Here is a 144,179-nt window from a genome sequence, read left to right as displayed (position 1 = left end):
AATCATCAATTAAATTGAGATATGATAGGACCATGGCGTTTGCACATTTTAGGTCTTGCTCTTCTATTATTCCCCCTGTGATTTTTTTTTTAACTTACTCTATTTCACAGGTGTGTGTGTGTGTGTGTGTGTGTGTGTTGGGGGAAGATATTTGGAAATTTCCACTTGGACTTCCCAGTAAAATAACTCTTATTCTGAAATCTAATGAACCATTAACAATGGCCAAGTATCTTCTTTCTAATTATATAACGTGGGACCAAGAAAACAATCACTTTGTGGGTCAGTGATCCCAGTGAACAAACTACTATGAACTGGACCTGTGCTAGAATCCCATTAATTATCTGGCCTCCACATGCCTTCAGTTTAATATAGTTTAATGATGATGCTCTGTGTCTCTAGTTATCACTATAAACTCAGACCTGACATTTAACACTCCTCAAAACATTTATGTATTTCACTGTCCCCAGAATTTTGTTATTCAGGTAAGTGACTATCATTCCTGTTGAGGGGTGACTTGTCATCTGTTACAGGGGCCCTCCTTCTTCAGTTGATAAGTTTAGGGTCAGAAACTGATTTGGTACAGAAAGTGGATGTGAATTTGTAACTGTTTACTAAGTTGACTGTCTTCAGTCTCCTGACCATCCATCCTAGATATATATTAACTTTATAGCTTGAGCAAAGCCCTTGGCTGTTCATCCCCCACTGGCTTCAGGCATGTTGTAGGTACATTGTAAATTTGCACTATCATGGACGTCTGCAGTGAATCATGTCCTCGAGTAATCCCCTCCCCTTGAGTGCAGGCAGAACATGTGACTTGCTTCGGATCAAGAGAATATGGCAAAGATAATGGATGTTACTTCTCTCCTTTGGCTTTACTTCATGGAAAAAGTAGTGAGATTTTACTCCTATGATTATGTTATTTAATATGATTCTGTCTTAGGAGACTGAAAAAAGAGACTCTTCTGCTGGTCCTGGACAAGTAAGCTGCTGTGAGCTGAACTGCACATGGAGAGGGCCACATAACAGAGAGCCAGTAGTGTCCTCTCAAGAGCTGAAAACCTCAGTCCTGCAGTCACAAGGAATTTGGAGCAAATAAAAAGCATAAAATGACACTAGTTCATGTTCAGACATAGTAAGAAGTAAGGACTGTATAGATGTGGCTGTAAAGGTGGATAGATAAAGAATAGATAATTTACTGAATTATAAGGGAAAGCATAAGTTATTCTTATGTGGGCCATAAATCCCTTCTCAGTAAACATTGTTGAAGTATGCTTAGGCCTCAAATCCATCTGTAATAAGTTTTGGTGAATTACATAAGATAGAGGCTATAGTTATTTTTTTCATAGATGGATTTCTGATTTATAGGTCTGAATTTAAATTTCTGACTAGGGGTGCCTGGGTGGCTCAATGGGTTAAAGCCTCTGGGTCATGATCCCAGGGTCCTGGGATCGAACCCTGCATTGGGCTCTCTGTTCAGCAGGGAGCCTGCTTCCCCCTTTCTCTCTGCCTGCCTCACTGTCTATATCTGTCTGTGAAATAAATAAATAAAATCTTAAAGAAAAATGAAATAAAATTCTGACAATACCAAGTTTTGCCAAGAATGTGGGGCAACTGGAACTCTAAGATACTACTGATGGGGGCAAAGATTAATACAATCACCTTGGAAAAAAGTATTTACTGAAGTTGAACATAGTCATACTTATGACCCACAAGTTCACTGATAGGTATATATCTTACAGAAATGTATACATAGCTGCACCAAGGTACATGGACATGAATGTTTATAGTAGTAGTATTCTTAATTGCAAAAAAAGGAATGCTTGTAACTTATAATGAACAAATGAATTATATATTTCTTTTTTTTAATATTTTATTTATTTTGAGAGAGAGTGAGAACAAGTACAGGAAGGGGCAGAGAGGGAGAAGCAGACTCGCTGCTGGGCTGGGAACCTGATGTGGGGCTTAATCCCAGGATCCTGAGATCATGACCTGAGCCGAAGGCAGACGTCCAACCAATTGAGCCACCCCGATGCCCATGAATTGCATATTTCTAAAATAGATGATCATAGAGCAATAAAAAAGAACAAACTACTGCTTCACCAACAATATAGATAAAACTCATAGATATAAGGATGAGTCAAAGAAACCAGACCAAGAGCATATTGCTATAGAATTCTGTTTGTAGAAAGCTAAAAATCAAACTAATCTATGACAGAATAGAATAGTGACTGTCTTTAGGAGAACTAATGGCCAAAAGGGGATGAGGAAGTTTTCAGAGACACTGGGAATTTTATAACTTGATCTAGTTGATTAAGTGAAAATATTCACTTTGCTTAAAAGCTTTACTGAGCTGTATATATGTACATTCAATAAACTTTACAATATGTTATACTTCAATGGAAAAAAATCTTACTCCTCCCATAAACAAATAGTAGTTTGGAGAAGAAGAAATTAAAATGTCCTTTGCAGGTTGGAAAAAAAGCGTTCAATTTTACTATTAAAAACAGATGCAAAATAAAGCCATATGCTGTGGTATTATTTCCTACCTATCAGGTAGGCAAAAATGCAAAAATTTAATATACTCTATTGATTAAGCTGTGGAAAACAGGCTCTCTCACATGTTGCCAGGGACAATGCTGAATGATACAACCTCTATGAAGGACAACTTGGTGATATCTAGAAACATTACATAGGCATTTACCCTTTGACTCAGCAGTCCTACTTCTAGGAACCTATTTCAAATACACAATAACAAAATATGAAATTACTTCTTAGGCTGAATAGTCTTTGTTTTCCCCTCCAGATTTATTCTCCATCCTTCTCACCCTATTCTGTGCCTGGTAAGACCAAACCTTGTGAACTATGTCAGTGGTCAGCAAACATTGTTTGCAAAGGGGCAGATAGTATATATGTTAGGCTTTTGGGCTATGTAGCTTCTGTTGAAACTACTAAACTCTTCTGTTATTGCATAAAAGCGTCTCCCAATATATGTAAATGAATGAACAAGTTTGCAATAAATCTTTATTTACAGAAACAGGCCATGAGCTGGATTTGGCCTGTAGGCTACAGTTTGTTGAGCCCTGGCTGAGCTACATTAACTAGACTTTTCTGGCTTCAAGTTAGACTTGGCACATAGGAGGTATCAGCAAGAGACTGGAAGGCAGGAGAAAAGTAACCTCAGGGTCTTAATTCCCACATCCAATCCTGCTAGACCTACCTTCCTTTATGTAAGACCCAGTTTCTATCCGACAGCCCTCTCCTATAGCTCTGGCTACCATCTCAGTCAACTATAGTACTCATCATAGTCAGCCTGAGCTGCTATAACACAATACCACAGGCTGAGTGGCTTAAACAACAGACATTTATTTCTCGTCATTTCAGAGGCTTGGAAGTCCAAGCCACCTCAAGATCTGGCCATTCCCATTGCATTTCGGTTTCCCAATTCGGTGGCTGCAACTCCTATCTTCAAGTCTGGCCCACAGAGAAGAGTGAAGAGCTCTTCAAGGATGTCAGGGCTTGTCTCACAAATTTATTTCTCACAGTAGTAGTGAAAGGTATGTCCTCTGGCCCCTTGCAGGAGGGGTGTAGTAGGTCCTAAATCACAAATCCACTGTAACATTCTTATCTCCTTAAGCCTTCAAATTCTCTCTAGTTAAATCAAAGCAGATTCAGCTTTTCTAATTCACTCATTATGGGGCATCTTGTGGTCCACATTTCAATCAACTAACCAAACAAATTCCCAGAAAGACACATATTAGCAGAACTGACCCAAGAAGAAATAGTTTGAATAACATGTTGGTAAAAAAAAAATTTGAATTCATAATTAAAATCTTTTCCAGTGAAAACTTCAGGCCATGATTGCTTCACTAGTGAATTCATTGTAACATTTAAGAGAGAAATAACACTAATCTCACTTTTTTCTTTCAGGAAGTAAAGGAGGTAGGAACACTTCTAGTTCTACATGATTGGACATATATGTATCCATATAAGACTCATTATATATAGCCGGTATTATACTGAAACCAAAATAATAGTAGTTATAATAATTACTATTTTTATGATTATAATTTATACCTCCTAATTTATTTTTAATTTTCAGTTGAAGTGGAATTAAGGAATTTTGGATATACAATCCTTAATTCAATTCATTTTTATAGGCATTGAGCATTTAATATGTACAAAACAGGACACCTAGATGGTTCTGTTGGTTAAGCACTGGAACTGGTAATTTTGTCTTAGGTCATGATCTCAAGTCAAGGGTCATGAGACTGAGCCCCATGTAGAGCTCCACACTCAGCAGGGAATCTGCCTGAGAATCTCTCCCTCTCCTTCCCCACTTGAGCACACTCACTCTCCAATGAAGAAATATTAAAAGAAAAAAAAGTACAAAGCATTATGCTAGATAGTGGAATGATTCAGCCTCTGTAAGACTCCTTTCTCTCTCTCTCTCTCTCTCTCTCTCTGCTGCGCACTTTCTCACTCACACATGCCCCTCCTGGTTTTTTGTTTTTGTTTTTTAGATTTTATTTATTTATTTGGCAGACAGAGATCACAAGTAGGCAGAGAGACAGGCAGAGAGGGAGGAAGAAGCAGGCTCCCTGCTGAGCAAAGAGCCTGATGTGGGGCTTGATCCCAGGACTCTGGGATCATGACCTGAGCCGAAGGCAGAGGCTTTAACGCACTGAGCCACCCAGGCGCCCCCCTCCCCACCCTGCTTCTTGTTTTTATTAACAAAATTCTCCATACTAGCTGTGAAAATGAAAGCACCCACTCATTTTAAAATATAGCATTATTGTCCATCTGCTTTATGGACATTATTTGATTTTGTAACTGCAAGATAAAATGGACGAGATGATAATCTGTTTGAGTTCTGAAGGAGACATTATTACAGTGGACCATACAATTTAAAAATTTAAGAACTGCATGGTTCACTTTCTCAGTATAGTTTTATGACAGGGTCTTGGTCAACATAACCAGTAACCACATTTTTAACAATCTGTCTTACTTAAGCCTAATAGCACAAGATTTAATAACCGCATCATTTTGCTTTTGGAAAAATTCCACTCCTCAAACCTAATATAAAACTAAAGAAAATAGAAAGTACTCTTCTCTTTGGTGAACATTTTTGAGAAGTAGCGGATAATCTATAAAATGAAGCCATTCGCTCAGAATTATTTACTCTACAATGGTTCCCATTATCCATGGATATACTTTCCATGGTTTCAGTTACCCGTGGTCAATTGTGGTCCAAGCTCAGATGATCTCCTTCTGACTTACTGTCAGAAGGTCTGAGTAGCCTCCACTATGTCACGATGCCTACATCACTCACCTCACTTCATCTCATCACGTAGGCATTTTTGTCATCTCACATCATCACAAGAAGGATGAGTGCAGTAGAATAAGATTTTTTTTTTAACATTTTATTTATTTATTTGAGAGAGAGAGAGAGAGGTCACAGGTAGGCAGAGAGGCAGGCAGAGAGAGAGGGGGAAACAGGCTCCCCACTGAGCAGAGAGCTGATGCAGGCCTTGATCCCAGACCCTGAGATCATGACCTGAGCTGAAGGCAGAGGCTCAACCCACTGAGCCACCCAGGCACCCTAGAATAAGATATTTTAAGAGAGAGAGAGAGACCACTTTGAGAAGTTTTTTATTATAGTATATTTTTATAATTGTTCTATTTTATTATTAGCTATTATTGTTAATCTCTTCCTGTGCCTTGTGTGTAAATTAAACTTCATCATAGGTATGTATTGAGGGAAAAAAACAGTATATTGGGGGTTCCATACTATCTGCAATTTCAGGCATCCTCTGGGGGGTCTTGGAACATTTCCCTCATGGATAAAAAGAAACTACTGTACACAAAATCTGCCTATACTCACTCAAATGCTTCCATGCACATTTCTTAGTTACAGTTGCTACCCCTATAAATTAAAGCCATAAAAATTAATGTAGTGGCTGATAATTGGCTGAATGAATAATTATTTTAATAAATCATAACAAATGTATAAACTAGAAAAACCAATAGTAATGTGGAATTAATACAGAAATAGCACTTTTAGTAGGTAATGAAAACTTGCAAAAAATGTTTTTCTTAACTATTTAAAATTCTGTGATAATTAATAAGGTGGCCCTCGAGCAACGACTTAAAGCTGAACACATGGTGTAGGAGATGGATGGAAACTGGCATACTGTAAGTTGCTGAAGGTCATTAACAGAGAAATGGATTCCATAAGTCAGTTTTCAGGTCACAACTTTCCTTTTAACCCTCTAATTGCTCTATATTGGCCTCTCTTTTCTCTGATGACAACAAAATCTGGGAATTAAGCCCTTGTAAGGGAGAAATAGTTCATCCTATGTCTTCAGAAAAGGCAGTCAGGCATTGGAAACTTCAAAGGCAGTGTTCTGGCCTCAGGTGCCTACCATTACTCTATCCTCTTGCTCTTCCCTAGCTAAGACTCCTAGCACATCCACAGCTTCGTCTCCCAGCAGCACAAGCCTTTGGGCTCAACGACAGTCTAGGAAAGTGGTAATCTTAGTGTGTCATTAGTGCTGTTCACCAAATATTTTCTTATCCCTCCCAGGAATGTTATAGTTTTATTCTTTTTCATCCCCCTTGAAGTTATTTGTGGCTTCGAACTTGCTTTGGACAATAAAGTAGGCGTGGAAAGTAAGCTAAAGGGATGTCTATGACTCTGGTCTTTTAAAGTCAGTGTGCAATTTGTCACACTCCATTCTCTTGGAGTGGCTTCCCATGTTCGAGGTAGCGGTTTCTGTCCCAACTTGGGTCTTGCCGTCAGGACAATGGGGAACAGAGCCCAAAGTCAACTTGCCATGGACGGATCATATGAGTCAGAAATAAAATTAGTGGTTTCAAGTCATGGAGATTTTTGGAGTGTTTTGTTTGCTTGTTTGTGTTGGCTTTTTGTTGACTTCAGAATAACCTAGCCCATGCAGTTTGATATATGTATTGAACGTTCTTAGCACACTGCCCACTTACATTCTCCCGCCTACCTATCAGAATGATGTCACTGCCACTGTCCTTGAACCTATGCCTTGTATTTTAGAAGAACTTCTTTTCTTTTTCTCTATCTGCATGTACATATTCTAATTTTCTATTTCTCCAGGTCGGTGGTTTAATGGAATATCAGTTATGATTCCTTGTCTTTCTTTGATCAGATTAATATGGATCCTCTGGATTTTTTTTCTCTATTTAAAAGAATGGAGGAGCACCTGGGTGGCTCAGCGGGTTAAAGCCTCTGCCTTCAGCTCAGGTCATGATCCCAGGGTCCTGGGATCGAGCCCTGCATCGGGCTCTCTATTCTGCAGGGAACCTCCTTCCTCCCCTCTCTCTGCCTGCCTCTCTGCCTACTTGTGATCTCTGTCTGTCAAATAAATAAATAAAATCTTAAAAAAAAAAAAAAAAAGAATGGAAATGAAATTCTCAGGCTCAGCACAGTAAATGCAGCACGAAGTTTGTTCCAAACTCCATACCCTCAATGACTACTTTAAATTGGTGTTATCTAGTATATTTGGGTACCCATATCCCATCAGTATTGCCTGCTACAGCCTTGGTAGATCGGGATCTATTAAAAGTATACTTTTTGACTCATAAAGGTGATGTGAGGCTTGTCTGAGAGTTCCCAGTTGTGGCTTCACCTCAAACTGCACTGTCGGCGTTTTGTGCGCTTGAAACGAGCCTGTTGATGGGCAACAAATGCCACAGCATACCACGTTCATCTTAGATTCTTTTTTTCCTTATGACAGATGATAGTATGTTTGTGAAGGCTTCGAAATAGAAATTAAGTTATCTGTGACCTTTCCTGGATCTACTTATGGCAATTTTATCTCAACTTCCACCAGAAAGTGATAGAAAAACAGAGTTCCCAATTTCATCAAGATGCTCTAATGTGCCTTAAAGCAATAACATGTGACTTCTATTCTTGCTTTGGAAGCTTAAATGTAAATTATATATCATTATCCCAAAGATTATCTTTTGAACCTGACAGATATTACCTTTATAAAATCTTACACAGCTTACATAAGTTTTAATAAAAATAGTAAATTTTCTCGGGTAGCAGCTAATATGTAATTAGGTTAATCCATTTGAAATTGCCAGCATTTGACAGCTTTTGACCTATAAAAATGGCAATTTCATATGATTCAGCCTAATAACTTTCTATATATTATGTTATTGCATTTTCCTTTATACACATGATGAAAATGTGCAAGAAGAAATTGGCCATTTTCTCCTTCAAACTCTGCTCCTGGTTCTATAATCCTCATCTTGATGAATGCACCATTGACTATCCAGTTGTCCAAGGAAACTTGGAAGTTATAATTAAGTCTTCCATCTTCCTCTCCTTTTACATCCAAATGATAATGAACTCTATTTTTCCTTGAAACATCCTAAAATTTCCATGCAGTCTCCACCACCACCACTGCTACTGCCCTGCCTCGAGTTGTAATCTGTTATGGATGGGGCTCCCCAGGAAGCCCTCTGAGACAGACGGGATGTGCAAAAGATGGGAGTAGGGAGGGGTCTTGATACTGCAAGGGAAAAGAAGAAAGCAAGACTAAGCAGAGGGAAAAGTTGGGCTGTGATGCATCTCAGGAAAAGCTCCAGAAGACCCACAAGGAGTATAAAGCTAAGATGGCCATGTGGAGTCACATTAAATTGGGAGAAGAGCATGAGGGCTTCATACATCTGCACCACCTATTGAATGTGGCCTGGGCACCGAGTGTAGCCTTGGGAGAGGCCACTCTTCAGCTTGAGTAATTTCTAAGATGTCTGGCATCTAAGCGCTGTCTGCTGGCAACATTCCCAGATGGGAGAATACAATTTTCAGTTCTAAAGGGAGATCTGGGTATGGCCCAGCATTCACTGAAGTCCATCCTTGGCAGTGCTCTGATCCACTTCTTCATGTAAGTTCTAGAAGCATTTCTTCCAGGATTTTAGGGGGGCTATTTTCCTGAAGGAACAAAGAGGCAGGTTAGTAGCACAAAACATAACCTTCACCTCTGCAATTGGTCTCCAGGTGACAACTGACACTCCATGCTTCTCTTATCTATTATGCGCATCTTCAGCTGTACTTCTGTTAGCCTCCATGTCTTTCCTGCTGGGGTGACGCTGACCTTCCCTCTCAGAGATGTGAGACTATGGCAACCATGCTTTTCTCAGGCCCCAAGGGTGCATTCACTCTTTCAACATCAAAATGGGGGATGGGGTTAACAAGAGATGCTCAAGCAGATAACTAGGTGCCAAATCTATTCTTCCCTGTAAGGTTTGAAGAGCCCTGCTTTCTCATTTTTAGGGCCAGTTACCCCTGTCAAGAGAGTAACTCCTTTTCGCGCCTGCTTGTCTCCTTAGTACAAGGAGCATAAAATGCCTAAAGGCAACAGCTGTAGCTTCCGGCCCAATAGGACTCTTGCATATCTTCATGGTAGAGTTCTCCTTGGGAACCAGGACCTCTAAACTCATAAGCCGAGAGCTGTGGAAATAAAAGATCCTCCCCCAGCAGGTAACTGGTAGGGATAGTATGTAAGTCACTTCTGCTCCTAACTAATGGGCCCCAAATCCATGTATTTCAATTATGGGTAAATAGCACCTAAAAATAAAGGTCATCAGTTAAAACAAGATTTCTTTACCATAGTATTATTAACATTTGGGGCTAGACAATTCTTTGTTGTCAGGGCTGTCCTATGCAACATGAGATGTTTAGCAGTATCCCAGGCCTCCATTAACAAATGCTAACAGCAACCCCCTAGTTGTGACAACCAAAAGTATCTCCAGACTTTGCCAAATGTCAAGAGGGGCAATATTGCCCCCAGTTGTGAAGCACTGATTAAAGTATATACTGGAGGTATTTATTGAGGGATGATAGTCCATCACTGCAAGATATTGCCTCTGAATTAGCATTCTAGGTGTGTTGTTAGCTTTCTGGGTGGTACAGAATATTATGTACTTAGTGGGGACCATTGGTCATTACTTCCACATTTTCTTTGTTATCAAATGGGTTTTATAGTCCTACACAATGTATGTAGAGTGCCACAGGGGTGGAACAAACACTATATAAACCCTCAAAGAGTGACCCTGGCTACTTAGTAGGTGCTCATTATACATAAAAATAAATTCATTTTCAATGATTCCATTTCTGTTTTAATATCAAAAGAAAACCCAAGAAAGATAAATGTCAAGATATTAATACTGATTATCTCTGGATAGAGTGGTTATATGATTTTTACATTTGACTTAAATTGCATTTTCAAATGTATAAATAATAACCAGAAAACATTATTATGAAAATCAAGACCAATCACAGAATCAAACCACCTTCCTGTCCAGAATTATTTGAAGTAATTGAAAATATATCTTTAAAAGAGTATTTCCAGCTTATGCTGGGAAACAGGGGTACCATCTGTGGAACAGAAAGTCCCCAGTAGTGGAAAACAGATGGGACCCTACAACAGAGAATAAGATTGAAAGAAAGTCTGCACATGAGGAAGTGACTGAAAGGATAAGAGAAGTCCAGAGATGTTGCACGCTCAAAGTGAACAAATGCGAACAGCCTCCAAGGTATTGAAGTATCATCAGGATATGAATTGATTATTTAGAATAGCGGTGGAAACAGTAGATATGGCTCTCTAGGTAACACTTTGAAAACTGCTTTCTAAACCCAATGCACTGTCTGCCTAGAAGTTCTCTTGGCATGACCACTAGAAAAGGAAGGAGAAACAGAGCAGAGCATAAAAACAGCAAGTCTACAGAGAAGGCAAGAGAATCTGACTCCTCCCTTGACAGAGCTGAACCACGATTCCTATTCTCTAAAGCATTTCTAAAGAAATGCTCCTATAGGGAGCACACCGAGAGGGAGCTAGAGTTGGCCAAGGAGGCAATGCCTAGTAACAGATCTCTGGGAGGAAGGAGGACCCAAACCATCCCCCCCTACCCTGTCTGACTTCATGCACTATACCCTCTGACCATCACTAGGGGTTAGCTGCTGTAAACAGAACCTATGGTCACCAGGACAGAAGTAAGGATTTTCAAATATTAACATAACGAAAGAACAAAATCGCCAAACACACGCAGAAAACCTCTGAAACAGAGGCACCAGACTCAACAGAAAACTCACATCAAAGGAATCAGTTAATGGAAAAAAAAAAAAAAAAAAAGACTCGGTGACTATAGTGACTATATACGGAATGAGTAGAAATTGCAAAAATGAAAATTGTGAGCCCTACAATTCAGTAGATGGGCAGGCTGGGAGCAACTGACAGCTGACTTCCTGAGGAAGCCCATGAGCTAAGGAGGTTCTCTGAGAATGTAGCTCAAGAGAAGAATGAAAAGTACAACAGAAAAGTTATTGCTAGAGAATACATTCACCTGTTCCCACAACATTCCAGAAAGAGAGAGCAGAGGAAATTATAGTTAAAAGAAGGAGAAGGCAGAAGGAAGACAGAAAAGTAAGGAGGGGGAGGGAGGAAGTCCAGGAGAAGATCATTTGCCAGAACTGAATGGCTCACCACTGCCTGAGGTCTGGTATGAAAAGACCCACATATGGACACATCCTACTAATAGTTCAGAGCCCGAAGAATAAAGAGCAAATGTCTAAAGGAAATAATTCACCATAAGTAATGAAAATCAAATTAGTATTGGACTTAAGGCTCCATGTTTTTCTATCCCCGCTGGGGGACCAGCGCACACTGTGCTCCTGAGGGGCCAATCCTATAAGATTGAAAAAATAGATGGCACTTGTAGGAGTAGAGGTCTGGCCAGACTTGTCACTGCTAATGGTAAAGCTAGAAAATGGTGGGATAGCCATTTCCAGGTCCTGAGAGAAAAGTAGCTCAATTCAAAAATTCTAAATTCAGTCAATTTAGTGTGAGAGCAAAATACAGATTTTTTTTTCCAAACATACAAGAGGCTTTCAATGGCTATGATCTATAACTCCTCTTTGGAAGAATTTCTAGAGATAAACTCTAGTAAGAGAAAAAATCCTATTAACAGAAGTAAGCAAAGGCAACTGATTTGTTGATGTACATATTTAACTAACATATTTACATATTTAACATAAAACATATTTAACATAACATAAACATAAAACATATTTAACTAAAGCTATTCTGACCAGAGGAAATGTTGAGAAAGGACCACAGTAGGGTAACTGTAGCGTATAACTGCAAGCAAACTATTGTCTTGTTCAAGGGCAGTGCTGTCGAGTTAGGAAATGCACTTATCTCAGGTGCCTGGGTGACTCCCTTAGTTACATGTCCACGTCAGGGTCATGGGATCGAGCCTCACTTTGGGCTCCCTGCTCAGCGGGAAGCCTGCTTCTCCCTCTGCCCCTCTACCCCACTCATGCACCTGCACTCCCTCTCAAATAAATCTTAAGAAAGGAAGGAAAGAGAAAGAAAGAGAGGGAGAGAGAAAGAAAGAAAGAAATGCATCCGGCTTCAAGTAATAAGAGAAATCCAACTCACAGAAAGATCTATTTTTCTTGTAACAATTCTAGAGAAAAGAAGCTACTAGCTACAGGTCCAGAAGTTTGATGATATGTCAGGAGAGTTGCCTCTGTAATTCTCTCAGCTTTTCTCTCACACTGAGCATCTCTTGGTTGTAAAAATGCCTACTGTAGCTCCTGATGGTACCGCCGCACTGATGGTAACAAGCAGGGCAAATGACAAGTTATTTCTGTCCCTCTTAAGAAAGTCAGATGATTTCTAGTTTATTTTATTGGGCAGGAATCATGTCATGTGGCCACTCCCAGCTGGAAGGGAACCTAGAAAAACAGTATATAGCTTTTACCACCACTATATAGAAGAAGGCAAGGAAGCAGTGGTTTGGGAATAACAATGGATCATCTAACCAGCGTGTGTCTACTACTGTTTACAGGACTTTTTTCTCCCTTGGTGCCTGTGGTTCTTGGTTACACTGCTTTGAAGCATGAAGAGGCAGACCAGACAGTTGGGCAGCAAAGCAAGTGATACCAAGCGAGAGCAGAGTGATTGCACAAAGCTCCCAAGGAGGGAGGGGCCCCGAGAGGGTTGCCATGGAAGTTTCTAAGTCTAGCCGATTTTACCGGCTTGTTGGTGGGTGGTTTTAATCTGGTTAACCCTCCCTGAACCTGTCATCCAATCAGGTTTTTGTCACATGGGAAAGGATGGAGGGCTCCTGGGTGCTGTAACATTGGGCTGGGGCTTGTTCCTGCCTGCCTCCCGGCTGTCCTTCATCACTCTGGGGGCTAAAGATGCTGATTCACTATCGATGTTGTAGTGAAGGGGGTCCAGATATGCCACCGCAAAATAAGCAGTCTTAGCACAGGGATTATTTTGAACTGTAGGCAATTAAGTATCAATATAGGAAGAGTTTTCTGCCGTCTCCTTGTCTGCCTGTAAGCAGGCCAAAAGTTCCCCCGACCTTGACCTGGACCAGGAGAGGAGAGAGACACTCATCACCAGAGATGGAGAGGGCCAGCCCTGAGAGGGGTCTGCCCAAATAAAGCTTCTGAAAATAGCCCTTATCTTCACACTAGCTCCCCCCCCCCCCCCGTATGTCCTGCTCACTTCCCCACAAATTATCATCCTGGAAGTCCAGATCCTCCTCTACACCCAGCATGAGGCTCGAATTTACAACCTGGAGATTAGAACTGCACTCATCTTCTGCCGGCTGAGCCAGCCGCGTGTCCTTTTTGTTTATTGTTTCCAAACCTTCCTTCTTTCATTAAGGAGAGAATATAAGCTTCCAAGTCTAACTACTACTTTGAGTTTCACTTCTTTTCTGTGAATGCCTGATGAGGAACAGAAGGCAAGCTGAGGGCAAAGCAGAGGATGATACCCCACCCAACCCCATAGTATATAATCAGCTGCCCTCCACAACCCTGGAGGCAACAGCTCTTTCTGCCCACAGGTCTTGTCCTTGTGCTTTAATAAACCATCATTTTGCACCAAAGATGTCTCAAGGATTCCTTCTTTGTCGTGGGCTCTGACTCCACCCCCACTGAACCTCACCTTTATTCCAAAACCACATCCCACCCACATATGTAAAGATATTAATAAATTTATTTTTCTCCTATTAACCTTTGGTCCATAAAATTCACAGGCCCCCAGTACTGAATCTAAGTGTATAGAGGAAAACTTTGTCCTTTCTGACAATAGAAGTGTATAAGTTCAAACACATGTTTATAAATCAGGGTAACTATAAATGTAAATATCTGGGGAAAAAAATCTTATCAGCAAGATGCCAAATATCTACCTTTTTTTTTTTTTAAGATTTTATTCATTTATTTGACAGACAGAGATCACAAGTAGGGAGGTAGGCAGAGAGAGAGGGGGAAGCAGGCTCTCTGCCGAGGAGAGAGCCCAATGCGGGGCTCGATCCCAGGACCTCGAGACCATGACTCGAGCTGAAGGCAGAGGCTTTAACCCACTGAGCCACCCAGGCACCCCAAATACCTACCTTCTAACACCCAAAAAGGGGACTACTTCTTTTGTCCCACCATTTGAAGCTGAGTATGAGACTCCAAAGGTACAAGAATGAGATGGTCCCTGTATTTATTTCCTCAGTGTAAGTAGACTAAGTTATCTATAGGATTTTTTTTTTTCCTAAATGTCATGTACAGAGTTGAATTGTTCCGAATTTTGAGAACCAGGAGAACAAAGAAGAAAAACGAGGAGAAATTAGAAATACCGTAGACTTTTAAGAACTTTCACCATCTATCCTAGAAGTGTTTTTCTGGTTCTCTAAATAAGTGAAGTCCAATAACAGGGGAGTGTGTCAATGTTGAAATATTTTATTTATTTATTTTAGGGAGAGATGGGGAGAGTGTGTGAGCAGGGGGAGGGACAAAATGAGAAGAAGAGAGAATCTCAGGCGGACTCCAGGCTGAGTCCGGAGCCTGATGCAGGGCTTGATCTCAGGACTCTGAAACTATGACCTGAGATAATCAAGAGCCAGATGCTTAACTGCCTGAACCACCTACGTGCCCCCACCATGTATGTGTGTTTGTAGTTTATAAATATAATACATGAACTATTAAACTGGCATTATATAAGGACACTAACGTCAAGTGGCAGTTTATTACTAATCAAGCTTAATTTCTTTTTTATTTTTAAGATGTAAATGAAATATCCATAGATATGTGTGTATATATATATATATTTATATGCATACATACATATATATCTATATGGTAATTTTTTATTCACCTTATTCTAAAGACCAGTGTTTGTTTGTTTGTTTGTTTTTGTTTTTGACCAATTCTCTTGACACCAGATTTGGAAACAACTTTAAATTCCACTTGGAGGGACGCCTGGGTGGCTCAGTTGGTTAAGCAGCTGCCTTCGGCTCAGGTCATGATCCCAGCGTCCTGGGATCGAGTCCCACATCGGGCTCCTTGCTCCGCAGGGAGCCTGCTTCTCCCTCTGACTCTGCCTGCTATTCTGTCTGCCTGTGCTCGCTCTCGCTCGCTCTCTCTCTGACAAATAAATAAATAAAATCTTAAAAAAAAATAAATAAATAAATAAAATAAAAAAATAAATTCCACTTGGAAAAGCAGACCTGCCTGATAGAAAAGCCCAGGTAGAGCACAGATTGTCCAGTCTGTTCCATGGCGGTGTTCTGATTCAGCGATATGAGGCATTAAGATGGGAAGGCTCCCTGAAAATAAAAGATTGTTTGGGGATTTCTTCGTACTGTGATTGTTCACCCTCCTGATTGTGAGTGGAATTCAAACCACTTTCAGCCAGCAGAGGAGTTGCTGAATCACCTTGAATGCCACCTTGCAAATCCGCAGCAACAAACCGGGGGGCCAAAAGGTTGAAAACGCTGACGAAATTCCTAATGATAAAAATTTTAAGTTGAATTTAAGAATCTTTAATCATAATGAATTTTAGGTGAAAGAAATTACTTGCTGTTCCTGTGACTTGTAATAATCGTCAGGCAAAAATTATTTCTTTAAAGACTCTCTGCTGAGCAGGGAGCCCAAAGCGGAGCTCCATCCCAGGACCCTGAGATCACTTTGAGAGCAGAAGGCAGACACTTAACTGGCCCCACTTAGGTGCCCCTCAGGCAAAAATTATTAAGTTCTATTTACCATGCTAATATTTTTCATGAAACGGCTCCCTCTTTTTTTTATGCATGAGATAAAGGCCCTTTTAATTTTGCTTATGTGGTATTATCGTTTTGAGTTTACCATTTCTGTAGCATGAAACAAACATAACCTTTACTTGAAGCATATTTAAATGATGTCAAATCTAATAAAATTAATGGCCCAATTCTTTGCAATTGTTCCAATATATTTTCTTTCTGAAACCAAAATTATGAGTAAAAATACCATTTCTTTTTAAATGATTTCACATAATAAAAATATGAAGTCTAGATTAAATTGATCTTTTTACTACTGTTCATTCTGCTATATTCCCTTTGTGAAATTGATGTTTCATGTTCAATTGCTTAATTTCAACTGAAATTGGAAGACCAAAGCATCTTAGGCTATATAATAATAAAATTACCTTACCGGGTACAGTTTCATATTTTTCAAAGCACTTTCCTATTATTGAATTTTGTCTCACAACAAATCTAGTTACTATTATTTCCTTTTTGATATATAAGGAAAATGGAGCACCAAAAGGTTAAGTGACTTGTTTTTAGTTACCTCATTTAATTAGTGATAAAGCAAAACCTGGCACTGAAGTGTTTTTGTGTCTCTCATAGAGTTCTTTGCTTTTCTATTTCATGAGTCCTGATATTTTCAAGGAACTGAGCTAGGAGCATTCCCCCTCCAGCTGAACACTAAGTTCTTCAGTGCAGAGTTCAGGGAGAGATTATCAGTTCTTGGAACAGCCTTCCAAATTCCACATGAGAATGTAGAAACTAGAATGAGATGGGTGATCTGGTCTTTAGGGCGAATGATGAAGTTTCACGTTTATACCTGTTTCACTGGGAATCCAATAAATGTAGCATCTGGTGAATGATCAAGCTTGAGTCCAAGAAACAACCTCATGAAGTAGCAGCCTAGAAACTGATAGTTAACCCCGTGCCCATGGATGCTTTTAGAAAGTGGGGGTGTACCTCAAAGAAGATCAGAGTTCTAAGGCAGAGAATAACAGGTTATAAATCAGAGCATTTTCTGCCGCTCGGCAGCAGAAGTAGAGTCCTATCCAGTGAAAGCTACATATTAGTAGAAAATAAAAGCATTTTTTAAAAGATCAAAAAATTTTGAATTTTTAAGTAATCTCCACACCCAACATGGGGCTCAAACTTACAACGCCCAGATCAAGAGTCACACATTCCACCAACTGAGCCAGCCAGACACCCCTAGAAAACACAAACATTTTTTTAAAGACACCTAGTGCTAAGGACCGAAAAGGAAGATTCTGGGTTGAAAATATAAATTCTAAGACCTGGTGTTCAGAATTATTCAAGGTTTCAGGCCCTCAAATGTCTCCTGTGACCTAAAACAGGTACCTGGGAATATGGATATCTGGAAAGACAGGGATTTCTCAGGGATAGCATATCTGTTCTGACCATCCAGGTACAGGGGAGACAAGGTCTTAGCCTGGGTTCCAAAATGGGAGAGACTGTGCCAGGATGGATTCCAACCCGCGGATGCTCCCTCAGTACGGAGTTACGGGAGCAATTTACAGTAAGATTTTTCTGAAGAAGCTCGGGGAGCTAAGAGATAAAAGCAAGATGGGTCAGAAATTTGCCAAAATTTTACAACTGGTAAAGATGATTTTGAATGAGGAAGGACGGGAGAGATTTGGGTGCTTTCAGGTTACAAGTAAACAAAAAAGGGAGTTTGCATAGGGAAGTTCCCCTTCAAACTTGGGCAACTACTGTTGGGATGTTTCAGCCCCCAGCTCCTGGACAGTTCCCCAAGAGAGGAAAGCCCAGTGCCCCCCAAGAAGGATGCAGAGAAAAAGCCTCAGGCCCTGGTTAGACTCCACCCACTAAGGCCCAGGTGGTAGATAGGCTGCCTATTCTGGAACAGGACCAAAACCATGGAGGGCCGGACTTTGTAGAGAGAAATAATCAGCTTTTTTCTTTTTTCTATTGTGGGCTGGAAAGTTATCTCAAAATAGAGTATATCAATGAGGCAAAATCTACTCTGGTCTCCCAGAAACTGAGACCAAGAGCTAAGGCAGGAAGCTACTCTAGTGGGTTTTTTCCTTTTCTTTTCTTATTTTTCTTTATTTATTTTTTAATTTTTTTTTTTTTTTCAGTGTAAGAGTATTCATTGTTTATGCATCACACCCAGTGCTCCATGCAATATGTGCCCTCCGTAATACCCACTACTGGCTCCCCCAACCTCCTACCCCCCCACCCCTTCAAAAACCTCAGACTGTTTTTCAGAGTCCATAGTCTCTCATGGTTCATCTCCCCTTCCAATTTACCCCAACTCCCTTCTCCTCTCCATCTCCCCATGTCCTCCATGTTATTTGTTATGCTCCACAAATAAGTGAAACCATAGGATAATTGACTCTCTCTGCTTGACTGATTTCACTCAGCATAATCTCTTCCAGTCCCGTCCATGTTGATACAAAAGTTGGGTATTCATCCTTTCTGATGGAGGCTTAATACTCCATAGTGTATATGGACCACATCATCCTTATCCATTCTTCCGTTGAAGGGCATCTTGGTTCCTTCCACAGTTTGGCGACCGTGGCCATTGCTGCTATGAACACTGGGGTACGGATGTCCCTTCTTTTCACTACATCTGTATCTTTGGGGTAAATACCCAGTAGTGCAATTGCAGGGTCATAGGGAAGCTCTATTTTTAATTTCTTGAGGAATCTCCACACTGTTCTCCAAAGTGGCTGCACCAACTTGTATTCCTTTTGTCCACATCCTCTCCAACACATGCTGTTTACTGTCTTGCTAATTTTGTACTCTGGTTTTTAGGTATTCGTGGAGATTTCCAGCTGGTCAGGCTAACCTTCCCAGTCCTCTTTCCCCCCAACTGGAGGCAGGGAGCCTCAGGGAGGGGCTGATAGAAGCCCAGGCTAGTGCTCCTGGACAATAGTGTGGGGGTGAGGGCCACACGCACAGAGTCAGGTGTCTAGGCTTTGAGGTGGTTGAGAATCAAGCTTGGACTTTACACCTGCTCTTCCAGGCACCTCTGTGTCCCTGGGCTCCTATAATTACCCACTTCTGTAAGAAGGACAGACTCTCCGGACTGCAGGTGGGCTCAGGTGGGGAAGATGCCCCCGGGGAAGAGGTGAAAACAGCGTTTTCATCAGTACCCACACCCTCACCCATCCTAGCAGGAGTGGCTGAGCCCTGAGGCTTGAGAAGCGCCTATAAATCTTGTGTTTTTCTTCCATTCATTCAACCTAAAGGGACAGAGTTTATATAAATGTCAGGATAGAAATATTTTTGTAGGGGAATATATAGTACCTGGGGAAAAAAATGCTCCTTTCTTTGCAGCTTGCAGGAGAATGCCTTTGTAGGAAAAAACAGATTTGTTAAAGGAATGCCAGGAGCGGGGTCCTAAAAGGCTTCCTGTTTGTCTCCCAAGATTCATGAATCGGGTTGTGATTTACATGATGTGAAGGGAGGGGAAGGGCAGGCCTAGGTGCTGGGAGAGGCTTGTTTCCAGAAAGAAGACAACACAGTTAGTGGCCCAACCTAACAGATTTGGGAGAAATATTACCAAATCCTTGACTAAGTAACATTCAAAGTAAAATGCTTCCACCTCTGCTGTGAAATTACTTGCAAACCTAACATTTCTTGCTAATGCCTTCACAGGGCTTTGGTTTTTGTTTTTTTGTGGGAGAAGTTCAGAGGGACAAGTTGTCTGCCAGGCACTCATAGTTACCCCCAGGAAAAATGAAATGCTTCAGGAATACAGCTGTCAATCCCTGTCTTGAAATGCGTTATACAATACCCTGTAGTTTAAAAAATGTTCTCATAAAATCATTATTTTCTGTAAATAGGGCAGTATCATACTTTCCATTTTGCAGATGAGGAGCTGGGGTTCAGAGATAGTAACTCGGCCAAGTGAAAAGTAACTGGAGCTTTGATTCTTTTTTTCTTATTGATGGCATCTGCTGAGTTTTTTTTTTTTTTTTAACAACTTTATTTTTTTAGAGTTGTTACAGGTTCCTAGCAAACTTGAATGGAAGGTACAAAGACTTCCCATATACCCCTTGTCCCCACATACCCCTTGTCTCCCATCATCAACAGCTCTTACCAGACTGGTGTATTTGTCACAAGGCAGCCTGGGGGCAGGGCTACCAGAGCACTTGGCTTGGGGGGAGGTGGGGAGTGGGGAGTGGGGGGCAAACAGACCAGGTTCCACCACTCACTGCTGACAAAATCCAAAAGCAGAGAATCAGGTGGTGGTGAAACAAGAAAGGAATGTATTTCAATGAATGCCAACACCAGGAAGACAGCAGATGTCTCAAAAAGTCTCCGAAATGCCAAAAGTACGTTATGCAATGTGAGGCAAAGGTGGGTGAGTAAAAACAGGTAGGCAGTGAAGTTTAAATGATCATCCTCAGGGTGCCTGGGTGGCTCAGTGGGTTAAAGCCTCTGTCTTCAGCTCAGGTCATGATCCCAGGGTTCTGGGATCAAGCCCCAAGTTGGGCTCTCTGCTCAGCAGGGAGCCTGCTTCCTCCTCTCCCTCTGCCTGTCTCTCTGCCTACTTGTGATCTCTGTCAAATAAATAAATAAAATCTTAAAAAAAAAAAAAAAAAGGTCATCCTCTTGGAGTCAATCTCCGGTGGGTGGGGTCTTGCTGGTTCAGAGCATTCCTTATTGCTGGAGGGGGTTGTTTCAGTTCCCATCTAGGGATGATTTGCCCTCCCATCTCCCCTACCCCCTGCTCCAGGGTCTTTTACCTGAGTTTGGAGATAAGCTGGAAAGAAGAATTTAATCAGTTAGGAAGAGTCTATTAGAGTGAGGTCAAAATGGAGGTAGTTGAAGTCCTCTTTCAATAATCAGTGCACCTACATTGATGATCATGATCACCCAAAACCCATAGCTCACATTAGGATTCACTCTTGGTGTTGCACATTCTATAAGTTTGGACAAATGTATAATGACACGTATCATAATAACATACAGAGTATTTTCACTACCCTACAGATCCTCTGTGCCCTCCTACTTATATCCACTCACTCCATACCCAGCAACCACGGATCTTTTTTGATCGTCTCCGTAGTTCTGTCTTTTCCAGAACATCCTATAATTAGAATCAAGGAGTATGTAGCCTTTTCAGATTGGCTCCTTTGATGCAGTAGTACGTGTTTAAGATTCCTCCATGTCTTTTCATGGCTTTGGACTTTGATTCTTGTGGATTAATTTTTGGTTATAAGGAGTCAAAAGCTACTCATACTTGTTAAGCAAAAGGGGTCAGCAGTGTGCTGGGAAATATTAACAGTTCGGTCTCTAAGAGAGAAAAAAAGACCAGGATTTATTTCCACCTTATAAATATTTGTCACCTGTGACTGATTTCAAACGACCAGTGGTGATGTCACTGAGTGCAGAGTTGGGAAAAGGTGCACCCAGTCAGCAAGAGAGGGAAGCATTGGCTCTCACATCCCACTGGGTCTTTTATAATAAGGACATAATAGGCAGGTCTTAGGGACATTCAAGGACGAGTAACAAATTATAGCTAGAACTTCTTTTAAGGCATTTGATGAGGACTCTTGTACCCTTTTTTTGCTTTGTTTTGGACAGATTCACTGATCTTAATCATGCTTCTGGCAAGTTTATCTTGCTAAAGTATGACTTTCAGTGTCCAAAACAAAAAAGAGAAGTCATATGCAGAGTCATTCGCTATGGTTATCTTTCTCTTTATAGAGACTGAGTAGGGGCAAGTTGCTGCTGTTTTCGGAGTACTGAGGCAGAAAATATCCATGTTCTCCTGTGTAACCCAATGGTATGCCACGAAGGACAGCCACCTAGGAAAATACAGGTTAGAATCAGGCAGCAAGAAGAACTAAATTTCACAGCAGACTATTTCTCTTTTCTAACTTCCACAACTTTTATCACAGCCATGTTGACAATTTTCTACTAAGAGCCTTTTGCAATCTCCTAAGCCATGATGGTTAGAAAAGCCAAGTGTAAGTTTCTGAAACTACTCCTGCATTCAACTGACAGAGTCAGGGGCCTTGGGAAGGAGCCCCTGTGCACCTGGGGCACTGCCTGTTGGTTCTCAACACTTTTCTTGCAGCATGGAGTACAGACCAGGGAGCAAACTAGACTGAGACTTGTTCAAACTAGGCAGAGACCATGATGGTGCCCAAGTTTAACCTTTCCCTACCTTTTCCTCATGATAATGTTTAAAAGATCACACCCAGGGATGGAGGCTTAATATGCAAATGAAACACAGGCTATCAGATAAAAATGTTCCTCAGCTACACTTCCATGCCCAGTTATCTGTGCTCCCCCCACCCCCAACCAGGGGATCCAGTACTCCTTTCCCACCTTGGGTCCTTTAAAACTTATCCTGGCTGTTTTTCTGAGAACTAGTTTGTCATCTTTGTCTTTTTTTTTTTTTTTATATTATTTATTTATTTGACAGACAGAGATCACAAGTAGGCAGAGAGGCAGGTGGAGAGAGAGGGGGGAAAGCAGGTTCCCAGATGAGCAGAGAGCCCGACACGGGGCTCGATCCCAGGACCCTGGGATCATGACCTGAGCCAAAGGCTGAGGCTTTAACCCACTGAGCCACCCAGGCGCCCCAATTTGTCACCTTTGTCTTGACTGTGTCTCCCTTCAGATGCAGGTGTTGCCCAAGTGAAGCCTTGCCTACACCTTTAAATTTGGGGTCCATCCTTGTTTCAACCATTGCTGGGCCCAAGGACCTGAGTCCAGGAACAAACCCCAGAGAGCAAATTGAAAGCGGTCTGTACCTCAGATGGAATGGCAGAAATCCGTGCCATCCTCAGGGTCTTAAAAGAGGGGCCCCATTACATTCTCATTTAAGTTACTGGTATGGCCCTTACAAAAATCAGGTTGATCCCAGCAAATGATAGTGGACCGCCATAAAACAGACAAGGGTGGCAGCTTTATTCACAGCCTCTGTGTTGTAGGTGGTGTCATCGCTACGAGAACAAATCAACACGGCTCTTGTTGACCTGGAAAGTGATTTTTAAAAATCATTATCTAAAAAGAGGACCAAATCCACTTTGCATTCACCTGGATGCAGAGCAGTACACGTTCCGAGTCTTGCCCTAGGTCTTCATTAATCTTCCTGCTGTCTGTTGCAATAGATTTTAAAGGGACACTCCACGGAACATCATGCTGGTCCACTGGCGAATGACATCATATTAATCAAACTAGTGAGCATGAAGTGGCAAATGCTCTGGATACTCCGGTAAGTCACCTGTGAATTGGAAATTGGATCAACCTTAGAAAAATTCATGGTACATCCGTGATATTTTTATGGTCCAATGTTTTGAGGAATGCCAGGACATTCCTTCAATGGTAAAGGACAAGAAGGCATTATTCTATAACAAAGGAAAAGGCACAACACTTAGCCTTCTTTGGATTTTAGAGATATCCAGCAGTTGGGTTAACTAACTCAGATTCCTTGCTCCTTGGTGGCAAAATTCACTTCTCACCCAGCCTCTCGGAGGATCCCAAGCAGGATGGAGCCTCAGTTGTCCACAAGAGGAACTCTTCCTTTTTTTGTTTTGTTTTTTTTTGGCTTTTTATCCTTCTCTCTGCACAATGCTTCCTAGCGTCACCTCCTAAATAGTTATACCCAATAAGATCTGCTATTGAAGGGACCTAAACCAAGACAAGGGTAGAAATGAGGAATGTAGTTACAAAGTGATTGTAAACACAGAGTTGTAAGGATGGCTCAATCAGAGGGATAGCAATGCAAGTAATTGGATATGATCAGGAGGAGATGAATTCTGGATGTATTTCGAAGTTTGATATGTGAAGCTGGATATATGCTATAAGGTAAAAAAGGAGCCCAGAGTGTTTCCAGAGATTTTTCCTGGATTAACTAGAATGATTGAGTTTCTTTCAAGTGAGACAGAAAAGACTTCAGGAGGAGAAGATTTTCTAGGGAAGATATAGAACTCAATTTTGGTCAGCTTAACATTGAGATACCTAGTAAATATTCAAGAGACAGATTTCAAATAGGCAGTTGGATACACGAGTCTAGAATTCATGGGGAAGGCCCACAGAAGAAATGATGAAAATCACTAGTATAAGGCTGTTATTTCAAGCAGTGAAATCACCAAAAGAGAGAAGGAGTAGAGGAACAAGGCATAAGCACCAGATCCCCCAGTGCTATAGAGAAAGGAGAAAGAGTAGGCAAAGGAGAATGGAAAGAAACTCTCAGTGGCATAGAAAGAAAACTCAGGAAATGAGATGTCCAGGAGGCCAATGAGACCAAAGAAAATTTTTTTAATTGGTATATTAAGGAGAAGGGAATGACCAGCTATATTAAATGCTGCTGCTAAGTCAGATCAAATAAGGACTATTTATGAGTGTGTTTAGCAGTGGGAAGATCAGTTCGAGCCTGACGACAAAGTTTGATGCCTAAAACCCTTCATGAAGTAAATGAGTTTCAGTAGCTGTCTGAGTATTCCTGAGGCTGAATACAATTAAGGCTTCGTCAAGAAAATGGGGTGCATATGTATGAAAAGAAGGAAGGACTTTTTTTTTTTAAGATGAATTTTGGCCCTGGGTGGCTCAGTTAGTTAAGCGTCTGCGTTCTACTGGGGTCATGATCCCAGGGTCCTGGGATCAATTCCAGAGTCAGGCTTCTTACTCAGTGGGGAGGGAGCCTGCTTCTCTACCTGCCACTCCCTTTGATTGTGCTCTCCCTTTCTCTCTACCAAATAAATAAGTAAAATCTTTAAAATAAAATAAAGTGAATTTTTGGCTACTTTGCAATTTTGCCTAGGGTCAGCCATGTCACTGACAATAAAACACTGGGAATAATACGAAAAGAAAATGAACAAAATCTTCTGGGTGCCCTGAGGGGTAGGAGTGGGGAAAATACAATAACACTAGAATCTCCCAGCAGTCAAGCTAGGTTAATTTACTGAATGCTTTTGTGATAGATTTTGCTGTAAAATAAATTGTATAGTAGATTCTACTGAACAGTAGCTACAATTTCCAATTGCATAGTGTTTTCAGCTTATTATAATCAATGGGAGGTCCCTAGATACCCTGGAAATGATGGCTTGATTCAGGATAGTACAGCCCCCTGATAATAATGCTGGAAGTCACCGGACAGTAAGCCTCAATTGTTCAATGAGAATCCAGGAGGGATAATGCTAAAAGGCTTACGCACATAAAGCAACCGACTCCTAGGAAGTAGGAGGCAACCTAAGAACCTAAGTCTATGTAATCATTTCATCCACTCTCTACATGACAAAAAGTTGTTCTGTGTCTAGTTGTACTCTGGTACAAATGATGGATTTTTCTTTCTCTTGTGATATTTGGTCCAGGAATTACCTCTAGCTTACTTTCACAGTGGGCAATGTCCTCTCTCCTGATGGAAGATGCTGCCTACTGCTGTTTGCATTTCTTCATCCACTCTGCTTCTCTTGGCAGTAGATGCACTTGAGATAAAAAGAGTCTCTACCTATAGGGTTGTGGAGGGTCATGTGATTTCATCTAGCATACTGAAATCAGGTAGAACAGTACTTGAGAAAGACCTTGGGCTCTAAGTGTTAGAGCTACCTCTTCTATTTACCTTTATAGAACAAAGCTTCCATCTCTGCATTGCCTACCATTATGTGGATTTCTGGGACATGTGATCGTGATCAGTTATAAAATACAGACCTTATCAAATCACTGTGAGAATGATAACTTCTAATTCTAAAATGAATGAATGTGCAGGAAAGGATGATCCTGAAACTTTCAGAAACCCTACAAATTGTGAAGACAAAGATGAGTATGAGCCACTCTTGTTCCAAAGGCCTGAATCAGACCTTGAAATCTCAAGATCTCTGAGCCAAAGAGAAGCAACTGACATACGCTAAATGAGTATTTACAGTAATTGCATGCTTCTAAGAAAAGTAAGATTATGCATATCCTTCTGCCAACCACACCATTCAGATTCAGCGGGTTGTCTTTGGTTCACATGGGTCACGGCTTATTGTCCACAGCTGAGTTTTCTTTGCAAAGAGGCTTTATTGGTGACATGAGCACTGAGATCCTTGCAGAGGCTGAGAGCTTTGGTGATTCTTCTATGAGCTCCTAGTACTGCCCCAGGTTGCAGTGAGGAGGTGGAATGCAGGTCTTCTACTTCCAGAACCCCAGACCACCAACCCTTCTAATATCATTTATTAGTTTTTATCACTTCCGGTTCCTGATTGCACAGTCTCAGAGTCCATCCTCTTTTTGGACTCTTTTACAAAACAAAAAGTTCTTAACTCTGTAAGACAAGCCCCAGGTCCCCATTCAACCAAAAACCCAACTGTGACTGAGAAAGGTTAGGGAAGGAAGAAAAAATAGTCCTTGCGCTTCTGGTCCATTTACAGCTATACAAACAAAGCTCAATGTTTTATCTCAATGAATTATTCCAGCACGTCATAAAACGGGCCATAGCATCTCTTGTCTCTGGCCTTCACACATGCTGTTCTCTCTTCCTAGAATATGCGTGTTTTCCTTTCCTCCATACCAGTCTCACTCCTACTCACTTTTTGCATCTTAGTTAAAACAACACTTAGCAAATTTAAACTATGCCTTGATAATTTTTAGAAGTCAACAATTGAGGGACACCTGGGTGGCTCAGTCATTAAGCATCTGCCTTCGGCTTTGGTCAGGTCATGGTCCCAGGGTTCTGGGATCCAGCCCTGCGTCCAGGCTCCCTGTTCGGCAGAGAGCCTACTTCTCCTTCTGCCTTTGCCTGCTGCTCTGACTACTTGTGCTCTCTATCTCTCTGTCAAGTAAATATATAAAATCTTTAACAAAAACAAAAACAAAAACAAAAAGCCAACAATTGAAAATTTCAAGAGCATAAATCTACTTTCATACATGATGCTCACTAACATAGCTTCAGTGGAGGACAGGGTGGCCTCTGATGACCTGTGAATAAGGACAGGTTTCTCTTCAAGGCCTCCATCTTCCTTCCAGCAACCTCATTCACTGAAGGACAACCACCTGGTGAAGGAGCGTTCCTTCATCGCTTCCTAAGGATCTGGAAATCACTCCTCACATCTAAGTGGATATGTAAGTTGATGTGTTAAATCTCCCAGGGCATTTGCAGATTAAACCTAGGTACTCTTGTGCCATGAGAGGCTTTGTTCCCAAGGCAAGTGATGTTGAGCAGCAGAGAAGATTTTCCTTATTTTAGTACAGAATGGGTGACTTTGGGCCTGCCCTAAATTCTATCAGTAAAGTAATACTAAATGTATTTCAGTTTTCCCTAGGGTTATTATGAACACCAAATGAGATAACGTATTTCAAAATATCCATAAACTATAACATATTATACAAATGTTAATGCTATTATTAATAAGTTTTATGAATTAAGTATTCATTGGCATTCAAGGCAAATCTGGAGATTCCTTATTCCTAAGCCCCAGATCTCTCAAAACTGCTAAATTCTGTTCTGCATTCAGTAGAGCTTTGAGTTCCAGGTAGAATTAGGGACAGGTTCTGAATATTTTCATAAAGCAAGGAAGTGTTTTTCTTAAGAATAAAACACTGCATGTGTTTCATAATAATCTTTAAAAAAATATTTTTTGATTTTCTCTTTTGCCTCATTGGGAACCTTTTGAGCCTTTTTTACTTTTGTCCCAGAAGCACATTTTATTTTCCCTTGTGACTTGAAATATTTCTTTTCTTGCCTGACCCAAGAGCTGAACTTTGATATTTATTAAAATAACTCATTTCTTCCTTCAGTAAAAATTGATTAGATCCTCCCTTACCTCCTAATTAATTTTTAAAAATTCATTTACTATGTCTTATAAGTGAATTATACAGGTTCATAGAGGTTTATCTTTTATTTTTATTTATTTATTTATAAAGATTTATTTATTTGAGAGAGAATAAGCACACATATGGGGAGGGGCAGAGGGAGAGGAAGAAAAGAGAATCCCAAACAGACTCGGGCTAAGCACAGAGCCAGAGGCAGGGCTGTATCCCATGTCCTGAGATCATGACCTGAGCTGCAATTAAGAGCCAGATGCCTAACCTCCAAACTGTCTGAGATATCCAGGTGCCCCGAGGCTGATCCTTTAAAAAACTAATTTTTCTGTCAAACCAAATGTGTACGGTTGGAATATTAGCATATACTCCATGTTTATTGCATATAACTGAGGCACTGTATTTTTCCTCTTATCCAATATTATGAATTTACATGATTAAAAATGATTTTTATCTACTCATATCGAAATTTATTTTTAAAGATTGGTCTTTGTTTAAAGTGGTCTTTGTGAGTCTGCTTTTCTCTGGAGCTAGAAAATTGGTTTCTGAAAGCAGGCAGTGAATTATGCTTGTTTGATAAAAGAAACAGAAGAATCTGTTTATTTTCTGTTAAATGATATATACTAGATAAGAGTTTGGTTGTTCATGTGCTTAGGTCAGAGGCAAGGCCCTCTCAACCAAAATCAAATGAGCCACTGAGCTTTGCTCACACCAGAGCACCCAAGCGCAATAACCAAGCAAACAAATAAATCCATCCATCCATCCTCAAACTACCTACATCATGGGACAACTTATGTAGTATATTGTCCTGAGTATTAGAAACCTGCATCACAGTGTTCTGCATGAGCACTTAGATTTTGAGAGTGTTGGCCATTTTCCCCTCTATTTTCATTCATTCATTCATTCATTCACTCATTCACCCAACAAATATTTTTGGCTGTATGTGTCAGGTACCCATTTAGGTGAACAAGGGCCTGATGCAGGCATTCAGATGAATAAGAGAGACAGGATCCCCTGCTTTCGTGGAGATTATGATCATGTGGGTAGAAGCAGGTAATAAACAAGTAAATAAAATGAGATAATGAAGTAGGTTAGTGAGTGAGACTGGTTGGCATTGGAAGGGAGGGCAACTCATTTAGATTGGCTGGCCAGGAAGCCCTTTCTGAGGACATGAACTTTGTTTGAAGCTCTGAAGATTAAGAGGTCAACAATTATACAAAGAACTCGGGGGAGAATGTTCTTGGTCCAGGGAACAGAAATGCAAAGTCCCTAAAGAAGAAACAGATTTGGCCTTCTCAATATACCTACAAGAAGCTAGTGTGGCTGCGGTTCATTGAGCAGAGGACAGAAATGTAGGACATGAACTTAGAAGTACAGGGTGTCTGGGTGGCTCAGTGGGTTAAGCCTCTGCCTTCGGCTCAGATCATGATCGTAGGGTCCTGGGGTGGAGCTCCTGCTCAGCAGGGAGACTGCCTCGTCCTCTCTCTCTGCCTGCCTCTCTGCCTACTTGTGATCTCTGTAAAATAAACATTTAAAAAAAATAAAAAATAAATGGGTTACATCATGAATCTCATGGCCCTTGAAGTAAGTGGGTTGAGTTTTATTCCAAGTGGAAGAAAGAGCCATAGGGGAATTTTAAGCCATGGAGTGACAGGGTCTATTTTACATTTAAAGCACTGCCCTGGCTGCTGTGTATCAACCAAATTACAAAATTGCAAGAGTATGGGGTGTCTGGGTGGCTCAGTTGCTAAGCGTCTGTCTGCCTTTGGCTCAGGTCATGATCCCAGAGTCCTGGGACTGAGCCGCGCAACAGGCTCCCTTCTCTGCAGGAAGCTTCCCCTGCTTGTGTTTCCTCTCTCACTAGCTCTCTTTCTGCCAAATAAATAAATAAAGTATTTTTTTTAATTTAAAAATAAAATAATAAAATTGCAAGAATAGAAGTGAAAAAACTAATAGTGAGATTATTGCACTGATCTAAATGGGAGATGATGAGGACCAGGGTAAGGGCAGAGAAGACTGAGATAAATTAATGAATTTGTGGTATATTTGAAGATGTACACTAGTGGTACAGTTAGCAGAGTGTTGATTAGATTAGGTATAGAGGAGGGGATGAGGGAAAGAAAGAAATCAAGAATCAAGGATATCTTGTTTCTTGATTTCTCTCTTTCTTGAATCTTGATTCTCTTCAAAATTTTAAATGATGCAGTGTGTTGATGGCAGTGCCATTTACTGATATTGGAAAGCTAAGGGAGGGATATATTTTGTTGCACAATCAAGAGTTCTATGAAGAAAAAAGAAAGTTCTATGAAGAACTATGAAGAAGATAGGAGAAAGTAACATACTAGAATAATGTATTTACCAGGTTACGTCAATCAGTGTTACTAAACTGCAATTCAGGAGGAAAGAAAAATGTCCTTGTAGAGTTATCTTTTTTGTTCATGGAAGAAAACTAAAAAATAGACACAGTTTAATGTGCTGTAACTTGGGGAGGGCAGTGATTGATTGTGTTGAGGTGCACAACACATGGATTTATAGCACTTTTTACAGAACATTACAAAATATTGATATATTTAATTTCATTGTATAAGTCAGAAAATACTGGCAGACATATATGCATTTATAAATAAATATTATAAATATATATGTAAATACTATAAATATATATAAATATATTTACCTATATATTTCTGTATCTATATATTATCTATATCTATATATTTATCTACATAATATATGTGTATTTTTTAAAATATGTATAATATATTTATTATATATAGAGAGAACTTAAAAGTACTTAGTATACTATACTCTTACCACAGTATGATAATATACTATGTTATACTAATGTACTATTATATGCTCAAGAAATATGTACTGAATGAATGAATGCAAATGTAACAATATACAAGAATTGTAAGTACATGTCCTTGCAAAAAAAGCCACTAACTAAGCATCATAAGCTATTTATAGATGTGTTTGTTGACACTAGCTTATTAGATAAATGGTGGCAACAGGCAAAGTGAACACATAAAGGGAGTGTTCCAACAGGCATATAGTTTGAGAACCCCTGCCATAGTAGACTCCATTTTGAATTGTAGCCCAAACTAGACCCAGTTATCCACTTCTGCATACATTATTTAATTTGGGACTCTCAAACACTTCTACAATAGCTGGGCAGCAGAAAAGGGTCTAGAACTATGATTAGTGGTGGCCAGAGGATAAAATTGAGAATATTTGCTTGGTTCGCAAGGGCAGTCCTTTATTAGCCTGATACTATTATTCAGGAATGAGAGTATCATCTTGCCAGATTTATCAGTTTTTCAACACTTCTAAATGTTGACAGTTCCATTTTTTTAGAAAATGCTGTGGGAGCCAAGAGAAACATATCAATAGGACAAACTTGCCTCTTGGGATCTTAATTTTGACCTTGGACTTAATCTTTGTGGGCTTCAGATAATTGTGTGTCAATGACATGAAACTTAATATAATTTTCTCACTGGTTCTTAACATTTTTAGTCACAAACTCCTTTAAGAATCTGATGAAATGGGACACCTGGGTGGTTCAGTCAGTTAAGCCTCTGCCTTCTGCTCAGGTCATGATCCCAGGGTCCTGGGATGGAGCCCTGCATCAGACTTCCTGCTTAGCAGGGACCCTGCTTCTCCCTCTCCCTCTGCCCCCTGGATCGTGCTCTGTCTCTCACTTTCTATCTCAAATAAATAAATAAAATCTTAAAAAAAATTTTTTAATTAAAAAAAAAGAATTTATGAAGTTATGGATACTTCCCTCAGAAAAATATCTATGTGAATGATATATTGCAGAAAATGTCAGTATGTTTGTGAACTCCCTGAAAGTTGTTCATAAACTATTAAGGATTCCATAGATGCAGTTTAAGAATCCCTGGCTTAACATTCAGTTCAATCCCTATCAAAATACCATCAACATTTTTCATAGAGCTGGAACAAACAATCCTAAAATTTGTATGGAACCAGAAAAGATCCCAAATAACCAAAGGAATGTTGAAAAAGAAAACCAAAGCTGGTGGCATCACAATTCCAGACTTTAAGTTGTATTACAAAGCTGTAATCATCAAGACAGTATGGGACTGACCCAAAAACAGACACTTAGATCAATGGAACAGAATAGAGAACCCAGAAATAGACCTACAGTTCTATGGTCAATTAATCTTTGACAAAGCAGGAGAGAATATCCAGTGGATATCCAGTGTTCACAAATGGTGCTGGGAAAATAGGACTGCCACATACAGAAGGATGAAACTGGAACACTTTCTTATAACATACACAAAAATAAAGTCAAAATGGAGAAAGACCTCAATGTGAGACAGAAATCCATCAAAGTCCTAGAGGAGAATATAGGCAGCAACCTCTTCAACCTCAGCCATAGCAACTTCTTGCTAGACACATCTCCAAAGGCAGCAAAACAAAGGCAAAAATGAACTATTGGGACTTCATCAAGATTAAAAGCTTTTGCACAACAAAGGAAACAGTCAACAAAACTAAGAGGCAACCTATGGAATGGGAGAAGATATTTTCAAATGACATATCAGATAAAGGGCTAGTATCCAAAATCTATAAAGAATTTATCAAACTCAGGGGCGCCTGGGTGGCTCAGTGGGTTAAGACTCTGGTCCTGGTCTCGAGGGTTAAGACTCTGGTCTTGGGATGGAGCCCCGTGTCGGGCTCTCTGCTCACTGGGGAGCCTGCTTCCCCCTCTCTCTCTGCCTGCCTCTCTGCCTACTTGTGATCTTTTGTCTGTCAAATAAATAAAATAAAATAAAAACTTATCAAACTCAGCACCCAAAATACAAAAAAAAAAAAAAAAAAAAAAGTCAAGAAATGGGCAGAAGACATGAATAGACATTTCTCCAAAGAAAACATCCAAATGGCCAACAGACACATGAAAAAGCGTTCAACATTAGTCGGCATCAGGGAAATGCAAATCAAAACCTCAATGGGGGGTACCTGGGTGGCTCAGTGGGTTAAAGCCTCTGCCTTCAGCTCAGGTCATGATCTCAGGGTCCTGGGATTGAGCCCCGCATCAGGCTCTCTGCTCAGCGGGGAGCCTGCTTCCTCCTCTCTCTCTGCCTGTCTCTCTGCCTACTTGTGATCTCTGCCTGTCAAATAAATAAATCAAATCTTTAAAAGAAACAAAACTAAAAAACCTCAATGAGATGCCACCTCACACCAGTCAGAATGGCTGAAATTAACAAATCAGGAAGCGATAGATCTTAGCAAGGATGTGGAGAAAGGGGAACTCTTACGTTCATGGGAATGCAAACTTGTGCAGCCTCTCTGGAAAACAGTATAGAGGTTCCTCAAAAGTTAAAAATAGAACTACCTACAATTCAGCAATTACACTAATAGCTATATCTCCAAAGGATACAAACATAGTGATTCAAAGGGGCACGTGTACCCCAATGTTTATAATAGCAATGTCCACAATAGCTAAACTATGGAAAGAGCCCAAATGCCCATTGGCAGATGAATTGATAAAGAAGATGTGGGATCTATATACAATGGGATATTACTCAGCCATCAGAAAGAACAAAATCTTGTCATTTGTAATGATGTGGGTGGAACTAGAGGGTACTATGCTAAGCAAAATAAGTCAGTCAGAGAAAGACAAAAACCATATGATTTCACTCATATGTGGAATTTAAGAAACAAACAAGATGAACATAAGGGGGAGGGAAGGAAAAATAAAATAAGATGAAAACAGAGAGGGAGACAAATCATGAGAGGCTCATAACTATGGGAAACAAACTGAGGTTGCTGGAGGGGAGGTCAGTGGGGGGATGGGGTAATTGGGTGTTGGGTATTACAGAGGACACTTGAAGCAATGAGCACTGGGTTGTATGCAACTGACGAGTCATTAAATTTTGCCTCTGAAACTAATAATGAAACTAGTAATGCAGTAAATGTTAATTAAATTGAATTTAAATAAAAAATTAAAATAAAAGAAACCTGGCTTAAACAAATGCAAACATTAAAATGTTATAATGGCATCTCTTCTTCAACTGTCAGCTCAGACCCAGATTTAACTGTAAAATTTTATTATGTTTACTTTTCAGTTTGACTTTTCTCATTGGTCTTGACCTTCTAAAATTTCTTCTATTTCCTTTTCTCCTCTCAATTTCCCCTCATTGGTTATTCTTCTCCCTTTGCTCATGATTGTGCTCATGCTACCATGGTTGCGCAGAGATCTCTACTGTTGCCCTACCCAAATCTGTGGTCCACCGTCAGGCTCTGTCTTGAATCTACCTTGGACCAACTCCTTTAGATATGCCTGCAGATATCTTTCAAAATCACTTACTGACTTTGCATCTCATTTTGACACTTAATCACACTCTTGCTTTTTAATGTTATTAAATATTTCACATGACTATGCCATAAGGCTGCATAAAGTCTGATGTTTTGTGCCTCTTTTATACACCACACAGCACTGTACAGAGTAGTGAACATAGATAAAACCTTAGTAGACACAGATTAAGTTCAATTGTACTGCTCATGATTTCAAAGCTCCCTACTTTTCCATTCCTTTTTTTTTTTTTTAAACAGGGCAAATTGCTTAAAGCACATGTCATTTTTAAAATAAGCTTTCACCTGGTGATGCAATGAAATCTAGATCCATAAGGGAACATGAGGATTTGGGCAGATGAAGGATATTCCTGTCTGGAAGCTATAAAAACTCATGTGGTAATTGATTTGACTGGATTCTAAGGCTGATTAAGTGGTCATAGATCTTTAGGACATAGAAGAAGATTAACCAGAGAATACATTCTCTTCTATAGAGTAATAAGCTGTGAGTTTATGGTTTTCGATAATTTCTCAATCCATTTTACATTTTTATTAAATCTGTGTTATATAGCCTGTTATTCATTGCAAAACATAGCCTTTAAATAAATGCTAAGATGGCTTCTAAAGGTTAATGTTGCCAGTGTCAGATTTTTCTAGGTGATAGTTTAAATGGCTTGACATTTGCTGAGTAGCCCCTGAGAAAGTGCTCCTCCTAAAGAACATAGCATGTGTAGAAACTAGCCTCATTGAACAAACATTAATTGGGTGTCCCCTATATACTAGGTATGCGGGTATGAGGGAAAGGAGTACCTGCCTTTGAGACAGTAGGGATGTAGTGATAAAAAACAGCTGTCCCTGCCTTCTCCCCACTGCTGAATGGGGAAACAGCACAGCAAGGATAGGTACCCTGAAAGTATGAAGGAATAGCATCATGCATGCTAGCAGACCCCGGGGACCCAGTAAGCCTTCCTGGAGGAAATGACAAAGCAGTTTTTAGATATATTGAAGGGGTTTACCTTTGGAACCTCAATCATCATCCATTTCTTATCTGTTGTTTCTTACTTACTGAATTTGTATTGCATAAACTGTCATCTAAGAATTGATACTGTCTTTTTTAAAAAGATTTATTTATTTATTTAGAGAGAAAGAGAGCATGAGTAGGGAGAGGGGCAGAGAGAGAGGGAGGGAGAGAAAATCTCAAGCAGACTCTATACTGAGCATGGAGCCCAGTCTGGGGCTTGATCCCACCACCCCAAGATCATGACTTAAACCAAAATCAAGAGTTGGTCGCCCAACCGACTGAGCCACCCAGGTGCCTCAAGGATTTATATCAGCTTAACTGAAACTTTGTGTATTCAAACTACAAGAGTTCCTTTTTTGTTGTTGTTTAATATTTATTTATTTATTTTAGAGAGAAAGAGGGAGAGAGAATGTGTGAGTCAGGGAACAAAAAGAGGGAAAGGGAGAGAGATCTCCAGCAAACTCTGCACTGAGTGGGGAGCCCAACTTGGGACTCTATCTCACAAACTGCTGGAGTGAGCTGAAACCAGTGGTTCATTGCTTAGCTGACTGAACCTTCCAAGTGCCTCCAAACTTCAAGAGTTTTAACCAGAGTGGGAACCAGTTATTTTGAAAACTATGCTTCACTCACCCAGCTGGTGAATTTGTTGTAAAGACGGCATTTGTCCAATTACATCCCAGAGCAGAGGTATCTGGGAATACCTTTAACAATAAGGTGTGGCTAAGTAGGGGCATTATGAGATTTCTTAGTCTTCAAGAGATATATATCCTGTTACTGGAAGTTTATTGGGAAAGTACTGTTAAATTAACTAAACAGGGAGGCATTAGACTGAAGTGACTCTAATGCCAGGATTGCCTATGCAAGCAAACCAAAATCTAAGCCTATAAATGAGTCAAGTTTACGAAATCAAAACACTAAGGACAACCAGTCATAAGCAGGCAACTAGGCTTTGAGTTTTAACCAATCAAATAGTTGCTTTTCTTTGGTTTCACACATTCTTTATGTAAGTCTTTCTCCTGGTTCCTGGAGGTGGAGGGCTCCTATCCACTTCTGGTTTGGCACTGCCTGATTGGAAGGAATCACTTTTTGCTCAAATAAATTCTAGAAATTTTTAATATGCCTCAGTTTATCTTTTAAAGGTGTGGTGGAATAGAAAGCCATTGCCTACTAAGCCTCACAATGATTTTGAATAATGTTTCCCAATCTACTAGCTTTTTAAAATAGTAGCTTAAAAAATGTTTCAGTCTCGGAAGTTGACTTAAACACAAAGATAAGGCTAAGCCTACCCTCCTCAGGTTAATAGCTCCTATAAACTTAAATAAATATATACATAGAAAATAAACAAACTTTCAAATTAAGCATACATCGTAAAAACTAACAATTTAAAACATTAATATAATTTGTGCTACTACTTTGGTAAAACTAAAGAAGAAAAAGATTTCAAAGGTATCAGGTCAGATTTTATATTTTCATATACATTTCTTGACCTCAACAATACTAGTACATAGTGTGCCAATTCACATTAATATTAATAATTTCAAGAATTTATCTGTTAGGTGAAGATAATTACATGTCATACTTAATCAAAATTTGGCCAGAAACAATGCTTGTCAATTCATTGACTGTTATATGAAATAGATACATAAATCTAGTTATTGATGAAGAGAAAAAAATCTTTAATGTGTATCTCCTCTTCTATATGTTATATTCAGAAATAGAAAATCACATACACCCCAATATTAGTTTCCTACTGCCCAATTTATCACACACTTGGTGGCATAAAACAACATATACTTACTCTCTTACGGTTAGTTCTGAGTCGCGTCCAAAATCAGCTTTATTGGACTGAAACAAAGGCTTTGGCAAGGCCACACTCCCCCAGGAGGCTCTAAGAAGAATCTATTTCCTTGCCTTTTCTGGTTTCTAGAGATGCATTCCTTGGCTCATGGTCCCTTCCTCTTCAGGATTCAGCAATGTTCATCTTCAAGGTCAGGAGTGTTACATTTTAAAAAAAATAAAACATTTAGGATTTTTAAAATTTTTTTAAAATTACATTTTTTAAAATGTAACATTTAAACATGTCCAGTGTGGAGCCCAACATGGAGCTTGAACTCACAACCCTGAGATGAAGACCTGAGTTGAGGTCAAGAATCAGATGTTCAACCAACTAAGCCACCCGGGCACCCCAGCAAGCAATGTTATATTTTCAAATCTATCTTTGCATCATCATCATATACCACCTTCTCTTCTGTCTGTCTCATGATTACATTGTGATTACATTTAGGTAACCCAGATAATCTCCCAATCTTAAAGTCCTTAACTTAATGACATCTATAAAGTCTCATTTGCTATGTAGAACAACCTTCACAGGTTCTGGGGATGAGGATCTGTTTCTGGGGGCCAGTGTAGCCCATCACAATCTCCTTATGACCCAAGTATGGTGGTACTGACTGCTGTGCAAAAGCTTTTCTTGACTTCAATATGTTACCACTCAGTGTTCCCAACACTGTTCTCAAGTTACGTTACTGAGAAAATGGCATTTACTTTAATTGGCCTTTACTCAGGACACGAAATATGAATGCAGTATAGACACATGCATGAAATTGCATGATGGCATTCAGCTCTTAGGTGCCATTTCATTGTCCCATGCATGTATCAGTTTATTGTCTCAGACTATCAGATTTGTTGGCACACAGTATCTCTCTGGTCTGCTTGTCCCATCATCATGGTGATTTAGCTCCTTCCAGCCTGAGTTTTGACTTCCCTCACAGAAAGGATCTGATTGGTCAACCCTGAAGCATTCTTAGAGGTCATCTCCTTTGGACAGAGCTTTCACGGCACTCCCCCCAGCCCTTGTTATGGGATAAGCATTAGCAGGTCCTGTGATGCATTGGGCACTTCCTACAAGAAGTCTTCTAAAGAAGAGCATCTTGGCATGGTAGGCAGTTTCTCAAATGTGGGTGGTCTAGTTGCAAGTTGAGCTGCATAATTTCTTTAGTAAAAGGAGAACAGAGTCCATGCTTCTATGAACTACAGAATAATGACAATCGCTAAATAGCTATATTTGGGGAGATAGGGCACATTCAAGGGAGACTATTCAAATTCATTAAGTCTTTTTCACTATCAGTTATGGCTGTGGACAAAACTAAAAGAGTTACTAAACGTTTAGGGTAAAGAGGAAGGTGGGTTGAATTTGAGGAAATTGCCCATGAGTTCTTATATCTTTATTGATTTCTTGTATGACCAAAGGCTCTTCTCTTTGGAACAAAGGAACAGAAAAACACTTTGGGGGGTAAAAGTAAATGCAGAAGCAAGTCAAAGTGAGAGAATCACATATGCAAGACCAAGCAGCAATTTGTCTAGCTTTAAGTAGACAAATTAAGCTGGAACAAAGCAGATGAGGGAATTCAATGGAAAGTTAAATTCATGTGTATTGTAACTTCTAGTGAGCAGGAGCCCAGTCTAAAACTCTGGCATCCAGGCTCACAATTCAGGGTTTTTCTACCATATTTTGATTTCTGTCGTATTGTCATGAGTCTGAAAGCTTCAGAGAAGTAAAATGACAGATAATGTTTGCAGTTTTCATAGAGATTGTTTGGAGGAAAGATACAACAACTACCATGATCCAATCTTTTCATAATCTTTTTTTTCCTCCATGTACCTCTAGAGAAGTATATAATTTTTAAAATCTTCTTGGGAAATTTCAAATCATTTGGTAATTTTTACATACTACTGAGTTTCTAGAACTTGCTAAATTTTGGTTTACATGAATTAAAATTACTATGTAATTGGATTTATTGAAAAACTTATTTAAAACAAGACTAACAATAGTTGAGAATTCTCTTAAGACAACATTATTGTTTATATTATTTCCCTGACCTATCCTTACACAGTCATACTTCTTTGTTACTCATTAATTAGAAAGTGAGAGGAGTAGTATGTGTGAGACAGAGTTTGTTGTCCCTGCTGTAGACCAAGATCTAAAACAGTCCTATGGCGGTCACTTCTCATGATTGCTGGGGAATGTTTGTGGCCAACAATAAAGAAAAAGTGAAGTCAAAACGTTTATCTTCAGAAGTGGCCCTTACTTCAAAGCAATGAGAAGGATTAAAAAGGATGTTTCAGGAAGGGCACAATATGGAGGAAATTACTAGACTAGAAAAGCATTAAATATAGTATAACTTTTCATGTACCAGTTGCCTCTTGGCCAACATTGACTTAGCTTCTAATGCAACCAAATGGAAAGCGATTTGGGCAATGAAGATCGTTATTCCACAAGTAAATCTTTTTTTGCAAAGCCAAACAAATGAATTTTTACAATGAATTATAATGGTTTTATCCTTATATCAGTAGTAAAAATAGAATATGGAAATTTAAAAATATAAATGGGACTTTGCCAAATTATCCATCCTAATTGAATAGACTTAAGTTTGATTTATATGCTTTATCATCTTAACTCATTGTGTAAACCTGATTTGAAAATTCAAATTAATCTGAAGAAACTTTCATTTCAAAATGAATCAATACATCCCTTTAATAGAAAATTTCAAGAAATAAGAATTGGTAGAGATAGCTTCATTTCCTAGCAACAAGTCTCATATTGATGTTATATTTTTCCAATGGTGCATATGCATTGTATCATAAGATTATAATTACATTTCAAATTGTCATACGTATAGTTATTTTTTCCTACATATTCAAACAACTTAACAAAATTAAAGTCAAACCCAACAAACTGTCTAATAATTTTTTACCAACTTAAAGTGCCATAGAGAAAGCAATTAAAATAGAGAAGCTTTTCTTTGTTAACAGCTCACCAGTCAAATGGGTAAGCAATTCTTTTTTCAGCTTTTTTTTTTTTTAAAGATATATGGTTTTTTTTAAGGTAATCGCTACACCCAACATGGGACTTGAACTCATGCTCCCGAGATCAAGAGTTTCATGCTCTACCAACTGAGTCAGGCAGGCACCCTGATTTTTTTTTTTAAGTTAAATATTAAGATGAACAACTGACTTGTTAAAGACTAGTCATATATTCCCAAAATATATTGTCATGGCTTAAGAATAGCATGATATAATTTCTGAAGTTGAAATAAAATCATGTTTCTCAATGGGTATGTTTCCTTTATGTAAAAATTTACTCATTTATGGATGTTTGGAAAGACAGTCCATTCTTGATTATTCAGAAATCAGAGCAGTCTTTCTTCTGAGTTTTCATAATCAAATTTCTGGATTTACATCAGATCTTATAGGAAAGCAAAATACAAAATACAAAATTCTTACAAATATGTAATACAAAACTACCATTTATAAAATTTATAAAATTTAGTCCCCTCTCAAAGAATACAGAATTCTCTATGCATAATGTTAGCCTTTAATACTCCCCATGGCTTCAAGCATCAGTATCTGGACAGTCGGATGTAAAATATAATGTAAGGCAAAGTGAAAATGCAAAACTTCCACAAGATGCAAACTTTCATAAAATCACTGAGAGTGCTGCTAGGTTGCCAGGCAAATGCATATGTTAATACTCAACCACTGGATCCAGAAGGCAAAAGCAGCAGGAGTGATGAGAGAGTAGGAGCTTCAAAAGAGAATTCTTTCAACACTAAAGGGTTAAGGGAGACCTGTGGGGAAAGGTGAATTGAATTGAAGACATCAGATCTTATTATCAAAAACATTTGTTTGCAACGTTATGCCTCAAAGCAATGAAATTTTGGCTCATTCTCTGTTCATTCCAAAAATCAATATACAATGACAAGTTGTAAACTAAATGTTGTTAAATATGATTATTTTCACAATTTCTTTTTCATTTTCCAAGCTAAAGGTCCATCCAGTCTCTTTCACTTCCTCTTTTTCCTTCCCTTCCTCCTCTTTTTTCCTTTCTTGTCCTTCAGTATTTATGAAGACATTTTGGCCCCAGGGTTAGGATCTACCTTCAGTTGATTTCTTCTCCTACCAAAGTGTCAGATCATGAGAACCTTTAGGGCAGAAACAGAGAAAGGAATGAGCTGGGCCATTTCAAATCTCAATAACCTGAAAAAGAGAGGAATAGGGGTAATGGTACCTGCTCTGAAATGCCATCATCTTTTGGGGGCAGATGTTCTAGATCTGTGAACTTCCCAGTTCTCAGGCATTAACCTTTCAGAGCTGGAGGGGAGTCTTTTCTTTTCTTTTCTTTTCAATTTATTATTATTTTTTAAAGATTTTTTTTATTTATTTGACAGAGAGAGATCCCAGGTAGGTAGAGAGGCAGGCAGAGAGAGAGAGAGAGAGAGGGACGCAGGCTCCCCGCTGAGCAGAGAGCCCGATGCGGGACTCGATCCCAGGACCCTGAGATCATGACCTGAGCCAAAGGCAGCGGCTTAACCCACTGAGCCACCCAGGCGCCCCGAGGGGAGTCTTTTCAAAAGCAGAATGTAATCAGTTATACTTCGGAGTCTCATGTCCTCCTTATTCACTTAGATTCCCAAACTTTTGTTCAAAATGAGGTTTTTCAAGCCTAAATTATATTCCCTTTATGAGTTATTATTATTTTTTTCTTTTAATCCTCTTGCTTGTCCTGCCTCCTACGTGTAGGCCTACCTTAAGGTGTTTGCCCCTCCTTTCCTCTATGCTTTCCCTTGAATGTCTTGGAAATTAGGAGGCTGTGTTTTTAAATGGTTTCATTGCTCACCTGGTAAACAGGTATGTTTTAGGGATTTTCCAAATAGATTTCTGACCATAAATAAATAAATAAATAAATAAATAAATAAATGTATTTTTTTTCCTGCATGAAAGCTAGGCTTTAACAAATGAAACAGGTACAGCCTCCCAGGGCGCCTTCCGTCTTACTGTTCTGCCATATGTGGAAACAAATATCTCACATTCTTCCCTTTCAGTTGGGATTTGAAACTGAATCTCTTCCTAGTTAATATATTCTTTTTGTTAATTGCAAGTATCGGAGAATACCATTGCCAGAATAAAATTTCAGTTTCTTTCATGCATCAGTAATTGAAAAAGGAAATATTACTGGACTGCCTTGCTCATTATGATTCAGCAGAGAACATCCATATCCGTGAGGAGTAAGAAATATGGGTACCTACCCTCCCGGTGCATTCTACTGAACCATAGGTAATTAATACTGGTCACCCCTAGTTCTAGTATGGAGGTATAATAGAAATATTAGGCGTACCTTATAGGTTGAATTCTAACCTTAAGAGGTTATCAATACTTGCAAATTATATTCTTCAGATACCATACAATTGGTCTGCAGAGATTATTTAATGAAAATCTCTTTAGCGATAAGCTGCAATATAAAATGTGAAATGATTCTTTACAAGAACATGCTTTATACAGGATTTTATTATATATTTCACTTAAAATATAGACATTAGGTAAAATGTAGTTCATCAATGGTGATTATAAACTTTATAAATCATTTAATGATATTCTTCATTTCATTTACACAGAGAATGAGTAATGTATTGTAGCAAGGAGCTGTTATTCCCTCTAAAGTCATGTTGTAAAGCAATACAAAAAGGTTTATTATTTTAAAAACAAATTCACAATTTTTTTTTTTTAAAGATTTTATTTACTTATTTGTCAGAGAGAGAGCAAGCCAGAGAGCAAGCACAGGCAGACAGAGTGGCAGGCAGAGTCAGAGGAAGAAGCAGGTTCCCTGCGGAGCAAGGAGCCCGATATGGGACTCGATCCCAGGACACTGGGATCATGACCTGAGCCGAAGGCAGCTGCTTAACCAACTGAGCCACCCCGGCGTCCCACAAATTCACAATTTTGATGTTGCTTTTCCTGTACTTTTATTTCAGGAAGTTAAAATACTGATTTTCACAAGCATGAACGTTTTTAACTTTCACTACATTAAAACAACAACAACATACCAAACCCTGCAAAATAACGAGTGCTATATTTTGGTGCAAAATTTCTTCCCGGCATTTTGATAAATAAGCCATTGGTACATCATAGTCCACAAAGATGGAGATGCTGTGTTAAGTTACGTGAAAATAGAGAGGCTTCAGTAATATCTACTTGGAATATGGTTGTATTTCTCTTCCAAAAAACCTTGGTGCCATTTTTCACCTCAAGTTTTTCCTTTAAAAGCACATTGTTTGGAATTCATATTCCTCCCTTAGCAAGGTTAGGTTCTTTGTTGCCTTGACAGGATACAGAGGTCTTGATTCATGTTTGCATAGAACTAAACTATCACAGTATATCATACCCCTACTGAAACTATTTTGCTGGTTTCTGTCACATTACAAATTGATTTTAAAATACATTTGCCTTATAAAGGCATAGACTGCTTTGCCTGTGTTTAAACACTGCATAAACCAAATTTAGTGATCTGTTTATTCTTCATGCTTGCATGGACCAAGTTGTTTGCACTTCGCAATGTCCAACTGTCGGCGATAATTTACTGCAGAAAAAAACCCTTTCCCCTATTTCTAGAATCTGTAACTCTTACCTTATGAATTTAGGAATGAGCCAGTTTAATGTTATAACTTACTACAATAATATATTTGTATGTATGTGCTCTTATATTCATATACATTTGCTCTTAGTTGTAATGTATAGAGGTTTGTTCTGTGCTTACTTGGTTGTAAATTTAAGGACAGCACAACAGAGAAATGCACACACATGCTGATTTATTGACAAAGACTGCAAACATATTTCAGTTTATGGAAGGGAAGATGATGTATTTTTCTATTTTATTGTCTTATGAGGTCTATACTGAGGTCTATACAAAGGATACTTTGTTTTCAAAAGTTAATGGCGACTTTATTTAGAAAACTAATGGATCAAATACTGTTTAAAATCGGTACTGCCACAGCTTCAGATCGGGTATGCTTATCAACAAATAACACTTGAAATATAAGAAACACTCATTTCAGGTAATACTTAATGATTTTTGAATGATTATAAAACACTTTGCGAAGCTGAGCTTGTCAAGATTGCTTGATCTGTGAACATGTGAGTGTTGTAATTTTACTTAAAGAGATAGAAAATTTAAATGAGAAGAAGAGGGGATATAGGGCTATCTTTGTGTTTGATTTGATGTTAAATTTATTCTCTGAGTGAATGGAATAGTTAATTCAGTATTTTAAAAATTATCCTTAGTTTTTTTTTTTTTTTTTTTACTGTGTTATACTGATATTGTATAATAAACAATACCCTGTCATCTGAGAATATCTCTATTCAAAGCTTCAAAGAAAGGTGTCTTTTTTTTTTTTTTTTTGGTCTGTGATTCAGATTCAGATTCAGAATAAGTTAGATTTTTGTGATTCTCACCCAATGTTTCAACCATTTATTCTGGCACCCTATAATTCAAGAAAGGAAATTTAACTCCTACTTGGAAATGAAACATAGAAGAAAATTTCAAAGCAAGCTGCATTGTCTGTCGATTATAATGGGAATTGGCCAAAACCTTGACGGGTTTCTTTTTTTTTTAAAGAAGGTATTTTCCTCTACAGAGGCAATTGTGCACTGACAATTGAAGTTAATGGTTTTGTTTTAATTTTAACAAATGTGGGGTTGGCTAAGTACCTCTTAATTTGAGTTTGGACATAGAGAAGTATAATAATAAGCTCTCACAGGGATGGTTTACAAACTGCTTTAACATAAGCTATTCTCATTTGATTCTCACAGCGACACAAAGAGAAGGCAATTATTATTTTCCCAATTTTGGAGTTGATAAAAGGGAAGCACAGATTGTAAACTCTATGAGGACAAGGATAGTTGGTCTCATTCACCTGTTTTCCCAGCACCTAAAGTACGGACTGGCCTATGATAAACTCTCAAGGACCACTTGGCACATGAGATTTTGAGTGGAAAGATGTATTAAATGGCTTCACTAAGGTTAAAAAAAAAAAAAAATTAGTACATGGGAGACCAGGGCAGGAACATGTATCTTGTATCTCCAAAAACACTGTGCTGTTTTTTTTTTTTGTCTTTTGTTTGGCTATTCATTAGCAATTATCCCATCCCTTCTGTTTTCTCCTTCCTGCTCCCCATCTCCCAAATAGATGCTTGTGAATTCTTTCAAAAATCTGTATACATTAAAAATATATTTCTTCTCAGGGCACCTGGGTGGCTTAGTCAAGTTAAGCATATGACTCGATTCCAGCTCAGGTCATGAATTCTTTCTTTCTTTCTTTCTTTCTTCCTTTTTTTTTTTTTTAATATTTTTATTTATTAATTTGACAGAGAGAGACATAGTGAGAGAGGGAACACAGGTAGGGGGAGCTGCAGAGGGAGAGGGAGAAGGAGAAGAGGCTTCCTGCTGAGCGGGGAGCCCGATGCCGGGCTGGATCCTAGAACACTGGGATCATGACCTGAGCTGAAGGCAGAGGCTTAACGACTGAGCCACCCAGGAGCCCCTCAGGTCACGATCTTGGGGTCATGGATGGAGCACTGCATTGGGCTCTGTGCTCAGTGGGGAGTCTGCTTGAGATTTTCTCCCTCTGCCCCTCCCTAGCGCACACACATTCTCTCTCTAAAATAATAAATAAATCTTAAAAAAAATATAGATAGATAGATATATACACATATACATATTTCTTCCTTTAGTTTTAAATACTCTTAGCCAATAAAAATGGCTGGAAAACAAAGGGCATTTTTTTCTTTTTCTGTTCTTTCTCAGTTTTGATAATTACTGCTATCACAGCATCCACATTCACCGAAAGCAATAAGCCTGAAAGATGTGAAAATCTTTGACATCAAGTCACTGAGTGTGAAAATAGAACTCTATTGAGAAGATAATGTGACCAGAAAAGATTTCTGGTAATATATTTTCCCCACAAAAACTATCATTTCTTACTCTGGAAGGAAAAGCCTACAATTCTTGGGCTGTTTGGACAATTTTGAGAGTGAGACAATAGAAATGTGAAACACCTTCTAGCCCCACAGCCTTTGCCCATCCTGCTCTGGAGCAAAATATTTCCCCTTGTTGGGGGAAGGGGGGCAGGCAGTATCTTATATGTAAAAAAAAACCCTAAAAAACAAAAAACAAACAAACAAACAAACAAAAAAACAGGAGCCTTTCTTACCTAGCCCTACTGAAGTAAAACAAAAGACAAGATTTCAAACCAGACTCTCACAATTCAGAGCTCTTAACATCTTTGTTAATAATTTCATATATATTTTTTGAAGATTTTATTTATTTACGACAGAGAGAGACACAGCGAGAGAAGGAACACAAGCACAGGGGAGCTGGAGAGGGGGAAGCAGGCTCCCCACTGAGCAGGAAGCCCGATATAGGGCTTGATATGGGGCTTGATCCCAGAACTCCGAGATCATGACCTGAGCTGAAGGCAGACGCTTAATGACTGAGCCACCCAGGCACCCCATACTTTCTCAGTTATTTCAAGATCTGAATTTGCTAACTGCTCCTCCCGTACACACCTTTTCTTTCTTTCTTTTTTTTTTGGCTACATAATGATGTGCTTTGGCTCTGATCTGTAAACAATAATGTGTACAGGTTCTTCACTTGCACCAAAGAGACCTATGTGTTCAGACATGAAATATCTTCACCTTTACACTCAATTACATCGGTTAGATGGCATTTTCAAGGGAGCCAGTCCCCATAAATTCATAGATTTCAGGTTTGTTTCCATAGCAATCCTATATCAAGCTAAAAGCATTCCAGAGTTAAAAACTTGTTCTTAGAAGTTTTCAGACCCCAACTCCTGGGACTTTTCTCTGGCTGTCTTTTCTAAGGTTTTATTTATTTATTTGGGAGAGGGAGGAGAGGCAGAGGGAGAGAGAGAGAAGCAGTCTCTTCAATGAGCAGGAAATTGGACAATGCTGGGCTCATCCCAGGACCCCAAGATCATGATCTGAGCCTATGGCAGACCCTTAACCAACTGAGCCCCCCAGGCGTCCCCGGCTGCCTTTTCTGTTTGTAAGTTGAGTCTCATGACAATGGTGTTTCCTCTCCCTGCCCCTTCTCCTTTTCTTCTCTCTTCCTCCTTCCCAGCCTTAAACCTAATTTCTCTCTCCTTGTCCCATGGAAAGTAGTTTAAACACTGTCCATTGCTACTTTAGCTTTTGCTACTACCCCTCTCAGCCAAGCATCTCATCAAGAACTTTCCCAAATCATTCCACAGACAAAATCTGGTTTAAAAAGGTATTTTTTACATTCTGATTTTATACACTCATAGGTTTTGTTTTTCTTCAGACAGTTCTATTATAATGTTCCAGTCACATACCAGTAGTCATGGTTGATGGATGGCGGGGGAGGGGAATCTAAGCAGCATCCCCCTCCCCACCCCCCCCTGAGTGAAGAATTCAGTCATAGACAAATTGTGAGGCACAACTGATTTAGAGATTTCTGGGAAAACAACTTATCTTAAGCACCGGGAAAGTAGAGCAAGTTTGGCCCACAAATAATGGTCCCCGCCACATCAAAGGGCCAAGCTGACTCTGACTACAGCATAAATCTTTCATTTTGTCCTCATTCATTCATTCATTCCTGTGAGTATCTACTATGGCCCTGGAGCTGTTTTGAGTGCTGGGGATAGAGCAATGAGTAGACAAAAATCCCTTGGCACATGCATTCCCTAAGGAAAGACAGATAATAAATTAGATAAATCAGTTAAATATATAATGCATTAGCTTAAGTGATACCTGCTAGAAAAACATAAAGGAGGCAGAGAAGGGTAGCAGGCATTCCTCCAGATAAGGCCATCATAGGCGTGTGATGTGAGTGTACAAACCACAACAAAACAAAAAAAAGCCAATTTCATACAATAATTCTGAGATACTGAGGGCACCATGTAACACTCAATTAGTTCAGCATAAGTACAAAAAAGTATGGGAATAGGAATTCTGTATGAGTACAACAGTGTTGACATGGAATACCTTCCAAAGGCAGCATTTTCAGGCTTGGAAGTGTTGGGGGGCCCAAAGGCATGAAGATCTTAAGACTTTAGAGCATGCCAGGCAGCGGAAATCACTGTGGGGCTCGGCCTCAGAGCCGCATCACGGGTGATGGCACTGGGTCTGTGAGTAATACGTGAATCACAGCCTGCAGACTCCCACAGGGGAGCGGGCAGGAGAGACACCAGATCTGATGTAACGGGTCGATGCACCGATCTGCTGGTGTTTGCTGGGCAGCTGGCTTTCTGAGTGTAGTTCCAACACACGTGCTGGTTGATACTCATGTGAAATTCATGAGTTAGATGGAAGTGAAACTTGTCAGTGATGTGAGTGAACTGTTTGCTGCCTATGTTTTGAGTATTGCAAGAATCCAGCTTCGTGTGCCTGTTCACAGTGCAAGAGCTGCAGACATGACATAGTCACCTGCATTATTAACACCTTCTTCATCTAGGTATAGACTGCACGACCGGCAAAACGATGTATCAGACCCTAATTTGCAGCACTGGCCAATCTCCATGGTGTAAATACTTGTAAATACTCTCACTGTGGTTGACTTCAAGCCACCAAGGGACAATGGTGTTGGCAAGAAATGGGCAAGATGATACCACCCTATATACTGGAGTATTTCCATCAGAGAGACAAAAAAAAAAAAAAAATAGTGTAAATCCCATTAAGAGGATAGATGATAAGAAAGGTAGTAAAATATTCAGGAAGTATATGAGTTTTTAATATTTACTACATTTGCTTTAAGAAATAATATATTTGATTCTAAGTTGACACAATATGGTTTTTAACAGTGGTTACGTTTAACAAACAGCTAGTAAATTTTCTGCAAATTTAATACCGGCTCTTGTGAGCCCGTACAAGTCAGCTATCAACACACTGCTGGTAGGTGCCAAAACTACATAAATATGGGTTATTATCAGCAATGTGACTAAATTTTATTCTCGGACTCAAATTGCCCCAAAAAGGCAAGTTTAAAAACAAATGTTTTAGTTTTTTAATTTTACTGTTTGCTTTTTTACTGGGGCTTTTCTTTGAATAGCTAAGTAGCAGATTTCCAAATCTCTTAGGGTATGTAAATGAGCAGAGAATAATCTCAGCCATTAGTTGTTGATTCCTGCCAGCTTTCCTCTCAGAAAGGTGACTTTTCACTGATGACTCCCTAAATGCTAGGAGTTGTTTATTGCACTCAGCTCTGTACTGTCTATAATCACCGCTATCTAATATGTATTAGGTGGAACCAGATGGAATCGCTGCTATCCAACCATTTTTGACCTAGAAAAACAGTAATTTCATAGGTTTCAATCAAGTATCTTTGCTCTAGTCAAACTGGTCCCGATGTTCCTCTGTCATTTGTGTCTCTGTGTTCATGCAATTTTTCGCGTCCGAAATAGTCTTTCTCCTCCCCTCCTGCTACTTCAAACCTCTCATCTTCTAAGACTTAACTCCTGCTTTCGCATCTCCTACAAACCTAACCCTGATCTCTTGAATATTCATTAAGCAATTCTAAGTGTTGTCTCCCCTGACCTTTTGTGATACTTGTATGTACACCACATAATTGAACATAATTGTAGTCTGTCTTATATTATTTGTATGGTTTCTCGCATTAGTCTTGTCTGTAACTAGAAGGTCAATTCTCTGAATGGAGGAACTAGAATTTAACACCATGAAGCCCCTTTTCCTCCCCTGTCAAATGGAGAGATAATGATGTCAACACGGTGGGGTGATGTTAGGGTTGTATGATAAATCTGGGTTATATAAACTCTTCTCTGGAAGTTTAAAATGAATGTAATCTACTTTTGTTAATGTTTTGAGTAATTCAGGGAAAGGTACGATTATCACTGTGTATGTCTGGCTTAAGAATGAGAAGTATTACAGTTGTTTTTTAGGTAATGTTTTTGGTTTGACTCAATTTCCCAATCTTCCAAACTGATACCTAAAAATGGCACAGATAAATGGATAGATATATAGACAGATCAATAGAAAGAGAGCTGTTTGGGGGGGGCACAGATACATTTAAAAGTTGAAACACACTGGATTCCTGTCTAGTTGAGTATACATTAAGATACTGTGGTTCTTATTACCTAAGAATAAAACTCCTATCATTTTATTATTCTTGAACCTAGAGGTTTTTTGTGCAGTAATAAGTGCTAGCATTTTTGAAGAACTTACTATGACTTTGCTGAGTGTATTAGCTTGTATTCGGACAACAGCAACAATGTATTTTCTATTATTCCCATTTCACAGATGAAAAAATTATATAATCTATTTTTTGAGATAGTGAGAAAAATAACTAAATGAAGACATTTGCAAAGAAGTGAGGAGAGATTTAATGAAGTATCTCTCACAGAGAGTGACTTTACAATAGTAACTCAATTTTAATTCAGCTTTATAATACTCTAGAAAGCATTGCTAAAGGGGTATGAAGGATTATTACCAATAGTAGTAAAGTGAATCCCATATGAACAAGACATAATTTCCAAAACAGTGTAGATACATAGATAGATAGATAGATAGATGGAAAAAAATAAAGCTTTGTGATGACCACTGCTTTCAGGGATAATGGTATATAGTCATTCACTCATTTCTTCTTTTTTTTATTGAACACATACTCTATACAAGGCATACTTAAATATACTAGCTACCTCTTACTTGTCCGCTGAAAGAAATTTAAATTATTGTATGAATTTTGATTAGGCTGATTACAAAATTTTGAAACACAATGGCACCCAAATGAGGGCCAATGCTCATTTCCTAAGTGAACATTTTATGTGCAAACAAACAGCTGCTGGAATTCAACAGAATTTAAAACAAGCTGTTTGTAAATTTTACTGACAGCTGTTTTTGGTGATTTTTGTCAACAGAATTTTCCTGCTTTGCATCACAGAGTTTTTTTTTTTTTTTTTTATAGTGTCCCCTTAAAGAGTAACTTGCTTGCTTTAATCACGTTTACAGAGACTTATGACTTGACGCTTATTCAGTGGTACAGCTTCTCAACACAAAATGTCAGTGAGCCTGTTATAAATTGCTTCTGGCATTCCTACTCTATCTTTTATTTGGCCGGGAGTATTTCCACCTGAAAGTGATAAATTCCTGCTATAACCGCTTTATGTGCTTCAGTAATTACACTGTACAGAAAAAGGGGCTTTCTACTGAGGTGTCTCTTTAAAAATAGCAAGCAATAAAAGGCAGTGGAATGGGTTGAACTCTCAAATCTATCGAACAAAAAACAATGACCAGTGAAATATCTGTGTCAGACTGTATTTGATAAATGATCAGGCAGTACAGAAGACACCCAAACCTTTAAAACCACGGCTGTATTAATGTAACTATGTCCTTAGACTAGTTACTTTCGATCTTGTGACAGAAATCTGGTGGATGCCCTCAAGAACAGAGCTAACATGCTTTCAAACATCATCTGGAAATATCTAGATGCTTCTAGAGACTTGGGTAACTTTTCAGTAAACGCCAAGGTCTACGTGACTTTGAGATTGTATCCTTATGTGCAAGTCAGAGAGAGCAGCATGTCAAAACAGTTCAGTGGAATCCACTGCAACCAATAACTTGATCACTAGATGTAGCCCAACTGTGCCAACCAAGAAGAGCTCCGCACTGGTTTTGAGTGGTGGGTGCTGAGTAGTTTGGGCCATATCTGTTTTTGTTTGGTTCTTATAAACTGTCTCTAGTACACAGAATGAAATTATTGTTTTTCATTGCTGAGGATATTTGCTCTTAAAAAATGAACAAAATGTTGTCAAATGTTGTCACGTTAATTGAACAAAAACCATAAGGATTTTTTTTTAAAAGATTTTATTTATTTATTTGACAGATGGAGATCACAAGTAGACAGAAAAGCAGGCAGAGAGAGAGGAGGAAGCAGGTTCCCTGCTGAGCAGAGAGCCTGATGCTGGTCTCCATCCCAGGATTGTGGGATCATGACCTGAGCCGAAGGCAGAGGCTTTAACCCACTGAGCACCCAGGTGCCCCCATAAAGATTTTTTTTATTATCTAGTCCTAACATCATGCCATGGATGGTGTTAGGAAACCAGTGAATACTTCATTTGAGATGATACTAAAACAGACTATGGTTCTTGAACAAAATCCAAACTGCCTTCAGATTTATTGTGTCTTATTTGCAAAGGAATTCTTACGGCAAGTATCTCTGCCCCAGTAGTCGTGAAAGGACTGGCTCCTTCTTACTCAGAATATGTCCTCTGTCCGGAGAGAATTTTAAAGCAAGGATAACTGGCTTAGTGCAACTCAAAAATGCTAAAACTAGTCCTAAAATTGGGAAAATGTATTGGGTGTTTGTTGTAAATTAAGCCTATTGCAAATATATGTATTAAAGCACAGTGCACATCCAGCATGAAGGGATTTCCATTTGTTGTGCAGTGTTCCTGGTTTAGAACATTTTTCATGATTTGTAATTCCTTTCTCATAACAACCCTACAAGCGTGAGGTTGGTATACATGTATTCTAATTTATGTAAGATGAAACTAAGTTCCAAAATAGGTTAAAACAATGGGCCCCTGGGGACCGTCCTAGGAAATGGCAGGACTTGGTCTCTAACCCCATTCTGCTTCTCTCCAGAGCTCTGTGCATTTAATCATTATTCCACACTGGATTCCAGAAAAAACAGCACAGAGTTTATGACTTTAACTTAGGTTAAGAGCATTTTCACGTAGGAAGGCTGGTTCGGTCCAATGTAGAGAGCACAGACCACACTTCTCGATGCTCTGAGGGTGGTTTGTTCCATGCCACCAATTACCACATTCAGTGGTTCCTAATTAATTGTTCTCAATTAATAAAGCTTGAGGGGGGGGGCAGTCTAGGTTTCATAGAAGTCCTTGCAAACCAAATTTTATATGTGACAAAGAGAATGTACATAGAAGAGTCCAAGCGGTTGATTTCACTGCCTGACACCATAATTAAAAGCCAGAGAAGTATTAGTGTACATGGCTGGATTGGGGAGCTAGCTTCCCATGCCAGGGCAGGAGAGGCTTGGTGTTATGTTTGTCCCGTTTTGCTTGTTAAATATGTTTATCCAAGTGAATATGAGGAAGATTTACTACTTTGTGAAATCCTTCACAACACAACAGAAGAAAAAAAATTAGCATTTAGACTGTTTTCAACAAACTGTTATATTGAGCCTGCAGATCAGAAAAGAGACCAGACCCAGAAGCCTCGGAGGAGAGCAACACTACAGATGGTAATCAGTGCAGTGAGGAAGGGCATGGGAGAGAGAAGGAGAGCAAAACAGGCTCCAGCAAGCCAATTTATCTGCCTGAGAATGCCTGTAGGATCCCGAGTTGGACCTGTAGGACCTAGGAAGGCTGAATAATTTTGCAAGAGCCCAAAGTACTGAGGAATATTGCTGAGCCAGAAGACTGGGAGAAAACAGAGCAACGCACCTAAACTCCAATGTCCTTTGGGAGGAAGGCTGAATAATTTTGCAAGAGCCCAAAGTACTGAGGAATATTGCTGAGCCAGAAGACTGGGAGAAAACAGAGCAACGCACCTAAACTCCAATGTCCTTTGGGAGGAAGGCTGAATAATTTTGCAAGAGCCCAAAGTACTGAGGAATATTGCTGAGCCAGAAGACTGGGAGAAAACAGAGCAACGCACCTAAACTCCAATGTCCTTTGGGAGGTCCTTGCGGGCACACGGAAAAGGAATTAAGACCTATATAGTCCCTTTTAAAGTGAAGACAAGCTATTGCGAGTGCCCTAAGCTAAGGTTTTACCAAGACCCTGTAGACGGACTGGATTTTCCTAGGTGGTTTTTCTCTGGAGGCAGAATTTCAGGATTTGACGTATTCTTGCTGTACCTCATGCTGGATCGGTTGCCCATCTTTTACGCACACATATAAGTGCTCATGGGAGAAAGAACTGGCTCTTGAAATTCAGGATCTAGGGCTGAGAGTAAGGGTTGATTCAAAGACACAAATCTCATACCACCTCACACCTGTCAGAATGGCTAAAATCAAAAACACAAGAAATAACAAACGTTGGCAAGGATGTGGGAAAAAGAAAGCCTTGTGCACTTTTGGTGGGAATGCAGAGTGGTGCAGCCGATGTGGGAAACAAAGACAAAAGAAATGTAGCTTAAAATCTCCTTAGAGCTTGCAGCCCACTGAAAGATACCCGAAACCGGCAGAGTGGGACCTTCCACAAGGAATTCATGGCTGCCTTGGTGCCTTCTTGTTTAAAAGTAAACTTATCTTGGCAGCAGCTGGCCCCTGAAGGTCCTGAGAGTTTTGCTTCCAGATTCCCTGGATCTTGCCCTATCCCTAACCCCACTAATTAAAAAGTATACAATCAGGCACTCCTCACAGTCCCAGTACAGCCCTTCTGCCCACAGGTCCTGTCCCTTGAGTAGGGAAGTGGTTAAGGTCTAGGCAGGAGCCTGGCCTCGGCTCTGAAGCTATTCCTGGCAGGTGGAGATGCTGAGACTGAGCAGGAACAAGAGGTAAGGGAACAAACCAAGACAGCCCAAGAATCTCCAGGCCACAAGCTTTCCAGTCAGTTCTCAATCAAAGACTGCCACTAAAAGCCCTCAGTGGCAACCCACTCAGGACCTCTCTCACTCTAGAGAGCTTTTTCCTCTCCTTTCAGCTCTCACCTTCACTTAATAAGCTTTCACTTCACCTCACCCTTTTGTGTCTGTGAGATTCGTTCTTCGACTCTGTGAGACAAGAACCCTGTCTCATTCTTGTGCAACACAGTCACTCTGGAAAACAGTGTGAAGGCTCCTCAAAATGTTAAAAATGGAATTATCATATGATCCAGTAATTCTGCTACTGGGTATTTAACCCAAAGAACACAAAACAGTATGGAGGTTCCTCAAAAAGTTGAAAATAGGGCTACCCTATGACCCAGCAATCACACTACTGGGTATTTACTCCAAAGATACAAATGTGATCTGAAGGGGCACGTGCACCCGAATGTTTATAGCAGTGATGTCCACAATAGCCAAACTATGGAAAGAACCTAGATGTCCATCAACAGACGAATGGATAAAGAAGATGTGGTATCCACACACACACAGGAATACTATGCAGCCATCAAACCCCCCAAATCCTGCCATTTGCAATGACGTGGATGGAACTAGAGGGTGTTGTGCTAAGCGAAATAAGTCAATCAGAGAAAGACCATTATCATATGATCTTTCTGATATGAGGAATTTGAGAGGCAGGGCTGGAGGTCGTGGGGGTTAGGGAGGGAAAAATGTGCAACAAGATGGGATCAGGAGGGAGACAAACCATAAGAGATCCTTAATCTCATGAAACAAACTGAGGGTTGCTGGGGGGGGGTGGTTAGGGATAAGGTGGCTGGGTGATGGACATTGGGGAGGGTATGTGCTATGGTGAGTGCTGTGAAGTGTGAAAGCCTGATGATTCACAGACTTGTATCCTTGAGGCAAATAATACATTATGTGTTAATAAGAAAAAAAAGTACATGCACCCTTTATTTGCAATAGCCAAAATATGGAAGCAGCCCAGGGTGCCTGGGTGGCTCAGTGGGTTAAGCCTCTGCCTTCGGCTCAGGTCATGATCTCGGGGTCCTGGGATTGAGCCCCACATCGGGCTCTCTGCTCAGCAGGGACCCCGCTTCCACCTCTTTTTCTGCCTGTCTCTCTGCCTACTTGTGATCTGTCAAATAAATAAATAAATAAATGAAATTTTAAAAATGTGGAGTTTAAGAAACAAATGAACTCAGGAAAAAAAAAAAGACAAATCAAGAAACAGACTCTTACATATAAAGAATTGGTAGTTACCAAAGGGCACTTGGGTAGGGGGATGGGTGAAATAAATGAAAGAGATTAAGAGTACACGGCCTTTTTTTTTTTTTTTTTTTAAAGATTTTATTTATTCATTTGACAGAGAAAGAGAGGCAGACAGAGGAAGAGGGAGAAGCTGACTCCTTGCTGAGCAGAGAGCCAGTCATGGGGCTCAATCCCAGGACCCTGAGATCATGACCTGAGCCTCCCAGGACCCCAAGAGTACACTAATTGTGATGAGCGCTGAGTGTATAGAATTGCTGAATCACTATATCATACACCTGGTAACTAATATAACACTGTGCAAATTATACTGGAATTTAGCAAGTAAATTGTCAGCCATATGCACTGTGACAGGGCAGGGCTGGAAGGAAGGAAGTGGGAGGGAACGTTGCAGATGGGGAGTAACCTTGCTTATTCTCTTGAGGAGTTTATTACGGCCACCATCAAACAGCTGCTGGGAATTTCATGAGATTTGGGGAGAGGTACTGGGGCAAAGGCAGAGGAACGAAAAACAAACTGATGTTATCATTGCCCCTGTATCGCCATTCATTTATCAGCACCACACAAATAGGCCAGTGACAACTGTTTGGTCCTTATAGCATTTTACCCAAATGTGAAACTTGCATTTACTCTCATCAGTTACATTATGTAGTAGTTATTTTTTAAGATATTATTTATTTGCCAGAGAGAGTGTGCAGGAGAGCGAGCGAGCGAGAGCACAAGCAGGGGGAGGGTAGGTAGGAGAAGCGGGCTCCCTGGTGGGCAAGGAGCCCAATATGGGACTTGATTCCACAACCCTGGGATCCGGACCTGATCCTGATCTGAGGGCAGATGCTTAAATGACTGAGCCACCATGGCATTGTTAGGTCCGTAATCAAAGGAGCGAGACTGATACAAAGCAAAAGTGAAGCAAAGCTTTATTTCGCGCCAAGCATCAGAATCAAACCAACGGCTCGGGAACCGCCTCTTACAGAGAGGGCGACCCCTCCCTGCCTTACAGACTAACTTTTATAGAGCACAGGCGCTATGGTTGAGCCGCACACTGCTTGGTAGCTAGGGAGACAATACGCGCGCCCCACTGATTGGATGACTCCACCTGGCCTGACTCATTCCTGAATTTGGGCAGCTGTCTCCACCTGACCTGACCCGTCCTTGTATTTGGGCTCTTTGTTATCAGGGACTGGTCGACTATATTTTACTGGTTTCCCGGACTTGCTTTTAAGTAAGTTCCCCTGGGGGGTGGGGCAGGGTCAATTTAAATTTTACCGCATAAACAACAAAATCACTGTTTAACCTGATAGAGCTGCTCTGGCTAAATAGGCCCTTACAGCATCACATATTATGCCCTAATTAAAAAAGCATCTGATGGGGCGCCTGGGTTGGCTCAGTGGGTTGGGCCTCTGCCTTCGGCTCAGGTCATGATTTCAGAGTCAGAACCCATATCGGGCTCTCTGCTTATGGGGGAGCCTGGTTCCCCCTCTACTTGTGATCTGTCAAATAGATAAATAAAATCTAAAAAAAAAAAAAAAAAGCATCTGGTAAAAAAATTTAGTGTTGGGGCGCCTGGGGGGCGCAGTGGATTAGGCCGCTGCCTTCAGCTCAGGTCATGATCCCAGAGTTCTGGGATCGAGCCCCACATCAGGCTCTCTGCTCAGCGGGGAGCCTGCTTCCTCCTCTCTCTCTCTGCCTGCCTCTCTGCCTACATGTAATCTCTCTCAAATAAATAAATAAATAAAATCTTTAAAAAAAATTTAGTGTTATTCTGTGGTAAATGAAGCATTAACAGAAATGGATATATATATACACACATATATAATTATATTAATATTAGCTACTGTTGAGTAGTTATGATGTAGATGATTTTACATTTATCTCCTTCAATAATTCTCCAGATCTACAAAATATAAATATTATTCTCACCTTATAGGAAACTAATGTTCAGACAACTTAAGACTTGATTGAAATCACATAATTATATAGTAGAGGAAGTGGGATTATAAATAGGACTGTTTGGCTCCTGAAATCCCCAATTTACTCCATTACACACACCATAGCATCTCTTCAAGTTCAGCATTTCTAGAGTTTGATTTCTCTGAGGCTCTGCAAAGAGTAAGCAATGGCTTAACAGGGTTAACAATCAATTTCATGATTACCTGTGAGTTTAAGAAAAAAATTGGATTTGGGGCACCTGGGTGGCTCAGTGGTTTAAGTCTCGCCTTCGGCTCAGGTCATGATCTCAGGGTCCTGGGATCAAGCCCCACATTGGGCTCTCTGCTCAGCAGGGAACCTGCTTCCCCCTCTCTGCCTACCATATAATGTATTAAGTTTTTTCAGGGGTACAGGTCTGTGACTCATCAGTCTTACACAATCGAAATGTTTTAGATGGTTACAGTATAGCCTAAGGATTGGAGAGGACTTGGGTGGACACAGGGATATCAGCCAGAGGCTTTGAGAACCATCTAGGTGAGAATGAGACAAAGGGCCTGAGGTGAAGACAGAAATGGGTAGATTTGAGAGTAAGTGTTGGGGTGGGGGATGCAAAGATCTGGGAGTGGACTGAGTGGGGAGGGTGATGGGTTCTCTGCCTCTGTTGTCCATATAATATGATGGTCAATGAAGGATTCTTATGTGGCGGGTAGACACAGCTTTAACAAACAAAACAAAAAGCCTCGAAAAGGTGGAAGGGAGGAGAAAGTTACTTTTTTAGAAGAAGGCGGCACATTCAGTGTCATGATCAAAACTCTTCCAAGCTTTCGGCAGCCGAAACAGCACTCCTTAGAGATGACTCTTAACCAAAAATTCCTCGGTTTGTGACTTTCCATCCCTTAAGCCTTGCCAACGGTCCCTAGAGCCAAGGGTTCGGGAAAGTCAAGGGCCTACATTTTTTTCTCATTTTCACCCCTCCGGGCGGTCTGGACCCGCCCCCTTTCCCGCCAACCGCAGGCCCCACCCCTCCCGGCCCCGCGCGCTCCGGCTTTTGGCGCGTTTCCGCGGCCCCGCCCCCCCACCCCCCGGCGTCCCTCCCGCCGGGACTCGGGGACCGCTCGGGCTGGGGTCGGGTCGCAGGCCGGCGGCGTCTCGGTCGTTGCCCGAGCCTGCCGCGGCTCCAGCCCTCTGAGGTGCCCTTGCCGGGAAGGCGGGGCGATGCCGGGGAACCGGCAGCCGAGGGTCCGCTCCGGGAACGAGCCTGGTCCCGCGCCCAGTATGGAGCCGGAGGGGCGCGGGGCCTGGGCCCACAGCCGCGGCGCGCTCGACCGGCTGGAGAAGCTGCTGCGCTGCTCGCGTTGGTAAAGACGGACCCTCCGGCGGGGGGCTGCGAGGGCGGGGGGCAGGGGTCGCCCCAGTCTCGGGGGAGGGTCGGGGATCTTTTCAACCCCCGGGATCCCTCTTCCCCTTGCCGTGGGGCAGTCGGCCGGCGAGCAGAGTCCAACCTCCCCTGGGGTCTGGTTTTAGCTATCGAACCTCCCTGGTCCCCGTTCACAGCCTTCCCGCGCGGCTCTCCTGCCTTTTCCTCACCAAACCCAACTAAGGTGGTAGTTTTCGAACTTGAGCGGGCCGGAGACGCGCCGGGGGGCGTGGCTAAGGATGCCGCTCGCAGGCCCCGCCTCCGGGGTTGGAATTGGTGCGGGCGGGGCTGAGACGTCCGCGCGTCCTGCCCGGCGCGGGGTTCCGCGGGACCCGAGCAGTCGCCGCGCCTCTGCGGGGCCCTGCTGAGTGGGCGGCCGCTGTCGCTCGTCGCTGAGCTGGCCCTTTGACCGCTTCTCCGTAGCAGCTCTTTCTGGGTACCCTTGTGGGAGGTAGATTGAAGATAGCAGTGGGATGACGCCGCCCGTCCATTTCTCGTTCAGTTTCTCCTTTCCTTGGTTTAGTCAAAAGCCTGGACGGCTCGGGGTTCCAGCTCTTACAGATGCTGTTTATTATCATTTTTTGTTACTTATTTTCCTTCATGCTGTCACACCCTGGGAGTCTTCTCACTTCCAGGTTTTCATTATATCTGGAGGCAATCATTTTCATGACTGGCCCTCCATGCTTCTTGTCCTGTAGCTTTTCGTACTGCACACACCAAGGAGGTTTATAAAACGCAAAAAGGACTTGTCACCTTTTTCATTTCTTCCAGAAGCACTGATTGAGTGAGGGCACGCTGTGTGGACAGCTCAGTATTTCTGCATCAGTACCACTCAGGCAGGTTTTCTGCCTGCTTGTAGCTGTTCCTGACTGTATTTCTTTTTTGGACTTTCTTTTGATTTGTGTTTTTTTCCCTCTGATTTCCAACCAGTAGAAATTTGATATACATAAAGTACAAGTAACACCGCAGCTTTTTCTTTAAACATGAAATGGACTTAACTGGTGGCTCAGTAGGGTAAGGGTAGGACTCTTGATTTTGGCTGGCATCAGTAATCTCAGGGCCCTGAGATCTAGCCCTGGGTAGGGAGTCTGAAATTCTCTCTCCCTGTCCCCTCTGTCCCTTCCCCTGCTCGCTCTCTCTCTTTGTCTCAAATAATAAATCTTAACAACAACAACAAAAAGAAATGGACTTAACTATTACAGATCTTTTGCACTTACATTTTGTTTTATAAAACTTCAAAAAATCATCGCACCTCTTAGAAAAGTGGCACTTTTGCTAGAACACATGGAGACATTCTGAGTTGTGTATGTTTTTTCATAACACAGGTCATCCATTTGAGAATAAGAAATTTAAAACTGGCTTTGCTAGTTGCTATAATGAAGCAATTATAATCACATCTTCATAGTTTAACAAAAGTTAGACATTCACGTGCGGTTTCTGTATGGAAGACATGAGGGCGGCTGGCATCATAGTACTTCACCCAGGCTGGAGAGTCAGGCTGCCTGAGTTCAGGTTCCAGCTTTGACACAATGGCCCAGGTCAAATTCGTTGCCTGTTTCCCCATCTGAGTGATAATAGTGCTCAACTCATCCACCTGAGTCTCCCTTAATAATAAAAGATATTCGGGGCTCCTGGGTGGCTCAGTGCATTAAAGCCTCTGCCTTTGGCTCAGGTCATGATCCCAGGGTCCTGGGATCCAGCCCTGCATCGGGCTCTCTGCTCAGCGGGGAGCCTGCTTCCCCCCACCCCCTGCCTGCCTGTCTGCCTACTTGTGATCTCTGTCTGTCAAATAAATAAATAAACTCTTAAAAAAAAAAGATTATTGTGCCCCTGCAAAGTGCTCTTTTGGCCTTGGGACTTCGTTAGTGAACAAAGACAAAAACCTCAATCCTTAGGACACTAACCTTCTGTAGGAGGGAAGAAACGAAATGAAATTATACATGTGAAGGGTTGAGTATGGTGGTTGTCATGGGATAAGTGATAAATAATAGCTGTTTTATAAAAATACAAAGAGGTATAGCCTGTTTCCTGAATGGTTCGGGCAAAACAAAGTATGTGATTTATAAGAATAATCTACAGGTTGTCCTAAAATCTAATACAGCCAATTCCACTTTTTATCCCCTTCCACATATTTTTCCAGTTTCTGTCTGAAGTGAGAAGACAAGAAGAGCCAAAGGACTGAAAGTGGACATCAGACTTTTTATAGGTGCAGACTTTGAATGCAGTTCATTCTGTTGGCTGGAGAATAATAGTGAACTCCAGTGATTTTTCTTAAAAAATTAATACATGAACCACTGATGGAATCACTACACTCACCAGTTTCTTTGCATTTTTTAACCCAGGGCTCTGCAAATTTCTTCTGTAAAGAGTCTTTTTACGGTAACTGTTTTAGGCTTTGCTGGCCACAGTCTCTGTTTCTATTCATTTTGTTTTTTTACAGCCCTTAAAAATAGAGGCATGGGGGTGCCTGGGTGGCTCAGTTGGTTAAGCCATTGCCTCCGGCTCAGGTCATGATCCTGGAGTTCAAGGATCGAGTCCCACATCGGGCTCCCAGCTCTTCGGGGAGTCTGCTTCTCCCTCTGACCTTCTCCCCTCTCATGCTCTCTCTCTCTTTCTCAAATAAATAAAATCTTTAAAACAACAACAATAACAACAACAAACCAGGGGCACGTGGGTGGGGTGGCTCAGTCTGTTGAGGGGTCTGCCTTTGGCTCAGGTCATGATCCCAGCATCCTGGGATGGAGCCCTGCATAGGGCTCCCTGCTCAGCGGGGAGCCTGCTTCTTCCTCTCCCTCTGCCTCTCCCCGCTGCTCTTGATCTCTAGCACACACGTGCTCTCTCTCAAATCAAATCTTTAAACAAAAACAAACCCAAAAAGCATTCTTAGCTCAAGTCTGTACAAAGACAGTCTTCTGACTAGATTTGGTGCATAGGCTATGGTTTTCCAAACTGTTAAAATGAGTAGAATGTCTGAAGTTTAAAGATCCTTCTCAGTGTATATATTATATCATGAGACTTAATATTTATTCTACTTTTTATTAATTATTGAGACTTAATATTTAGAAATGATTTTATGTTCTTCTCCATGAGTCTTTCTGTTTTGGCACTGTTCATAGTGAATAAAGGGTAGCCAGTTTCTCCTTACGCATGGGAAAAAAACAAAAAGACCCCAAACCCATTGTTTCCACCGCTGCCTTTTCCTAGGATCCGCCTGATATCATTGCTTGAAAGGACAGTCTGCTTCTTGCTTTTGCTATCCACCATTCATAGTAGTGTCATATTATTTGAAATTGTGTGTCAGTATGCCCTTTTACAGAGTTTCAAAGTTCTACCCAGTGGGCTGGTGATTACCCCGATTACCCTCACATTCAGCTTGCAGCTGTCATCTATATTGTGTTCCCAGGTGTCACCTGTCTCGTGGAGCATATTGGATCTATTTTGCAGGAAGCATTACTTGTGAGTGAGGGTGGATTGGCTACATTACAGGGCATCCTTTCTTGACCTTTAACATAAGTGTGGCTCCAAGGTGAAGCGGATGGAATTTTTCAAGAGGCCAGATGTGACATTTGTGTTAGGTCCAAGCCTCACAACCAGATAGAAGCTATTTAAAGATTTGGAAAAATGAGACAGGAAGAACATATCATTTGAGAAGCTGACAGAAAGCATAGTTAGTAATAATGTGTTCCTAAAGGAAGTAGGAAAAAATAATAGGAGCTGTAGTGTTAAAAGCCCAAGTGTCATATGACACTGTTTTGTGAATTAAAATAATTAGGTACCTCTTGCCATTTGGGGCGGTGGCGGGGGGGTGGGGGAGCTTTGGTCTCTACTACAATGTAATTTGGAGTTCTAGCACGTTTTAAATCAACTTTTAGTAAAAAGTAAAATAGTGATCTTGTGACTTTTTTTTTTTTTGGGTAGGTGATTTTATTTTTCTAAATCTTTTGTCATTTTAAAGGCAGTCAGGATTGTTTTTGTTTATTGCATAGCTTAGTTTTTAAGAGCATTGATTTTGAACACTGGCTTCAAATAGTGGCTCAGTGATTTTGGATAAATTATTTTATCTTTGTATGCTTTTTCTCATTTGCAAAATGAATTAGTAATAGTTTCTATCTTATAAGGTTGTTATGGGAATTAAATGAGTTAATATTTATAAGATACTTAGAGCAGTGCCTATTATGTTCTAAGTGCTGTATGAATGTTTGTAAAATACAGGATAGATTTCCTGACCCCAGCGTTAAGCTTTTGCCTTCATTAGTTTTGAATGTTCGGAAGCATTTTAATAGGCCAATGATCCTTAAATGGGATGATTACTCCTTTGGCTTGCTCTGATGCTGATTCTTCATTAGGACCTCAAGCGATCACTGAGGCACTACATTAGTGATGCTGTGGCGAGACATTTTCCACCCTTAAGGAGCAAATGCTTAACTATAAAGGATAAAATGCATGCAGAGTTCGGGCAAAATTATCATGAGGGCCAAAGAGATGCAGGGAAGAGTACTTGGATGGTGCCAGTAGAGGAAAGCTGAATGCAGTCTTGGAAAGATTTTCATAGAAAAGAAAGGTGGAATGTGCTAATCACAGTATGCTAAAAGGTAATGTAGAATAAAGGAAAGGGAGTCAGGTGGGCAAAGTTAAGAAAGGGTCAGATTAGACCCTGTTTAGTGGCCTAACAACACACTATTCAGTTGATTTGCATAGTTCCTATGGAGAAGCAATTCGTGTAAATTTCCTGTAATTCCAGTGTCCTCATCTATAAAATGAGGAAGCTGGACTAAGTGCTTTTTAAGACTCCCTTCAGTTTGCAGATTCTATAATTATTAGTTTCCACTAGATGTAAATCGTCATTTAAAACTTTCTTTTGAAGTTTAACATATATCCAGAAAAGGGCAGAAATCATTGGTGTTCAGTTTGTATCATATATCCTTCCTAATTGTGGGATTTACTTACTCATGTGGTATTTTGATTCTTTGATACCTGTTGCCTTCAGTTATACTACACATTTCATAAAGACAGGTACACATTTCGTAAAGACAGGTTCACATTTCTGAACACATAGTTTCTTAGTGTTTGTTAAATTAATGAGTGTATCAAAGAATCTAGGTTAAGTTAGGATCATATTTGAGGAGCCTTTGCAGGTGGAAATACTAGAAAGACCTGGTTAATTTCACTTGCTCACCAAGAATCCTCCATAGGTTCCTGGGGTTAATTACCCAGAAAAAACAATGACTAAGGTCTTAGGGCAAAAGTAGAAGGCAAAGGTCTTTGCCCCTGGGAGTTAGGGCTAGAACAGACCCATCACAGGCCTACACATGCCTGGTATTATATAGGGCTTGGGACTGCCAAGAGAACCTTCCTATAGAGACATTGAGCACCTGTTCCTATAGTATAGGGGATCATCTTACAAGTGGAGTTATTGTTATATGGGTCTGGGACTTAGAGGAAAGATTTCAGGCTGGGCGCACACTTGACAGTCATCTGCATGTAGATGGTAATTTAAGTCCTATTTCTAGAAGTGAGCAGGGAAGCGAATATAAAGATGAACGACTGTGTCCGAGCCTTGAAACGCAACATTTGAACATTAGGTGGAAGAAGTGAAGCTTTAAAGACAGTTACTTAGGTACTGATTGCTTTGGAAGAAGGGGAAGAGAGGACAGAGTCAACCAGTACTATTTGAGTCAGATGCACAGGATATTCTCTGTGGCTTATCTGTCTCATAACAGTAGGTCCTATTATAGTTAATTGTTAGTAGAAGTCTGTTGCCCATTTGGCTTTTGCTATATTGGCTCATTGGTTTATTCAGCATTTATCAACACTAAACAATCAGACATGATTTAAAAAATTTTTTTCCCATGTGATTTAATCTGGCATACAAAATACACAGAAATAAGATGCTCTGTGTCATTATTCATATGCCTTACTTGATAACAATTTTGTTTATTCTAAAGATAGATAAAAGAAATTGTTTAATTGGCTTAGAGAGCCTTTTAACCAAATGTGTTGGTGCACACTTGGCAAAATAACTTGGCATTTTTCTAAAATGTAAGAGCACTGTGGTAGCTAGCTATTTTGCCTGTCATTAAATAGCAGTTTATCTCATAGAAGCTTAGGGAGCCATTCTGTTAAGAAATAGGTCTGCCTCAGTATTGTAATCTCAACTGAATTTACTTTGCTTTTTTTCTTTGCAAAGAAATTTTTATTTCAGTAGGATATATTTTTTTAAAAATTGTTTTTTCTTACTACTTAGTTCTTCCCTAAGTTATAATCCTCTGGCCACGCCGATCTCTCCAAATCGACTACATGTAAAGTAGCAGAAATATGACTACAGATGGGAAAAAGTAGAGTAGCTGAATTTTCAAGGTACAAAAATCCTGTTACCATGCAAATGTCTTTTCTTATTCTTTTGGATTTTTTTTCTTTCTAATATATATGTATATCAAACAAAGAATAGGGTAAGGATAAAATAGAATTGTTAATATAAATTCATTTTTGCATGTAGTTTTCCATTTGCTTCATTCACTAAGGATTTATTGAAATTCTGCTGTTCATATAGCACCATGCTAGGGAGGTAATAGTGTGGTTGGGGAGCGCAGAAAAAATAAAAGTCCAGATTTCTCGTTTGTAGGGCTACAGTCTGTTTGGAGACTAGCAGGGAAAAGTAGGGGATCAAGCAGATAAAAGAGAAAATATTTCTCTTTCAGCATTGATTTCCAGAGCTCCAACGAGATGCCATCTCTCTGGAACTTTATAGAGTATTTCATACTTTTCTGAAGTCATATACTAACTTTGCTTATAAAATCACCTTGTTCAGTTATAAGCCCCTTAATATACAGATTGTGTTGCAGGCAACATTGTGTCCTTACACATCTGGCACAAGGTACAGATTTTGCATAGGTGATGGTGTAGAAATTGAAATCCAAGAATTTCTGTGCCTAAACTTTATTTAGTGTTGTTTTTATTACATCATCCTGCATAGTATTTGGATGTGTTGGGCTTGAATAGTTTTGGGGGTAGAAGGGAGGAAGGGTATTCTAGGCTGGGAAGAGTAGTCTCAGCGATCCTGAGCTTGGTTTTGGACATTGGGTATTACTTGAGGAATGTTACAGAGAGCAGAGTTGAGAGCAGAGTTTTTGTGGAGGAGCAGTATAAGAAAAGGTTGCCTGCTTTGAAGTTACTGGGTTGTGAAGAACTTCTTAATATTAAGTTTTTAAAAATTGAAACTAATACATGCGTTAAAATATCAATGTATGTGGTGGTCATTAAATAAGTGAATGGCAGGTGAGCCCCAGTCCTTTTCTTTCTTTTTTTTTTTTTTTTAATTTAAAAAAAATATATTTTATTTATTTATTTGACAGACAGAGACACAGCAAGAGAGGGGACACAAGCAGGGGGAGTGGGAGAGGGAGAAGCAGGCTTCCTGCTGAGCAGGGAGCCTGATGTGGGGCTCGATCCCTGGAATCATGACCTGAGCCTAAGGCAGATGCCTAATGACCTGAGCCTAAGGCAGATGCCTAAGGCAGGCGCCCCCCGAATCCTTTTCTTTAAGGACCCACTATGATCAATTTTTTGTGATCTTTTAATAAGAGGTCGTCTGTATTTATATAAGCAGCATATGCCTCAGCTGGGAAGATGTCAGGTATCAGGAGGTGTATCATGACACATGTAACATTTTCTTGTTGATTAAAATTTAGATTGTTTCTGGTCTTTTGCTATAATCTGTGCTAGAGTGAATATCCTTTTCCATCAGCCTTTACATTTTAAAAATTTTTATTAAAATTATCCATGAACACAGTCAACAAAGTCAATAAAGCAAAGGCAATAAAAACATTCTTTTGCTTCATCTATACTTTAGAAATAGCTTCTTTCATCTCTTAGTTCTTCCAAGATTTACGTCTGCATTTCCAAATGACATGTTTCTATTGCTACTTCTTGAATTTTTCCATTTTAGACATTTATTTATCCACTTTCTAACTTCTTCCTCTAAAAGATGGTTTTCTTATTATCTATTAACTTTCTAGTATGGAAGATGACTCGGTTAGAATTTGTAGTACAAAATAATTTTCAGTCGTTATTTTGAAGGCCAGGCATCCCTTGTTGTTACCCTTGAGATGTATTATGCTCTTCTGAATCCTTAAAAAAATTAAAAAAATATATATACACATATATACACACATATTTATGTGTATACATTTATGACATTTTAGTTTTATTATTTCTTAATCTCTGGACTCTCTTGTTATCCTAAGTAGATAGCTTTGATGTTTTGAAGTTTCAGTTTTGTAAGCATCTGAGTATCTCTAAAGGATAAATTCCTGGCAGGGGAAAAGTTGAATTGAAAGTAGGTGCATTTAAAATTTTGATAGAAACTGTCTGGTTGTAATAGAAGTATCTTCTCAGCTAGGCAAGCTCTAGGCATTGTCAGAAAGCCTGGCTTTGACGTAGATCATTGCCACCCTCTGTATCTGTGTTTCTGAGCTGTACGTTAACGTTCTTTTGACTTGACATGGTCCCCGCCCAGGCTTGGTTATAACACCCTGTCCGTGCTCCTTCCCCTGTGCTCGCGGGCACATACTTCTCCATCACTCCTCCACTGTTGTTCTTTATCTATTAACAGCAACAAAATATATTCTCGCTCACTAATTAGAATAATCAGTACAATTGATCAGTTATTCATAGAAACTAGATTTAATTGCTAATCAAACTAGCATCTCATTGCTAGGGGAAGGAAGGGTCAGAACCATAGATAAAACGTTCAGAGTCATCTTTGAAAGGACATTTAAGTTTAGAAACAGAATCAAGGCACTGAGTGTAGAGTACTATGATAGAAAGCCAAAAGTCTGTGGACTGTGTTATGGGGAAAAGGCTACAATGGAGAGATGGGAAAGAAGCAGTTAACAAAATGCTAAAATAGGCAGAAAATGTGTTATAAGAAAATTACGACTCAACTGAAGGAAAGGTTTCAGGAAGAACGTTGAGGTCAGTTTCCTTCACAGAAGGGGGAGGGAGAATGAGGCCTGAAAGTGCTTTTGGAGAGCAGGTTCAGCATTGTCGGGAGTTAAAGCTGGGGAGGTAAGGAGACGGAGTGAACACTATGGAGCCCTCTGTTAGGACCTTCCATCTTTCGGCAAGAGCAGGGGCAGGAGGAGGTAGAGTTCGAGGCAGGAGCGAAACAAAGTGCTGTTTTTTCGGGTGGAGGAGAGAATGCCTACTTGTGCATGTTTAGGCAGCTGGAAGAAAAAAGGTGGCTATAATGAGGAGAAGAGACCACTTTAGGAGACAGAAGATAAGGGATCTAGGGAGAGATGGAGCAGCGCATTTTAAGAAGGAAGAGTGACTGCAGGAAATGTTTTCCTCTGAGCCTGAAGGGAGGGTTAGGATTATGGATGAAGAGGTAGGAATGGGTTCAGGTGGTAAAACACTCACACTGTTCGTCTCCAGTCATGTTAATGGAATTTCAGAGCATGGAGATGGTTTCAAATAGCATTTATTCATTTGTTTACTCACTGAAAATAAAATGTACTACTTTGGTAGAGAGACAAAGGTGAAGAAGCTACCAACTAAATTCATAGAGATCCAATCATCTCTCTCTCTCTCTCTTTTTTTCCTTAAGAGAGAGGAAGCAGGGAGAGGGGCAGAGGGAGAGAGTGGGGGAGAGAATCCCAAGTTGACTCTGCATTAGACCCAAGGCTGATCTCTGTCTCATGACCTTGAGATGGTGACTTGAGCTGAGATCAAGTCCAATGCTTAACTGCCTGAACCACCAAGGCACTCCTGCCTCTCTGTCTTTGTACAGTTATCTTGCCTCTCTGTCTGTTTATTATTCATAGCCTGAGATTAGGAGAGGAATGAGCAGGGCCTATCTGGCACTATAGATTGGCATCTGTGAGTGTCTAAGAGGTCAGTGGAAATATGGTGGTGGTGAAGGTGTGGCCTAGGGAATCCAAGGAGCTAGTGACCTGAATGGTGGTCTCTCGAGGTGGAGAGCGACCTGAAGGTGGAGGTTTGGTCGGAGTGATGGGATGAAGAGATACAGGGAATTATTATGATGGGGGAGGTGAAACACCACCACTTCCAAGATCGTAGAGCAGAGCTTGTAATGAAGTAGAATTCAACACACTTGATTAGGAGATAAGAGACGAGGTTTGGTAGATGAGATCATGAACAAAAATTGCAAGAGGAGCATGATCGTTGGAGCAGAGATCATCTTAATTTGCCAGAATCACAAAAGTGGCTGGCACGTCACAAGTCATATTTTTAGCGCTGTGATCTGTGTAGTGTGATAGAAAAATCAGATATTGTGAGTTTTAAAAAAGTAATGGGTTTTATAATGTCAGTGAACACCATTTTTGGTATCTTGAGGATAACATTGTAGATGTGTACTCTGCTTTTAGCATTCTTTCTGAAAGCTCAATTTCACTTTAATGTTCGGATCTATTAAAATGTGCAGCGCGATACTTTTGATCTTTGAAGAAATGTGGAAAACTGTTTTTATTGATATGTGGTAATGTGTACAGAGGTAATGGGATAATAATGGTGTAAATATCTTAAGGTCCTAAGGTTAGTGTAATAAACCAAGCACAAAAAATATACATCCTTTGAGAGCCTTATTTTTCCTGTTTGCTCTCACTGCATTATGCCCCCTGAAAATAATGACTTGATGTGTTTATTTATTTTATTTTTTTTGATGTGTTTATTAATAAGTACTGTTACTTACAGAAGCTTATCAAAGGTAACAGGTATTTTGATGGACAATAATTGTATTTCTGTCTTTCTTCCCCTAATGCCATGAATTTCATTCAGTCTGCACAATGTCAACCTGAAGATTCCTATTTGTAGTTGCTTAAAGTACGAAACAGTCAACCAACTGTAAACTGAAAGAATGTCTGTATTTTTGACAAGGCATTGATGAAATGTAAATGGCCACTTAACAATAGCTAGAAGCCAATGTATTTGTATGGGAAACCGTGAATTCTTAGGGTCAGAGTGACCAGATATCCTGATTTTCCTGGGTCAGCCCTGATTTATACCTGGGTCCCAGTGTCCTATTCACTTATCATGCCCTTTCACTTGCAGAAATGTTCTCATATGGATAATATATGGTCATTCTATTTTTAAGCCTTACTTTGAAATGTATGGTCTGTACTTTGAATCATTAAGTGAAGCTATATCTTGGTAGTTGAAAGAAGCAGCCTGTGGTTGGTTTTGCCTGTAGGAGGTATAGAGATCCTGGCACAAAGTTGCTTCTTTGATTTCCCAGTATGTACATTATAAAAAATGTTACACTCTGTACCGAGTTTGGTAGTAGCTATTTGAGTCCAGCAGATGTGTGATGATACAGTATTTAATCGGGTACCAACAGCCTTTCAAATAAATACATCCTTCTGCTTTGAGGAAGAGAAATATGCTAGTGTTAGGCCTTGAATTTATGAAATGTTGGCTGTAAAATGTTTATCTAACAATGACCTAAGTCACTGGATTTATGAAATGTTGGGTGTAAAATGTTTATCTAACAATGACCTAAGTCTTGATTGTTTTCCTTTCTTCAAACAGCACTCATATTCTGAGGGAGCCTGTGTGTTTAGGGGGGTGTGAGCACATCTTCTGTAGGTAAGTAATTTTCATTTGATACTTAGTATAACTACAGTTTTTACTAGGTCATCATCATGTAATCATATTAATAACATTGCGTTATGTGTATGTAGCTCTCGTAAACTGCAGATCTCTCACTGTACATTCGCTCATTTTGATTCTTATAACTGTCTATTTACAAATAAGAGCATCAGAACTCAAAGGGGATGGCTTGTCCAAAGTTGCCAAGCTTACTAAGTACTTGGCAAAGCTTGGGGAGGAAAACCTGTTGTGTGTTTGAAGTATGTCTCTTTTTTCCTTCCAGTTACTTTTGAGTCTAGACTTTCCAACTTATGAAAATCTAATTCTTGTAGTTACTGGGTTGGTTTTCTAGGGCTGCTGTAACAAAGTATCAAAGACTGGGTGCTTTAGAATGACAGAAGTTTATTGTCTCACAGTTTGGGAGGCTCGAAGTCTGAGAGCAAGGTGACAGGCAGGGCTGTGGGGAAGACTCTGTTCTGTGATTATCTTCTACCTCCTGGTGGAGAATCTTTGTCTTCTGTCAGTCTTTGGCATTCCTTGGCTTGTAGAGCTATCACTCTGATTTTCACCTTCATGTTGACACGGCATTCTCTCTTGTGTGCATGTTTGTCCTTGTGTCCAAACTTGCCCTTTCTGTAAGAATGCTAGTTATGTTGGATTAAGCCTCACCTTGATGATCTCATGTTAATTTGATCATCTTAGAAAGTTCCTATTTCCAAAGAAGATCACATTCTTGGGTACTGGACATTAAGACTTCAACATCTTTTTGGGGGACACAATTTAAGCCGTAACAATTACTATGAAGTTAGATCCATGTTTTAGTAGGAAAGCTCTGGTTTATAGATTAGAATACTAGATTTTCATTTCATTCTATTTCTTATTTGGAGAAATAAATTCAAGGACCAAATGTCTTAGTTTAATTGTGAGACAGGGTTAATATAGCCTCCTTTGAGTAGTTTTTTCATGATTTCAGTTACGACTGTGTAACTTTCTGGCATGAGCAACTGTGATGTGAAGTTTAAGCAAAATGAAAATAATTTACTGTGTGACTGCCGCGGGCTGGGGATGTGTGGGAAGCAATTGTGCTTGGGATCGCAATTTTCTTTCTGGAAACGTGGATCTGATATATGGGACATATCCAGCTGGAGGGTGGGATAGGTGATAGTACCTTTACCTACCTGATAACTCCATTTGGAGGGTGACAAAGGATTTCAGACTTGACATGTGCAGAGCACGTCTGTTGGACACTCACCCCTTCCACGGTGCCTGTCTCGGTGATCTTTGTGCCCATAAAGGGCACCACTGATTGCAGAGTTACTCCAGGCAAAAACCACAAGTAATACCCAATTGCTCTTTCCTTCCTTACCACCTTATTAAGTTCTGTCACTTCCATCTCAAAATGTGTCTTGAATCTTGAATTTTTCCTCACTTTTCTCCATATTTACTACTGTTAACACTTTGGTCCAAGCCACTATCCTATTATCTCTCCTCAGATTGTTGTCATAAGTTCATAACTGGTCCCCTTCCCCATTTTCTGCATTCTTATCAGTGGTCTTTTAAAAATATAAATCACATCCATATCATTACCCTCCTTAAAATCCTCCAGTGGCTTCTATTACAGTTAGAATAAAATCCACACTCTTTGCTCTAAAGTTTGGAAGAACCTGTACAGGACCCAATTCCTACCTGCCTCTCTAACTATACTTCCCGCCAGCTCACCCTGTTCCAGCCATCTTCTCTTTTTAGTTCATTAAACATACTGAGTTTACAACTTCCCCAGGACTTTTGCACTTGCTATTTCTTCCATCTAAAATGTACTGCCAAATTTTTGTGAGGCTGACTTTTCATCAGTTACATTTTAGCTCGTATGTCACCTTCTCCAAAAGGCTCCCATGAGTTCTTTTAATCATTTAATCCCCTTATTAAATGATGCCCCATTCCTGTCCTCACTTGCTAGTAAGCAGATTGATTTTGTTCTAGCTGATGGACGCACTGTATATAATATATCAGTGACAAATCTGCTGGAGCATATCAAACTCCATGAAATTGTAGGTAGTGGGTGTATGTGTGTGTGTGTTTGTTGAGTGGGAGAGAGATCTGTGCCTTTATGGGGTTCTAAAAGGGTCTGTGACTTAAAATGTTCAGTGAAAGGTTAAGATAGGCATGAGAACATCTTAAAGAGAAGGTCGTCATCTCTATATGACCTGAACACAGGAAAGAATAGATTCAGTGCAGTTTTGGTTCATTTTGATTATGAGATGCCAAGAATTAGGGAAACTGTAGTCTTTGCAGATTTGAAGCTATGTAAAACTGTTGAGCAATGCTATAAATATCATGCAATTTTAAAAGATGGTTTGATATATACCAATCTAGTTGAAGCATAGAGGTGGGGGGGGCGGGTTGAAGGGGCACTGATCTTCAGGCATTGACAATGTTGTGGTAGTTTCAAGGTACTTTTCTGCCAATCCCTGATAAAAATAGTCCATGTATTCTTTTTAAGATAGAAATTGTTTAAAACTTAAGGCAGACATAGGCAAACTTTTGGGCTTTGGATCGTTTTACACCCTTAAAAATTGAGGACCCCAAAGCAGTTTTGTTTGTATATTTGCTGTGTGAAACCGAGACATTTAAAAAAATACTATTCAGGGACGCCTGGGTGGCTCAGAGGATTAAGCCTCTGCCTTCGGCTCAGGTCATGATCTCAGGGTCTTGGGATCGAGCCCCGCATCGGGGTTCTCTGCTCAGCAGGGAGCCTGCTTCCTCCTCTCTCTCTGCCTGCCTCTCTGCCTACTTGTGATCTCTGTCTGTCAAATAAAGAAATAAAATCTTTAAAAACAAAACAAAACAAAAACTATTCAGTTAAAAGTAGCAATAATAAACTCTTTACGTAGTAACATAAGTAATACTTTTTTAAGGAAAAATAACCATAAACCAAAGAAAAACTAGTGAGAAGAGTGACACTTCTATTTATGCAAATCTCTTTATTGTTTTGCTGTATAAAAGACAGTAGATTCTCATACCTGGTTATGTAATCAGCCTGTTGTGATATATTCTTTTGATTGCAGCATGTGAGGAAAATCTTGTATTATACATGTGTGTAACTAGAAAAAGGAAGGGTGTTTAGTTTTTTCAGGTAATTGTGGATGTTCTTTGATACTACACCATTATTTGGCAAGTGCTTCTTCCTTTAGATTTGTTACTTTGTGGAATCTAAGAGGATAATGATGAGTTTTTGGTATCTATTACATTAAATTTCACTTGTTTATCCTGTGTTTTGAATGGGTCTTTTACCCAGCAGGATTTTTTCTTTTTCTTTTTTTTTTTTTTTTGAAGATTTTATTTATTTATTTGACAGAGAGAGAGAGAGAGAGAGATCACAAGTAGACAGAGAGGCAGAGAGGCAGACAGAGAGAGAGAGGAGGAAGTAGGCTCCCCCCTGAGCAGAGAGCCCGATGTGGGGCTTGATTCCAGGACCCCGGGATCATGACCCAAGCCGAAGGCAGAGGCTTAACCCACTGAGCCACCCAGGCACCCCTACCCAGCAGGATTTTCTGATGTCATGCTTTAGTCATCTGGAAAATATTGACTTACTGAGTTATACAGATCTACTAAGAAATTACATCTGTCCCCAGAATTCTAGATTTATGTTTACTAAATAATTTGAGAACAGTTAAAAGATGAATATTATAGAATGTATAAAATAGACTGATCTGGGTACCAAAGTGGTAGTACATAATAAGTGTCTTACCTAACTGAATCTCATTTTCTTCATCTGTAAATAAGGTAATGATTCTGAACGAGTGGATTGTAACTGTTAAATTGAGGAATCAGTTTCCCTTTTTATATGTGGCGTTTTAAGTTTTTAGTTTTTAAAGTTTTAACTTTTTAAAGTTTGTATGTGGGGTTTTAAGTTTTTTAAAGTTTTTTCTTTGCTTGTAACTACAAGCAAAGAAACTCTAAGAAGTTCCTTTATTTGCTACAGAAGATTGACATTTCATGATTTCAGGGTTGTAAGATTGAGCCCCCTGAGTGTGGAGTCTGCTTAAGATTCTCTTTCCCTCTCTGTCTGCCCACAGCAACCCCTTGCACACACTCTCCAAAAAAAAAAGGGAGGAAAGAAATTTGACATTTTATTCATTTATTGAGTGCAATCTCTCCTAGCTCTACTGTGGTTTACAGATTTGTTCTATAACATTTATTGATGTTACTTTGCATCAGAATTATGCCAGAATCTGGGATGCGGAGTAGAAATGCCACAAGCTCTTTCTGGAAGGAGCTGATATTAGAAGAATCCTCTGTGCCTACAAATGAGTAGGTCCTGTGGAAAGGAATGTGGTGTTTGGGGGAGATGTGGCTTTCATCACTGTTAGGTTCCCAGTCTTGCTGGAGTTCCTCTGGTGAGGCTAAGGAGTGGATTTTTAGGTTTTTTATTTCTGAATCCGGAGATAAGCTTTGGTGGGGGGATTTTGAACCCCATTCCCAATTCTTTTTTTTTTTTTTTTTTAAATAAGAGTTTATGTATATCTTCAGATATGCAAAGGATTTGAGATTTAACTACTAGGCAGAAAACCTGTGGTAATTTAATTGAGTCTACAGGCTATAAATTGTCTGAAAGAACCAGGTATCTTTTCTCAGAAACCACATTAAAGCCTTTAGACACTTGTCGGTAACAAAACAAAAAATACCTTTCCTGGTGTCTTTGCAGTATTGTTCCATGAAGCACAGTGTTAAAATTTAAGATACGAAAGGTTGAGATGCATGGCTGCTATGCATTTGGTAGTAAATGTGTTTATTTATGTCCCTTTCTGTACTCTTACCCTTTAGAAGCTATAGATTTATAGATTTATTTGCATGAAAAATTATGCAGACTAACGTCTGGCTAATTAAAGCCTCTTAATATTAATTTTCCTAAGGAAATTTAGATTTAGATTGTGTATTAGACTCTTTCAGAAACATTATTTAAAAAAAAATTATGTTTGCCCATTGCTTGTTAAAACAACTTTTGCTTCATTTACCTCTGTTCAGAGTCTGTTTATGCGTATATTTTGGAATTGAGATTCTGTTGAATGCATTGAGATATATAGATATACATGTTACATATATGTATTTTTTTTTTCTTTTAACCTTTTTTAAAGTAATTGTGTAAGTGACTGCATTGGAACCGGGTGTCCAGTGTGTTACACCCCAGCCTGGATACAAGATGTGAAGATAAATAGACAATTGGACAGCATGATCCAGCTTTGTAGTAAGCTTCGGAATTTGCTACATGACGATAAGCTTTCAGGTGAGAACCATCACTGACTCTCTTCCTTAAATAGCTGATGAATTCATATTGATCATATAAAAATGTAAACATCTATCAAGAATTCTGATGACATGTTTCAAATTTTAAGATTTACAGTTTACAGTTACTTTGAGAAGTGACAGATAACTTAGAGAGAACTTAGAGAAACTGAGGTCCGGAGAGGTTAAATGATCTTGCCTAATGTCACGTGTGTAGTTAGTACCAGGAGCAGGAGACACAGAGCCCACTTCTTCTGAGTGTTAGTCCAGACGCTTTCACCACCTGCATTGCCTGTTTTTATAGTTATACAACTGTAAGAATTACAGTTATAGTAATTTCTGGGTAACATATATGGAAAAGAAATTTGTCTTTAAATTCACTTAAATACACTTTTACATGATAGAATACAACTTTCTGTGTGCATCCCTTTTCCAGACTGAATTAATTAGATGAGCACATTTTGAAAGAGCAAAAATCTAATATTGATTTTCTTTTCTATTTAAATGGGGGTTAAAGTTTTTCACATTGTTCTTAGACTCTGTGTATTTACTATGTATCTTCCCATTGTGCTTTCTGCCGAGAACTAATTAGCTGGGGAAAGAAAGTAAAGCATTTTGAGTCTTCATAATTAGATGTTAGAATTACCCTTTTATTGACCAGAGCATGTCATTTTGCTTATGTCTATAGGATAACCTTTTCTTGACTGGCAGGATGCTGTGAATGATTGATATTGTTTATATAAAATGGCTGAATTTCTGTTTTTAAATGTTTTGATCTTAGATGTCTGACACGATGTGTTATTGTCAGCTACTAAAGGTGATGTTGATTAGACAAAATAAACAAGACAAATACTTTGAGTCTTATTGACCAGATCTGACCAGATTGACCATATTTTTAAGAAGAATTTAAATTACATAGTCTACCTATGAAAAGTTTTTTCTCATTGTATTAGACTCTGTTCTTTCAGGATAAAATGTGCTATGGTAATAAAGTTTTACTTACTTCTCAGGTGTAAGTATACACACACAGAGTTCAAAAAATACTTACCTTTTTGAAAATATAATACGTGTTATAAATCCTTTTAAGAACACAAAGAGGAATAGTTGCATTATTCATCTGTATTTTCCTTCTTACTCAGAGGTAGGGGTGGTAGTGTTTATTTTCTAATTAAAAAAGTTCAGTATATGATCTCCCCCCCCATACAAATACCATTGACTAAAGAGAGTTCCTGCATCTTTGGCATGTTGGGGGTGGAGAGGTAGGATTGAACTTTTTTCTTCTTTATTAAGATTTTTTAATTTTTAAGTCACTTGCACACCTAGGGTGGGGCTCAAACTTACAACTCCAGGATCAAGAATAAGAGTCACTTGTTCCACTAGCTGAGCTAGCCAGGTGCCCTGAAACTTTTGATTTAAGTGTACAGCATGAAGAATGTTCATATCTGTGGGAGAATGGCTTGCATCAGATTCTTAAAGACGTGTGGTGTATTAGAAATGTTGGCCATGCATTGACATTGGGGTGCTACCCTGAGAATTCTTTTGGGATGTTTTGATTTGATTTTTCTCCAGTTGCTGTGTGCTAATATATTAGCTTGCTTGGGGCTGCAGTAACAAACTGGGTGGCTTAAAAAATACAAGTTTATTGTCTCACGGTTGTGGAGTCTAGGGATTTTACACTGAGGTGTTGGTACAGTTGGTGCTTTTAAGGTCTGTGAGGGAAGGGCCTCTCTGCTTGGTTTGTCTTTGTGTCCCCGTGGTGTTCTGCTTGTATTTGTTTGTGCCAAATTTCCTCTTTTTATAAGGATATCAGTCATATTGAATTATTAAGTCCTACCCACTCTACTCATTTTTACTAATTACATCAGTAATGACTCTGTTTCCAAAAATAAGGTCATGTTGTCAGTTGCTAGGAGTAGGTCTTGGATATATGAATTTGTGAGGAATATAGTTTAAGGTGTGACAAGTAATGTGACATTTTTTTTAAGTGACATTTTTAATGCTGATCAAAAGGAGATAGGGTAACTCTTGATGGGTAGTGAATTATGGCATAATGGGGTACCGATACGGTACTTTGGAGTGCAGAGAAGAACACGCTAGGGAACTTTTCCAGAAATTTTATTGTGGTTAGTGATGTTTAAATTTTTAGTATGGTTTTCATATCTTGCGGACTCGGACTATGAAATGCATCCACATTGCATCATTACTAAAGATATTTAGGAGAATCATTGGGTTTAGAACAAGATTTTGTGTGGTGCCTGAGGCCTTGTAGAATGCTGTCTTTCTCATCTAAAAATAGTTGTGGTGGGACGCCTGAGTGGCTCAGTCAGTTAGTGGCTGCCTTCCACGCGGGTCATGACCCCATGGTCCCGGGATCCCATTCTTCCTCTGCCTCTGCCTGCCGCCTCCCTGCTTGTGCTTGCTCTCTCTGAAAAATAAATAAATAAAATCTTAAAAAAAAAAAAAAAAAACAACCCAAAATAGACGTGGAGTTTGGGTAGGGAATTCAGTGATTAATTTTTTGAAAGCCATTTTGCGTTCATTTTCTCATTATAGTGAGTAGCAACTACTTTTGTCCTTACAGACTTTAGCAGTTCTGGCTTCAACATTATTATTATTATTTTTAAGATTTTATTTATTTATTAGAGAGAGAGACAGCAAGAGAGGGTCCCCAAGCAGAGGAAGTAGGAGAGGGAGAAGCAGGCTCCCCACTGAGCAGGGAGCCCGATGTGGGACTGTATCCCAGGACCTGGGATCATGACCTGACCCCAAGGCAGACACTTAACGACTGAGCCATCCAGGGACCCCCAACATTACTTATTTTAAGATGAATTGACATTTCAGTTTGGATAACATATAATCAGAATTTTAGGAGCAGGAAGGTCATCTTGAATCCCTTTTTCTGTGGGTGAGGACATTGAGGACTTAGGTTATGCAGGGAGGTCACACTGGAAGTTTCTTGTTTATCATTTAGCTCAAAGCTTTCGTGAGGAGTCTAGGTGTTCATTATATTTGTGGAATTGGGACAGATTGGCAGTGCTAAGGCTTAATTCCTATCCCGAAGACTAAACTTAATTAAAGCAGTTTTAAAACAAACTCTTGGGGTTTGGTTTCAACCATTGGTTCTCTAATGGTGACATCCTCCTTTGTTCCTTTTACAGAAGATGAGAATTCTCATTCTAGAGAATAAGCATATTGAAATAAAAATCTCTGTCCAGATCTGCAAATTACATGGTGCAGAGCCTTGTCTGCTTACCAGTTACCTTGTTATCAGCTTTTCCTCTGAGGGCCTCAAAGCAAACCAGCCTCAAAGGGCATTTGAGTTGGAGAGTGTTGCACTGTCTTTATGGCACGTTCAGTATTTGCTGTAGTAATTCATGTTAATTTATGTAGCAAGTACTTGTAAAAAACTAAAGCGGTATAAGGTGTCCTACTAGGTGAATAGGTACAACCAGTTGGGGACAAACAATGGTTTCTCCTCTTTATAATGAGGAAATTGGAAATGGCTCTCATAAAATAAAGGTATTAAATTAAAGTCTGGCTTAAAAATAATATGATTCTGTTAAATGGGTGTTGAGGATGATGAATTAAGCGGGATGGTTGGATATCTCCTACATCTCTTTTTTGTTTAAACCCTGTAGTTCACAATTTACCTTTCAAATGAACCTTGTTCCTTGCATTTACTATAAAATATATAATTACCATAATTAAGGTGGGTAATTAGGAAGAACTTGTCAAATCATGGACATGGTATATGGTATACTGGAGATAAAGAAGCCTGGTTTATAGTAATACTTTTTAAAATCAGCTTCTAAATACTCGAACAGATTTTCCTTGGTTCAGTGTACTTTAAAGAGAGAAGATTGTCGGTCACAAATTTTTCTGACAACCATTTATGGATAATTTTACCTTATTCTTTGTAACATAATCTGTTTTCTACTAATAGAGTTAAATTTAAAAGTTTATATTTTAAATTGCATCCCATCATATTAAATCAGACCTTGCAGGTGCTGGTCAGGCTCTGTGAAGAATGTGTCGGTGGTGATGCAGTTAAAAAAAAAAGGAAAAAGCACTTTGATTATGCTTTCATTGCATCACAGTTTCCTTTTCTGTTTCCTGGTTTCCGGAGAGATGCTTGTTTTATTGGAGCGAATTACATAGTGTTTCATATATGCTATGACTTTTTTATAATAGATGAAGATGAACATTTGAATAGTACTGTTGCTGTTGTTTTTTTTTAAATGGAACTGAATACTTCTTAACTTACAAAATAATCATTCTTCAGTGAAGGCGTTAATGTTGCACAGATGGTAGCAAAGTACTTCCCTTTGATTTTTAATAAGGGACTAGTTTGTCAAAGAGATTTCTCAACTTCTGTTGTGAAACCTATAATAGAGAATAATTTGAAAGGCACACAATGTACATCATTATAATCCTTTGATGTAGATTAATGATAGCTAAATCACATTTTCTAATTGCCTCCTTCTTCTGTGGTTTATTATTAAATTTTAAGAAAAAACTTGGCTAAGCTGCTCCTTAGTAACATGTGTATCTCTGTTCCTTGATGTTTTGTAAGGTTGTCTGAGAAATATTTATATTCAGAGAATAGAATTTTTTTAAATGTCATCATTAAGAAATTTACTATGTAGAGGAGGGACCAGCATTTTTCTTCATGGAATGAATATGACAATTTATCGTGCTTTGAAGCATTCACTCATAAAAATTGTTGTTGCTGTTAGTAATATGATTTACGTTCCAGCAGGGGTGGTGGTTTTGCTTTTTACGGTCTTAACTTAGATATGCTTTGTAAAATCCAGGATTTACAATCACATTTGCTGTTGTGGTCCTTGCTTAGTTAGGACAAGAAGCATAATTTCAAAAGCAAGTCATTTCTGATATAATCTCAAATCTAGAGGAAAGGTCAACATGAAATCTTCCTGAGTGTATGCATTGTTACTAGATGATTAGTCAATTATTGTGTACATATAAATTACACGAACATATGCTCTTCTCATTCACTTCTAAGGGCCAGGTACACCCGACTATGCAATTGTTTTTTTAAATTTTAGATTTAGATTTTTTTTTAGTCAGTTGAGTGTGTTGCTGCTACTTAGCAGCCTTAATTTTCCTTTAAGAGCCTTATTCTACATTTTGTAAATTTTGTAAGTATTAAAGACCTCAGCATTTGATTTGTGTTTAATTGAAAATGTCATCATCTATCTTTAAAATAAATTTTAGAACATCAAATTTAAGTTTTTACAGACTACCAGAGGATTAACCTTTCAGTCTTTCTAATCCTGAGTCTTAAAAAAGCAATCCTGGTAACATTTCATGTTGACCTTTCTTCTAGATTCGAGATTATATATCACAAATGACTTGTTTTTTGAAATATGCGGGTCACCGCAGAGAAAAGACCTTGTTAGAAATTAGACACAAAGTCTCTGTGCGAATGGATACCTCATTCTGATTATTTTTATTTTCAAGATCCTGACCTGATAACACTTTGTGGATCAGCTGATTTTCAGCTGGGACATAAGAAGGGTGTCCCAGAGTTTGACCTTACTCAGATACACGCTCCTGCTTCCAGCTGGGTTTGTTGGCTCCCTGTCTAGCTACTTGTAATGCTTCCATCTGTCCCAGGAGGAAGAGAAGACTTCTTTGGAGTAGAATGGAGTTTGACTGAATTTCTTTGCTAGGCAGAGTAGAAGGTCTATGAAATTTCTACAGAGTTAAATATGAATTATTTGTTTTTTATAATCCACTGTTTAAAAATTTTTTCTTGCCTGTTTTAATTACTGTCTTTGCTTGGCAAATCTACTTATAAAGATTGGGGTTTTATACTCAAGAAATAATGAGGTGGAAGAGGAATAGAAGAATCAATTTTGAACTTGAGAGATTTGAGAGATTGTAGTTTACTAATCCTCTGGTGTATTAATAATTTTAAACTGATAAAATAAGTGTTTTGTGTGAATAAAAGACACAAAAGGAATGAAAAAATAATATTTCATAATGTCCTTTTCCCTTGCTGAGATTTTAAGACATGAGGATGTTGAGAAAAAATGTGTTCCCAGAAACAAATAAGAAAAATGAAACTAAAATTATGTTTTATCTCTTAAATATTAAAACTTTTCAGGAATAAGCATACTTGACAATTTTATATAACACCTTTGTAGCATCAGACACATTTATTTCCTACACAGCAGATGTTACCAGTTCTTAGGAGTAAGATGGCATTCGTTTTCTTCTTAAAGAAACTTAGTTTTAGAACTAAGTTCATTAAAACTTTGCTTTAGATTCTGTAATGGAAGTGAAGGCTTATAAAGGGTTTCTTCATCTTGAATGAAGAGTGACTTCTCAGGAGAAAAACATAATCCGATAGCTTCCTTTTTCTTTTCAGTCGGACGAATGAAACATATTCTAAGTATTCTAGTTGGTCAAAGGAGATTAAGTCTGTGTTAATTTGGAGAATGAGTTATCAGGCAGTAGGAACTTATTTGTCAGGCATTGTTACTCCTGAAAAGTGGTGGTTTTCGAGTTTCACCTGCTGTTCCTGTGCTCGCTCTTTGACTGAAAGAGCCTCTTGGTAACCCAGTTCGTGTAGGAGAGGAGCGCTGTATTGGGAGGCCGACCTCCCTCTTTCTTTTTAACTTTAATTTCTCATCTTTACGTGAGAGAATTGAATGTATGATTCTCAAGTTTTCTTCTTCTAGGCCTTAAAAATCTAACCTTTCATATAAATACTTGTGAGGGTTTAAGAACAGATATCGGATAATTTATTCATCAGTATTTTTTGAGCACTGTTGATTGTGCTCACCACTCTACGGGGCAGACCTGGGTTGGTTTTACCTGTCCGTGTGCAGTGGGAGGAGAGAATGTTTAGGGAATGCTTTTTAAAGAGAAATGAATGGGCTTAAAGGCAAAAACAAAATAAGACAACTTGAAAGGGGAATCCCTGACAGAATCAGAAAGTAGATCACCATACAGCTCACTCACCGACTGTTTCGTAAGCATTATTAATGGGCAAGATTGGTAGGTCTAAACAAATACAATCCATATAGAGATTATAATATACATAGTCTGAAGAAAAGCTCACTTTGCCTGTATGTTTCCTCTGTTTCATTCTGATGTCGTTTGTGTAGGTTTTCTACACATTTAGCCATTCTGTGACACTGACTGGGTCTCCTACAATTTCTTTCACTCAATTCTGACACTGCCTGCCTGCAGATAAATGTCAGAGCTCCAGGTTAAGAGCTCAGTCCCCGGGGCACCTGGGTGGCTCAGTGGGTTAAGCCCCTGCCTTCGGCTCAGGTCATGATCTCAGGGTCCTGGGATCGAGCCCCGCATTGGGTTCTATGTTCAGCAGGGAGCCCGCTTCCTTCTCTCTCTCTGCCTGCCTCTCTGCCTACTTGTGATCTCTATCTGTCAAATAAATAAATAAAATCTTTGAGGGGGGGGGAAGGCACAGTGAGGTTTAAAAAAAAAAAAAAAGAGCTCAGTCCCATAAGACTCCCCTCCCCACCCCCCCACCCCACTTCAGATGCTGACTCTGTATTGGAGGTTCCCATGACATCCTTGGGTTTGATTGATTTGCTAGAGTGGCTCACTCAAGAAAATGTTTTACTTATTAGATTACTGTTCATTATAAATGGAGATAACTCAGGAGCAGCCAGGTAGAAGAGATTTCATGTAGGTCAAGGAGTGTGCGAAGGGGTGTGGAGTTTATATGCCCTCTCTGGGTGTGCCACTTGCTAAGCACCTCCATGTGTTCACCAGTGTGGAAGTTCTCCAAACCCTCCTTTTGGGTTTTTCTTTTAAAGAAAGAAAAACCTTTATTACATAGGCACAATTGATTAAACCTGTGGCTCTTGGTGATTGATTGAACATGTAGCTCTTCTCCCTTCTTGGAGGTTGAGGGTGAAACTGCAAGTTGTCACCCGGATCTTGATTGGTTTCCTGGGCACCCAGCCCCCATCCTTAGAGGGACTCCAGAAGTCATCTCCTTAACGGGAGTTTAGGTGCAGTTGAAAAAACTGTGATGCATAAGAGAAGACACCCATTTCCTCTTTATTACTCTGGAACTATGCTAGGCCCTGGAAATGTGACTAAATACTTAAAACAAAAGATACCCGTATGGATTCTCTAGGAAATTACTAGGGTTTTTGAACCTCTGTACTGGGAGCCATAGATGAAGACCAAATATACTTTCTTACATTACAATATCCACATATAGGGTATACTTGGTGAAAAGTTTTAATGTTTAATTAGTAAAAATAGCTATGGCTTCAAATCCCAGCTCTTTCAGGAACCAAGTTTATAACCTTAAACATGTTTTGTTTTCTGTTTGTTTAATTTAGATAAGAAATAAAAGAGAGCATTCTTTTTTACAACCGATTAAGCTATATTAAAGTGTATATAAAATAGTGTGAAAGTCCTCCTCTACCCTTTTTCCTCAGCTGAAAAGTAGAAAATCCCTTTCTTGTACTGTTTTCATTGTTTAACTTTCTCCTTTTACTTTTATGAATTTATGAAAATATTTGGACATAAATGCAGTAGAACTTTTAGAACACAAATGGGATTGTGCTATGTAGAAAAGTGTCTTGTAGATCTTTGGGTTGTCCATTGACAAATACAGTGACCACATACGATTTTGTAGTCTAAATGCTCCATAGCTAACTGATTGCTGACTGATGAACACTGACTTTTTCCCCTAATTTATGCTGTTCAAACACTGCTGCAGTTAACATTCTTACACATTTATGTTTGCAGGTACATGTGTGGATATTTTCAATATTTGGTAAGAAAGATGACTAGAAGTGAAATTGCTTTGTGAAAGGGTATATACATTTAAAATTTGCAAATATCTTACTGTATTGCCTTGGAAATTCCTGGATTTGATTTGCTAATGTTTTATTTAGCAATTTTTCATCTTTGATCATAATTGGCAAAGGCCTCATCATGGATTCCTGCACATACAGTTGGTTGCAATATAGGAAATGAACTCTCACCTTGGGGAATTGACTTTGCACAATAAGCAGAAATAGGCCTGCTTTTTTTCCCCACTACCACATCCCTGAAAAGTGGCCTGGGTAAAGAGCAGCCAGGATCTTGTCTTCTTGCCATGCCCTGCAGTAACATACAGGTTTCTCAGGGTCCCTGGCAGCTTGTGTCCGCACATCAGTGCTTGTGTGTGCCTTCAGTGGTGTAAGCCAGAAACATGTGAATCATCTTATCATCTTTGTCACTGCCACTGTCTTATACTCCCTTCATCACCAAATTCTGTAAATTTTATCTCCTGAATACTTTTCATGAAGAGTTGGTTTTTTTTTTTCCTTCCCTTTTTACCACCTTCCCAGTCTGTTATCTTCTACTTATACTCCTACTTTGGCCTCTTACCCATTGCCTTCTTCCAATCTGTTTTCTCTCCAGTCAAGGCTGATCTTGTTAAACACAGATGTAGTCATGCCATCTAACTTACATAAAACATTTTATTGGTTTGAGAAACAGCAAGGAAATCCAGTGGCTTGAATGGAGTAGGGAGAGAACAGGAAATGGAATCAGGAAGGTAGTGGAAGATCAGGTTGTTTCTGACCTGTTAGACGGCTACTAACATTTCGGCTTTTATTCAGAGTCAAGTGGAAGTCTGGAAGGTTTTAGTGACATGATTTGACCAATTAGAAAAGGATCACTGACTGCTGTGTTAAGAATACACTTACAGGGGAGAAAGTAAGTACATAATCAGGGAGATGATTTAGGAGGTTATTATAATAATCTAGTACAAATTGATGGTGTCTTATACCATGTTAGCAGGAATGGAGGCAGTAAGTGAATTTGGATTTATTTTGTCCGATTTTGGATGTAATTTGCAGGTAGAACTATAGAACTTGCATTTTGCATATAGGTTATGAAAGAGACAGAGGTAAGTTTGATTCTAAAGTGTTTGTCCTGATTGATGATGTGTCATTTCCTGAGATGGGGACAATTGTAGGAGGAGCAGGTTTGGGAGGACGGAGATCAGGAACTCATTTTGGTCATGTTCAGTGTGAAATACTTACTAGGAGTCGACTTGCTTGTAAGAGCTGTTTAGTAGTCAGTTGAATATCAGTCTGGAGGTCATGGGAGAGGTCTGGGCTCTATGTACCCATTTGAAGTTGTTCTTGTATCTATCGATAGATAGATGTAAGGTTACCAAGGGAGTGACTGCAGGTGGAGCAGTCCCAAGCCTTCCCACTTCAGAGCTGATGGAAGGAGGAACACCAGCAGTAAAACTTGAGGCTGACTCCACAGAACGCTTTTGCTTACCTCTTGGACTCCATTTTCTCCTTCTCCATACTCCAGCCACAGTGGCTTTCTGTCCATTGAATGTGCTAAATCATTTCCAACTTAGGACCTTGGTACTTGCTCTTCCTTGTACTTGGGAACCACTTTCCTAGATCCTTATGTGGTTGTTTCCCTTTGTCATTTGTTGTGAGGTCTCATCTCGGAAGAGAGCTTTGCAGAGAGGCCTTCCTTGATGACCTTAGCTAACACAGCTAGGTGTTTGTACAAGAATACTCACCCACAAATGTGGCACCTGGTCTACTTAGAGCAGTGATTCTTTTCTTTCTTAAGCTCTACTGAATCTTTGTGTTTTAATATCTGGTTATTAATTATAACTATTGCTTGGTAAATTTTCACAGGCTGAACTTACCCAGAAAAATCAACAATATTCTGGAAGTCCCTCTTGCCCCTTTTGAGTCACTAACTCCTTTCCCCAGGGGAGTTATTGAATAATTACTAATGTTATTGGATAATCACTATTATGACTTAACATATCAGATCCATTTTAGCTGTTTTTATGTATTCTTTTGTATCTGGCTTCTTTTGCTCAAGAATATATTTGAATATGTAGTTGTAGTTCATTCATTCTCATTCTGGTTTACAAAGCTTGAGGTTATATTAGGTGGACCTAAAGAGTTGTGACCATTGTCTTTAATCCCCTAGATTGATTTTGTCTGAAGTCAGTTGAAGTTCAATCATGTGAGTCCTCCGGTTTTGTTGTTCTTCGGCATGGATTTGGCTATTCCAGGTCTTTTGCTTTCCATATTATAGCTCCTTTGCTTTCTCATGTAAGTTTTAGAATCAGCTTGTCTGTTTTTACAAAACAAAGCCTGGAATTTTCATTGGATTATATTACAGTCTGTAGATCTCTTGGTGAGAATTGACATCTTGGCAATTTTGAGTCTTCTGTTCATGAACAGTGTTTTATAATTTTCATAACTTGTACATACTTGATTAAATTTACTTTAAGTACTTTGTTTTTTTGCACTTTTATAAATACTACCAATTTAAAGAAATTTTCATTCTGCATTTGTTCATTGTTCTATAGAAATATAGTTGAAGTTGAACTTGGTATATTGACTTTGTATTCTGTGACCTTGGTAAGTTAAAGTTACTTGTTAGTTTCATTAAATTTAAAAAAAATTTCTTTGGGATATTCTATATAGTGATGCAAGTCAATTGTAAATATGTAACAGTTTTATATCTTCCTGTATAATCTCTGTGCCTTCTGTATCTTTTTAAAAATTTTTTTATTAATTTTTATATCTTTTTCTTACTTTGGTGTGCTATCTAGACCTTTCTCTATGTTGCTGAATAGAAGTGGTGAGAACACACATCTATGCCTTGTTCTTGATAGTAGGAACAAAGTGGTAATTGTGGTCCTTTGCTATTAAGGAGGATAGTAGCTCTGTGTATTTTTGTAGATGTCCTTCATCAGGTTGAAGATTTCCTTTCTATCCCTAACTTGGTGATTTTTTAAAATCATAAATGGTTATTGGATTTTGTCTCCTCCCCCATTTCTGTTGACAAAATCATATGATTTTCCTTTAGCTTAGCTATGTAGGAATTGTTGATTTTTGTAGTGAATTACTGATTATTGTAGTGTGTTCATTGTTTTTCAGAAGTCTTTTTAAAAAATTAAGCATCAACAAGTCTTAAATTTTTTTGACTACTGCTTATTAAATCCCACATTGGCCTGCTTGTCCATCCAATATATCTTTTTTCCATGGTTCTTACTACTGTCAGCATGCTGTATGTTCTACTTATTTATTTGCATATTCTGCCCATCCCCAGTGGAATTTAAGATCCATGTTTTGTTCTCTGTTGTATCACCAGTCCTTAGAATGTTGTCTGGAATTAAAGTAGGACTCTGTAAATATTTGTTCAGTAAGTGAATATCTGCTCTTGAGGAACTTACTGTCTAGGAAGGGAGAAAGAGGTACGGAAATGTGATACAACTTAGGAGAACTAAAAAAACAATTCTTTTGGAGCTCAAGATGGGGGAGATTAAGTTCACGTAACAGATTTCTTTTCCTTTTTTTCTATCAGATTTGGAAGAAGACACATCTAGGGGAAATTTATTTAATGATGCAGAAAATAAGAAGAATTCAATAAAAATGTGGTTCAGTCCTCGAAGTAAGAAGGTGCGATACGTTGTGAGTAAAGTTTCAGTGCAAACCCAGCCTCAGGTGATAAATGATGAGGGCGCTCGGCAGGCCTCCATGTACGAATTTGTTTCTGCAAGTCCCCCAACAAGTGTTTGTGAGAGGGCTAAAAAGGCTTCTACAAGATCTAGAAAAAAACAAAAAAAGAAAACTTTAGCTGAAATCAACCAAGAATGGAACTTAGAGGCAGAGAGAGAAGATGGTGAACTTGACTCCAAAGAGGAGTTGAAGGAGAAGCTGGTGTCTTTCTGCAGCCAGCCATCCGTCATCGCTAGTCCTCGGACAAATGGTGAGATAGACTTACTTGCCAGTGGCTCTGTTGCGGAATCACAGGGTTGTGGCAGCTTCACTGAAGTCTCTTTACCGTTGGCTGAGCACATAGACTCTCCAGAAGCGGAGGGCAGGAGTGAAGATGTGACTCCCGAGAAGAAGCTCTGTGAGAATCCTCGTGCGTCAGGTCCCAGTGGGCGACGTGGCCGTCGCAGCGGACCGTCCAGTCCCGTCCCTAAGCGATGCAGGAGCAGCATTCCTGGCACCAGCAGACAGCGCATAGTGCTTGCAGACAACAAACCATTGCCTGGCTGCTCCTTACCACCCTCGAGCAAACTCAAAGCTGGTGACACTCTGAGGAGGAAAAACAGTAATGCATCAGATGAGTCCACGAGCCTCTCCCCAGGTACACCACTGTCCGCACTGAACAGCCCGAGTTACAGACGGATGATGTCCAGCCCCTCAGCTGCGAAGCTGTCACCCACTAGCCTTCTGGCTGTGAAAAGAAATCATAGAGGAGAGACTCTGCTTCATATTGCTTCAATTAAGGTAGGATGCTTACCCTGAAATACAGTTTGGGGGTGAGACCAGCCATAAAGCAATTTCTGCAGGGCTTAGGGACAATAACATAAGATGACTAGGATAATTAGCCTACCACATGTGATGCTTTGAACCAGAGAAGAAAATTCGCAGGGACTGCATCCCCACCTCAGAGCAGTGGCCCCTGGGCCTGAGGAGCATGATCTTGTAGGAGAAAATGAATATTTCAGTATTTCAGCTTCTGCTTTGCCAAGGGCTTTCATTTGTCTATTCCTTAATGGTTTTGTTGAGTTTTCACCACGTTCTCCTGCTTGCTTCATGAATATAGACAATTGCAGGTTATTGCTGGCTGTACATCTTTACCTAGCCAGAGAGCTAGGGACTGTGTGGGGGGCCACAGACTTGGCGTGTGGCGTATGCTTGTAGTGGGCACTGCCCGGATTTGCAGGGTTGAAAGATGTGGTCTGTACATTTTTCCAATGACCCGGACATTTGACTCTCAGAAATGGCCCCGTGGTTGACCATGAGGGACTTTGTCTGTATCCCACAGCCAGCCGTTTCTTTTACGAGCCTGCTCATTATAGTTACCTCTCTTTATTTACTGCCTTAACACTGGTAATGTGAATTTTTGGGAACGTAGCCCATTTGTCAGGCATGAGATATACTTGCAAGGGTTCATCTTTGCAACCGACTCAAGAACTGTACATATGGGCAGCTGTTAGCACCATAGCTTCGTAGACTTTGTGATCTCATGCAAGTGTTACCAAAATAAAATATGGGAGAGCTTAGGACTGAGTTCGGATAGCTTTTATGATCTGTTAGTAAATTCACAGGAAATCTTTGGGTCTTTTGCATGGATAGAGAACTTCAGGAGATCTGGAGGCCATTGGAGATCCCCACACAGACAGCTGGTAGGCAGCATGAAACATCAGGGAAGAACGTGGAGAAGACATTGAGTCCAGGCCTTTCTATGTTTTTGTATGGAGAAAGGGAAAATCACAAAAAGGAGTTTCCCCAATGGTTAAGAGTTTTATTTTTTTAAAGAGTTTACTTATTGATTTGTGGGAGACCGAGATAGTGAGAGACAGTAGGAGCAGGGAGAAGAGGGAGAAGCAGGCTCCCCACTGAGCAGGAGCCGGATGTGGGACTCTCCATCCTAGGACCCTGGGATCATGACCTGAGCTGAAGGCAGACGCTTAATGGACTGAGCCACCCTGGCGCCCCTAGGGTTTTATTTTTATTTGTTTATTTGTCCTTGCTTTATATTCTAATAAATGGTGAAAAAGGAATATTCTATATCTGATACCAGGGAGGAGGAAAACAGCTAGTTTCTACGTACATGTCCTTTGAACAACTTGAATTTTCAGTTTGTCCCAGTTACACTTTAGTTTATTTTTTGCAAAGCATTAATTTAAAAAATCAGACTATATTTTTTGTCCTGCTTGTTTTATATTTAATATATATGCCTATAAGCTATTGTAATCTTAACTTTTTTAATGCTATAAATGCTTCATTAGACATCAGTAGCTAGAATAATAATAATTTTTTCATTTTTCTGACTAATGCATAAGAATGCAGACTGCTTTAGTTTCTACATTTTGCTTTCTGGTAATTATTTTCAGACCACCAGGCAAGCTTCTGTTTTCATTGGTAGAGAATTTTTCTTTTAACCATAATATTAATATATCTTTACTAATGAAGATCTCTAGGAGCTAGACCATGGTTTGACAGACTCTTTCTTAAAGGGGCAGAGTGAACATTTTCAGCTTCATGGGACATACGGGCTCTACAGTTATTCCTGTCTGCCCTGTCTGCCCGTAGTTCAGAAGCAGCCATAGACAATATGTATGTAAACCAATAAAATTTGACATGTAAAATCGTGTCTGGCCTATAGGCCATAGTTTTCCTACCCCAGGCCTCAGCAATGGAAAAAAGACACAGAATTTTAAGACCGGGGGAAAAAAAGATGCTATCTTGTAAATTTTCTCCGTTGAAGGATTATTTATCTAGGAAGAGTATTGCCCGTGTTAAAATTACCCATTTGATTCTCTTGAATTTTAGCAAATACTGTTATTGTCATTCGTTGGCAGATTCTGATACAGTACTTTTAAGAAAAGCTAACGGACTTCTGTTGTTTTTAAGTTACTATTTAACAAAGATGCACTCTCTTAAAAATTTGTTAATGAGTCGAATGAAAACCCCCCACCCAGGTTGATTTTTTTTTAAATATTTTATTTATTTATTTATTTGACAGACATCACAAGCAGGCAGAGAGGCAGGCAGAGAGAGAGGGGAGGAAGCCGACTTCTGCTGAGCAGAGAGCCCGATGTGGGACTGGATCCCAGGACTCTGGGATCATGACCTGAGCAGAAGGCAGAGGCTTTAACCCACTGAGCCACCCAGGTGCCCCCAGGTTGATTTTGATAGAACAAATACTTGGGAAAAATCCCAGTGGATTTATCAGGATATTTATCTTTTTATAAATAGTATTCATTTCACTTTCTGCCCTAGTTTCTCACTTGCAGGCAAGAATGAATGATCTGTGTGTCCTAGAAAACCACATACTGTGAGTCTGCTATCTCGATTCATGTTTTGTGGCCACCTACTTTAGGAAAAGATTTGAGGGGGCTCTGAAGTTCAGATAGTAAAAATGGAACCAGGAGCAGGGGAAGAGGAAAGATTTCCTGTGGCTGAATGGAATGTAGATCTGATGACCTTTCAGGCAGCGCCGCCAGATCAGGGGCAGTACCAGGTTTTTGCTGTCAGAGGTAGATTTTTGTTGTTGATGTTCTTCCCCAGAGTGTCTCGGTAGACTAGCCATTTCCATTGTTCCAGTCAGCTTCTACGAGTGCACTTGCTTGGTGTGTGTACTGAGGGTAGAGGACCCCTCCCCCCAGCAGTTATATTGGGCTAGTTGTCCAAGCTAGTTAGCTTCTCCTCTGCAGGTATAGCTTTGCAGAATCGTCTCCTATCTTGCCAACATCATTGATAAAAGTTCTTCAGTACCTTGCCACGCACTTGTCTCTTGGCATCTTTCTTGGGTATAACCTTTCCACAGCTACTACCTTAGTGGAAGTTACTTATCTTTCTTGCCCTGACCTCATGTTTCCTGTTGCTGTCATAGCAAGTCACTACACATTTAGTGACTTAAAACAAAGCAAATTAATTTTTCTTTCTTCTTGTTCTAGTTCTTTCTTCTTTCTTCTCCTTTCTTCACCCTTCTTCTTCTTCTTCCTTCTTCAACAGTTCTGTAGATTAGAAGGCCAGTATGGGTCTCACTGGACTAAAATCAGTTTGTCAACTGTGTTACATGCTAGAGGCTCTAAGAGAGAACCTGTTCTCTTGCTTATTTGGGATGTTGCACAGAACTGGATCGATCCTTGTGGTTGGAGGACTGAAATCCTGTTTCTTTCTGACTTTCTGCTGAGGGCCATTCTCCCTCTCTCACTCTCTCTCTCTTTTTAAAAAGTAATCTCTACACCCAATATGGGGCCTTGACCTCACAACCCCGAGATCCAAGAGTCTGCATGCTCCACTGACTGAGCCAACCAGGTGCCCCCATTCTCTTGTTCTTTAGTTTGTGTCCCCTCCTTCTCCTGTCTTCAAAGCTTGCAACAGCAGATGCTTCTAAACAACTCCTATAGTTAGACTGGGGTGACCCGGACAGCGCAGCAGAATCTCCCCATCGAAGCTCATTACCCTAAAATATAGTAGAAACTGTAGCACACGGCAAAGTCCCTTTTGTACAACATATTCAAGTTCTGGGGGTTGGGACACAGACAGTTCTGCGGGGGTATGGGGGGTGATTATTCTAACCATCACCACTGAAGTAGCTTCCTAATTTCTTGCCCTGCTTTCCTGTACACTTCCTGTATTCAGATCCCTATATGGAAGCCAGAATAAATTTTGACCTAAATTTTGATCCAAGTCAAAATTTGTCATTCTCTGTTCCTCTACCGTAACTTCCTGGCCCACTGAAAATCACATCCACAGTCCTTCCCGTGGCCTACACAGCCCAGCGCATTCATCCTCCTCCAGGCTTCTGCTCAAATGTCAGAGGGACTTCCTAGCTTACCTAAAGTAGCAGCCCTGCTTGTTTTATATTTCTTCCTGTTATTTCCCGACATGATTATAGATCTCTTAGTCTCCTGCCTTTCTCTTTAGAATGAGAGCAAGAATTCTGTTTGTTCACTGTTCTGTCTTCAAGATCTAGAACATTGCCTGGAACATTACAGGTGAATTTGATGAATAAGTGAGCAAATTTTCTATGTCGTCATGATCTGAACCCCATTCCATTCTCTTGTCACACTGAACTTTAGTTTTATGAATTGTTCAGGTACGTTCATTAATGCTATTAATGTTCTTTTCTCTGACTCTTAAATTCTTTCCTTTACATGCTTCCTTTTTCCTTCCTGGCTCTTTGTACACAACCTTCAAAATCCAGTTTACATCCTACCTTTTTTAATAAGTCTCAGAATTCCCAGAATTCGTTTCTTCTCTATGGTGACATTATTTTGTTTGCATTTATATTCATTTAGCTTTATGCTTATGGCATGACTCAAATAGTGTGGTTACCTAGAGCATATTCTCATTTAAAATTTAACTTCAAAATATGAGTAATAACCGCATGTTTTAAAAATAAGAATAAAAGTATTTGTAGTAGAAAACTTCACTTCTATTTTGGCCCCTAGACAACACCCTATTACTGGCAAGCTCTTTTTCCTCCTTACCTTTCTTAAACTTGTGTGTCCTTTGTGAATTTCTTTATGTAAATATAAACGAATGCTTTCATATTAGGACAGAGGTTTCTGTATATTTTCATAGTTGCATTGCTTTTTATCAATTTTTTCTGTTATTTTTAATTATTCCCTTACTGATAGATGCCCATTTGTTTCTATTCTTCTATTTTTATGAACAGTGCTGTGGTAAGCAATCTTTGTTTCATATGTGAGGGGGTGTATCTTTAGGATAAATTCCTGGAACTGGACTTCTGGGCTAATGGAAGACATCTATTACCTTATTTATCTTGATAACCTCTGTACTTGGCAACAGAAGGGTCTTAGTAAATATTCAGTCTGCCTAAATTCAGGCTACCTGAACGTAGACAGCTACTCTGTTGCCGGCAGATTCTGTTTGTATGATTACTTCTCAAATCCTTTTTCCCTTAGAATCATGGATTTACAGATGAGCCATCTAATTTTTGGACATTCAGCACTGTTTGGATGCCAACCCCACAGAGGATTATTCTTGAATTCCTTATTTATACTTTCATTGTATTACACTGTGGAATTTCAAGCAGAATATTCATTAATAGGATGTCTGGGATGTTGTGCACATTCTCATTTAACCAGAACATAAGTGGAGATCCAGTCAGTTCTCTTTATTGCCTGTGTTTCTAGGTGTATTTGAATGTAAATGTCACCTATAGTTAAAATGCTACTGAGAACATTATGTCATAAATGTGAGATTTTATGAGAAAGTGTTCCACCTAAGTAGAAACTACAATAAACACTCATTATTTATTCTTCTGATTCCATTTTTAAAAACTTAGTATTTGATATTTCTTTAGACATAGAGAAAATTTTGATTTGTTATTTTATTATGTCACCTTTCCTTAAAGATTTGTAGTTGCTGGAGTAAACATCCTCAGATTTCTAGCAGATTCTTAAAATGGTAATGATTACTCATAATTCATGCCACAGCATTGAATGTATCATGGAATTGAAAAAAGTCTTGACCTTGACATGTCACGATACACTTTTGATGCAGAAATAATGAATCATATTTTGAAGGCAACTTACAAGGCATGATACACTTAACAAAGTGGGAGATGGGGCAACTTACAAGGCATGATACACTTAACAAAGTGGGAGATGGGAATCTCCTGGGTAGAGAGAACATCCCTTGTGAGGAGTCTCCTTTAGGATTTGCCTTTGTAATTCATTGAATTTTAAGGCATTCATGCCTTAAACATGACATAAAGTCATGTTACTACATGTCCTTCATGCTACCTTCCTGAGAAAGTAGTAAAGGACTCACGCTAACTCGCAGCATATTTTCAAGATTTTAATTTCTAGAACATCTTTTAGATTCAGTATCCATTTCTCCCCCTGTTACCTACCACTTTTATAATACTGAACCTCCTTAATATCGGGAACTTAACCATCCCGGACTAGGTTGTCAGAATCATCTGTGAAACTATTTTATTCAGTAAAGTCTGAGAAGCCAGGGAAGTGTTTAATATATTTTAGAGCTTCATTCTAGATGACTAAAAACAATTTTTTAACAATATCTAGAAGTTTTAGGTAGCCGATTAGTTCATTTATGTGGAAAAGCTTAACCATTTGGGTAAGTTGTCATTATTATAATGTTGGGTACCATTTTTATCAAAATATTCTTAATTGTATTTTAGAAGAACTGGTCTTTATAATTAGGAAAATAGTGTGTGTGTGTGTGTGTGTGTGTGTGTTTGGAAAGTTAATTTATACTGCTGTAACATGTATGGATGTGTGAAGGATCTTTTTGAACAAAAGTTTAGCAATAAGAAAATTGATTGTGGTACACATCTCCCTTTATTTTCAGTCTCTTAGGTATTCCTTGAAAATACCAAACCCATTTAAAATTTCTTACAAGCATTAGGAAAAACTCCTTAGACGATTTTTTTTTGATTTTTCTTGCTGAGGTTTAAGAAAATCTCAATTATTCTTTTAAGTTGTGGGGAGTCTAAAAGTGAGTACTTATTATTCAGAAAATATTCTGTTAGCAAAGACAGTAATTTAAAGAAATCAGAGGCAGAAGTTAATTTATTTTCCAGAAACTCCATACTGGTTCAAGCTTACTCATTTGGTGTGGACTCTATCTATAATTTTCATAATTTTATTTATGTGCATGACCATAAATTTACATAAAGTAGAACAATGAAATTATGACAGACTTTTAAGTACTAGGGAGGAGAAAGCAGGGTGGGTATAAATAAGAAGCAGTTTGCATGCTGGGTATGTGTTTCAGGGAAGTCTAGGGTTGGTTTGTTAACAGAAGACACTTTGATAGTATGACAAGGTGACATAAAAGAAAAACGGCACTGTCTAGCAACCTTACAAGAGTCTTTAGATTGTCACTATTTCTGTGTGACTGTTTCCCCGTGATTCTTCATCCCATAGTTGTGTTTATATTATTTTATGGACTTCTTTAGGTTAATAGGTTTTCGTGACTACTGTGTAGAGTTAGAATGAGGAAATCTTTTAGAGAGCTTATTGTGTTTTGTGTGTGTGTGTGTGTGTGTGTGTGGCCATGGATACTTTCATCTGATGGTTGGAAATGTATGAATGTATGTGGTTCTGGCAGTTCATCTGCCTCTACATTCATGGAATTGTTTCACTTGATCTTAGCCAAAAGGCCGAGAAACGATTCATGGGATTGTTTAAAAAAATTCAAGGGGCGCCTGGGTGGCTTGTCATTAAGCGTCTGCCTTTGTCTCAGGTCATGATCCTGGGGTTCCGGGATCAAGCCCCGCATTGGGCTCTCTGCTCCGCAGGGAGCCTGGTTCTCTCTCTATCATTCCCCCTGTGTGTGTTCCCTCTCTTGCTCTCTATCAAATAAATAAAATTTTTTTAAAAATTCAAATTTGTATCTTGACAGATGTTCCTAGTTTTATTTGGAATTGACTTGAAGATAGAGTGAATGTTGCTAACTAAATGTTAACTTGTACTACAGGTATAGAATTTGTACCCCTAAGATTCTGTAGGAAAATGTTTTTTTAACTGAAGCTAGGCAATTGATTTGAAACATATATAATGTTTATTTTTTAGATCCATTAAGTGTTTAGGGTCATTTTAAAAATTTAGGAACATAAAGATGTATGTTGCCAAGTCTACTTTTTTTCAGTAGAAAACTAAGTAAGCTATCATCTTAAGATTTGCTGTGTTTGAGAGGTAGCCCAAAACAAGCAAATAAAGGTTATTATTTTTAGGAGATTTAATGATTTCTAGATAATCCAGTCAGTAGGGGAAAAACTCATTTCAGAAGAATATTGGGGCTGGGAGTGGGAGAAGAGAGATTTCCTTCTCCCTAAAACTCTTCATAAAACCAGTTGAACACAGCTTTGTCATAGGTGTAACTTTTGCCATATGTAACTTATTCAGCCTTTTTCAGAGTAAGCTGTGTCAGAAGTATTTGGAGAAAATAAGCCATGGTTTGCCTAGAAAAGTAAGAGCAAATAAAGTGAATATAAACTGAATTGATGTATTAAGGATAAATGGAGTAACTGTCAATAAGAAAACAATTTTTAACAGTTTTAGCTGAGTAACCTTCTTAGCCGTAATTTTGCTTTAAACAGTACTTGGAAATTACTTTAATGCATGCTCAAAAAGGATGTTTTTCACAAATGAAGTGATGACTTTAAATACTTCATTATCATCAGTTGATTTTTGGCTAGTGCCCTTTATTTGGTATTTTGAAATGACTTTTGATAAGGGTTGCTAATCGCAGGGATTTTGTACTTGATATTCAAGGTTGGACTGTATGACTTCATGACTTGGTACCTCAGAATAGTTCATCCATATATTACTTCTTACTTATGATTCATGAGTAGTAGGCATTAGAGAAAAGATTTAATTTTGATTCTATCTTTAAGAAGACTGAATCTTCAAACCAAACCTGAATCTCAGTATCTTCTTTTCTTTTTTGATGATTTTAATTTCTTTTTGTTTTTTCATTGTTCTACTAGGGTGACATACCTTCTGTTGAGTACCTCTTACAAAATGGAAGTGACCCAAATGTTAAAGACCATGCTGGATGGACACCATTGGTAGTTTCCTATTTGTTTTATATTCTCATTTTGCTTGTGTTTTATTGTTACTATACTTAAAGTTATGTAGTTGTCTATATATTATCTTCTGCAATATACATTCCCTTTTTAATCTGAAGAACTTATATTTTCACCAAGTAAGGGAAAGTGATGATTTTTTCATCTAACTTTTCAATTGTGACAGGTAAGAAATTGGCTACCTTTTCACTGACTACCTTTAGATTTAGGAATTGAGTCACACTATATTGCTTAATGTAGCCAACATACAGAGGTGACTGCTATAACCGACACGAGGCTCCCTTTTGCCACTTTGCATGTCATTGGAACCAGATTTCGTCGAACAAAGAGACGTCAGAGGAACAGGGTATAGGATTGTATCACAAGGCAGTGATTCTTACTGAGGATCTGTTATAGCCTCATTTATACCTACCTAATTGCAAATATAGAGGGGTAGTAGAAAATCTTGGCTTACATTAAACATTTTAAAAAATCTTTCATTATTACTAAAGATGCAATGTGAAGTATAGTCTGGAAAAGACTATGGCACAAATTCATGGAAGCAAATGCTATTTGGGCTTGTTGTGGGCAATTGGAAGACAGCTGTAGTGATATCAGTAGAGGAGGTAAAAACTTACCCCATGCCCTGGAATTTATCATAGAAATTGGGAGATTTTCATTAGGCCAGGTATCAAAAAGGCTCAAAGTTGTGTATAATAACTTCTCCCCAACTTTCTAAGCTGGGAGGGTTTAGTCTGGATCAAAGTCACTTTGTTGTTTTTGACTCCACAGGCTAACTAACCTCTTCAGAGAAAGGTCAGTGTTTTGTTTGTTAGTTTGTTTGGTTTTGGTTTTTGTTTTCTGAAGCCAGTAAGGCCAATTGTAGTGAAGTGTGATGAGTGATTTATTAGAGGACCCAATGTCTGATTTGGCTTCCTTTCTCCTAGAAATAGACCTTACAGACATTTCACGTGGTATTTCTTTTTATGAATTGAATAGATATACATAAAAAGCACAGTATGCTAGAGATTTATGGGAGGGCAGCATTGTGGCTTCGTTAACAGTTCATTAGACATGAGGAAAGATTTGCACGTGAGGCATCTTGAATATTGCGTTGTTACCTGTTACATCATTCATTCTTTTTGAGTCCTTACCTGTTATTTCTATTATTGACACCAGCCATACAGTAATCTGTAGCTTCAGCAAATAGGGAAGATCCAGGATCTTGTCCTGGATGTTCACTTTGTGGGGTGGTTCTATATATGTGTGGGTGCCCCACTTAGCATATGGCTAAGTACCTGATTTAGTGAATGCTATTTGGCCATGGAAAATTTCACTTTTTATGAATGATCTAGTTGTTAAATACTTTGAGTTTTTTGTTGTTTGTAATTTTTTACTGTCAAAGAGTTCAGGAACTAGAGTCGGTTTATACATATATAGAGTTGGTCAATTACATTTTCTTTAAAAAAAAAAAGTAGGTGACCAAAGGCTCAGATAAATAACCCCTTTTTCCATCAGTTGCATAGATCTTGATCATCATGTATCTGATCATTAAGATTATTAACAGGGCTTTACTCTGGGTCAACACTTATGGTCTGTATGAATTTTTAGGTAGGAACCAATTTACTGACTAAAGTTCACATTTACTTTTCTAAAGTGCAATTTTATTATGATACTAGACATCGTTCTTCCTCATCACCTTTCTCCCTTCTTTTCTTATTACTTAATTAGCATGAAGCCTGCAATCATGGGCACCTGAAGGTAGTGGAGTTGTTGCTCCAGCATAAGGCATTGGTGAACACCACTGGCTATCAGAATGACTCACCGCTTCATGATGCTGCCAAGAATGGACACTTGGATATAGTCAAGCTCTTACTTTCCTATGGAGCCTCTAGGAATGCTGTGTAAGTCGTTCAGCTTAAACACTGTTGTTCAGTTGACTTGTACTCCTGAGTCAAGACTGACGGAACACACCCTTGGAGACCCAGATGGGTGGCTCTCTTTCTTGCCTTTCACAATCGAGGTTAGACGTGACCATTATAGTCTCTATTTAAAATCAGCGTTCATGCCCTTTTCCTTTGGAATACTTATATTTTTGAGGAAGACTTGCTTCTTTACTTTAGAAATGATTGGCAAATTAATTTCGGAAGCTTTGATTTTTCTGCATAAATTCACTTAGTTATATTCTGTAGATTGAGTCATACTTATTAGTGAGAAAAGAATTAGAAGCACAGAAATAACTATTTTGTGTGCTTCCCAGTACTTTAGATTTGTTTTAAAAATTCTTTTTTTTAATGCTTTTTCTGCATATATAGTTAAAATATGTAAGAATTCAGATGTCGGGCAAGTGTTTTCAAGTTATTTCTTAGACTTTCCACATCAGTCAAATGAAGCTCGGGGTAAATTGTTTTGCAGTGTCAGGGCACAGAGATGCATTAGCGAATGCTGGCGACTGCATTTTAAAATTGCTGTTGTCAAGAGTGTCACAAGCAATTGCCGTATATGGATTTTATATCTTTAATCTATAACTTGGTTCATGTCTCCCTATATATTATTTTACTCTTTTCAGTTAATGAGGGAGTTGAAATGGAAATAGAAGAACTGCCTCTTCATGTCCCCGTTCCTTATATAGGTTTGGAAAGAGCACACAAAAGTCACGCGTACTTTGATTACAAAGGCAAACAAGAATTATAGAATGCAGAGCTTTTAGGTTGTAATTTTTTTATAGCATAATTGAAAAACTAATAATGCAGGAGTACCTTGATGCTGTTAGTTTCAGAAAGTGGGTCTAATATCTTTATTTTCTATCACATATGGTGAGATTGTTGGGGCATACTCAAGGGGACCATTTTTCCATATTTTTGTTTTTCTGGCTTGCATGTGTGTATGCGCACACACGTATCATCTGTCTATATATGTGTGTGTAGACACATGCACGTGGACCAATAGGTATGACCCTCCTGTGGGTATAGCCTGCCATTTGCTAAAGCAAATGGTTGTTTGGGTCAGGTGAAACTGAATAGTTTCCATCCTTGGGTTCTTAAATCAGCCATGACTACTTTAATGAATGGAGCACTGGTCAGGGCGTTAGGGAATTCAGCTTTTATTTGTGACTCCATTATTGACTTTATAGCTTCAGGCAGGTTAATTTCTGTGCCTTGGTGTCCTCACCTATAAAACATGTGTGATGCCTGCTGCCTTTCTATTTCTTCAGAGCATAGTGAGGATTAATGAGCCAAAACACAGGGCCTATCTGGTGGTTTGTACACCATGATTCTTCACTACACCGTGAAGCTTATTAATATACCAGGTGTGGGCATGAGACAGTGAGCCGAGTCTGCCTTCACAGGTGCCTCTCAGATGAATGTGTTGTTTTTAAATAGGCTTACCTAGTGAAGTGGCAGATTTAGGTATAGCTGTAGTGAAACGCCATCCAGTAAGATCTTTCTGTAGCGATGGAAATGTTCTCTCTCTGTGCCGGGCGCTCAGTAGCCACTAGCCATCTGCTGCTGGTGAAGACTTGAGCTGTGGCTGTTGCTACGGAGAAACTAAATTTGAAAATGAACTTTAATTAATGTAAATAGCCACATGGGCCAGGTGGCTACTGAATTGGATAGCTGGTTGATAAAGTGTAGGGTAGTGGGGGAAGAGGATTTATCTGGTGAGAGGTTGGGGATAACATCGGGTGGAGATTAGTGGGGCAGCTATAGTGCAAATAGAGCCGTAGAGTTCACCTGGGCTGTGAGAGTGTGTGGTAGCGGTTTCTAAATACCATTATTCCTTCATTTCCAGACTGGTGGGCATCATTCTCTGGTATTGGCTGTGTTTTTCACTGCTTTATTTCATAGTACTTGTTCAGCTGATCGGCTTTACCAGTTTCCTAACTGGTTTCCTCCTTTTTAGATTATTTTTCTTTGTTCATTCCCACACTGCAACCCAAGAACTTTTAGAAAGATGTCTGGCCAGATCACTTACTTGCTTAAAATCCTTCACTGGCACCTCTTAAAGTTTTTAAAGCAAACTTCAACACGTGGTTCCCAAGGCCCTGGGCGGTGAGGCACCACCGGCTTCTCCAGCCTCCTCTTGCTGCTCTTGCTGCCATCCCCCTGGGCCTCCAGCAGTTTTTCTTCCAGCCTTTCTAAATCATGCCTGCTCTCCTGGTCCTGCCAAGTGCCCAACATAGTCGTACCCACATTCGTTTGTAGTGGAAATGAGTTAAGTGTTTGAATGTGTGAAAAGATGGTGTATGTTTTCCTCCCTTTGGAAAAAGGGTCAGGTCTGACAGCACCAAGAATTGCCTCCTTCTGCTCCCTGATCACTGTTAAGTGCGGAGTGAAAGTCTGAAACCACGTTCCGGGAGCTTGCTCCTTTTCCGGGGTGGTAGCACTGCTTCATGGCAGATGTTAGAGTAAATGACGTGTGCTCCCTGGGCAGAGTCCTTAGTCTCTTGTCCATTGGGCAGCCGTAGTATGTTACCTGCCGTGGGCTCATGGCTTCCCATTTCTGTTGCCTTGACATTTTTAAGATCTGTTTTTCTTGCTGCCAGGGTTCTGTATATTGTCCTTTTAAGTACTGACAAGTGACAATAGATGGAATTCATTTCTTGACTTTCTCCGTTTAAGAGTAGAGCCTGGGGAGGAGGCCAGGGCACTATATGGACTTCTTACTACTTTTTTTCTTTATTTCTTCTTCTTTTTTTTGCCTAAAGCTCTTGTTCATTTTAAGCCATTAATATCTCTGACTCTAGAATCTGAGTTGGCAAGCATATTACTTTAATTTTCTCTGCTTATACTTCTATTTCTGTAAATGTCTCTTACTCTTAATGGAACTCTTCTCTCAATAACCAGGACTAGACTCCTCCTATCCCTGAAAGAAGGAGGAAGGGTTGGAACGGGAAAGTGTGAAAGCTGTTCTTCTGTCCTTCCCTCTTGATGGCTTGGTACTTTGACTAATCAAAGTTGTAGGCGGGTAGAGTTTCTGTTGCTTCTTCTGAGTTTCTAAGGGAAAATCTCCAGCTCTGTAACAGACATTTTTGTAGTCGTCTTCATTCTTTCGAGGTTGAAGGAGTTTTCTTACTTGGATGCCTTCATTTCCTGGGTCTTCAGTGCATCCTGTTAGGTGTTCTCAGACTCTCCCCACTGCTCCTTGACTTCCTCATCCCCTGCTCTTGGATCTGCTCCTTGTTTTCTAGTGACGTGAACAGACAGAGCAGTGATTACAGAGCCCTGTGACACATGCCTTCCTAGGTCAGTGCACAAGAGTCTGTGAAAATCTAGATTAGGGGCTTTACATGTGACTAGAGGCATTCGTAAAAGGCTTTCTAGAGGAAGGAGGACTTCCACTGACTTTTGAAGACGAGGAATAGGAGGGTAGGCTTTTCAGAAGGAGTTGGTGGATATTGAGGTACACGGTAGCCAAGGCCATTTGTCCATTCAGTTCTAGGATCTTTGGTTAGTGACAGTAAGACTGGTGTGAAAGGGAGGAGGATGACCCCTTGAGGCTGCAGAAGGTGGCAGAGGCAGAGAGAGCCCGTGTGCCAGAGGGTTCAGATTTTACATTGAAAAGTTCATCCTGCACAGGAGCTGGGAGCTCAGCGGGGAGGCGTGTCCACTAACCCGGGGAGGGGAGTCTGAGCTGAAGTGGTGGTGGGGACAGTGGTGGCTGAGGGAGGGAGTTTACTCTTTTTATCAGCTGCTTCCTACACGTGAAGTCTGATACACGGTGTTAAGAAATATCTTATTAGGGTTGTGATTGAAATTGAGTAAGAGTATGGATTATAGTCGATTTAATAAATTTCACTTAGTATTTATAGAGATTTTCTAGGTATTTGATTCTTTTGTTGCTCTGGTGAACTGGCTGTTCTGTTAATAAATAGAGCTTGTTATTTCTGACATACAGGAAAGCTAGCTAACACCTAATTCTAAGGGTTGGATTATCATTTATTAATTTCTTACTGCATTTGTCTGAGTTTCTAGGATACTATAAAATAATGTGATAGTTGGCATAGTTGTTCTCTTTTCATTTTTTAAGAAATACTGAATGTAGGTTTACAGTTAGCATTACAATCAATATTAAAAATAAAGATCTTCTAGTTATTTTACTATTTTTTAACAAGACTATATTTTATTGCATGAATTTTCACTTAAACTGAGATAATCTTAGACCTTTTGCTTGTTGATGTCATTAATACATTTTAAAATGTTAAACCGTGTTGTATTCCTGTGATAAGCTTGACTTAATATAGTGTGGTTATTCTTTCTTTTTTTTCTTTCTTTCTTTATTTTTAAAGATATTTAATATTTATTTGACAGAGAGGGAGAGACAGCGAGAGAGGGAGCACAAACAGGGAGGAGAGGGAGAAGCAGGCTTCCTGCCGAGCAGGGAGCCTGATGCGGGGCTCGATCCCAGGACCCTGAGTCCAGGACCTGAGCCGAAGGCAGAGTCTTCACCTACTGAGCCACCCAGGCACCCCAGTGTGCTTATTCTTTTTTTTTTTTTTTTTAATTTTTTATTTTTTATAAACATGTATTTTTATCCCCAGGGTACAGGTCTGTGAATCAGCGCTCACCAAAGCACATACCCTCCCCAATGTCCATAACCCCACCCCTCCTTCTCCCAACCCCCCTCCCCTCAGCAACCCTCAGTTTGTTCGTAAGATTAAGAGTCATTTATGGTTTGTCTCCCTCCCAATCCCATCTTGTTTCATTGATTCTTCTCCTACCCCCTTAAGCCCCCATGTTGCAATCACCACTTCCTCATATCAGGGAGATCATATGATAGTTGTCTTTCTCTGCTTGACTTGTTTCGCTAAGCATGATCTGCTCTAGTTCCATCCATGTTGTCGCAAATGGCAAGATTTCATTTCTTTTGATGGCTGCATAGTATTCCATTGTGTATATATACCACATCTTCTTGATCCATTCATCTGTTGATGGACATCTAGGTTCTTTCCATAGTTTGGCTATTGTGGACATTGCTGCTATAAACATTCGGGTGCACGTGCCCCTTTGGATCACTACGTTTGTATCTTTAGGGTAAATACCCAATAGTGCCATTGCTGGGTCATAGGGCAGTTCTATTTTCAACATTTTGAGGAACCTACATGCTGTTTTCCAGAGTGGCTGCACCAGCTTGCATTCCCACCAACAGTGTAGGAGGGTTCCCCTTTCTCCGCATCCTCACCAGCATCTGTCATTTCCTGACTTGTTGATTTTAGCCATTCTGACTGGTGTGAGGTGATAGCTCACTGAGGTTTAGATTTGTATTTCCCTGATGCCGAGTGATAGGGAGCACTTTTCATGTGTCTGTTGGCCATCTGGATGTCATCTTTGCAGAAATGTCTGTTCATGTCCTCTGCCCATTTCTTGATTGGATTATTTGTTCTTTGAGTGTTGAGTTTGCTAAGTTCTTTATAGATTTTGGACACTAGTCCTTTATCTGATATGTCGTTTGCAAATATCTTCTCCCATTCTGTCAGTTGTCTTTTGATTTTGTTAACTGTTTCCTTTGCTGTGCAAAAGCTTTTCATCTTGATAAAATCCTAATAGTTCATTTTTGCCCTTGCTTCCCTTGCCTTTTGCGTTGTTCCTAGGAAGATGTTGCTGCGGTTGAGGTCGAAGAGGTTGCTGCCTGTGTTCTCCTCAAGGATTTTTGATGGATTCCTTTCTCGCACTGAGGTCCTTCATCCATTTTGAGTCTATTTTTGTGTGTGGTATAAGGAAAGGGTCCAGTTTCATGTTTCTGCATATGGTTGTCCAATTTTCCCAACACCATTTATTGAAGAGGCTGTCTTTTTTCCACTGGACATTCTTTCCTGCTTTGTCGAAGATGAGTTGACCATAGAGTTGAAGGTCTATTTCTGGGCTCTCTATTCTGTTCCATTGATCTATGTGTCTGTTTTTGTGCCAGTACCATGCTGTCTTGATGATGACAGCTTTGTAATAGAGCTTGAAGTCCGGAATTGTGATGCCACCAACATTGGCTTTCTTTTTCAATATCCCTTTGGCTATTCGAGGTCTTTTCTGGTTCCATATAAATTTTAGAATTATTTGTTCCATTTCTTTGAAAAAGATGGATGGCACTTTGATAGGAATTGCATTAAATGTGTAGATTGCTTTAGGTAGCATAGACATTTTCACAATATTTGTTCTTCCAATCCAGGAGCATGGAACATTTTTCCATTTCTTTGTGTCTTCCTCAATTTCTTTCATGAGTACTTATAGTTTTCTACTATGAGTATAGATTTTGTGCCTCTTTGGTTAGGTTTATTCCTAGGTATCTTATGGTTTTGGGTGCAATTGTAAATGGGATTGACTCCTTAATTTCTCTTTCTTCTGTCTTACTGTTGGTATAGAGAAATGCAACTGATTTCTGTGCATTGATTTTATATCCTGACACTTTACTGAATTCCTGTATAAGTTCTAGCAGTTTTGGAGTGGAGTCTTTTGGGTTTTCCACATATAGTATCATATCATCTGCGAAGAGTGATAATTTGACTTCTTCTTTGCCAATTTGGATGCCTTTAATTTCCTTTTGTTGTCTTATTGCTGAGGCTAGGACCTCTAGTACTATGTTGAATAGCAGTGGTGATAATGGACATCTCTGCCGTGTTCCTGACCTTAGTGGAAAAGCTTTCAGTTTTTCTCCATTGAGAATGATATTTGCGGTGGGTTTTTCATAGATGGCTTTGATGATATTGAGGTATGTGCCCTCTATCCCTACACTTTGAAGAGTTTTGATCAGGAAGGGATGCTGTACTTTGTCAAATGCTTTTTCAGCATCTATTGAGAGGATCATATGGTTCTTGTTCTTTCTTTTATTGATGTATCACATTGACTGATTTGCGGATGTCGAACCAACCTTGCAGCCCTGGAATAAATCCCACTTGATCGTGGTGAATAATCCTTTTAATGTACAGTTGAATCCTATTGGCTAGTATTTTGTTGAGTATTTTCGCATCTGTGTTCATCAAGGATATTGGTCTATAGCTCTCTTTTTTGATGGGATCCTTGTCTGGTTTTGGGATCAAGGTGATGCTGGCCTCATAAAATGAGTTTGGACGTTTTCTTTCCATTTCTATTTTTTGGAACAGTTTCAGGAGAATAGGAATTAGTTCTTTAAATGTTTGGTAGAATTCCCCTGGGAAGCCATCTGGCCCTGGGCTTTTGTTTGTTTGGAGATTTTTAATGACTATTTCAATCTCCTTACTGGTTATGGGTCTGTTCAGGCTTTCTACTTCTTCCTGGTTCAGTTGTGGTAGTTTATATGTTTCTAGGAATGCATCCATTTCTTCCAGATTGTCAAATTTGTTGGCGTAGAGTTGCTCACAGTATGTTCTTATAATAGTTTGTATTTCTTTGGTGTTAGTTGTGATCTCCCCTCTTTCATTCATGATTTTATTTATTTGGGTCCTTTCTCTTTTCTTTTTGATAAGTCTGGCCAGGGGTTTATCAATTTTATTAATTCTTTCAAAGAACCAGCTCCTAGTTTCGTTGATTTGCTCTATTGTCTTTTTGGTTTCTATTTCATTGGTTTCTGCTCTGATCTTTATGATTTCTCTTCTCCTGCTAGGCTTAGGGTTTCTTTCTTGTTCTTTCTCCAGCTCCTTTAGGTGTAGGGTTAGGTTGTGTACTGGACACCTTTCTTGTTTCTTGAGGAAGGCTTGTACCGCTATATATTTTCCTCTCAGGACTGCCTTTTTTGTGTCCCACAGATTTTGAACCGTTGTATTTTCATTATCATTTGTTTCCATGATTTTTTTCAATTCTTCTTTAATTTCCCGGTTGACCCATTCATTCTTTAGAAGGATGCTGTTTAGTCTCCATGTATTTGGGTTCTTTCCAAACTTCCTCTTGTGGTTGAGTTCTAGCTTCAGAGCATTGTGGTCTGAAAATATGCAGGTAATGATCCCAATCTTTTGATACCAGTTAGTCCTGATTTAGGACCAAGGATGTGATCTACCAGTGTGCTTATTCTTTAAACAAATATTTTACATCAGTTTGCTAGAATTTTATTTAGTATTTTTGCATTTATAATTATAAGTTGAAATGATCTGTTTTTATCTTTAATAAAAGATAATCTTTTATTAAATCTTGCCTACAGATTTTGATATTAAAATTACACTTTTTTAGGGGTGCCTGGGTGGCTCAGTGGGTTAAGCCGCTGCCTTCGGCTTAGGTCATGATCTCAGGGTCCTGGGATCGAGTCCCGCATCGGGCTCTCTGCTCAGCAGGGAGCCTGCTTCCCTCTCTCTCTCTCTGCCTGCCTCTCTGTCTACTTGTGATTTCTCTCTGTCAAATAAATAAATAAAATCTTTAAAAAAAAAATTACACTTTTTAAAAAATTTAAAATAGTAGTTTTTTAAAAAAAAATTATTTTAAAAATTTTAATTCCCGTGTAGCTAACATACAGTGCTGTATTAGTATCAGGCATTCAATACAGTGATTTAGTGATTCCATGTACTACTCAGTGCTCCTCAAGGTAAGTGCATTCTTTTACTCGTCTTCCCACCTACCTCTCCTCTGGTCATCTGTTTGTTCCTTTTAGTTAAGAGATAGTTTTTTGGTTTCTCTCTTTTTTTTCTTTGTTCGTTTGCTTGTTTCTTAAATTTTACATGTGAGTGGAATCATACAGAATTTGTCTTTCTCGGGTTGGCTTATTTCACATAGCCTGATACTCTAGATCCATCCATGCCCTTTGCAGATGGCATGATCATTTTCTTTTTTTTTATGACTGAATAATATTTGTGTGTGTGTGTGTATCACATTACATCTTCTGTATTCATCTTTTGATGGTCACTTGGGCTGCTTCCAAAGTTTGGCTATTACAGGTAATGCTGCCATAAACATAAGGGTGCATGTCTCCCTTCAGATTAGTGTTTCATATTCTTTGGGTAAATAGTAGTGCAATTACAGATTGTGAGATGGTTCTATGTTTAATTTTTTGAGGAACCTCTACACTGTTTTCCACAGTGGCTGCACCAGTTTGCATTCCTACCTACAGTGCAAGAGGGTTCCTTTTTGTCCACATGCTCCTCAACACTTGTTTCCTGTGTTTTTGATTTTAGTCATTCTGACAGGTGTGAGGTGGTACCTCATTGTGGTTTCGATTTGCATTTCCTTGATGATCAGTGATGAGCATCTTTTCATACATCTCTTGGCCGTCTGTGTGTCTTCTTTGTAGAAATGTCTGTTCATGTCTTCTGCCCACTCTTAATTGGATTATTTGGGGTTTTTTGGTGTTGAGCTATCTAAGTTCTTGATATAGTTAGATAATATAACCCTTTATTGGATAGGTTATTTGCAAATTACCTTCTCCCCTTCAGTAGGTTCTCCTTTTTTGTTGGTTGTTTACTTTGCTATGTTAGAAGCTTTTTATTTTGCTGTAGTCCCTGTAGTTTATTTTTGCTTTTGTTTTCCATGTTTCAGAAGACCTACCTAGAAAGATGTTGCTATGGCCAGTGTCAGAGACATTACTGCCTGGGATCTCTTAGAGGATTTTTGTGGTTTCATGTCTCACATTTAGGTCTTTAATCCATTTTGAGCTTATTATTTTTTTTTAAAGATTTTTATTTATTTATTTGACAGAGAGAGATCACAAGTAGGCAGAGAGGCAGGCAGAGAGAGAGGGGGAAGCAGGCTCCCTGCAGAGCAGAGCCCGATGTGGGGCTCGATCCTAGGACCCTGAGACCATGACCTGAGCTGAAGGCAGAGGCTTAAACCACTGAGCCACCCAGGCACCCCATTTTGGCCTTATTTTTGTGCGTAGTATAAAGTAGTAGTTTTCCAGTGGAGTCTTTGGGGTTTTCTATATATAGTGTCATGTTATCTGCAAATGGCGAAAGTTTTACTTCTTCCTTACCAATTCGAATGCCTTTTATTTCTTTTTGTTATCTGATTGCTGTGGCTAGGACTTCTAGTACTATGTTGAATACAAATGAATTGGTGAGAGTGGGCATCCTTGACTTATTCCTGACCTTTGGGGGAAACCTCTCAGTTTCTGCCTTATTGAATATGATGTTCGCTGTGGGTTTTTCATATAAGGCCTTTATTGTTGAGGTATGCTTCCTCTAACCATAGTTTGTTGAGGGTTTTTATCATAAATGGATTTTTTTGGGGTGCAGTTGTAAATGGAATTGCTTCCTAAATTTCTCTTTCTGCTGCTTCATTATTAGTACATAGAAATGCAAAAGATTTCTGTGCATTGATTTTGTATCCTGTGACCTTAATTTATCAGTAGTTGTCCAGTTGTTGGCATATAATTTTTCATAATGTTCTCTTACAATCCTTTATTTCTTTGGTGTCATTTGTTATTTTTTGTCTTTCATTTGTGATTGTGTTTTTTTGAGCCCTATCTTCTCTTTGTTTCGTTTTTCTAATGAGTCGGGCTACCGGTTTATCACCTTTGTTTATCTTTTCAAAGAACCGTCTCCTGGTTTCATTGACCTGTTCTTTTTTTTAGTTTCTGTATAGATTATTTCTGCTCTAATCTTTATGATTTCTTTCCTTCTGCTGGTTTGAATTTTATATATTCTTTTTCTAGCTCCTTTAAGTGTAAGGTTAGGTTTTGTATCTGAGATTTTTCTTGCTTCTTGCTTCTTGCTTTCTTGCTTCTTCTTTTCTAGTCCTATATAGCTGTCAGCTTCCCTCTTAGAACTGCTTTTGCTGCATCTGAAAGGTTTTGGACCATTGTGTTTTCATTGTCATTTGTCTCCATGTACTTTTTGATTTCTTACCTGATATCTTGGTTGATTTGGTCATTATTTAGTAGCATTTGATTTAACTTCCTTGTATTTCTGCTTAATTTTTTTCACATGTTTGATTTCTAGTTTCATTTTGTTAGTCAGAAAAGATGCATGGTATGACATTGATATTTTGGAATTTGTTGAGACTTGTGACCTATGTGACCTATTCCGGGAATGTTCCTTGTACATTTGAAAGGAATGTGTATTCTGTTTTAGGATGAATGTTCTGAATATATCTGTTAAATCTATGTGGTCCAGTTTGTCATTCACGGTTTCCTTGTTAATTTTCTGTTTCAGTCATGTGTCCATTTACGTAAGTGGGTGTTAAAATCCCTAGTATTGTATCACTATATTGATTAGTTCCTTTATGTTTGTTACTGTTTTATGTATTTGGATACCTCCATGTTGGATGCATCAATATTTACAATCACTTTATCTTCTTGTTGCATTGCCCCCTTAATGATTATATGGTGTTCTTTATCTCTTGTTACAATCTTTGTTTCAAAGTCTATTTTGTCTGATACAAGTATTGCTGCCCTGGCGTTCTTTTGACATGCACTGGCATGATAAATGTTTCTGTCTCCCCTCGCTTTCAATCTGCATTTGTCTTTAGGTTTGAAAGGAGTCTCTCATAGGCAGCATATGGATGGGTCTTGTTTTTTTAAACCATTCCAGTCACCCATTCCATCTTTTGATTGGAGACTTTAGTCTTTTTGCATTCTAATTATTGATAGGTACGTATTTATTATTGCTGTTTTGTTAACCTGTCTTGTGGTTGTTTTTGTAGTTCTTCTCTGAACCTTTCTTCTCTTGCTTTCTTCTCTCATGGTTTTCTTTAGTGATACCCTTGAATTCCTTTCTTTTTATTTTGTATTTCTATTACTGATTTTTTATTTGTGGGTACCAGTAGGTTGTGTGTAATACCTTCAATATATAGTAGTCTGCATAAAGTTGATGGTCATTTCAGTTTGAATCCTTCTCCCCCCCCATTCCCATTTTAGGAATAGGATGTTATACTTTATATTACTTTATTTTCTAATTCCCTTGATTGATTTATTTTTAGTGCTTTTGTTCTTCCTACTTTTCTTACCCTTACTTGTGGTCTTGTCTTGACACTGAGAGAGTTCCCTTTAACAGTCTTATAAGGCTGGTTTAATGGTTATGAACTTGTCCTTTAGCTTTTGTTTGTCTAGGAATCTCTCCTTTTCTCTCCTTCTATTCTGAATAATAGCCTTGCTGGATGGAGTATTCTTGGCTTCAGAGTTTTTCCTTTCAGCACTTTGAATTTATCATGCCATTCTTTCTGGACTGCAAAGTTTCTGCTGAAAAATCCACTATAGCCATATGGGGTTTTCCCTTGTATGTAACTATCTTCTTTTCTCTTGCTGCTTTTCAAACTCTCTCTTTATCACTTTTTGCCATTTTATTTTATTTAAAAGATTTTATTTATTTATTTATTGAGAGAGTGCATGCTCATGCAAGCAGGGGGAGGGGCAGAGGAAGAGGGAGAGAGAGAATCTCATGCAGACCCCACGCTGAGTGCTGAACTCAACTAGGGGCTTGATCACACAGCCCTGAGATGATGACCTGAGCTGAAATCAAGAGTTGGCTGAGTAACTAATTAAACTACCCAGGTACCCGCCCCCCTTTTTTTTGCCCTTTTAATTACTAAGTGTCTTGGTGTGCAGTTTCTTGGTTTGACGTTGTTGGAGGAATATTTGTGCCCACTGGATGGATCTGGATATCTGTTTCCTTCACCACATTAAGGAAGTTTTCAGTGATTATTTCTTGAAGTAAATTTTCTGCCTCCTTTTTTTCTCTTTTTCTTCTGGTGTATCTATACAAATGTTATTACACTTGATGGACATTGCATTTCCTTAGTCTGTTTTAGTTTTGCCCAATTTTTTCCTCTCACCTGCTCAGCTAGATTACTTCCCATTACTCTGACCTCCCAGTTTCTAATTCATTCTTCTGCTTCCTCTAACTTGCTGTTTATTTCACCTAGTGTATTTTTAATTTCATTTATTATATTCTTCATCTCTGATTGGTTCTTTTTTATCTTTTAATTAAGGGTCTCACTGATGTCCTCCACTCTTTTTTCAAGTCCAGTGAGTATCTTTATGATCATTACTTTAAATTCTCTATCAGGCATACTACTTATATCAGTTTTTGTTACGTCTTTTGTGTGGTTTTGTCCCGTTTTTCATTTGGGACATATTTCTGTGTATCCTCATTTTGTCTGACTTTCTTTGTCTGTCTGTGTGTGTTAGGGAAGTCAGCTGTGTCTCCTACTCTTGAAAGTAGTGGCCTTGTGAAGAAGAGGTCATATAGTGCCCTGCACTGCAGTGTTCCCTGTTCCCCAGAACCTGGCCCTTCTGGAGTGTCTCCTGTGTATGTAGCATGAACCCTGATGTTGTTTCCTGGCTACTTTTCCCCTCAAATCTAGTCATCTGTAGTGCAGTTGTGGGCACTGTTGGGTCCCTAGTTAGGGTGAGGTACGTAGTTTTAATAGGGTGTATGGTAGTCCATGGGGGCTCTCTACCACTCCTCAGACCAAGGCCCTGCAATGAGTGCGGGTAGGGAGATGGTGTTGGCAAGGCTTGCACAGGTCTTCTGGAGGGGCTGGGATTGAGATAAGATGGGCTCCAGGGGGCGGGACTTCTTAAAACAAGTTAGTGAATGTTGGCATTGTGCTGTTTCCCCTACGTGGCTGGCAGTTCGTTTGTGCCTGGTGGCAGGGGGGAAAAATGATTCCTTTGTTCCTGGTGCAGTCTCCCTGTGAAACTCCCTCCACTCTGAAATGAGTAAATAACTCTTGGTATTCCCCAGATGGTTCCCCCCCCCCAATGGTTTTTAAATGGTGCTTCTATGCTTTATCTCCCCTGGCTGTTCATTATGTTTCTTTAAGGGTGGGAACTCTACTTCTAATGCCCTCTGTGCTCTCCCAGACCCCAGTTGGCTGATTTTTAAAATTTTAGGCTTTAACTCCCTCTTGTTATAAGATCTCACTTTCAGAATCAAATGTTATGGGGAATTGTCTTCCCTGTGTGAGCTCCCTGGTGACAGTCTTGTTTTTTCTCCCTCCGCTATGCCCATGGCTTCTTCCCTCTCAGGGGTGCGATGGTCTGATTAGCCTCCCACCCAGTCTCTGTTCTTCTTAACCCCTTTTCTGTCTTTCATTGTGGGGTTTGTTCTGCCAGTCTTTGGGTTGTTTTCTGGGTTATTTACACTAACAGGAGTGTTACTTAGTTGTATCCATGAGACAAGGTGATTGATCTTAGAATCCTTTTACTTCACCATCTTCCCAGTCTCCCACTCCACTTCCTTAAAGATAATCAAGGATGCTTTCTACCTTTTCTGGTTACTCGAACATGAATGGAGTACCTTTCAGAAATAAACTGTCCCTCCATTTGGCACACCACTGTCAGTTTTATAATTTGCATAGTATATAATATTTGGAGATTTCTCCAGTTTTGTTATTAGTAGTTATCACTCTCAAGTAGTAATATATTAATAGTAGAATACGGGTTTAAAGAGAAGATGGATTTTTTGTTATCTCATTAAATTTGTCTTTAAACAGTCCCCGTAAACTATTTTGCAGTTTTATCTAAGGCTATGATTATTTTTTACTTGAATCTTTTTTTTTTTTTTAAACATATAATGCCCCAGGGCTACAGGTCTATGAATCATCAGGCTCACACATTTCACAGCACTCACCATTAAGGCTATGATTTTTAAGAGAAGACCCATGAAGATCATCTTACTGATTCTTAACACAGGGCACACCAGTGAGACAATGTTTGAGGAAATTACTGTCTTTATTATATTTCTCATATGTATAGCAGAGTATCTCAAATCTATAAAGCTTTGGGTCTGCCTCTGTATATTTTAGTCAAATGTTGTGATAGCTCTTGAGTACTGAAGCCAAAAAAATACTGTCTTTGTTTCCATATACTTGAGGACCCTGTAAGCTAAAGGAGGCATATAAACCTATCTTGAGTCCATTGATTTTCATTGCACTACAGACACAAGGAAGTCATGGCTAATGTAGTTTCTCTTGAAAGCATGTTTGATGGAAGACGTATGTCCTTATACCAAATATAGATTATATATATATGTATATATATTATATTAAATATAGAAAAAAATATATATATATTTTAAGTAATCTCTACACCCAGTGTGAGGCTTGCAGTCAAGACCTCAAGATCGAGAGTCACATGCATTACTGACCAAGCCAGTCAGTCGTCCCAACATTTGATATTTTTTGATTGGTTTTATACATTTTATGCTACTATAAGAATTTAACTTGAATTATTTCAGTTGTGTGTAAGCAAACTTATAGAGAGGGGTAAAAAATTTTGTAACTTAGCCCTAGTAGGACGAAGAAAATCTGAGACAGAAATCCGGCCTTGGATTTATTTTTGGTTCTCTTTAGAAGGGAGCAAAGCTTGTATATGAGGACTAAGGGATTCAGATTAGAAAGCTATATATTCTGATATGTTCTGGTATTAAGCTGTCATAAAAGATAGTAAGACCATGTGACTTTAAATTTTGGAAAGAAGGCTCAAGAGCTATTTTTTTTAGTAATACTTTTATGATTATTATTATTTTAAAATATTTTATTTATTTATTTCACAGACAGAGATCACAACTAGGCAGACAAGCAGGCAGAGAGAGAGAGGAAGGGAAGCAGGCTCCCTGCCGAGCAGAGAGCCCAATGCAGGGCTTGATCCCAGGACCCTGGGATCATGACCTGAGCCGAAGGCAAAGGCTTTAACCCACCGAGCCACCCAGGCACCAGTAATACTTTTAAAATGTGAAAATAACAATCTTTTTGGAAGTTCAGGATATGGAGAGAGTCAACAACTCAGAAATGTAATTAGGCTCTAAATACCTATGGAAGGCCAGGTATAGGAAAAGAAAGAATGGAATATGATTTATTGCAAAGCTAAGCGAATCTAAAAGCATCTTACTGAATACTGGTGCAGGGAAATCTTGAAACCTACAAGTAAGGCAAGACAAGGTAACTAGGAATTAACTACATACAGTACTATCATTCATATTATCTATCATCTTCACTGTTTAATTTAAAAACACAAGGACTTTGATAAATTCACCAGTGAAGTCACCCAGTCCTGTATTTCCTCGTGGAGGAAATATGAACTATGAATTTCCTACTGCAAGATTTTGGGACCCTAAGTCTTTATGATTATAGAGGGAATACGGATATAGTAGAAGGTTATATGTATCTACTTCAGACTTGATCTTTTGTTTAGATTTAATGTTAATCTAACACCTTACTGTTTTTTACATCACTCTCCACTTAGAATACTTTCTTACGTGCTTGGGGTTTTGGCTCTGCAAACTCTGCCACTTTTAAAGATAAAATTTTGCATTTAAATGCAGTATTACTTCACTTAACTCTGATTTTACTTGGGTTTCCTTCTTATGCACTAAAATAAGAGTCCATTATGCAAGAGGGAAAATGACTTCTTTTTCAACCTCAGATAAAAAGGTTCATATCCTCTGTGCTTCATTTTTGTCTGAGAATATTTATATTGGTGACTGGTCAAAACCTCAGTGGTTGTCCCTCTTCTGCCTTCAGTTCATCCCCTGCAAACATAAAAAAAAATTCTTCATCCCATCAGAACCACTTTGAGTATATGGAGAATAGCATATGCTTTTTTTTTTAGAGATGTATAAAGCTTAGAATTTGGTACTTGTTCTGACATTAACACAGTTTTTTTGCAAGGGTGTAGAATTTGTAATTAGAAAATATTACATGGACCGTTGGACCTGTTAATTGTCCCACTGCCCTAGTTAATTTTTAAAAAAATTAATCTGCTATAACATAATTTGTTTCATAGCTTAAAAAAAAGGTGCACTTTTGAATTTCTGTGCCTTTCCTGCTTCACAGCAAGCCAAGTGACTTGAAAAATTAAAGTCTGTGTGTTTGCAATTTTATAGAATTCATGAAGGATTTCATTCATGAACTGTCTTGGTAGCTTGTCGTGAGTGATAGGTTTAGTATTAATAAAAATGCCTTTTTGCATGAATGTTTGGGACTGGATGCTCTGTATGTGTATGTGCAAATTTGAATTTGTCCATCCCCCCCCTTTTTTTTGAGTGGTAAGCCTTCTCTTGGGTCTAGCTAGGGGCAGGTTCTACCATATTCTTGAGTAAAAAGGACACTAAAGGGTTATACTGTATTCTGAACTCTTGCCTTTGGGGTTAAGCTGCAGTGTTAAACACAACAGTTCAATTCTTTAACAAGAACTTCTTCTCATTAGTCTTAGTAATCAAAAAGAACCCTAGTGAGCAAAGTTATTCTCATTATCTTCAATTAATAATCAGTCACATCGATAGTCTTCTGTGCACCTAACGACATGTGACTTTTCTTCCAAATGTTACCGTTTTGCAAAAAAGAAGGTAAAGCTAAGTATGTACATTTATTTATGTATTTATTTGCTTAAAGATATCTTTACCTGAGAGAGAGAGAGATGGAGGGGGAGCAAGCGCCAGTGCGAGGAGGGAGAGAATGTCCAGCAGTCTCCCCTCCCATGGCATCACGAGCTGAGCCTAAGCCATGAGGCAGTTGCTTAACTGACTGAGCCACCCAGGCACCCCTCATTATGTACATTTAAAACCGTTTTTTTGTTTGTTTGTTTTGTTTTTTACATGAAGTTTAAAGAAAGTGTTAGTCCATTGAAATCTATCATTATGGGGAAAAAAAGTCGTGCGACATTTTTGTGCCCATGTGATAAAGGAGAAATCGTACGCCCTGTCTCCTCTTGCTGTGGGGTTTGGAAGGTGCCACATAAGAACTTGATTCTCATTTCAGATTTCAGTGGTCCACAACAGAGCAGAAACACGACAGGATTTAATAGGCTCCATCTCCTGTGATGCAGGGCTGAGGTTTAACTGAATATCTTTCCATCTGTAGCATTTGTCTGTGCCATTCTCCAGTTCATTAACAATACAGGAGAGCTTAGGGTTTAGCGGGCTGTGTATAAGCAGGAGCGTCCAAGCGCATGTTTGAAGACCATATGAGATAGTGAGCTTTGTGTGTAAGGACTCGAAATGTAAACTAGAATCCTGCCAGCCATTTTATGAAGGAAAACTTTAGACAGTAGGAGCATCTCACTTGTTCAGACTGTTGTTTCATTGGTTACTTTTTGTTTGAAACCCACTGGCTACTAATGGTACTTTTGGGAAGTACTTTCATTAACAATGTTTTGTGCTGTCATAGTGGACTTATTCCTATCTGTGTAAAACAAGTATACTGTAGTTACTGTTGATGAACATACTTGCTTAGGCTCTGACATTTTGTTTCTTTGAAGTATGAGATTTACATTTGTATTTTTTAAAAAGTCCTTTGGTATACTGTGATTTTTTTTTGATGCCATATAATGTGATATCTTTTTTGTTGATTATTCATTTTTGTGCTTGGTGGTTTAAGACCTAGAATATTGATTAATTATCTCAGATTTCTCTTTTGATTGGCATACTCGCAGAATATATGTGTGAGGGGATTGTATATTTGGCCTCTAAGCACAGTAATTTAAGAGAATGGAATTAAGAAGGATCAAGGATAATGGATGAAATCAGCTGCATTTGGAAAAAAACTGAGATTGTCTGCTCAAATGTATGGGAATTTGGAAAGATACCAAGTCCAGCACAATAGCTTGTCACTTTGTTGTAAACCAGAAAGCGAAACATAATACAGTTCTTGGCTGGAGAAGGACCGTTGCCAGAGAAAGGTTGCAAATTCTTGAACCTAGGCCTAAAGGGAAATCTGAGAGTACTGATTTATTGATATTTGTGGGCACATCCCAAGAGGAATGAGTAAACTGATAGTTATGAGTAGCACTCACTAGAGAAACAGTTACTGTGGTTTATTGCTTCATGCACTCGCTATCTCTTCCTGCTCTGCCATCAAAACCACTTTATCCAAGGTCTGACCTTGTCTCCAAGTCAAATTGGTGCTTCTGTCCCTCATCTCTATGCCGTTCACACAGCATCAGAGTTGACACCTTCCTCCTTCCTCTTCTTTCCACTGTTCCCTTGCAGATCTTTTTCTGGACATTCAGTATAGTTTTAAAAAGTGGTATTGTGTAGAAGGACCATGTTGATCGTTTATTGTAGCATTGTACCGTGTTCATCGTCTTGTGTCATCGTCTTGTGTCCTGTTGAACACATTGCATGTTCACATGCACTTTAATAGCCTTTACTTGGATATACCATAATTTTAAAAACCATAAAAGCTCATAAAAGAAATGGTCATTTTAGGAAACTTTTTGTCATAATAAATTACATTTTGTATATTTTAAATTATTCTGAAGCCATATGAAAGGAAGTGGAAGAGTAGACAAAAGAAACTAATCATGGCCAATATTGACCATTATTGGAATACACAAGAAAGACACAGCTTTTAGTCAAGTCATTGGAACTTTGTTCTTTCTGTTTTCTTATCTATGAAATAGCAGATTTGTACTGTTTCTGAATTCTCTTCCAGTGTAATATATTCTGTGACTTGTGAATTAGTACATGCTGAGAAGTCTGTGTCCACTTGTTTCCGAAACCACCAGTTGATTCTCTTGATGGCTTGACTACTATACAATGTACATATGTATTAAAGTTAATTTTAAAAGTGCCCTGCTCTCTGCTTTATTCATTTATTTATTATGTGACATGCTTTTCTTTCTGCAGATCTGAATGTCTGTCCTGTGTATTTAACTAATTTCTGCATTTGTTTATATAGAATATAGAGCTTATAATAGCTATGGTAAATTATTTTTATTTGCATTTGAAAGCATTTTTCCCTTGGTAATTAATGATTATGAAGCTATATTATAAATGTGAATATGAATACAGAAGCATGCAGAGTTGTAAAAAAATTCATGTGTATCTAACAATCTATTCAATTAAAAATACTCCTAGAATGGTCTAATGTAAAATTGAAATTTCACAACTTTTTTCCATTGAATTCAGCAGCTTGGGATACTTGAGCCTTATGCTTTGTGTGAATTCTGAGTCATTTATTTTAGGAAAAGTTGTATATTATTAAGGAGGTTGAAAAAATTCTTCCCCTAGTGCATCCATTTAGTTAAAAATCAAGTCACACATTTTATTTACTTAAACCCATCTGTACTTATTTTTGCCAGTAACATATTTGGTTTGCGGCCTGTGGATTATGCAGACGGTGAAAATATGAAATCACTATTGTTGCTACCAGAGAAGAATGACTCATCATCCACTCGCCATTGCTCGGTAGTAAGTATGGATTAGACTTTGGGAAATGTATGTCTTTTATTGAAATTGGTTGTGAAGGGAACATAATAGGAAAATTTCCAGTTAGCAGATTACTTTCAATCACCGAACAATTATTGAACACTTCTTTTGTATTAGGAATTGTGAATTCAATCAAAGACAGTTATAATCAGATTAAGTCAAACAAGTATTTTGTGGAGCCCCCTGTATGTTTTAGGGAGCATTCACACTGCAGCCAATGTGATGGATGGAGCCCTAGTCTTAAGGAGCGAACATTGTCAGGAGAGATAGGAAAGGGCGAGACTGTCAATATGTAAGCCTATATAAATGGAATAATCTCAGGAACTTACAAATGTGTGGTTTGGAGATTTTGTAGAGTATAACTGAGCGGAGGTTGAGGACTCCAGGAAAGGCTCTGCTTTAGCTGTGTCCTTGGGGAGGGCCTGCAGAGAGCTGTTGTTTGATTTGAAACTTGAATGAGGAGGAGGAGGCATCCAGGGAAACATCTGTCTGGATGACAGGGGTTCCCTGTAGTGTTCCCTGTCGTCCCTCTGTGGATGAGCTTGGTGTGCTTAAAGGTTAGAGAGAAGGTCATACTTGCTGGCGACTAGTCAGTCAGTGTCCAAGAGTAATGGAGGCCACTGAAGGATTTAAAGCAAGGGAATGACATGATTCGATGTAAGTTGTAGAAAGTTCACTCTGGCTGCATTGTAGTAAGGAGACAGGTAGGAGAAGAGCAGAACCAGGATGATTGTGGAGGCCTGATGCACTGTGACAAGAAGGGATATGATCCTCTGGATTGAGGTAACAAGTGGAGATTGTGAGAAGTGATGAAGTTTAGTGTATATTTTTGAGTTAATGGCAACACACTTTCTGATGGATTCTGTATGCAGTGTGGATAAATAGAGCTGGTGTGACTTCAGCCGTGGGGCAGATGCCAGTGCTGTTTCCAGGTGTGGGGAAAGAAATCAGTAATTCTCTGCCAATTTTATGTCTGTAAGGCTGCAAGCATGTTGAACAGGTTGGTGTCTGTAGCTTAGGAAAGAGCTATAAGCTGGAAAGTGGAAAGAACGCTTATTCCTTAAGAACTTATGGTTTAGTGGGGACTATAGATGTGAAAAAAGTTCATTATGTACTGAAGTAAATTTATAATAGAAGCCATAAAAACGTACAATAGATTTACAGAGAAAGAAGAAGCTGGCTTCAGGAGGGATCAGAAGAGCTTCACAGAAAAGGTGACAGAGAAGGCATGTAAACTTGTAAAAGTTTCAGCAAGGTGTCTAATAGAATGTTGGCTGCAGATAACAAAACATTTACTCAAATGCCTTAAGGCAGTGTTTTATTTTGTATAAAGATAATCTCAGTAGAGGAGAGCTTTCCTTGGTGAGTTCAGCAATTAAATGGTTGCTGCAGAGACCCAATTTCTTTCTGTCTTTCTGCATTACCATCGTCAGCTTGAGAGCTCATCTCCCCTCAGTGGTTATAGGATGATTGTCACGGTTGTTGGTTGTAGATGGGACAGTGTCGAGTGTCTGAAACCTTCCCCAGGAGCCTGCTACTGGACTTCCCTTATGTATTGTTGGTCAGAACTGGTCACACAATTGGTGTTGATATACCTTGTCTTCAAAGACGGGGTCAGTCCTTGAAGAGCGGATATATCAGTAAAAACTGGGATTCTGTTAGCGTGGAGGGAGTGAGGCGTGGATCCAGTGAGCTTGCCGCACTGGGACCAGGTGTGCAAAATGGGGATGGCCGTCCACATTTAAGGAAGCAACAGCTGAAAGACAAGAAGGTGTAAAGGACCTTTGAAATCTGAGAAACTAGATTGAGTGTGAGAGGAGCACAAGGTGTAGTATTAGAGAGGAACCGGAGGTCAAGAGCAAGGTTGGGATCAGATTGTAAAAGGCTTTGGGTTCCCTGAGGAGGAGTTTGGACATTACTGCCCTACTCAGTGGGGCAGTCTCGGTGAGTTCCAGTGCAGAGGACAGCTCGCAGTGGGCCGACGGGGTGCGAAGCTGTGTGGTAGTCAGAGCCCTGCTGTGGAAGGGTCGGGTGATGTGGGCAGGGAGAGAAGTGGGTTTTCAAGAGGCGTGTGACGGGCACCTTGCAACGAACAAGACAGGGGAAGATGAGAGAAGGGCATGAGTTGAGGTCTGTGCGCAGAGGCCCTGCACGTCTTGTCTAGTGAGGGCAGTGGCACAGTGATTGATCTCATTGTTGAGGATGAGGAGGTGAGCCGAGGTACAGAAGAGGGCCGTAGGTGCTGTCGCAGGTCAGTTACCTTTGTACCCTGAGAACTCTCTGTCTCCTCCTCCTCCTGGATGTCAGCTCTGCAAGTGGGCACCAAGCTGGCATTTTGATAATGAACTGAAAGAGAATGTAGAAATCAGCAGTTTAATTTTCTTAGCTTACAAATGAGAACGCTGAAACCTAGTCTGATTTGCTCATGGTTGAGGAGCCATGACAAAAAAAGAAAAAGCAAGTTTGTTTTTTTTATTTGAATGGATCAGTTAGAACTTGAGTTTCTTATATCTTAGGTCAGTACCCCTTCAGTCCCCTCACACTTAATATGGCAAAATAAATTGGCATTTATTTTATTCATTTGGACTTGGACTCTCCTGGCAGAACATACAACTAAGAACCAAATTGTCATTTGTCAGTGTTGCTTTTATGAAAAGCTGGAGAAGAATTGTTTTAAATGTGTCAAAAATAAGATGTCATTATGGGATTGTTGGAGTGTGAAAGTGGTGCTGTCCTTCAGAGAAGAGGAAATTGGTTATCCTCCTCTCGGTTCGACTGTCCAGTTACCGTTGTGTTTTTATTAAATGTAAGAGACTTATGTTTTCCCCATGTCACACGGACATGGCCTGAGAATATCCTTCCTTACTATCGTGGTGGTAGGTTCTTGGCTAAGGAAGAGATAATGGATGGAAGTCCTAAGTTGAAAGGGTTGTGTCTTTCTGGAATTTCTTCCCTCAGCTGCTGCCAGACTCCCTTTCACTCCCTCTTTTTCAGCCACGTTGGGCTGCCTCACTGTTTCTTAAATCCACCAAACACGTTCCGATTCCAGGTCCTCTACGCTGGCTGTCTTCTCTGCCAGGAACAGTTGCAAGGAGCTGGGTGTACACAGGGCATCCAACCCTGGGGTAGTCCTATCAGGGAGGGCTCTGTACTGCCATAGCTTACATGGCAAAGTGCCTTCCTGTCCTCCCAACCTGGCTTTCTTTTCCCGTACCCCTAATCTGGCAAAATATATTTTTATTTTATCGGATTTTTTCCTCTGTTGTTCTTACATCCCCACAGCCAAGTGCGCAGATACCAACAGATCCAAGACTCTGAATTTTTATTTCTTAGAATGTACCTCCTTATCTCAGGGCCTGAAGAGAATGGCATGGGTATTGAGAAATGTTTATCAGCTCTAAGAGAAACAGCAATGCAGGCGTGATGGTAAATGTGTTCACGTATCTGACAAATACTTACTGGGTGTCTGGAATCTATCAGTCAAGTGTTTCAGGCGCTTGGGGATATTGTGGTCTTGGCTAGGTTGGAGCTTCAATGCAAGAATGAAGATGGAGACACATGGGGCGCCTGGGTGGCTCAGTGGGTTAAGCACCTGCCTTCAGCTCAGGTCATGATCCCAGGGTCCTGCGATGAAGCCCCCTTGGTAGGCTCCCTGTTCGGGAGGGAACCTGCTTTCCCCTCTCTCTCTGCCCGCCCTCCTGCTTGTGCTTATTCTTTCTCTCTCGCCCTCTCTCAAATAAATAAATAAAATCTTTTTTATAAAAAAGTTTATTTAATGTCATTTTACATAGTAACAAATATCTAGAAAATCAAGGTACTGAACCCATGGGATATTTTCTGAACATCTTTTGAACCTCGTGATCCTAAGATCTTTGTTTATTCTAACCAAATTCCTTGCCCACCCCTTACCTCCTGTTCCAAATCAAATGTGTAGCTTTGATGACCGTTTGCTTTTTTTTTTTTTTTCTAAATAGTATTTCTTAACTATGAGAAATTAGTGCCAGTTTCTATTTTTTATTCAAATGTAGAAACTATGATAGGAAAATGCTTGACCCACTTTGGTGCTTTTTCTGGGGTTGATGGAAATAGTATCATATGCTATATTTAGAATTGATATCTTTTCACTCTTGTGTTTTGTGCAGAGAACTCATTTAGCTGAAGTAGAGTTATATAAATTAGAAAGCAATGTGTTGCATTTAGAGCTATTTTTGTGGCACTTCCTTGTATAATTATAACTATAATTTTTGAATTACTATTTTTTACTATTATTTAGTGATGATGATCCGTAAAGTGTACCGCACTATTTCCATCTTAAGGAATATTTAATGTTTAGGTTAGACATGGTTACATCACCTTACAACTTAGAGAATAGGGAAGATACATATATAGAAATATGATGTAAATGTGTGTAAACTTGTCCAGTAAAACCTTTACCCCTTGAACCTTATATAAATAAGTAATTCAGGAAACTGAACTTTTAAGTGCTAAATATTGCCATTAAAAAAAAACCTTTTATAGAAATCTCTTAAAAAATCTTGTATACATACTTGCCTAATAAGTAGTAGAATCCATCAATAGATTTCAGTGAATGAGTTCGATCTGTTTATAGATGTAGCTAAACAACTTAGATGTTTCACTGTAGGGCATCAGACTGAATCATCACTACTCTGATATGTAAAGTGAATATTTAAATACAAAATTTTCTTGAATCTAGATGTTGAACTCTGCTAGTGATCATACCTTCAGTGTTTCACTCGTGTTCTTTAGAGCTTTTGACAATCCAGGAAAATCCTCTGCATATAAAGTCACACATGTCAGAGGGCCCTATGTCTTTTATTTGAAAATTACAGTACTATGTTTGGCTTTTTGTCCTCTAATACTGTGGTGATGATTTGCTTTTTCTTTTCTTCTTTGCTGGGTCATTGCTTGTCTTGTATCAGATAGCTTGTGGCTAACTCTCATTCCAATTCCATTCGTTAAGTCCTGTTGGCTGGTGTTGGAGGTATTATCCATCTCATTGTTTCTTTGAATCTTTCACTTTTCTTTTTTTTAAGATTTTATTTATTTATTTGTCAGAGAGAGAGAGAGCGAGCCAGCGCACAGGTACTCAGAGTAGCAGGCAGAGGGAGAAGCAGGCTCTCTGCTGAGCAAGGAGCCCAATGTGGGACTCGATCCCAGGATGCTGGGATCATGACCCAAGCCGAAGGCAGCAGCTTAACCAACTGAGCCACCCAGGCATCCTGAATCTTTCACTTCTAATCTCAAATTCTACCCATTGGTGTCTTCTCTTTATTTTTGTTCTCGTTGTCTCATGTAAGTTCTGTATCTTTCTCTTCAAGTGAAAATATTGGTCATTGTTAGAGCAGTTCTTTACTTTTCATGAGCTATGTTGAGTTATTACTGTTGGTGAATCTGATCTAACTTTTGTATTTCCTTGTCTCTTTTAATTTTCTTGGTTTTAGTAGGTAGCTATTTTGATGTTAAGAGTTTGTTTGCGATTTTTGAGCTCAGTGCAATTAGAAGCTTTAGTGTTCTTTGATTTTTCACATAATCTCAGTTTAAAATAAAAAGACCAAACTGAGTTTTAACTTTAGTGGAATAAGTTAGTGGAGGGGAGATAGGGAATTGATATTTTTTAGTGTTTTGGGTTACTTAAGAAAAAAAAGGCTTCCTAGTGACAGAATGAAGTTGTAAAACCCTACAGAGATCCGATGTAGAATCAAGAAAACAAGATGCCCTGGATTTAGATTGCTATTCCAAATAGCGTTTTATTGGGGAAAAAATAAAGGACTAATAAAATGTATTGAGCATTAAGGCTCTGAGTGACAATTTGATGGAAATTGTGGGGAATTACTAGATAAAGGAAGATAAGAACAGAGTCTCAAGCTTCTATCAAGTGCAAGTCATTTAATATCTTTCTCTAGTCTTTAAATGATTTTAACTCTGTGGTATCTCCCTTAACAGATGAACACTGGTCAGCGTAGGGATGGACCTCTTGTGCTTATAGGCAGTGGACTTTCTTCAGAACAGCAAAAAATGCTCAGTGAGCTTGCAGCAATTCTTAAGGCTAAAAAATGTGCTGAATTTGACAATACAGGTGAGGAGATTTATATACTTACTTTTGGTTCAAAAAAATTTTAAATAAGTAATCCCTTTGTAGACCTCCCTTGATAATTTATATGTCTTAACCATTGGGGATCGGCAGTATACTTTGAATCTTGTAATATGTCAAAAATGTGTTTATAGTTATAAACTACTTATAGGCCCAATTTAGTTAGGAAATAGAAGTTTAAAGCTTTGCACATATTTTGGGACAGAACTGCATCAGAAAGGCAAACTTTTGAGTTCACTCATGACAAATAAATTGTGTGCAATGTAACGCTTTAATTCTTAGTTACAGTTTGAAAATAAGAGAAAAATATGTTTGCTAATATGGCTTTAAGTTTCTTGGTTTATGATCTGATTTTTCATGTTGTTGGCTAGGATAGAGAATGATATTAAATTTAAAAAGTAGTATAAAGATTGTTGCTTTTGAAGAAAATCCAGATTATGAGGTACAGATTATAATAGTTGGAGAATTATTTTGGTTTATATCTTTGTTTCTCTCTTTCTCTCTCTCTCTCTCTTTTTTTTTTTTTTTTGTATTCTAGTGACTCATGTCATTGTTCCTGGGGATACAGTTCAAAGTACCCTAAAATGTATGCTTGGGATTCTCAATGGATGTTGGATCTTAAAATTTGAATGTAAGTACTGGACTTGGGAGAATGACAGAATGAATTAAGTTGACTAATTTCATTTTGTGTGGTACTCTACTGCCAATAATTATTTAAGGACCTTTTTTTTTTTTAACCTCTGGTTAGTCACTGCATTTTGAAAAAGCTTCTATTATTGGTACCATCTAGATGTTCTTGATGTGACCACAGAAATGCTTTTTAGTCTTTTTTAAAGTCTTTTTTTATACACTATGAACTATTTTAATAAAGAATAAATGTATTATATAGTAGACTTTGAAGCTTAAGCAATACATATCATTGTTACGATATATTTAACTTAATAAACACATGTTTAAAATATACTACCATGATATGAAATAGTTTAAGGCTTTTGTTTTAAGATTTTTTTTTTTAGGGGTGGGTAAGGAATAGAGGGAGAGGGAGAGAGTCTTAAGCAGGCTATATGCCCAGTGTGGAGCCTAACCTGGGGCTCGATCTCACCACCTAAGATCATGACCTGAGCTGAAACCAGGAGTCAGATGCTTAACCTCCTGAGCCATCCAGCCACCCCTCGCTTTATGATTTCTAAAAACTGTGTATGCTTTCTTAGCTGATCCAGTGTATTTTTGGAAACTGTTGGAAGTTTAGACTGCCTTGTACTAACCTGATTTGGAGCAATTACACCGGCTGTTACCCACACCTCTGCTGCAGCTGTATTGTCCTTACCTGCTTCTTGTTGATGGTCAAGCACCACTACTCTGAGAACTGCCTTTTACCTTCCCTCCTCTCACTTACTTGCTTTACTTATCCTTGGATTCACTTTGGACTTCAGAGAAAAAGCTCATACAGGGTTATTTCCTATTCGTCATTAGCTAAAGTATCTGCTTTGCATACAATGGCTAAAATTGGACAGTGGGTATACCTGTCTTTTGAACTAATTTTTAGAAGAGAATAATGGCGGTAAAGGGGTGCACAGGGGTCTTGTGATGATGGGGGTGAGTATCTTGATCCTGGCGGTGGTTACATCGCACAGGGCTGCGTACGTGTTTGCACTGTACAGATCTGCATGCCTGTGCGCACACACAGACCGGAGTGCATGTATAACTGATAAAATCTGAAGAAGCTCAATGGATTGTGTTCGTGTCAAATTCTTGGTTTTGATCCTGTGATCTAACTGCATATAGGGAGTTAGATTGGACACCAGAGGAAGGGCGCATGGGACTTCCCTGCACATTTCTGTGTATCTTCCTGTGATTAATTATTCCAAATTAAAAAGTTAATAAAGGATAACCAGTATTTTTAATGAAATGTTCTTTTTAGGAAGCAAAGATTGGATTAGAATTAGTTTTTAAAAACTCCATGTTATGGCTTTGTGCTTTGAAGTTTTTATGGTAGAAATACTTGATTTATCAAGATCTTAATTGTTATTAATTTGATCTCTAGTTTGAAATTAATTTGGTTTGTAGAACAGTTTCCCTTTAGTAATTGGTATTCATGTCCTTTTTAAATGCAACTACTCCTGTCCTTGTGATGCCCGTCTCCACTGCTGGGTCAGATCCAGCTAAGTCTGTGACCAGCACTGTCACTTGTCTCTGATCATCCTATCTGTGATTAGTCTGGCCTGGTTATGACCACCAGTTCAAGGAGTATGATAAGCGGTCGGATTGACTGATTATGTACATACCCCCCCGCCCAAAAGTTTCCCCTTCTGTCTCATTCTTACTTTTGAATTTCTTTTCCCTTTTTAATCTGTGGTAAGTCTTACTAGGTCTCAGTGTTTAAAACATTTGGTTTTATGACTGTAGATGCTGTTTCACCGAACCTACTCCAGAGGCTTTGCCAGTGGTTGTGGGAAGGAACAGATTTTCGTAATAACAAAGTCTTAACAATAAAGAAGGCATGTAAAATTTTGAATGTTAAGGCATTGCCAGTTAAGTCTTATTCTTGTGAATATGCTTAACTTGTATCTGGTTAAATATACAGGCTACATGATTCATTTCCATAAAATCTGCCTTCTTTAGGAAATGGAAGTTTTATCATTTTAATGGCTTGGCCTGTCATTTTTATAGAATCACGATGGACTCAAGCTGACTCAGTAGTGTGCTATTTGGGGATGCTCTCAGTGGTGAATAACACCCTCCAGGATGTGTGGAATCTCTTTTTTTCTTTTAATTTTAAAAATTTTTTATTTTTTAAAAGATTTATTTACTTATTTATTAGACACACAGATGGGTGGGGGGCAAAAGCAGGCAGAGCAGCAGGCAGAGGCAGAGGGAGAAGGAGAAGCAGGTTCCCTGCTGAGCAGGAGCCTCACATGGTTTCATCCCAGGACCCTTTGATCATGACCTGAGCCAAAGACAGATGCTTAACCCACTGAGCCACCCAGTGCTCTTGTCGTATGAGATCTCTTTAAAAGTTCATATTCTTGTACTTTCTAACAAAGAATCCAGAGAGAAGTAGGGTCAGGGTTTGGGACAATTACTGTAAATAGTAACTGGGTTTATCAAGAGAAGACAAGAAACTGCAAATACTTTCTGTCCTAATATATATTTCTCACTTTGTTGTTTTTGTTTTTGTATCAGACACGTCAGTTTGATTCTTTATTTATTTATTTATTTGTTTGTTTGTTTATCAGAGAGAGGGAGGGAGAGAGAGCAAGCACAGGCAGACAGAATGGCAGGCAGAGGCAGAGGGAGAAGCAGGCTCCCTGCCGAGCAAGGAGCCAGATGTGGGACTCGATCCCAGGACGCTGGGATCATGACCTGAGCCGAAGGCAGCTGCTTAACCAACTGAGCCACCCAGGCGCCCTGATTTTTTTTTTAATGTTCAGATTTATTCAGAACTTTCTGAAACAAATAATGTGTATTGAAGAAACATGAGATGGACCAAAGCTTTCAAAATTAATTGTAAAGATTTATGATTTATTAAAAGTAGGTCTTGTGGTCGAAGATAGCAGTTAGCTTGCCAGTAGACAAAATCCTGACTTGTTTAAATATATGGAAACTTCAGTATTATCTTTTCATGGGACGTTCCATAAGCCAAGTAGGTTGAAGATGAAATTCTATCTAAACTTTTCTCTGAAGATAATTACCAAAATAATGTAACAAATCAAATGAATTTAAACAAATTAACAGTTCTCTAAGTTCTCTAAGTTTAGCTATTGGAAATTCTCTGTTTAACCATGTTTTGTCTTAATTGGTTACTGTCTCTTATTTTCCCACATTATATGTGAAGAGTATATTACAGTGTCGCAGTTAGTGGATAGACCAGTGGAGATTCTGAGACAAGGCTCTACCTATACTGTTGTGCCAGCCATTTGTTTCATCGTATTTTATACATATTCTACAGAAATGGGAGATAACAGATAGGAAAGTGCCTTTAAGATTAAATGTAAAGCTGAGCTCCTGCTTAAGTCCTGGTTCTGGTGCTAATTCGTCACATGCAACTTAGAACCATCATCGTACAAGGGTGAATCTGGGTAATTAAAGACATGATTAGAATGAAAAAATAGAAGATACATGAATAAGTGATTTTTATTCACCTTCTAGAGTGTGAATACGATGGAACTACATCCTAAACATGTAAACTAACCTTCAAAAAGAGGACATAGCTTCTATTGACCTTTCCTCTTAGTACACTGCTTTCAAAATTTCCTCTAGCCTGACCTTTTTTTTTTTTTTTTTTAATTCTGCCTCTTCACTTCTCATCTCAATGTGAAGAGGAGAGCAGATGGCTGTCATCTTTTCTTTTCTTTAATAATATCTCCCTCTTTCCCATTCTCCTCTAAGTTTAGCTGCTGGAGAAGTTTTGAAAGTCCTTAGCAGTGGAGGGCATTGCCATGGGAATGTGCCAAACATTTTACTCTGGACTGGTGTCTTTGGAAGTGCCAAATAGGATGGGTTTTTTTTGTTTCTGTTTTAGTTGAGGAGGACGAACCTAAGATAATCCTTATCCTCTCATATTATAAATAACCTCATATTTAGGTTAACAGACTTATACTTAAATATATTTCTTTAAATTTTATTCAATAAAATAGAATAGAATCTATTTAGTTCTACTTAAAGTTTGTGAATTTTTTTTTTAAAGATTTTATTTATTTTATTTTATTTGACAGACAGAGATTACAAGTAGGCAGAGAGGCAGGCAGAGAGAGAGGGGAAGAAGCAGGCTCCCTGCTGAGCAAAGAGCCCGATGTGGGGCTCGATCCCAGGACCCTGGGATCATGACCTGAGCCGAAGGCAGAGGCTTTAACCCACTGAGCCACCCAGGCGCCCCAAAGTTTGTGAATTTTTAAGAAAATAAATATACTGAAGCATTTCTATCAACTAAAATTGATAGGCAACTTCATGTTTACTGAAATCCTTCACAAAAGATTCTGTAGGAATTACTAAAAAAAAAAAATCTTTTGATCTAATAGTCCCACTTCCGAGGATTTGTCCTAAGCAAGAAATACAGAAGAAAGAAAAAAGTTATTTTCATTGTTATTCCCGATAGCAGGACATACGGGGGATAACCTTAAATCGGAAATAATTAAGAAATGTTTAAATTATATTCTCTGAAAAACTTCATATTTTTATGTGATAATTATTAAGACAAAAAGTATTATAAAAAACAGGGTTGTTGAAATTTTTAAAAAGCATAAAACAATTATCTCTTCACTTTTAATGTTATCTAAATGAGTGAATGCATACAGGCAAAGGACAGTCAAGACAAAACACGGGTGGATTGATAGGCAGAGGCCTGTTTCGTGACATTTTTAAAAAACAATGTGTGTCTGGGGTGCCTCGGGTCTCAGTCAGTTAAGCATCTGACTTGATTTCACCTGGGTTGTGAGACTGAGCTCCTGCTCATGTGTCAGGCCCTGTGCCCAGGGTGGAGTCGACTTGAGATTCTCTCTCACCCCCTCTCCTAACCCCTCCCCCCGCTTGCTCTTTCTCTCTCTCTGAAAAACAAAAACAAAAACGAAAACACCCCATGTGTCTTTTAAATGAAATCCAGGTGCTCTAGGAAGAAACTCAGCTTCTCAAGCTGTCATGATATTTAGAAAGTTTGTCTTCTTTTCCAACTTTCCAAAGATGAATTGGCTGGATAAGGACTTCAGTCTTTATATGGGAATTAGCACTTGTGTATGTGCTTTGCTGTAGTCAGATACACCCAATCTTTTGGGTATAGTTCTGTAGACCTAGCAGGTATGTTTTGTTGTGATGATTGTTCTACCAGTCAAAACAGAAATTCTGATATACATACTTAAAATTTAAATGTATGACTAAAGAACACCAAATACGAGTTTTTAAATTATTATATTAAGGAAAAATTTGGGGCGTTTAAAAAAAAGGAAAGAAGTTTAGTCTTGAACCACAACTCTAAAAAAGCGGATTATTTGGGGGCACCTGGGAGGCTCAGTCAGGTAAGCAGCTGCCATCAGCTCAGGTCATGATCTCAGGGTCCTGAGATCGAGCCCCACATTGGGCTCCCTGCTCAGTGGGGAGTCTGCTTCTCCTTCTCCCTGTGGTTTTCCCCCTGCTTATACGTGCTCGCTCATGCTCTCTTTCTCTCAAAATAAATAAATAAATATATAAAATCTTTAAAAAAATAAAAGGGATATTGGCATTATTCATAATATGAGGTTTTAGAATCTATACCCAAATTTTGCCTAATAAAATCTTGTGATACAGCCTGTAATATATATCTATATACTTAAATATATTTATTTATTTTAGAGAGAGTTTATGTGAGTAGGGGAAAGGGCAGAGGGTGAGGGAGAGAATCTCAAGCAGATCCTGGCTGAGTGCAGAGCCTGAGGCAGGATTTGATCTTACAACCTTGAGATCATAGCCCTGAGACCATGACCTGAGCCAGTCAGGAGTCAAACACTCAACCGACTGAGCTACCCAGCCACCCCAATACAGCATATAATATATTTTTTGTGGTAGAATTTGATCTGCTTTTCAATATGCATTGAGTAAAATGAATTCAGCATACTGTCCTATGAAGAAATATATTATATATAAATATGTCTGTAATTGGAATACTAGCTTAAAAAGTAGCCAGAAATAACCAGTTGTTAATGGTATTTATATAGAATTACAAAGTTTAATGAACTGTGATAGCATTTTCTGATATCCCTAGTCTAGAAGTTTATGATGGCATGAGTGATACATTTAGCTTTTATTTTATATTTTCATCCTTCATTTCATTGTCTTTGCACTCTATACTGTGGCATTTCATAATATTGGGCTTATTTCTTGTACCAGTGCCAGGTTTTCAGAAATTGCAGGGAGAGTGTAAGTTGTTTTTCCCTTGTTTTTGTCACTGTTGTGAAAGTTTTCCTGTGATGATTTTTTTTCTAAAGTTTAGTGATATCATAGCTTCTTTCCCTAAAAAGTCCAATAGAAAAGCACTTAAAAAATAAATTATTTTCTTTGTACAGCTTGGATATTCATTTTTAATAGAATCAGAGGGGGAATTTCTCAATGTCTTTTTTACTAATACACTGTTACTTTGAGCTTCATAAATACCCGGTTTGGATCAATGATATATTTGTTAGGACTTTTGATTTTGACATAGAATGATATTTGATTCTTTACTTTTATTTATTTGGGACTTAGGTGTTGGCTGAGAGTGATATTTAATTTTGATTTTCAGTGCTATTTCAATTATGGATAGCCAGTGGCTTCAGAAAAATAGCAGTTCTTTAAAATAGGGGTTTATTTACTGCTCTAGGTTTTGACAAAAGTGAGTAGATTCTGTGACCTTCCATAGAAGTTTAGTTTCCCACTTTGGACATTTAATAGATTTTCGTTTTAAAGCTTTATTCCATCTTCATTGTATTTTATAGTCATTTGTATGTAACTGGATTTAGGAACCAGTTTTCCTACTCCTTCCCATTTCCATGATTTAAAACTATATTTTCCCTTCTAAAACTAGAAAAAAGTGGTTAAGATTAGTATAGATTCATAAACATCATCAGTTCAAGAAAATACACATTTTTTGATATATGTGCTATTACAAGGTGTAGGAGGTAAGAGTGGTTACTAGAGATTTAAGATAAAGGAATACCTTTCTGTGTAGTACAAGCTTCTTTTTAAAAAATTATTGTAGCCCAGTATTCATAAGCTGCATTAGTTTGCAAAAATTCCAGGCTTTGCTAAGGTAGCCAGAGCTACTTTTAATGACTTGGAGTTAAGCAGTACTTTGGGAATTGGGCTCCTTACCTGTATATAAAAAAGTAATAAATCAGGGCCAAAGGAAAGCTTACCTGAAGTGGTAGACATGATCAGGAATATGTGTGGGCTAAAAGAATGTCTGAATTTTAATAAAAGAGGTAATTCATTCCTATATCTCTGCAAAGTGATAGCATCCGTCAAAATCTCAAAACATAATGGAACATGTGAAAAGGAAGAAAGGATATGAACTTTTTTACAAGGATAGTGGCTCCACACATTTTAATGTATGTATCATTCTGGCATATGTAGAAATCTGTGTTTACATAAATAACATAGCATGTTCATTTAAAGTCATTTTGGTTTGGAAATTATTAGCTGAAAAGCCAGTAAGCGGTCTTGCATATGCTTTGGACTTCTTCAAAAGAGAGAAAAAGTATCCATCTTTCTGCTAAGCTGTTTTAGTGTCTGATGATGGAATAATACCAACTTTAGTAAATAAATATTACAAATAAAACATTTTTGGTTAAGTTTTAAGAAGTATCTTTTAATTGGTGGAAAATGGCCTATTTAAAAATTGATATATATAGAGAGAGACTAAGGATTATAAGTGTATGTTTACTTTGGATTACTTTATGTCAATGAATATTATGAAAGCTCTGATATTCTGTTTAACATGGAAGATAGATTTAAGAACTTTCTTGCTACAGTTTAACTTCTGTTGAGTAAATAAAATATTAAAATACCATCCATTATCTCGACTTGTTAATTTGGTAATGTTTTGGCAGGTAGATTCTTTCAAGTCCATTGATGATGTTAACGTATCACATTTAAATTGTTGCAAGTTTATTTTAAAGCATTCTATTTTCCTCGGGGCGCCTGGGTGGCTCAGCGCTTAAGCCTCTGCCTTGGCCTCAGATTCTCACCACAGGTCCTGAGATCCAGCCCCCTATTGGGCTCTCTGCTCTGTGGGAAGCCTGCCTCTCTCTCTACCACTCCCCCTGCTTGTATTCCCTCTCTTGCTGTTTCTGTCAAATAAATAAATCTTAAAAAGAAAGAAAGAAAGAATCTTATCCTTTTCTTCTTTTTTTTTTCTTTGACTTGTTTAGTAGATCAAGGTAGTTTATCTCAAAAGAGGTTCACTAGAAAATTGTTTTGAATTGATATGTAATTATCATAAATGTCAATAAGTAAGTGTTGAGAAAGAGTAGCAATAAACTTAATGATTCACTAAGACAAAGCCAAATGCATGTTATTCCCACACCTCCTCTCCCACGGCATTCGCCAGTTCTTGCCATTTGGTACACTTTTTTGTTAATCTCTTAAAAATGAAGATCCTTCTATTTAGTTGTCTATTGAATGGTTATGGGACTTATTGTAAGAGAGGTATAATATGTTAAATCTGACTAGAGAATACCTGACATTTCCTTAGATGCTTTATTTTTTAATAAAATAAAGAAAAAAGATTAAAGAAGAATAAAGACTAAAAAACTGATCTACGAGTTGAAGATATCTGAGTTTTTGTTCTTAGTTGTGTCACTGAGAAAACTGACTAGATCTCTTAACACTTGAGTTTCAGGGCACCAAGGAGGCTCATTTGGTTAAGCGTCTGCCTTTAGTTCAAGTCACCATCCTGGGGTCCTGGGATCGAGTCGCAGATCAGGCTCCCTGCTTAGGGTCCACCTAGTCTGCTTCTCCTTCTCCTTCGGCCCCTCCCCTGCTCCTGCTTTTGCTCTCTCAAATAAATAAATAGAATTTAAAAAAAAAAAGATTTAAGTTTCTTATCTGAAATGAAGAGATTGATTAGATGATGAAGCATCGGGCATTTCAGATTGGTAGTCTAAGGGCCAAAGTAAATACAATTTAGGTGGACAGCTCAGTCCAGTAAACCATTTTCGTTTTGTGTCTTTTTTTTTTCCTTATGTTTTGTGTCTTTATGTATGATGTTCATTTTCCTATTGGTTACAGTCGCCATGATTTCCTGGCCCTGGAAATCGTGTTCCTTATATGTTTACATAACACGTTTTACCTTTGTGGGCACTGAAATTACAACCCTTGGAGTAGATGAGGTCACTCCTAAAGTTTCAAAAAATTCTTGATGTTTTCTATGCTATGACAGCAACTAACAGAACACTTAGTCACCATTCAAGCATGTTTTTAAAGACCTACACACTGTTCCTTAATTTTCAGAGGGAAAAATGCTTTATTTTCTTTCTTCTTGATAATGAAGTAGCACAGACAGAGTTGGCAGATTGTTGCTTAGAATAAGAGAATGTCAGAAGAATGTATTCTTAATTCAACGCACTAATTAGAGCACCGGATTTTTCTTTCTTACTCTATAGAAATTTATTGAACAACTGCTATAAAGCTGTAAATTTTATGACTTGAGGCAGTTACGCAGTAGAAGCACTGGCGTCTTCCCATGGAACTGCTGCCCTAACTGTGACTGCCAGATCCTACACTTCTCTCGTTCCTGTATCTGTTGACTGAAGCTAATAGCAGCATATCGCCAGGATCGATAGATACCATTTTAATATGTTTTTTTAAATATGGTTTTTAATTATTTTTTTAAATAATTAACCAAATGAATTTGTAAAATGGATAAGCAGCAAGCATAAGCCCAGCCCATTTATTTCTGTGATTAAGACATTTGCTCTTCATTTGTTACAGTAGTTACAGGAGTATTCAGTCCTTGGCTTTATATGCTGTCATGTTCATTCATCTAACGATACTGGTATGAATGCTCTGCAAGTGTTGTTAGGAAGGGAGATTTAGGAAGGGGACTACATGCTTAAGTGATAAAAAGTAAAAATAAGAATTTACATGTAAAATAATGAGCTTAAGGTAAGTCCATGACTGAGCTGGACTGCTAATTTTTTTAGTTTGGTTTTAAATATTAGAAACAGCATATGGTGCAATGTACGCACACTGGCATTGTGTCTGGTATGATACTTAGACCTACTCAAAAATAGTGAGACTCATTTTCAGTATACAGTATATATTTTAATATGAGGTCCATTAGAAAGACAGTTTTTTACACAGTGGGCAGTTACTAAAAATTTTATATATATATATATATATATATATTTTTTTTAAAGATTTTATTTATTTATTTGACAGAGAGAGATCACAAGTAGGCAGAGAGGCAGGCAGAGAGAGAGGAAGGGAAGCAGGCTTCCTGCTGAGGAGAGAGCCCAATGCAGGACTCGATCCCAGGACCCTGAGATCATGACCTGAGCCGAAGAGAGGCTTAACCCACTGAGCCACCCAGGCGCCCCTAAAAATTGTATTTTTAAGATGCAGTTTTTATTACATGTAGAAACCCAGCAATTTTTACAGAACAATTGTGTTTATGATAAGTTAGAATAATAAGATTCAGAAGTTCAGCATAACAAACTTGGCTAAATACGGTTTTTGTATTAAAAACATTGGAGGAAAGGGATACTAAAACATAAGCAAAATTAACAAATTAAGAATCACATGATAAGGAATTATAGCTATCCCAAGTTGGAGTGTTGAATTTGAGTATGCGTTAACAGTCCCAAGTTAAGAATAAATAAATTGAGTCTCTTGACAAAGCTCTGCTTCAGGAGAGATGGAGAATACAGTTAAAATCTCACGACTTCTATATATTAAGCAGTATCTTGGAACATCTCTATTGAAGCAGCTCTAAAGCATTTGAAATATTCACGAAGTCATCTCTAGACTGGAGACTTCAGCTGTGTACCTGTCAGATTCCAAGCATGTCCCAAGCTTTGCTTAACATTTAACAAGCACTCTCGAGTCTCTGCTGGGTGGCCGTCTGAGCTAGGTGCTGTGGGCGGAAACACTTTTCCTTCTGTCAGCTCACTTTAGAGTCTAACAGGAGGTTAGACCTAGGACTCTGGAAACGAGCAGCGCAGCAGATCAGCCCTCAAGTTTAAATCATTGTGGGCTGGACTATATGAGGGACTTTTGATGCACCCTCCTTCTTGTCATTGCTATAAATAAAAATTTAGATTTTTATGGTTGCATGTGAAATAGCATATTGATTTAGGTTTTCAGAAGAGAAACTAAAATTAGTGTTCAGTGCACTTCATTGCTCAGTTCTCTGAAGGAAAGATTTCTTATATTAATATGGAAAACCATTTTTATTACCATTTTGTTTTACCATAAGTAAGGTTTCTTTTTCTGTTTCAGAACAATAGTTACAATAAATCACCTAGGTCATTTACTTGTTTCAGTGAGAAACAAATACTCACTTGATACTTACTTTGCTTTTATCCTTGTTTTTTGTTAGGGGTGAAAGCATGTCTCCAGAGAAAAGCATGTGAAAGGGAGGAAAAATACGAGATTCCTGAAGGACCACAGCGAAGCAGGCTCAACAAGGAGCAGCTGGTATTTGTGTTTTGATACTACTTTCGTTGGTCTTATTGTAACTTAATAGTATCGCCATCAGGAAAAATGTCTCTTGCCCTTTCAGCAAGTACAGGTGACTGATTAAAATTTTGATTGTGCTTGTTTCAAGCACTTGATTCTGAGAGATGATCACAATAAACAGTAGAATCCAGAAGGTGATAATTTCATTCTGTTAATGGATTGTTGGCATCTTGAACCTTCCCATAAGCCTTTCCGAATCTGAGGTAAGTCTCAGATACAGAGAGTAACTTGAAAGAGGACTTATGGCTGCTGCTTGGGTTTAGTTTCCATATGTGTGTATTGTCACGTATCGCAGTTTTAATGGATAATATTCCATTATCCTGTGTGTGTATATATATTAGAAAGGACAAAGAAAACTTTAAATAAAAGGCAGTTGTGGTGTGTCTCATAGCTAATTGGATGCCTGACCATGCCTTCATAGTATATTGGACCCCAGGGAAGATGTATCTGGAACCTTGGAGACCACGTGCCCACCAGGTCTGTCCTCGAAACTCGAGGTTGGTCACATGTAGGGACCTGAGTAAGGATGGACAGAACTGGGGCAACAGCCACAGAAATGATGTTACTCGTATAATTTTATTAACTATAGCTGTGTATCCCTGAAGCACATTTCAGATCCCCTAGGAGTTTGTGGGCTTTGAGTCCCCCCAAATGTGATAACATTCTGTAAAGTTCGATGAACAGTTTCTGTTTGCTTTTTAAAACGTGTGTGTGGATCAGAAACCTACACACTCCCCCTAACACCTAAAATCTGAGGAGTGTAAAGTTCCTGAAATGGTGACTGAGTTTTAGGAGAAAAATTATAACAAGGAAACCTATAAATACATAAGTACTTTTCTTGACCTAAATACTGTACTTGAAATACAGTTGATCCTGCAGCTTCTTAACAGCTCATGACTATTTATCTTTATTTTCCTCATTCATATGCAGTGTTTTAAAATATTTTGATCTGCTTTTAACGAGCCTTTTCTTGTTATTTCAGTTGCCAAAGCTGTTTGATGGATGCTACTTCTATTTTGGGGGAACCTTCAAATACCATCCAAAGGACAACCTTATTAAGCTTGTCGCCGCAGCTGGGGGCCAGGTCCTCAGTAGAAAGCCCAAGCCAGACAGTGACGTGACTCAGACCATCAATACGGTTGCGTATCATGCGAGACCGGACTCCGATCAGCGCTTCTGCACACAGTATATCATCTACGAAGATTTGTCTAATCATCGCCCAGAGAGGGTTCGGCAGGGCAAAGTCTGGATGGCTCCTTCCAGCTGGTTTATCGATTGTGTGATGTCCTTTGAGCTGCTCCCTCTTGACAGCTGAATATTGCACCAGATGAATGTTTCAGATTGAACTCACATGGTGCGAGAACCCAGCCATTGCACTGTTTTGATCATTCACGTTTTTATAAATAGGTAGACTCCTTCATACATACTTTTTCCTTAAATTAAAAAAACGAAAGAAAACAAAACCTACCATGCCAGAATTGGAATTCGTTCTGTGTTTACCATATTTAGATGCTGAGATTGCTTTGAAGGATTTTTCTTTTTAAAACTGGTGTATGTTTTGATTCATCATGTCTTTTTATTCAAATAATCAGCTATCAAAGATTAATGAGAGAGTACCAGAACTATTGGTTAAAATACAAGCAGTATCGTTACTATCTCAGCCTTTTAATATGTTCTTTGATGAAAACAGTCCACGCTTGCCATGAGCAAAAGTATTTGCCATCCTTAGTAAACAAAGAATATTGTCAAATAACTGATTCTGGCTTTATTGTAGTAGAGTACCTGGTCTGAATGTACCACCATAGGTGTTAAATTCTTCTATCTACAGTTGTCTTCATCTTGTGTTGTGTTTAGTTTCTTAAAATTTACGTGGATGTTAGTTCCTACGTTTTTATCCCTTTTTATTTCATGTAGTCATCAAGAAATCATGATTTAAACCATAGCATTTTTCCTTGGTGGTGAAAATCAACATTGGACTCGTGGTACCTATTTTTATTGTATATACTTGCTTACAGTTAATTATCAATTTATGACTGTGTTTATTATCTACAGTATATGTATATATACGTAGAGCATTTTCTCTAACACATTTTAGTATCAGTATTCCTTAGGTCTCACCAGACTAGTAAATTGTCGATCAGATGTTAATTAAATTAGGGGCCAGTCCTTTTGCTGGTAGACCTCACTACATATTGCTAAAATAATTGTTTTGGAAGGTCTTAATTTCTTCTTTTGTGAAGCTTTTTATTTTCCATTTTTAGATTGCTGTGGAGGCAGAAATTGGGGATTATCTGATTAGAACAGATTTTGTCCAGGTGGTACAAAAGGCTATCAGAATAAGTCTAAACGCAGGAGTAGGAAGGGCTCCTTATCCCATGACTGGCAGGGCTGCAGAATAGGAGACACGCCCGAGCCTGGGAGTCCTGGGGAGGTTATTCTGATTGGAGTGTCCGTGTTTGTGAATGAATTGACAAGATAAATGAGCTCATTTAAAAATATTTGTAAGAAGAATTCTTTAATAAGTCTTCCTGGAAACTGAATATACTTCTGAAACATGGGAAGGGAGACACTGTGGGACCTGCCACGTTTGGTCCCTGAGGCTGGAGATTTGTGAAGTACCAGATGAGAGTCTGAAGTGAAGGAACACAGTGAGATTCATTTATTTCCAAGTTTGAGATTCCGCTGATTATTTCAAAATAAATCTTAACTGTAGTTCCTTCTTTAACATGTCACGTTTCCATATCAAGAACACATCATATAAATGCACTGATACACTGTGGACCCTAACCCTCGTGGGTGGATTAGTTCTGCAGCCCCCTCCAACCACTAATGTGTTTGTCCCACATTTCATTCTAATGGAGAATGATGAACACCAGAGCGCCAAGCAAATCCGAGGGGTTAGATAATGTCTGGATTAAATAATTCAGGGCTCTCCGGGATTTTGGTTGCCATTTTTGATATATAACTGACTTCTGGTCACTGTCTGTTGTCTCATCGGTCACATTCCTAGACAGGTTTGTGTCTGTTCCTCTGATGTGGACCCCTGTTTGTAAAATAACTTTGGGAGTTGCTGCCTGGTCTCCATTCATTTCCTTTTATGTTCCCCCTCCCTGTTGTCCCCTACTATTAAGCGGTTTTATTTTGTGTTTCTTTAAATATTTATTTTGACAGCAGTTGGTTGATGTTAAGCTCTTGAACCTTATAATTTCTGTGTAGGTATGCTTGTAACTGTTTGCATTTTTTCAATCACAGATTCAAGCTTCCCTTTTCTTGACTATAAATCATTAAAGTTATTTGTGTTTCTGTATTTGTGTATCTTCTTATAGAAGTAGTTTACTTTTATTCTGGGCTATGGAAGAGTAAGACTTCGTAAGACCTGGGAGGAGACCTTTGAGCTAACAAAAGCTTATCTTTTGGAACACTTAACACATTGTAGTTCATTTTGGATAGAAATATTTCTTAACTATATTAGATACTTTACCACCTTAAATAAATTGTCTGAGTACAATGTAAACTTGATAGTTTGGAATCATCATTAGGAGGGTCATTGACTACACAGTGATTCCTTCATGGTTCCATTAAAGCCAGAGGGTCGTCAGCTTGTCCACAGTGTCACCTGGTTGCTTTTTAATGCCTGCATTTTGTAGCTTCTTCCCTTGGCAGCTGCTAATTTAAAGCTACTTTTCTATTTCCTTTTTTAAAAAAAATTTTTTTTAAAGATTTTACTGATTTATTTGAAGAGAGCCAGCAAGCAGGGGAAGGTTCCATTAAAGCCAGAGGGTCGTCAGCTTGTCCACAGTGTCACCTGGTTGCTTTTTAATGCCTGCATTTTGTAGCTTCTTCCCTTGGCAGCTGCTAATTTAAAGCTACTTTTCTATTTCCTTTAAAAAAAAATTTTTTTTTTTAAAGATTTTACTGATTTATTTGAAGAGAGCCAGTGAGCAGGGGAAGGGTCACAGGGAGAAGGAGAAGCAGAGTCCCCACTGAGCAGGGAGCCTGATGTGGGGCTCGGTCCCAGGCAGCCGCTTAACTAACTGAGCCCCCTGGTATCCCCACTTACCTATTTCCATTAATACTTCACCCTATCTAATTTTTTTTTCTTTTGACTTGCTAAGGAATGAAACCCAGGAACCATATTAAAATTATGAGTGAGTTGAGGATAAATAAGCAATGTGTGATGGTTTTGGTGATTCACCTAAGAGATTTTTATAGAAAAGATTTACCATTTATTCCACCTGTCTTGATTTCTTTTGAACCTGCTTTGTGAATATGGTGATTAAGTGACCTCTGCACAGGTGAAGATTATCTTTTTCGAGGTTTGATGTTTCTGTGGGAATAAAAAAATGCAGGGAGGGGCGGTCCCATCGCACATTAGCTGTAATTACTTCCTTGGGTTGGGGCAGAAAAAGTCCGTTGTGATCTGAAGGTTCGTGGACCTCATGACAGCCACAAATGTGTATTCTCTAACCAGAACACAAAATGGTGGGAAGTGGTGCTTATTTTATTTAATAACTGTAAGCCACTATTTTGTTTGAACTACAAGTTGTGCACTTCATGTATGAGCACATTATAAATGAAAACTAAGTTCTTAAAAAAACTATTAAAGACAGAGGGGTGCGCTTGGGTGGCTCTGTCGGTTAAACGTTTATGTTGCTTTAGGTAGCATAGACATTTTCACAATATTTGTTCATCCAATCCATGAGCATGGAACATTTTTCCATTTCTTTGTGTCTTCCTCAATTTCTTTCTATAGTTTCTTTCTATAGTTTTCTGAGTACAGATTCTTTGCCTCTTTGGTTAGGTTTTTTCCTAGGTATCTTATGGTTTTGGGTGCAATGGTAAATGGGATTGATTCCTTCATTTCTCTTTCTTCTGACTTGCTGTTCATAATGTAACTGATTTCTGTGGATTGATTTTATATCCTGACACTTTTGGAGTGGGGTCTTTTGGGTTTTCTACATAAAGTATCATATCGTCTGTGAAGAGTGAGAATTAATGATTTCTTTGCCGATTTGGATGCCTTTTTTGTTGTTGTCTGATCGCTGAGGCTAGGACCTCTAATACTATGTTGAATAACAATGGTGATAGTGGACATCCCTGCCAAGTTCCTGACCTTAGGGGAAAAGCTCTCAGTTTTTCCCCATCGAGAATGATATTTGCTGTGGGTTTTTCACAGATGGCTTTGATGATATTGAGGTATGTACTCTCTATGCCTACACTTTGAAGAGTTTTGATCAAGAAAGGATGCTGTACATTGTCAAAAGCTTTTTCATCATTTATTGAGAGTATCATATGGTTCTTGTTCTTTCTTTTATTAATGTATTGTATCACATTGATTGATTTTTGGGTGTTGAAACAACCTTGTAACCCAGGAATAAATCCCACTTGTTTGTGGTGACTAATCCTTTTAATGTACTGCTGGACCCTATTGGCTAGTCTTTTGGTGAGAATTTTTGCATCTGCATTCTTCAAAGATATTGGTGTATAATTCTCCTTTTCTATAGGCTCTTTGTCTGGTTTTGGGATCAAGGTAATGCTGGCCTCATAAAATGATGAAATAAAAGTAATGAAATGCTGTTTTTTCTCCAGTTCCTTTAAGTATAGGGTTAGGTTGTGTACTTAAGACCTTTCTTGTTGCTTGAGAAAGGCTTGTATCACTATATACTTTCCTCTCAGG

The 144,179-nt window shown here is 38.9% G+C and overlaps 1 protein-coding gene across 2 annotated transcripts; it reads left to right on the top strand.

Annotated features, from left to right (window-relative positions):
* Window positions 1-58,846: 58,846 nt before the first annotated feature.
* Window positions 58,847-141,809, top strand: BARD1 (BRCA1 associated RING domain 1). 2 transcript variants are annotated; one of them, XM_004767006.3, is made up of 11 exons: window positions 58,847-59,130; window positions 70,737-70,793; window positions 75,932-76,080; window positions 88,443-89,377; window positions 98,094-98,174; window positions 99,903-100,075; window positions 120,081-120,189; window positions 126,172-126,304; window positions 126,858-126,950; window positions 138,363-138,460; window positions 139,485-141,809. In XM_004767006.3, the coding sequence occupies exons 1-11, from the start codon at window positions 58,988-58,990 to the stop codon at window positions 139,815-139,817; spliced, it is 2,304 nt and encodes a 767-aa protein (XP_004767063.1). In that variant the 5' UTR covers window positions 58,847-58,987; the 3' UTR covers window positions 139,818-141,809. The 2 variants fall into 2 exon arrangements, with proteins under 2 accessions (XP_004767063.1, XP_044934652.1); XM_045078717.1 differs by lacking the exon at window positions 75,932-76,080 and having other exon boundaries at window positions 59,062-59,130.
* The last annotated feature ends 2,370 nt before the right edge of the window (window positions 141,810-144,179 follow it).

This window comes from Mustela putorius, unplaced genomic scaffold (genome assembly GCF_011764305.1).
Source record: "Mustela putorius furo isolate JIRA1106 unplaced genomic scaffold, ASM1176430v1.1 tig00000275_pilon_pilon_pilon, whole genome shotgun sequence".
Classification (NCBI taxonomy): Eukaryota; Metazoa; Chordata; class Mammalia; order Carnivora; family Mustelidae; genus Mustela; species Mustela putorius.
The sequence above is the reverse complement of the archived record's forward strand: the minus strand, read 5'-3'. Positions and strand labels throughout refer to the sequence as shown.

What these genes read in the sequence shown, in the direction of transcription:
- BARD1 (XM_004767006.3), top strand. Translation starts at nt 58,988, where the DNA reads ATGCCGGGGAACCGGCAGCCGAGGGTCCGCTCCGGGAACGAGCCTGGT. An exon ending in TGTGAGCACATCTTCTGTAG is followed by an intron (nt 70,794 to 75,931) that starts GTAAGTAATTTT and finishes CCTTTTTTAAAG; the next exon opens with TAATTGTGTAAGTGACTGCA. An exon ending in TGCTGAATTTGACAATACAG is followed by an intron (nt 126,305 to 126,857) that starts GTGAGGAGATTT and finishes TTTGTATTCTAG; the next exon opens with TGACTCATGTCATTGTTCCT.